Raw genomic sequence first — 144,179 nt, forward strand, 5'->3', positions numbered from 1 at the left:
GAATGAGGAAATGCAGTTCCCGAGGTACGGGACGTTTAAGTTAGAGGTGTTACATCGGCTAAAAGCAACCATGTCCTCATTGAAACCCTCGCCCAGACCAACACAGTTTGAGGCCCTTAATGCATGGATTAGGGCTGCACACGACAGAAATTTGAACAGGCGTCAACAAAGACTGACGCGATCGGTAAGAGCAGTGCGAGATTCTAAATGGGATGAGGAAGCAAAGCGGTGGAGGGTACAGGTTATTGAGGTGGAAAAAATGTATCCGATGAGGGAGGTGGCAGGAGGAGGAGGAAACCTCATGGAAGAAGACGAGGAAAGCGAGTCGGAAGACAATCTGATAAACAGATTGTTAATGGATAGACCACCTCCGAGAGTGGGGGTGATAGAAGATAGGGGGCTCGCAAGGGAAGATGGGAATGCCATAGAGGGGTATACACCACTCCCTATATCGGAATGGACACCTACCAAAGGTGGGGAGACACCTCAACCTAGCACAGTACAGAGTGTAGTGGGAAGGTTTGTGGTGCAGAAAACGCCAGCCACCGAAAGGGTTGAGTCCTTTGGATTGCCAGACGCTCTTCAAGTGCCTGTTACCATAGGACCTATAGTATCGATCTATAACCCAGAGAGAGATAGAGAGGAAGAACAGAGGCAATTGGATAGAGAAAGGATCGAGATGGAAAGGAGGAATAACGTGACAAATGCATGGAAGCAATTGCCAGGTTCGGTAACGTGGAACACTCCATTAGATACATCTGTAGGTCCCAACACAGGACAGGGAGGTCAGAGAGGACCGATGGACCTAAGGGGACCGCGGCCAAGGCCCTATTCAGAATTAAGAGCTGATTTGAGGGAATGGGATGGGTCCGCAGTAACCCCGAGTAATAGGTCAAGAACAGAACCAGAATGGGAAAGCAGAGGTAACGGGACTGTATCTCATTGTGGGGCCAGCGAAAGTAGTCAGGGGCGGGAAGGCCAAAATCAGGAGAATAGAGGAGTTACACGTCCTACGGATGAGAGGGAGCAGCAGGAACAAAATAGTAGGAGTGTAGAGTGTGAAGAGATGTCCCGTCTCTGGGAGAAAGGTGGAGACCAAATGGTACAGGCTTTTCAGAATAGGTTTAGGTGCCTTCATCATGTACTCGGAGAAGACGTTCAACATTGGAGAAAGGAGAACAGTGATAGGTCCCGCCACGCCTCGAATAATCAGGAATCACAGGGAAGTAGTGAAGAAAGAGGGAGTAATGGAATATCTTACCCTGCATCCCGTGAAACTAGCCAGGATGGGGAGAGAGGGGCTATGAGGCGTGAAGGAGTGTTTCACCACCCACCTCGAGAAGATGGAAAGGCATGGGACCTAGAGAGATGGGAACAGGGGAGGACTCCCTATAACTCACCAGTACTTAAACGTAGATCTCGGAGCTTGGATGGGAGAGATGCGGATGGAGGAACTAAATTTAGTGTCTTGAAAGCTGAAATTAAGGCAAAGAGGCTCGATGTTACTAGTTTAAAATCAGATGTTGATGAGATAATAGATGGAACATTGCCTTTGGAAAGGATAGAATTGTATGAACAGGATGAGTTATTGTTCATGGCAAAGGATATTACTAGGAAAGCTAGAGCGTTTCATGAGAAACTGACTGATTTGGCAGACAGGTATGCCGTGGATTTATCTAGGACAAGGGCATTGCAGAGTAACCACAGATTACAGTACGCAGACCAGGATCTAGATGAGAAGAGAACTACTGGATTAAAAACACACATAAGAGAGCTGGTATCAGGGATAAGAGTGTGGAGAGAATTGGACAAATGGGAAGAAAGGTGGTCGAAAAAGGGCACAGTTAGACGAAGTGCAAATGTGATGACCCCCGAGGGAAGGGTAATGCATATGGAGGCATTCCCTTTGCGAGAAATATCAAACGGAAATTATGTACATGTGCCCTGGAGTAGAGGAGATTTAGCTGCATTTACCAACTCATTTCCGAAGTTAAGGGACAATCCAGTTGAGTGGTATAAGCAGGTAGAAAGGTTTGTTAAAATTTCGAAAGTACTGTGGATTGATTTGAACACGTTGTTTGACATTGTGGTCCCATCTGATTTGTGGACCCCGTGCAAGACTAGTGTTGAATGGCCAAATACTGAACCAGTGAGGGATGTTCGGACTAATGGACCGTCCGAGATTGTCATGCGAAAGTATGAAAGGGTAATAGCATGGCTGAAAGATAAGGTACCACCGCAGGATATAGATTGGGTGAAAATAGACCGAACGAGGCAGGAACCCAAGGAGACAGTTCACGAGTTTTATGAAAGATTATTGAAAACATTCAAGCAATACAGTGGACTAGATGTAATGGATCCCAAAGATATAGGGCAGTTTGTGTCAAAGTTTGTCTTGGGGTTGAGACCTGATATTTGTTTGATGATACAGCAACATTTAATCTGTTGGCAGAACAAACCACTAGATGAGATTTTACGTTATACAAGATACTGTAGCGACGAGATAGATTCTAAAGCCAAGAATCTAAAGGAGAAATTGATGGTGGTGCAAATGCAGTCCGCTGGGAAGGGTGGCCAGCAGAATCAGGGGATCGGACGAAAACCAAACGGTCAGAACAAAGATAATGAAGAAGGGCAGAGACCTAGGATAGACTTTGCCACTTTAAAGAAAACGACAAAGTGCCATCAGTGTCACCAGGTGGGGCATTGGCGACGCGAGTGTCCCTTTAACCCTGAAAATGGAGAGCTAGAAGTAGAAGAGCAGGTTCAAGAAGTCCCAACTCCAAAGGTGACAGTTTCAGGCAGCAAGGTGGCCAAAGGGGGGACTTCGGCTCCACGGGCCCAGTTCCCACAGCCACCGAAGGTAGCGACAGGGGGAAAGGTCTTTAAACAAATGCCTCTATTCATCGAGGAAGAAAAGTGTTATTACATTGATCCATTGACAGGACAACGTGTGAGCAGTGAAGAGGACTGTACCCTCGGGGCAGTCCTAGAGGTGGATCAGAGAGGGCCATTTGTTGAGGCAGAGGTGGCAGGGTGTCCCACAACGTTCTTGGTGGATACTGGGGCTACCCGATCAACTCTGAGATCGGCGGTGGTTCCAGACTTGCCGATGTCGGGGGAAACAATTCAGGTGGTAGGAGTCGCAAATAAAAGGCTGACTAGTCCATTGACGGAACCAGTGTCTGTGAAGATAGGAAACCATATGAACGAACATCAGTTTGTGGTTTGTGACTCGAGTCCGGTATGTCTGTTAGGAAGGGATTTGTTGTGCAAATTGAACTGCACCATATACTGCACCCCGCAAGGAGTGGAGGTACAGACTACTGACGATGATGCTACCTTTAAGGTGGCCAATTCAAAATGTTGTGTAGAACTATATCCTACTCTGACAGTAGAAGATCTTCCCCAAGACTTACGAGATGCAGTGGCGTCAGAGGTATGGGATTTCACAGGAGAAGAAATAGGATTGATTAAAGGGGTAGAACCGGTAAAAATACTGGTAAAACCAAATGCCGAGTTTCCAAGAACGCCTCAATACAAATTGTCCCAGGAAACGATTGCGGGGATAAAACCTGTGATCGAGTCAATGATACAACAGGGAATACTGAAAGAAATCGTGGGTAGTCCTTGTAACTCTCCGATTATGGGTTTGCAGAAACCTAGCGGGAAATTCAGGATAGTGCAGGATTTACGAAAAATTAACAACATAGTCGTTTCATGTTGTCCCGTGGTACCGAATCCTTCAGTGATACTGTTTCAAATACCATGTCAAGCAGAATGGTTCACAGTGATAGATCTTTGCCAGGCTTTCTTTTCCATCCCATTGGAGGAAGAGAGCAGATATCTTTTTGCTTTTAAAATGGAAGATCGCGTTTTAACATGGTGTCGAATCCCACAAGGATTCACAGACAGTCCATCCATCTTCAACCAGTTGTTGAAGAAGAATCTCGAAAATCTAGTACTGCCGCAGAATTCGGTTCTGGTCCAGTACATAGATGACCTACTTGTGGCGTCAGAGACAGAGGAAGCCTGTAAAATAGACTCAATTGCCTTACTGAACCATTTAGCCGAAAATGGACATAAGGTATCTCCGAGCAAGTTGCAGTATTGTCTGACAGAAGTACAGTATTTAGGGCACCGGTTAGAAAAAGGGAAACGTAAGGTGTCACCAGAGAGGATTGAGGCGATAATGAAGATGAATGCGCCTACAACACAGAGGGAAGTTAGAATGTTCCTAGGAATGGTGGGTTACTGCCGACAGTGGATAGTTAACTTTTCACTGAAAGCAAAGCCCTTACAGAAACTGACGCACAAGGAGGTGAGTGATCCGGTACCATGGGACGAAGAATGCTTGGTGGCGTTCTTGCAGCTGAGGGACGATTTATGTCGTGCTCCGGCTCTGGGAATGCCCGATTACGAGAAATCATTTTCACTCTATTGCTGTGAGAGAGAGGGATGTGCTTTGTCAGTCTTGGCACAGACCCACGGAAATGCCCGTAGACCAGTTGCATATTTTTCGGCTACATTAGATCCAGTAGCCGCAGCGTTGCCCGGATGTCTCAAATCCGTTGCTGCAACGGGTGTCAGCATTGAAAGGAGTGAGAGTATTGTGATGGGACATCCAGTGGTGGTGTATGTACCACATTCAGTTGAATTGCTAATGACCAGGACGAAGACGCAGCATCTGACCAATAGTAGGCTCACGCGCTACGAGCAAGTTATTCTTGCCGCGGAGAACGTGACCCTCAGGAGATGCTCTGTCTTGAATCCTGCTAATTTAATGCCATTACCTACTGTAATAGAAGGCGAAGGATGTGAAGACCACGATTGCCTTGATGTGACTGAACTATGCACGAAACCCAGACCAGATATTGTGGATGAGCCGTTGTCTGACCCAGATGAAATTTATTTTGTTGACGGCTCATGTTTAAGAGACGATACTGGTCGGTTGAGAGCAGCTTATGCTGTTTGTACCATTACTGGAGTTGTGGAAGCCGCTTGCCTGGAAGGAGTACATTCCGCACAGGTAGCAGAAATTATTGCCCTAACTCGTGCCTGCATAGCAGGAAACGGAAAGAGAGTCACCATATACACTGACAGCCAATATGGTTTCGGTGTGGTTCATGATTTCGGGCAGTTGTGGTCTCAGAGAGGTTACATGACCTCCTCTGGTTCGCCCATTCGAAATGGAGAATTTGTGCGACTGTTGTTAGAAGCATTACAAGGTCCAGTTGACATCGCAATAGTAAAGTGTGTAGCTCATACTAAGAATACAGATTTTGTGTCACAAGGCAACAGGTACGCTGATGAGGGCGCACGTTATTGTGCGGAACAAAATTATTCTTTCTCAAAAGTGGAAATAGATGGTGCTGAAGAAAAGACAGAATTAAGTATGATGTTAGAAACTGTAGACACTTGGGAGGATTTAAGAATGATGCAGGAGAACGCACCTGAAACAGAGAAAAAGGCATGGGAAATAGCAGGTTGCGTGCGAAGTGAAATGGATTTTTGGGTTTCAGCAGATGGGAGGGCTGTGTTACCTGAAGAATTAGCTAATCCCATGGCGAGAGAAATACATGGTCCAGTACATCTAGGAAGGGATGCTATGATGAGAGTGTTTAGGCAAACTTGGTATTGCCCTAAATTTAGAATAGCAGCAGAATCAGTATGTAAGCGATGTGTTACCTGCCAACAACTGAACGTAGGCAAACGAACACCAGTCACACTGAGTCACATTGGGAGGTCGGGGGGGCCTTTCAATAGGATGCAACTAGATTTCATCGAAATGCCAAGAGTTAATCGCCTTCGGTATGTGTTGGTGATTGTATGCGTATTTTCCAGATGGGTTGAAGCGTACCCTACACGTAGGTGCGATACACTCACAGTGGCAAAATTGTTGCTCAGGGAGTTGATACCGCGCTTCGGGGTGCCTGCCTCTCTGGAATCGGACAGAGGAAAACATTTTAACAGCGAAATAGTGAAGATGTTGTGCTCCACACTGAATATCGATCAAAAGCTGCATTGTAGTTATCGACCAGAAGCTTCAGGAATTGTGGAACAAGTGAACGGCACTTTGAAGAATAGATTGGCTAAAGTAGTGGCATCCACATCTTTGAGTTGGCCAGATGCTCTTCCTTTAGTGCTTATGAGCATGCGCAGCACCCCTGACAGGAGGACAGGTCTCTCTCCACACGAGATTCTGATGGGGAGGGCCATGAGACTTCCCACAGTTCCAACTGCTGCCCTATTGAATATTACAGATGATCTGATCTTGGATTATTGTAAAGGATTGTCTGACGCCATCCATTCTGTGTCCCTTCAGGTGCATGCGGCTGAAGTTCCAGCATCGAGGAACCTGTGTCATGACCTGAACCCAGGGGACTGGGTGTTGGTTAAAAAGCACGTCCGGAAGAACTGCCTAGATGTTCGCTGGCGAGGGCCCTTTCAGGTAATCCTGATCACGAACACCGCGGTGAAGTGCGGGGGGCTACCAAATTGGATCCATGCATCCCATACTCGAAGAGTTCCAGCACCTCTAGAAGAAACAGCTCCTATCCCAGACGAAAGCCCGGAAGTGGAAGAAGAGTCGCAAGAAGGGATTGAAGCAGCTGAGGGGGTGTCGGAAGAAGTTGGGAACGCATCGGATTCAGAAGAAGAGCGAAGGCAGGACGGCAGTGAGACTGAAGACGCAACTGAAGGAGAGAGCAGCAGTGAATACGAAACAGACACAGATCAGTACCAGAGTGATCAAGAACCGAGTGTGAGGACGAGATATAGGAGAACAAGGTGTGAGGCTGCCACTTGGCCGGGAAGAGACAGGAGGCTAAGTTTGAGGTCGGCCCAGGAAGAAACACTTGTTCCTATATCCGAAGACTCGGATCAGGAAGAAGATACTCAGGAGGGAACCGAGGAGGGCCCTAGAAGATCAAGGAGGGTGCGAGTGCCTAGTAGAAGATACTCTACTCCTGATTGGACCTACCTCGTTGCAGATGTCGGTGGGGCATAGAACCGGGAGGGTCAGGGAAGTGAACCTGATCAGAACTGACCCAATCATCACTGTACAAATACTGTTCCTGCTACCGGGGGCGGAGACTGAAAGGTTGCTGACACTCAACATCGTCTATCCTCCTCTCCTAAGCGGAATAAGAAAATTGATTTTAGAAACAGTTGAATTTCCAGTTTGCTGTTCACGATATCCAGTGTTGGAGGGAACCCTCCTTCGGTTAGAAATGCTTGAGCGAGTAGTGGAAGTTCTTGGAATGCTCATTGTTTTGGACTAACACTTTGTTGTAAAAAGACTTTTTGAAAGGACTTTGAAAATTACTGCAAGATAACCTAGCGCCGAGTGGAAGAAGAAAATTGGTAGGGGTTTCCTTTTAGCGGATGGAGAAGGGCTAGGGTTGTCTGTTTTCTACAGGACTTTAAACTGTTTTGCGGAGTAAATTGTCGGCTTCCAAGTGTTCCAAAGAGGGACAATATGTAAAAGAAAGACTTTGTACAGAGAGAAGAAGAAGCGAATGCTGGAGGAACGTCAAGAGCTACACTGTTTGAGAACATGGAGGCTGGCAACCCGAACCGCAGGGCAAAATGTATAGTTGGCACATTGTTGGGAGTGGTGATTTCCCTGATAATTTTAGTGGTTACTGTCTCATACATAGTGGGACACGAGAGAGATGCAACGGCAGTCAAGGAGGTCAAGGGAGTGTCAACACCGAGAACCACTACTGTTAATGATAAGGGAAACATCAATGATAAAGACAAAGCGTTGTTAGATGCAGAAATAAAAAGGTTACACACAGATGAGTCACAGGGAAATTTCAGGTCAAATGCTTATGCTAAATTGCTTTATGAGTACATTGATGTCATGGAGGCGAAGAATTGCTACGTTTGTATGCAATTACCAGCTTCGGTAGAAGAGGGTATCAGATACCATCATCTTCCATTGACATATGGAATCACATGCAGTTTGTTGTTGAGCATATTTTATGGACGAGAAGGATTTGAGTATTATTTCTCGAATTTCGACTCGACATTGCCAGAGGTCCCAAATTACAAGCATTTGAACAAGTGGGACTATTACAAAAGTGAAGACAGATTACACAAATGGTTTATTCCATGGAAAACGTTAGATACTTCACATGCTCGAAGAAACAATCTGACTTGTCAAGTGTCAGAAATTGAGAAAAAGTTTATAGGGCAGGTAGATACTAGATACAGGAGGCAGAAGATTCTAAAGGCCTCAGGACAATGGGAAACAGATTGGACCAAGGAGGAAAGGATACATCAAAGAAAGGGTAGCTTTGGTCCAATTGCTTTAGACAAAGAGAAATGGGGGAAACTGTGCATTCACAGGAGTTACTCCTATTATGAGAATCTGTATGTAGGTCAAGTCAATTGTGAACATGCCTTTCAACTGGAGTATTACTCTAAGGATTTTCTGAAAGAGATGCAAGCAATTCCAAATGTATATTTTGTATGTGGAAGAAATGCCTATGTGAAGCTACCAGATAATTGGTACGGATCATGCTATCTGGCTATTGTCTTCCCTAAAATATATCATGTTGAGAATTTAGAAACGACGAAGAAAGAAATACCAACTAGAGGGAAGAGAGGGCTGGGTGCAGCAGAAGTAATTGGAGATGTATTCGGTGCTGCATTCCCTATCCTAGGAGTGATATTGAATGACATTAAGATTAGGAGGTTAGCTACAGTCGTAGATAGGCTATCTGCCAGTACTGCTAGATCATTGATGCTGGTGGAAGGTGAGATGCAATCGATTAGGGCAATGGTTCTTCAGAACCGACTTGCTTTAGATGTTCTGTTAGCTAAAGAGGGAGGAGTCTGTAAGGCTTTGAAGGTCCAGGAATGTTGCACTTACATTCCAGACAATTCAAAACCTCTAGAGAAATATATACGAAACATCACTGCCATACACTACGAAATTGAGGATCTGACAAAGATAAACGTGTGGGAAAAAGTAGGTCATGGAATGGGTAAAGTTGGAGGTTGTTTGCCAACTTAGGAAAGGGTATCGTTTGGTACATACTGAAACCCATCATCATAATTGTGATTTGCGTAATCACTTTGTGGGGATTGGTGCGTTTGTATCAGTGGTATAGAGCAAATAGGTTGCAGAGATCTATGAGGAAACAGGAGGAAAAGTTGACAGCGATGCAGGACACTCAATACAGGAGTCTAAAGGCATTAGAGACAATGAAGAGAGGTGGCACTACCACGACTTCACTTTGAAGGGTTCTACATTTTTGTGATGGTGTCTTGATGGTGATGACCCCTGAAGGTCATCAAAGGGGGGATTGAGAGAGCACAAGTCTGAAAAATGTATAAGTGCACCATATTTACAAGCACGTAGTTAGTTTAAACATGCTTTTGCACACAAGTGTTTTATATTTAGAAGTGAAATACACCGAGTGTCTTATATTCAGTAGTGAAGTGTATAGAATGTTTAAGTAGAGTAACAATAATCATAACTGTGTGAGATTAATGTAGAAATGTTGGAATGAATATGAAAACCTCATGTTCTCATGTTAAAGGAATCATGTTAGAGTTGAATAGAACTCTGAAAATCCAGTATTTTGTGTAGGCCTTAGGGCAATTCACAGCAAATCTAAACGTGCTGCTAAAATAATGTGAGATGGGGTTAACATGGTTCTTCCACAAATGTATTATCGAATTAAGTTTGAAATATATGTTTTATAGATGTGTTGTTTTAGAAACGTATGCTAGTTAAGAATGTTGTTTAAATCAAGTTAATGTTTTAGAGTGCAGGGACTCGCTTCATGTAAATCAAGGAGGCCTGTACTGATAATGTCATCTCCTTTGATGTGCCATGTGCTCGTTAGAGGAGAAGTCGAGAGGTGTCCAGCACAGAGCTTCGAGTGTGCTTTACGACCTATAGATATGGTGGAGTCTGAAATTTGAGGCTCACTGCAGGACGGACTGTATGCAGGTGCGAGGGTCCTAATCAGCTAGAATGAAAGGGGCTTTGTTCAGTGGCGCTTGGCGCAGGCCTGTAGGAGTTTCCAGGAATTTCAGGGGGTATCGGCGCACTGGAGAAGAAGCCTGGGAACCAAGGTCAACTATAACGAGGGTCTTGAAGAGTACCATCATGGAGTTTACCGCGCAAAGATGTACCACGTGAGGGGCGTCCCAAGGGGCGTTCCTATTGGAAATGTGATTTGGTATTAGGGAAAGCGACCCGGGAGGAGAGTAGAGCAGATGATTTTGGGAGCCTAAGGAAGCGGATGGGTAGGCAGATAGGCTGATCAGGAGAGACCCATTATCAGAGAAGAGACAAAGAGAAGTGCGTGATCTTCTTAGGAAGTCACCACGGCTGACACCTAGAGGGGTAAAGATCTTGTTAAGTAGGGATGACACTAAGTATAGTGTAGGGACAGACTAACCTGAATTTTCTTTTCTGTAATGACTTTGAGGTTGCAACTTGTATCCATTTTGGCAACGCTCATGTTATTTGAAATTGTACTCATTATTCTGTTTTTCAGACTCAGACTATTCAAGAAGTTCATGTTCATAGTGATACCAATTTATCTTCTGAATCTCATTTTGAGAAGTTTGTATCTTCAGTTATCTTTGACTTTATATAAAATCTTTGAAACTTAAATTTGGTCAGTGGTCATTTAGAGTGGTGTAAGTTCTTAAATTGATTGACTTATTGTTAGATTACCTTTTACTCAATGACAGGTACCAACGATTCAGTCGACTTGGTTTGGGATCTGGTAAGGTAACTAGTAACCAGTAATCCCGCGTTAGCATCATCTTCATATCATAATCATAATAAGACTGTGGGTAAAAGCCCCTTATGCTTTGCTTCTCTTGACCTATGGTTGTCCAAACAAAGGCGGTTTCTGGTACCACCACTTCTTTTACAGTGCGGTGGTAGAAGACTGCGCCAATGCTTGGCTGCGCCCAGTCTCCTCATTGGTCCGCCCAGGCCCCTCCCTCTCTGTGACACGCCTCTTTGTGCCCAGCTCAGTCTGCCTGCCTCTGGTCTGGCCTTGTTATCCTCCAGATCCTCTGTTTGTCTTCACGGCTGCCATCGCAGACTGCTTCACATGACAAAAGTCAGAAAAATAGCAGGCCTGCCATTTATTTCTTTTTGTTGTATATCAAGCCTTTATATTTTAAGTCAAATGAATGTATGACTTTTGTAGTAAGGAAAGAAGGACTACAAATTCAAGAATGTAAAGAAAAAAGGAAACCTGATTTATTATTTTAGACTTAAAAATGAGTGACAGGAGACCTCAGGACGAAGCTATAATACAGTGAAAAGGTATTAAAAATGAAAAGAGAAACACCAATAAACAGTGCTCATTTCATTTTTTTTCAAACAGAGTGCCATAGAAGAAACAGAATAGACCAACACGACCTTGTAGTTCATTTATGCAAGAGTGGGATTGAGGCAGGAAAAATAGCTCCGAAATGTACAAATCAAACATAGAAAAGATGCAGAATTCGGATGTGCCAATGCCACATTGATAAAAAAAATGCACAGTGGGGTTGGAGAGGATCTGAGAAGAATGCACAGACAATATATTTGAATAAAGGACCTCATGTACCAAAAAACAAAACTGCGTCAGATGATCACCACGCATTGGATAACTTGAGATTTCAGTTTTTCAACCAAACATGCAGAGCAGTGCTTAATTTGTCAAAATAATACGTGCCAGGGCCCTCATCAGGAGGCCACCACAGTTTGCACCACATAGTGACACTGTACTTACACAACCACTAACCATCACACTGCTACAAGTGTGACAATTCAGACTGTTCAAGGCCGCCAAAGCTTTAAGAATGATATGCTAATCAGTCTTGACCCTGTGCCTCATGGGGACAGTCCAGCCCGAACAAGCATCCTGGGACCGGTTTCGGATAACACCCCTCATCAGCCAGGCTAGCTTGAATCCAGTGGCAAAGTGAGCAGGGGACCCACGTCTGGGCATACCCTGCCAACTTATAGTGAACTAAGCAAATGGACGGAGCACCAAACCTTTTCAGACACTCACCATTCACAGAACTGCGTTGAATACATCATCTTTCTTTAGCCCACTTCGCCACCCCAGTTCAGACCCAGCCATATGCAAATCAGTCTTGACCCTGTGCATCATGGGAATAGTCCAGCCTGAACTGCCAAGCCAGGTCTTCCTTGGACCAGAAACAAGCATCCTAGGACTGGTTTCAGGGTAACACGCCATATAAGCTAGGCTAGCTTGAATCCAGTGGCAAAGTTAGCAAGGGACCCACGGCTGGGCATACCCTGCCAACTTACGGCGAACAAAGAAAACACAAGGGGATGATGGACGGAGTGCTGAAACTTTTCAGACACTCACTCCCAGCCACAGATCTGGGTTAAATCCATCATCGTTCTCACTTCACCACCCCAGTTCAGACCCAGCCATATGCAAATCAGTCTTGACCCTGTTGCTCATGGGAACAGTCCAGCCCAAACTGCCAAGCCTGGTCTTGAATTAACAAACAACTGTTTTTCTGCTCATCTTTAAATTACAAAAACAGCGCCACCATGTGGCAGATGTTATAAGTGCAGGTTCTGGCAATTAAGTGCCTGTGCGGAGCACTGGAAACCACTGGCTCAAATTAAGCAGTGCAGAGTAATAAAATAAGGGTACAAAAAATTATTTTTCAAAAAGTGTAAATGAGAATTTATGAACATCAACACCATTATGGCAATTTTTTAAAATTCGAAATCATTTTTTCATGATTTTCTCATATATTTGAAGGTGGTAACATGAACGGATATATGTGTACCAATGTACTTCCCAATAAAAAAGCACATAATACACACTGGCTGTCATTTTTACAATGATTTTGTCTTAAAATCAAACTACAAGACAAAGGTAATGGTAAGCAAACTTTAAAGAAGAATTTCCATCTTTCCATGGAGAACTACACCTTCTTTCTGGTTTTTGATTTTAAGTTGATGATATGCACTACAAACGGTGGTTCTGACAGTATTGCCTTGTGCAGAGTTTCAAGATAATCTCTAATTTCTACTGTAGAGTATAACAGATGACCTTTCCCTTTATTGCTCTTGCCATAATATTGAAATTGTTGTGATCCACCACCTAACTCTATATCCTGACAGGCACTTTTTCCAGTCCTGAACTTTTCATCTACAATTTGTTTTTCAGGTTCATCAGTCAAATCGGTTTTGGACGCAAACCAAGCCTGCTGCTCCCAGAATGCATTAGGCTGGCAAAGAAAAACCCAGGCCTGGAAACTGGTCATAATGACATGGAATCTAGTTACACTCATAACATGTCCTCACCATAATGTTGTTTGGTCCCAAAAGACATAAAGCACAAGTGACATAACCAACCATGTATGAAACATACCAGTCTTTGCCCCACAAAGTCATGTTGAAGAACTTTGCTTTAAGATCACTGGTTGTATCTTGATTCTGCTGTGAAATCTGTTGAAGTGGGCCCTTTTTCCTTTTTCTTCCAGAAGCTTTTTTACTTAATTTAAATTTTTAACTAGAATGGGACAATATTTTTGAAAATGATAGTTATGAGAAAATATTTCTGACAGGTCACATCTTACTTACCATATTCTGGATAGCTTCCCATGATAGTGCTTGAGAAACTGACCTATCTTTGCCAAGCCCAGTAGGTTAGTCCTAGGAGGTACACACCTCTATAAGTATAGCCTTCCTCATGTTTAGTATCTTCCTCGGAGGGACAAGGTAGTAGTTATACAAAGCGCATGTAGGGGCAGTGGCGTAGCACGGGGCGGCAAGCACGGGAATATCGCCAGCTCATCCCCTCCGCTAATCCATGGGGCCGCCGAGGGGCGGCAAAGGCAAGGACCGCCACAGGAGGCAAAGTGGCTAGCTGCACCACTGTGTAGGGGGTTCTTCAGATCAAAGCAAACATAACAACAATAGAGTTAGAAGTAATAAAACACTTTAAAATCCACACCAACCATACTTAAAAAAAATTGAAGTAAGTCAAGAATAAAGCCATTAAGTGTAAGCCGCTCCTTTGTTTTCAAAGAAACTGTCAACATTCCGAAGCTCTAATTATCAATATATACTTATCTTGTCAATATTCTGGTTATCAATATTCATGCTACAACAGTATTGTAGCACAGCGTTAAAAAGTCGCTATTCTGGTACCATACTATTACATTGGTTATCGAATGTGGAGTGTGGGAATTATTTAGAGGGTAATCCATTGAGTTCTTGAATCACAGGAATCGCGTGCACACCCCCAATGGGCAAGAGATGATTGCGCACCATACAAATGACAACACTCATTTACTCACTCATTGATTTACTCCACTCCTATCCATCTGTTATATTTAGTACAAGGAGGGTAGGAGTCTGCACTCTACCCGGTGGCTGTTTACATTCCACCTTCCTCCTCAAGTCTTTCAAATACTTGTGGATATTATACTGTCAGATGCAGTGCTTCATTTAAAAAAAAAAAAAAAAAAAGTGCCAATGCTTCCGCCAGGAGGCCACTGCAGCTTGCACCAGACATTGCCCCTGCTATGCTGCCAATGTTAGTAACAACACAACTACTAACCATCACACTCCTACAAGTGTGACAAATTTGGACTATTTCAGGCCCTCAGTGCCATAAAAAATGGTGTGGGCGGCATGTAAGTAATTTTTAATGTATATTGAATTAATAAGAAACCATTGTTGTGGTCATCTCTAAATTAACCAAACACCACCACCTTGTGGCAGACAGTTACAAGCGCCAGTGTTGACAATTAAGTGCCGGTACTGAGTGCCGGAAACCACCAGCTTAAATTAAGCACTGCTCAGGTGCTACCTGGAGAACCCAACTCAGTTGTATGTCCTACTGTCTGTGGGAGGTTTGGAAACAGAGCTCCAGAACTAAGTATTAGGATCCTATATAGCACCTCTAGCCTGTTGCTTTTATGTGTGAAACAAGATAAACTTGCTCCTGGTGGGACCAAACAGATGACTACCAAAATATCTCAAATATTAAGATGTAGTTCATTTGTGATGTTTCATCACAACAGCAAAACTACATAGAAATAACTATAAATAAGAGAAATTGAACACTTGCGAAATTGACTTTTGACATTGATTACAACTCAAGAAACGTGGAAAAAAAATCAAAATAAAATGCAGGCACCTTGAGCTCTCTTTGCCCAGTGCCACTGCATCTGCGCTGTGTGTTCCTAGATAATTGTTGAAACTGAAAAAACAAGGGATCCACCATGTGTTCCTCAGAACCTGGGTAACCTGAACAATTCATAAACACAGTGGTTCTTAAGGCATTTATTTTATACGTAAGTGATTGATTTATTAAAGATTCTACTTTCTCTCACCATAGATGCTTTCTAAAAATCAAACAGAAATGAGTGCAAACTTCATATGATAAATCATTTATAGCAAATACAAGTGGTGATGCCGTCAGTCAAGTGTAAAACAGCGCAAATTACTTTCGACAATGTGGTCATTAAAAAGGTGCATAGTAAACGCACAGTGCTTGTGAGTTGTGTGCAAGTAGAACATAAATAGAAAAAACTAAAATATAAGCAAATACAAAAAAATGGCTACCTATGTCTTTTGGAATAGATAAAAGGGGGAAGTAAAGAGTTTAAAATGTAAATTTCCACAAGGTTGGTCTTGAATCCAAAAAAGGAGGGGCATATTAGCAAGAACCCCGTTAAAACTATCGCCGTTTTAGCGGCAGGAAACTGCCGCTAAAATGGCGATAATGGTCTTGCTAATATGCGTTATAGAATTCCAATAGAAGCCCAGGTTAGATGTGCAGGACATCTAACCTGGGCTTCTATTAAAATTCTATAACGCATATTAGCAAGCCCAATATCACCGTTTTAGCGGCAGTTTCATGCTGCTAAAACGGCGATAATTTTAACGAGGTTCTTGCTAATATGCCCCGCAGTTTGAACGTTAAATCTCGTCGATATTTCGACGCCTAACAGGTAACTTCAGTGGGTCTTCATCAGGAAGGTGACACGGTTGCACCTTGAGCTATAGGATATCAATGAAGTGCGAAAAGTGATGTGTCCATGTGGTACATGGCCATAATGAAGAAAACCACCCAGCAAAATCAGGCTCATGGAGCACTATTGTGGAGAAATGTCAAAATGATTAAATACCTTTTTCAAGAAAGTTGTATGTTTTTGTGGAAAAGGTATCGTCTAATGAAAAAAAATGTATCTGTCTACCACAACCCAGTATAATAAAAAAAAAAGGGGAGCAGAATAAAAAAAAGGGAGCAGAAAGAAATTGATGTAGGAAGACAGAAGAGGACAGCAAGAAGCATATAAGAAGGGAAAAGGGTGGATCTAGTGGAAAGTGGGAAAGTAGATGTGGTGGGGAAGGTGGTTAGAAAGAAATTAAGAGAATGGTGAAAAGCAGGCAGAGGCAGCACTAGGTGTAATAGGAAAATAGGAAAAGTAATAATGGGGAGCGGGATGGGGAAAGTTGGTGTAGTGATACCCTCTGATTTTGAAGGGACATTTTAAGAAACAAGGGGCATATTATCAAGATAGGCGATAAAATTATCGCCGTTTTAGCGGCAGAAAACTGCCAATAAAACGGCGAGAATGGGCTTGATAATATGCTCCATGGAATTCCAATTGAAACCCATGTTAAATGTGAAGGACATCTAACATGGACTTCAATTGGAATTCCATAGAGCATATTATCAAGCGCATTAACAAGCCCATTATCGCCATTTTAGCGGTGGTTTTCTGCCGCTAAAACGGCGATAATTTTATCCCCTGTCTTGATAATATGGTTTCTTTAAAAAAGGGTTTTCTCCAGATTGGTTTAGTCGACCTAGTGAACAATATTCTGAAAGAAAAGTTTGTAAAGAATGGCTTGACAGAGCAAATTGTCAAAACAGTTTCCTTTATGATTGCTTTTCGTGTAAAAGGCACGCAATCCTTGATTCCACCTCATGCCTCTTTCTTCCATGTTCCTACACTTGCTGTGTCATTTGCTCCATTTTGCAAGTTCTATTTTATCCCTGCCTTCTCTCTTCATCTTCCCTCTTCATTCTTGCATTTTAATTCATCCTTTTTTATTCCTTTCTCGTCAATAAGTCCTGGTCCCTTAAACTGAATGTTGGTGCCGACCACCCGCAACCACAGGCACAAAGTCAGCAGTGATTGTAACCAGTAGACAAAGTCCTGTGAAAGAGTTACGAGGGGAAGGTAAAATATCTCTAATATCCTTGAGAAATAATGAATCCTCTGATGTCTGGGACTCACTTGTTTGCCCCTATATGTATGCATACTGTTGGAAATGGCCCTTTTTGCCGGGTTATCCCCAACCTTTTTGCTTCTTCCTCCCTTGTTTTTCCTGACCTGTGGTTGTTGGCAATAGGACTCTGGGCACTTTACCACTGCTGATCAGTGCTAAAGTGCATATGCTCTCTGTGTACATTGTTATTGTGTTTGGTTATCCATGATTGGCATATTTGTATTACCAAGAAGTCTCTAGTAAAGTGCACTAAGTGTGCCAGGGCTGGTGATTCAAATGCTACTAGTGGGCCTGCAGCACTGATTGTGCCACCCACATGAGTAGCCCTAAAATGGTGTCTCAGGCCTGCCACCGCAGTGCCTATGTGCAGTCTGTGAACTGCCATGTCGTCCTGGTCAGTGTCCCCAATGACCAGGCCTAACCCTTCCCTTTCTGTGCACATTGGTCACCCCTTTGGAAGGCCCAAGGTACCCCCTTGGGCAGGGTGTAGTGTATGTGAAAGGTAGAGCATGTACTGGTGCAGGTGACATGCTCTGGTAGTGAATTACAGCCATTTTCGTTGTTCACTATTGTAAGGCTATCTTGCCCATAAGCTATCATGGGGAATGCTGGCCACAGTGGCTGCCAGCATATCTTCCCACAGGAGCAAGATAGGACATAAAAGTCTGGTATCCCTTAACTCAGAATTTAATAACACATCTTTTAGGAAAGGTGCTTTTTAAATCCTGTGTTTGAGAACAGCACGTTTAGAAAGAAGATGTTCTCTTGTCTGACCTTTCTGTGTGCCTTGGCTGGTTTGTGAATTGACTGTCTGGTTTGTGAGTGACAGGGCTGGGGGATTCCAGGAGACAGAATGAGTCCGCCCAGTGGTGAACAGAGAGATCTGCATCTAGATGGGAGGCAGGAGTTGCACCTGGGTCCTGAATAGGACTGTGCCTGCCCCCATAGTGCTGGCTCCACCCCCTGTGGTGCATCTGATGTCTCTGCCCTGCACTGTGAAAGGAGAGAAGGAATCATGTCAACAAAGTGCTCCAGGGCTGTGCTTTCCCTCCACAATGCTGGCTCTACCTCCTGCTGGGCAGCTGACGACTCTGCCCCTCTCTCTGAAAGGAAAGGAGAGGCCAGGAAAACAAAGTGCTCAAAGAACACCCAGAACTGGTTCAAACCGGGCTCAGAGCCCTCCTGCACAAAGGGAACAAAGACTTCTAGGGGTATAAGTACAGGACCCCAGACTACAGAAAATTAGATCATCCTGGAATCAAGAAGGAACCTCTGCCAAGGAGAAAGCTGGAAGACTGAAGAAGGAAGACTGTCCTGCTGTTGCTTTGCTGGACTGACCTGCAGTTGCTTTGCTGCCAAAGAGAGGGGAAGGACTTTGCTTTGTGCTGTGTCCCCTTACTTGAAGGATTCTCCAAGGGCCCGAGAAGAGCTGGCTCCCTGTTAAGAAGTTTCAGAAACAAAAGGACTTCACCCCCAGCTTCCCTAAACTCTGCTGAGAGAGTTCTGTCCTTCCTAGAGTGCTTGGGCCAGTTGTGGTGCCTCTGGGAGTTGTACCTATGTCGGGAAGCTGGAAACCAAGATTTAAAGACCTTTTCTGCAAAGTTTGTTGCATCGCTTGCTTGCGGAACGCATCCCCGTCAGTGCGAGGACATTCCCGCCGCTATGAAGGCCGAGATCGTCGCAGCGCCTGTTGCCATTGCCAGAGCCATCGCATCCTTCGTTTGCGGGATGCACCAGCCCTGTGCGGGAAGATTACCATCGCTGCGAGTATCGTCGCAGAGCCTGTCATCACTGGGTGAAATCGTCTCACTGCTTGCTTGCGGACCGCATCACGTCGCTGCGAGAGTCATCGCAGAGCCATCGCATCGAGGGGCCGCGAGAGTGGAAGATCGACGCTGAGCCGCGCATCGTCGCCACACCGGAGATCGTCGCCGCCCCGAAGATCTTCACATCGTACCTTTTGAGAGCCGCTTCCCCCTAATCCTGTGCACCGGAATCCACGCAAGGTATCGCATCCCTCTCCATACAGCCCGGAGTCACCGCAACACGCCCGCTACATCAAGCAGGGTTGTCGCATCGCCTCCCCAGGGTCTCAGGAGTGACGCATCACTTGCTTTTCAACGCTACAGCTTTCATTTGGAACTTTTGTCGCATCTAAAGGTACTGTTGGCTAAAACGTGACGCAACTGTTGATTATTTTAACACAACCTTAAGAATTCTTTTGAAACCATATTCTTGAACTGTGTATGTTGGATTTTTGTTGTTTTGGTCTTGTGAAGTTTAGATTAAATACCTTTATTTTTCTAAACTGTTGTGGAGTCAGTTTGTGGTGTTTTCACTGTGTTACTGTGAGTTTTGGTACAAATACTTTACACATTGCCTTTGATAAGCCTGACTGCTCATGCCAAGCTACCAAGGGGGTGAGCAGGGGTTATCTAAAGGGTGGTTCCTCCTCACCCTGACTAGAAGCAAGGGTCCCTATTTGGACAGTGGTACCTACCTCTGCCAACTAGAGACCCCCAGTTCTAACACATACTGACAACCCTGAATTATGGCACTCTGGCCTGTGCTAATAAAAGAGGAGAACAAAAGCAAAAAAGGGAAGCCCTTTGATGGGACCCAGATAAATCGGCAATGCAGCAATCTCTCCATCACAAGACACTCAAGATTTGAGAATTAAGCTGTTGCGGACATGTTCAATACCCAGCTTTAACTCCGCCAAAGAGAAAAGAACACTAAAGCTCATCTGGGCCACAGTTGACAGTTAAGTGTGCACCTGTATGTATACTGGACTATAACTCAGGTAGACAGATGTGGGGTTTGGAAGAAATGGAAGGAAAAATACAAACTATTGCAGAAAATGGCATCAAAGACATGGGTGCCCAGAGAAATGTGGTTCTAGCTGAAGCGTTGAAGAAACAGGGAATTGCCCACAGCAGGTCACTGTAGTTGAGCCGTTCGTTCAGTGTCTGCTCCATTTGGAATCTCAGTAGTTATCAAGTACGAAACGGAAATGCAGATGCCAAGGCAGCCATTTTACATACGACTCAAGCCCTTTTACGGAGGGCGTATAGTGCCATAATTATTTCAGTAGGCCATGAATCAGTATTGATGTTCTGCAGAACAGGAGTGAAGGTAGCAGCCCCTTGCCATCCCCAAATAGCTTTAGCTATCTATGCCACCTCCTGGGGCTGAGACCAACTCATAGTTAAAGGAGTCAACTTGAACAGGTCTTTGTATGTGTCTGTTCCTTTAGAATGGAAAGAAGCATCACAAAAAAACATGCATTAAGTATCAGATGCCAACATTACTATCTAGGCCCCCTGAAATATGTCGGATAAGGTCTCTTACTCTGCTTGCCAATATCCCCCATGTCAAGTGGATAAGAAAACATTCTTATCCACTTGACAAAGATCGGAGAGCGAACCTGGCAACGCGATCGTAGAGCGGCTATTCTGTATGCATTGAATCCTTCTCAGAACCCTACGCGAAGAACATCTTTTCCGCCGTACAAATTCATTGTTTCTGAAACGGAAGGGAGATTTTTTTTTTTTTTTTTTTAAACCTTTATTGTACAGAAGGCGCTCACAGATACGGGCCTACAACCCACCGGGCCGGCCACCACAATAAAGAGACATACGAGGCAATACAGGAGAGACAACAGGATTTCTAAATAGCTCATATGAAAGGCAAAGGCAACAAGTCTTTGAGGCGCCATCACGGACAGGATAAAAAAGGTTAATTTTATAATAGAAAAAAGGGTGTCACAGGATAATGACAATCTGTAAAGTCCAGAGGGCCATGGTGGGCCGTGAGCAAGCCGAAGTCTCGAATACAGGAAAAGACCAAAAGAACAGTACATTTTGGCAAAGGCAGAACGTGAGTCCCACATCAAGAACAATCACAATCGCTGCTCAGCACCCACCCACCACTACCAGGGCACATAATAATAAAACAGCGAAAAATACGCTTACAAAACTAAAAGCCCTCCGTTACAACAACCCAAGGGGGGGAAAAAAAAAGAATAGGGGGGGGAAGGGAAAAAAAGGGAGGAAGAGGACATCAAAAAAGGGAGGGGGAAAGTGAGGGCGCAGCGTCAGTGCACGCCCCCCACGGCTAACAAAGCACCCAATACTAATTCGGCACATGGAACTAGTGGCAACAGGAGAAATTAATGCGTAGTAAACCGTGACAGCAGACATACCAAAAGGGCCATGCCAGCACAAACACCCCGGGGGGCTACGTGCCGACACTGCGCCACGAAATTAGGGGATACATAAGAGCCATAGAACCAAAAAGAGGAACAGGGAAAGATACAATAAACAGACCCCCCCACCACCCCGCACAGCCCACCCTGCACCCCTGCAGAAGGCTATGGCCTACCCCCCAGCAGCGTGCCTGTCGCCCTAATTAGAACCCGAAATATAGAGAAATATAAGAAAGAAAGAATCACTTAGATTAAAAAGGGTGGGGAAGGGAAAACAGGGAAAAAACAGCGGGAGAGGAGCCACATAATCAAAACCCCTTCAGCTCCCACCCCCCCGCCCGAAAATACTCAGAGCCCACGGGAAGACAATAAACACACGGATAAGCTCCAGGAACGTAAAGACGTATCAAACATAATCATACAATTATGAACGGATCACCCAACCATACCACAAAATAACAGTCCACAGAGGCAAGATCAGCTCAACCCTGTCCTCGTTTTTCGCAAACTGTAGTCGTCCAACGCACCAGGAACCAGATCACATGGAACCGGAGGTGAATAACAGGGAGTCGAATCAACAATACACTCAAGTTATAGCGATCGCGACCCGGATGATCCAGAAAGTACAGGAACCACTTCAGGCAAAGCAGGCAAAGTTCCGATGAGAATACGGAGAAAGCCGGTCCAGCGGCGCCGTCACAGGATCTTCGTTCGGCCATGTGAGGCAAAAGAGGCAAAAGAGACCCATCGAGGTCGGTCCAGACGGGATCCAGCCGGGGAACCTCCGGAGTAGAAGGAGGCACAGGACGAAGAAGGGCAGCGGACTCCCGTACATCCACACCAACAGCAGCCTCCAGGTCCACGACCCCAAGGAAAGTTCCAGCAGCACACAACAGAGATGAAGCCGCACAAACCGAGGGGGGTCCGGCAGGCTCAACAAAGGGACCCCTCTCCAGGATAGCAGTCGGTGCGGTCATGGGTGCCCCCCAGGAGCGCAGGGCGGCGAGGATGTCGCCAAGCGTAGGCTCACCTTTACAGTATTCAGCAAACGTGCCGCGCGGCGGACCCGCATCGCCGGTCCCCGCAAGGCCGAGAGTCACGGGGCCGGCCGCCATCTTAGAAGCCCGGCAGGGCCGCTGCGAACACCGACCCCCGCCCGGATATCAGCGGGGCAAAACAGGATACCGGCAACCACCAGCGGAGGTGCCACCAGGGCAGGAAGGGGAGCCACCAGAAGAAGGCGATGCGCCGGCACCCCACACGCCGCCGGCACCGTTCTCCGAGTCCGGGCGGAGGAACTCAAAATGGCCGGGCCGGAGAACAAAGGGGAGACGAGCCAGATGTACGGTTAACCCCGTCCATGGAAGTCAGCTCCCCAACACCAGGCCGCAGGACCGCCGGACCAGGCCCAGGAGGCCGCAATCGGTCTATTAGCACATCGGCCCCTCCGACCGACTCCACACCACCACCAAGGGCCGGCCACCACGCCCCGTCCAGCCCGGGCGCCGCCAAGGAGTGCCAGGCCCGGCCGCTCCGGAGGCCCCGAAGCAGACAGGGGCGTAACTCAGGATCCGTGACACCCAGGAATCACCGGAGCAAACGGTAAGTGCCTGTGAGTTATCGTCGTTCCACTGCACATCGTGGAATACTTCCCGGGGCAGGATAAAGTACAGGATATTTGTTGCAGACAGGAGAGTGAACGGAGCCGAGCTAAAACGCGGCCATCTCGGACGCGAGCTTGGCTCCTCCCCGGAAGGGAGATTTTTTATCTATTCTGCCCAACGCTGTTCGCCACTGTGTATGGACCATGACTCCTCAAGAGGTGCATCTGTATCTATACTCATATGGAAGCGCCCTTTAAAAGACGCAAAAAAAGAAAACTTATTTGGGCGGCCGCTCATACAGGTTTGATATACCGATAGAAGTCGCAACCTACTCCGATTGAAACCCATCACTACTTGTTCTGTAAAGACATAGGACTAGATCCCTTTCCTCAAGCACATCTGAAGCCCGTGAGGAACAGTCTGTGAATTGCATGCTCCGTTTTGTGTGTTCCCCACCCCGCGGTACCTCCTTGCCCTGATGAAGGTGCGGTCCTACTTGGGCCCCACACCGAAACTCGCGTTGACGTTCTTCGTGAGGGTGGTAGTTTATCATCTGATCTAGACAAATTGATACATCTATTCCTGCCCCCCATATGTGTTCTTTGTCTTTGCAGCACCCCTCACCTTGGGTGCATTTGTAGGCACTGATGTACCTGTCTGTTTTATGTAAGAAAGAACATTTGAATGCGAGTTAGTGTGAATGAGATGAATGCGGTCTGAATCTAGTATGGTACGGTGTGTGTGGGACTGTGCATTTCTCCATGAATTGTCTTTGAAAGTGTATGTCAGACAAATGCAAGTTATGTCTTTTTTACGGTAAAAAGAAAAACTTTTTTATAAAAATGAATCAGAAAAAATAATCGATAAATAAAAGAACCTAAAGGTTTCCTTGTGTGTCTGGCTCCTATTCTAATGTGTCACACTCTTTATAAAGTGTAGGATCCTCGTGAAGGACCTGTGTATATTAACTGGGCAGGGTTCGTGTTTCTTTTTCCCTAAGAAAACATTCTTTGCCTTCTGGATCACATCCCACACTTTGACTCATTTGCTCTTTATGATATGGCAGATAAATCCTCACTAACATACTTCTGAAGTTCTCCACTATATGGCAACCAAGACCTAACCCTATGCCTGCCGTGGTCTTACATGTGGATGGGATGAGATCCCACACTGCTGTCTTCCATATATGGGGATTTGATGTCACACCGCAAATACTCAGAGCCTCTAGATTTATCAGATAAGATGCCACCCACTTCCTGCTGGATCATCGAATTATTACAAACCAGGAGGCATTATCTACCAGATGAAATTTAGTGAATGAGATACCCACTTAACTAGCGGGCGTAGACCCTACATGGTAGATCAGAATTCACAGTCTGCCTGCAAAGGTTTCCCATATTCAGCTAAACAGACCCACATTCTTCGTGCTGGGGTCTTCATAGTAAAGTAGAAAACATGCCACACGTTAACTTCTGGTTTTGCATATATATGGCACTGCAGACACCAACTCTGACTGCTGGGGTCAATAACTTATAGAAAAATAAGACACCATCATGCGGATCTGGAGCAAGCAGCCTGTTGGGACCTGTCCTTCACATCCTTCGAGAACAGGCACTAGAACCACTTGTGGCTAAAGTTACATGATCCTACCCAATACACTCCTGCCTCTCCCCCTCTTCAAAGCACACCTGCATCACCTACTAGTCCCATCCCCAAACGGAATACCAAGAAAATCATTGCCGAACCCATAATGGTTCAATCAACGACCCATTATAGCGTGCACAGCTACCTCTGAAGAGGTGTCCCGGCGCTAAAAGACTAGAGAGACTGAGCAGCTCCAGATACTACTTCTCCTGCAAAGGAGCCAGGTTTTTAAAGCCTTTCTGAATTCCTGTTCCGTATCCAAAATACGCAGGAGGCTGGGCAAGGCATTTCACAGTTTGGCCGTCCTTGCTGTGAAGAATCTGCCTCCTTGTCGCATTTTTGCGAAATGGGGGAAATTGAGAAGACGTTGCTGATTAGATCTCAATGTTCACTCCTGATGATATGGGATGAGCCTTGACTTAAGGTATTCTGGACCTTTGCAGTGATAGGCTCTAAAAGCCAGTGTGAGTTCCTTAAACTCAATCCTCCTGGCCGCAGGGAGCCAGAATACCTGTCTCAGATGGGGAGAACTGTGCTGGTGAAAAGGGACCCTACAGATTAGCCTTGAAGCCGCGTTCTTTACTGTCTGTAGCCTGTGAGACAAATAACCTGGCAACCCCAGGTAGAGACAGTTGGCATAGTCTAGTTGGGAGGTAACTAATGCATGGACCTTAATCCTATTGCTCCCTTCAGGCAAGAAACATAAAAATGCCCTGACAGTTCTCATCTTTCCAAAGCAGGCAGCAGAAATATGCCAGACTTGTGACGCAAGAGTGAGATCCTTCTCCCACCTCACTTCCAGATTTTAAATTGACTCCTTGGGGGTGGGCGGGGGGCCAGCTGCCTAGGCCACCAAAGGTATGATGGAGAAGGAGATGCACAATTAAAAAACAGGACCTCGGTTTTGTCTGCATTCAGCTTCAAACTATTTTTGTTCATCCAGCCGGCAATGTCCTTCAGGCAGTCCTTAAATTTATCAAAGGCTGTCGTGGAATGTTCTTTAAAAGAAAACACCAGCTGAGTGTCGTCCGCATAATGGTTTTGTTCATGACTACAAATTACACCCGGTCAAATACCTCATACATTGCAACGCTCTCTGTCTTTATGGTAACTGCAGTTAGTCCACCTTGATGACCAGAGGATACCCCTTACCTATAACCATGACGCGCCTTGTTGTGACTATCGCATATCTGAAATGCCACCTTCTTTTTTACCATGCACCTTTGACAACTGTTCCTACAATATCCTATTTCTCTCGCCCTAGGTCCTCATGTACAAAGCTATTCTATGGTCAGAAAGGTTCTGATTTGCAAAATCATACCCTGTCCCGGAGCAAAATGAACATCCTCTTAAAAAGGTTTGTGTAATATTTTTTTTTGTTTTTTTAACTCATCCTGTTTTCCTTTAGGGACAGTGGGCTGCATAAAAAAATGATTGCTTTATTTAAAAGCAATCACAAACATAGTGGTCTGCAGACCCCAGCTGGCATCCATGCCTGTAAATGTAGCCAATCACAGTGGGTCGCAATTTGTGTCCTACCTCGTACATATTAATGATGTTGGTCAAATTGCCACCCCCCATCATTCACAATTTTGTGAGCCGACCTATTAGTACTTAGATTGGTTCTCAAAATACCATTTGGTGGAATTCGGTGTGAAAATTGCTGCCACTTCTATTGAATGCATACTAGTATATTCCTTTTAAGAAATCGTAAATTGTGATTTGTTATTTGTTGCAGTTTATAATTTCTTAAATGGAATGCTTATATTTGAGGGTCATTGGTCATACCTGTAAGCCATGTTCGTACCCAATATCCTCTGTCTGTATCCTTCACCCTCTATACTACTATAGTATATTGTGTATTGATTATGATGTTCCCTCGCTCTTTATAAAGTGCTCTAAATTCCTTCTTGTATTATATCCACGCTCATGAAAAATCCAAATCTAAAAAATATCCTGAACACAGAAGATCATATGCCACCCACTGCTTTCTGGGTGTGTCCTGCCAAGGGTCAAATACCACCCTCTGCGGCTTTGGTCTGGTGTACACGGAGGAACAGACATCAGTTTCCGCCAATTGGCATCTCCAATGTATGGCGCATCAGAAGTCACAAATTGGTTTTTGGATCCTAGGCATGGCAGATCAGACTCTACCGTCCTCTTGTATCTAAGAGGCCTCTTACCTATGACTAGGGTGACCAGACGTGTCGGATTTGCACGGACAGTCCCGTTTTTTCACCAGCTGTTCTAGCTGATTTGGTCAATTTTGGCTCATGTCCCGGTTTTCCGAGGGAGTCAACTAAAAAACAGTGAGAGGCACTTTTTGGGATGTTCTAAAGCTGTGCTTGTTAGCAGCTCTTATAAGTAAGCGTTTTCATTAATAGGTAGGATGCTGGTTGTAGAAATTACATTTTATTTATTTTCTTAATGCGTCTTCTGTGATCCATTGTTGATGAGAGCTGTCATTTCTGCGCCATTCCGTGAATAAAAAATTGTAGTCCTTCTTCTATTTTTTCCCAAAATGTCCCGGTTTTTGGTTCTCAAGATCTGGGGGCATATGTATGAAAATCCCTGTTTGCGATTCTCAAATAGCGATTTTTTGAGAAACGCTATTTGAGAGTTGCACAATGGGATGTATGTAAAAAATCGCAATTATTTTGCGATTTCTTAGTATTCCTTATTTGCGATTAGCAAATCGCGAAATAGCAATTAAGGAATACTTTCCCATTTATTTCTATGGGCCAGGAGGCCCATAGGAATGAATGGGAAGTCATTCTCAATTTGCGATTCGCAATTTGAGAATCGTAAATTGAGAATATTTTCAAGGGTGCAAGGGTGTCATAAGGACACCCTGATGCACCCCTGAAATGAACATGTGTGCCCATATGGCGCACATACATGCCCTAAGGGCATGTATGTGCGCCACATGGCACCTTCACAAATGCCAAAAAGTGCATTTGTGAAAGAAATCGCAAATTACCACTGACTTGAAGTTGGTGCTAATTTGCGAAATCTTAAAGAGAAATCGCAAAACTTGAGTGCTTGTTGCATAGCATTTAAGAAATCGCAATTTGCGATTCCTTAAATGCTTACGCAAAATGCGATTTTCCTAATATAACCCGTTTCCCGAATGTTTAGTCACAAATACTGCTTTTTTTGCGATTCGCAGCGCTTGCCACTAAAAATTCTGTTCATACATATGCCCCTTAGTCACCCTACCTATGACTCAAACATTACACTGGCACGAAGACACCTCCTGCTGTCTGCACGGTGTCACCGACCACCCCCACGCCCACCCTCCAACCACCACCGCCATTGAGTGGTATAGCCAGCACCTGCAGGGCCATGATCATTTCCAAAATTTCCCAAAGTTTTGAAGCCTGATTCTTTTGAAAACAGACAAAATGAATAATTTTTTTCGAGGCTGTCTCGTTTTGTTTCTCCGCCTTTCGCTTCCTAGCGAGCCCTCGCCCCTATATTATGTTTGAAAAAAAACTGTTTCAAAAATTGTGTTTACGCACAGCTCGGAGAAGCAAACAGGCCTGGGTTGGCATAGTGCGGCCTCGTGATTGTCGCCATGGAAACAGAAAGCTTTCCCCCGGTGCCTCACTCTCCTAGAGATGTGCTCAGGATAATCACAAACACAAAAAAACAACACTATTTTCGTCGGGTAATGGCAAGCTTTTATTGAATACAAAGGTTGCGAATTTTTTTCTTGACACAAATTGGATGCCCTCTCTCCATTAGTTCCTCCCCCATCCCTCCCTCCCCTCGTCCCCTCCTCAGCCTTCTGCCATTGTTACATTCGTGAAGGTGCTTTCCCCCCCCCTTTTCTCCCTAGCATGAAGGAAAATGTGCATGCGAGACGGCCTCGCGACAACCAACCAATTGTGCGAAAACGTGCATCGTGAAAAGAAGTCGAGGACAAAGATGTCGTTTCGAGGCAGTTTGAGAGAAGCTCTTTGGCTTCGTCAGATATTACAGATGTGTGCTTTGAAGGGATGGGGAGCCTAGAACGTGATCTGCAGTAAAATGCTTCTTGTTTCGAACCTTGCCAACTCAGGCCTTCTTTCTGGGTGCCAAGGTGGCCTACAGGGTATCAAGCAGTGACAGATGGGCTGGTCTCACAGGCGAGTGTTTTTGGCTATGTGTGGGCCTATTTTAAGGTCTCGTGGGCTGGATATTTACTGTTAATTTCTCCTGATATGACCATAAACACTGCCTACAACAAGTACGCAAGCATGCACTGCCGTTCATAACAATTGTAGGGGCATATTATCAAGAACGACGTTAAAAATGATCGCCGGTTTAGCAGCAGAAAATTGCCGCTAAAGCGGCGATAATGGGCTTGATAATATGCCCTGGAGAATTCCAATAGAAGTCCTTGTTCTGGTGTGAACATGGGCTACTATTGGAATTCTCCAGGGCATATTATTAAGCCCATTATCGCCGCTTTAGCTGCAGTTTTCTGCCGCTAAACCAGCGATCATTTTAACAGCGTCCTTGATAATATGCCCTGTAGTCTTTACAAGTTCAAAACATCCCCAACAAACATGGGTAACTTTTTTTACTTTCTAATTCATTAATAGGGACCACTTTTATTTTGGTGCTCAAGTCTATTTTCTCTCCCAGTCTGACCCTAGCCAAGCTAAGTCGGATTCGGGTGTAAATAGGAGTAAAACCTGGTGAAATTTGTGCGAGAACGCGAATCTCTAAGGGGCATATTTACAAGCCCCTATCGCCACCACAACATACCTTTTCAAGACGTTGTGTTGGCGATAGGGGCTTCGCCTTATTTACAAGGCAGCGTTAAGCCAATTAACGTGTCTTAACACTGCCTTGTGAATAAGGGACCCCTTTACGCTATACTTAGAGTGAATCAGGAGAGGCAACCGCATATTAGATCCAAATCCCGGAGGGGTAGGAGGGGGAAGCGTAGAAGACTACAGAAAGAAACTCCGATCTGGGAACAACTGGAAGCAATAGACAAAGACCATGGAGAAGTTCAAGTAATCAACTTGTCAACGAGAATACTATCCCCCACTATGATTTCCCTACTAAGCAAGGGTCTTAACTTTAACCCTTACACTAACACTGATGTTTGTAAATTGAAAATTGATGTATTTAAATTTGTGCGTAATCTAAAGCTAAAAAAACATTTCTCTAATCGTGTCACTTCCAATAAAACAACTACAAACATTCCGACTGAGTTTGAACCAGGTGTCCTTACTATCAATGATATTCATACTACCCAGCTTCTTCTCTCTTTAACTGACCATGAACAATCTCCTTATGATACCGAAAAACTACTAGAGGAACTCAATATTGAGTCTGATTTCAGCATTGTTAGTGGGCTCAGATCTAAATCTAAATGGATCCCCACCTTACCGGGTGGGAATTCAATAGACAACTTCCACAAAAGGGTGTTGGAAGATATTGACAGAATTGACAATTCGAAAGATCGACATACATTTAGATACAAAGACAATTTAACACCAGAGGAGCGGGCAGCTCTAAACACTCTAATCCAAGATCATGACATCGTCATTTGAGAGGCAGATAAGGGCGGAAACATAGTGGTTATGAACAAAAAGGACTATAATGATGAAATTCTTAGCCAGTTACAAGACATCTCATGCTATGAGCCTCCCTGACGACTTTAATCAACAAATCTTTACTAAAATGGAAAGAGGAGGGTCTTCTCAATGAGGACGAATACCTTTATCTAAAAGTCTTCAAACCTTCGCACCCATGGCTATACACACTGCCCAAAGTTCACAAAAATCTCCCTTTCCCCCCTGGCAGACCAATCATCTCCGGTATAGGGGGCCCTACTGAAAAACTATCAGAATATGTCGACCTTTTCTTAGGACCCTTAGTACGTAATCTTCCCTCCTATATCCAGGACATGAAGCACATTCTGAGCCTCCTTTCTGATCTACAGTGGCAACAAGGTAACATTCTAGTCACTATGGATGTGGTGTCTCTGTACACGAGCATCAAACCAGAGCTAGGGTTGGAGACGATCACCAAAGTCCTACACAATCGACCGGCCACCATGTGGCAACACACGAACATGCTGATTGCAATGATGGAACTCATCCTCAAGAACAATGTCTTTATGTTCAACAACTCATGGTACAAACAAACAAGAGGTGTTGCCATGGGCTCTAAGTTTTCCCCTTCCTTTGCCAATCTCTTAATGGGGGCATTGGAGAAGGACCTGATTTGGGGACCAAATGGTGTTTCTTTTGTAGACTCAATAGTATTTTGGGGAAGATACATTGATGACTGTTTTTTAATCTGGTCAGGCACACACGAACATTTGAATGACTTCCATGCATACTTGAATCATAACACATGGGATATGAGCTTCACTATTGAGTCTAGTCGAGACAGAGTAGAATTTCTGGACCTTGAGATTTACATTGCTAACAACAAAATCAATAGCAGACTATTCAGAAAAAGCACGGCCTGTAATTCAACCCTACGTGCAGACAGCGCCCATCCACCACACCAAATCAACACCATTCCTTATGGTGAATTCCTAAGAGCACGCAGAAATTGCAGTGAAGACAAGGACTTCATGCTCAACTTAAGGGAAATGAACACCCGCTTCAAAAGAAGAGGGTACACAGATGAGCTACTACAAAAAGCGACCACTCGTGTGAAAAACATCAAAAGAGGGGATACACTAAAGACAAAACAGACTGATAAAGAATCTGACACATCCAAGATCCGTTTGATTACGGATTATACCAGTCAAAACAGAACACTACGCAGAAGTCTAGTCAAGCATTGGGGTATTCTAAAAAGTGACAAAAGCATTCAGGAATACATAGGTGAATACCCACTGATCACATACAGAAGAGGAAGAACGCTACGTAACAGACTTAGTCCTACCATCCCAAGAGACTCAACAACTAACATGCTGATCTTATACCTCACTCCTACAGCCCTGAGGAGTCGCAGAAACAGTGTGGTTTCTTGCGACGAAACACGTGTCGGCTGGCTCATGTATGAACAATAAAAGAAGATTCTTTAATTTTGTGGACAACTTCTTCGCCCTTGAACTTTGTACCTTATGTCCATTGAGACATCGCCTTAACTCCATTTTTCCTACAAGTGTGCTGCAGAACTTGTTTTTCTTTTACTTGGTGTGTCCCCAAAACACATCGTGAGGGGTTACAGGGCTTTGCCTCTCATCTGCATGCACCTTTTTGCCTTCAAACACCTAATTGTGCGCCAACCTAGCAGTGCGCCCATTTTTTTGCCTCACACCTGAAACCCTGCTCTTTCCTGTTTAATTACTCAGGTGAGGTGGGCTGCCGCCGCACATCACCACTTTGAGGAGAGTCACTCATCCCCAATATGAATCGTTACAAGGCTGCTGAAGAACTTTTCGACAATCTTGCCAAGGGCATGTCAACTTATAGAGCAACTACCAGTGGCGCTCCCAGTGTCACCAAGGAGGAGGGTCTTAGAGATAAATTTATTAGATTAGAAAGACTGAAAAAACAAGAAAATTCTAAATGGTGGGATGGCACAACCCTGAAACAATACGCTAGACTCAGACGCGTACCAAGGGGTTTAAGGGCACAGATCTTCCCCACCTATGACGATCTTGACAACGATCTTCTAGGGAAATGGGAAGAGGCTCTCACCAACAATTCTCACACCCTCATGGACATTCTGATCGAGAGTTCCGACCGAAAGGTAGCTAAACTACAAGCCGAAATTGCCACTCTAGAACAAGAGATTAAAGATTTAAATCGTCCTGAATCCACAGTTAAAAACTATAACAAGTTAGACGAAATCTTATTGAAACACCAGAATGAGATCAAAAGCCGCAAAGCGAGACAGTTAAAAAGAGATGAGGCCGATTACACCGATGGCAGAATATTCACCTATGATAGAAAATATGACTTCATGATCAAGAACAAAACTCAGAAGAGAAGAGACAAAACCTATGAAACTGATGCCAGCTCAGCTTCTTCGAGCACTACATCTCTTAGCATAGTCAGCGTCAGTGAAGACGATGCCACCCGCACAGACAGCGAAACTACCCCTTTTTTATGCGAGATACAACGAATCAGGAGAGGCAACCGCATATTAGATCCAAATCCCAGAGGGGTAGGAGGGGGAAGCGTAGAAGACTACAGAAAGAAACTCCGATCTGGGAACAACCGGAAGCAATAGACAAAGACCATGGAGAAGTTCAAGTAATCAACTTGTCAACGAGAATACTATCCCCCACTATGATTTCCCTACTAAGCAAGGGTCTTAACTTTAACCCTTACACTAACACTGATGTTTGTAAATTGAAAATTGATGTGTTTAAATTTGTGCGTAATCTAAAGCTAAAAAAACATTTCTCTAATCGTGTCACTTCCAATAAAACAACTACAAACATTCCGACTGAGTTTGAACCAGGTGTCCTTACTATCAATGATATTCATACTACCCAGCTTCTTCTCTCTTTAACTGACCATGAACAATCTCCTTATGATACCGAAAAACTACTAGAGGAACTCAATATTGAGTCTGATTTCAGCATTGTTAGTGGGCTCAGATCTAAATCTAAATGGATCCCCACCTTACCGGGTGGGAATTCAATAGACAACTTCCACAAAAGGGTGTTGGAAGATATTGACAGAATTGACAATTCGAAAGATCGACATACATTTAGATACAAAGACAATTTAACACCAGAGGAGCGGGCAGCTCTAAACACTCTAATCCAAGATCATGACATTGTCATTAGAGAGGCAGATAAGGGCGGAAACATAGTGGTTATGAACAAAAAAGACTATAATGATGAAATTCTTAGCCAGTTACAAGACATCTCATGCTATGAACCTCTGAACTACAACCCGATTGCCTCCCTGACGACTTTAATCAACAAATCTTTACTAAAATGGAAAGAGGAGGGTCTTCTCAATGAGGACGAATACCTTTATCTAAAAGTCTTCAAACCTTCGCACCCATGGCTATACACACTGCCCAAAGTTCACAAAAATCTCCCTTTCCCCCCTGGCAGACCAATCATCTCCGGTATAGGGGGCCCTACTGAAAAACTATCAGAATATGTCGACATTTTCTTAGGACCCTTAGTACGTAATCTTCCCTCCTATATCCAGGACACGAAGCACATTCTGAGCCTCCTTTCTGATCTACAGTGGCAACAAGGTAACATTCTAGTCACTATGGATGTGGTGTCTCTGTACACGAGCATCAAACCAGAGCTAGGGTTGGAGACGATCACCAAAGTCCTACACAATCGACCGGCCACCATGTGGCAACACACGAACATGCTGATTGCAATGATGGAACTCATCCTCAAGAACAATGTCTTTATGTTCAACAACTCATGGTACAAACAAACAAGAGGTGTTGCCATGGGCTCTAAGTTTTCCCCTTCCTTTGCCAATCTCTTCATGGGGGCATTGGAGAAGGACCTGATTTGGGGACCAAATGGTGTTTCTTTTGTAGACTCAATAGTATTTTGGGGAAGATACATTGATGACTGTTTTTTAATCTGGTCAGGCACACACAAACATTTGAATGACTTCCATGCATACTTGAATCATAACACATGGGATATGAGCTTCACTATTGAGTCTAGTCGAGACAGAGTAGAATTTCTGGACCTTGAGATTTACATTGCTAGCAACAAAATCAATAGCAGACTATTCAGAAAAAGCACGGCCTGTAATTCAACCCTACGTGCAGACAGCGCCCATCCACCACACCAAATCAACACCATTCCTTATGGTGAATTCCTAAGAGCACGCAGAAATTGCAGTGAAGACAAGGACTTCATGCTCAACTTAAGGGAAATGAACACCCGCTTCAAAAGAAGAGGGTACACAGATGAGCTACTACAAAAAGCGACCACTCGTGTGAAAAACATCAAAAGAGGGGATACACTAAAGACAAAACAGACTGATAAAGAATCTGACACATCCAAGATCCGTTTGATTACGGATTATACCAGTCAAAACAGAACACTACACAGAAGTCTAGTCAAGCATTGGGGTATTCTAAAAAGTGACAAAAGCATTCAGGAATACATAGGTGAATACCCACTGATCACATACAGAAGAGGAAGAACGCTACGTAACAGACTTAGTCCTACCATCCCAAGAGACTCAACAACTAACATGCTGATCTTATACATCACTCCTACAGCCCTGAGGAGTCGCAGAAACAGTGTGGTTTCTTGCGACGAAACACGTGTCGGCTGGCTCATGTATGAACAATAAAAGAAGATTCTTTAATTTTGTGGACAACTTCTTCGCCCTTGAACTTTGTACCTTATGTCCATTGAGACATCGCCTTAACTCCATTTTTCCTACAAGTGTGCTGCAGAACTTGTTTTTCTTTTACTTGGTGTGTCCCCAAAACACATCGTGAGGGGTTACAGGGCTTTGCCTCTCATCTGCATGCACCTTTTTGCCTTCAAACACCTAATTGTGCGCCAACCTAGCAGTGCGCCCATTTTTTTGCCTCACACCTGAAACCCTGCTCTTTCCTGTTGATCTGCAGTAAAATGCTTCTTGTTTCGAGCCTTGCCAACTCAGGCCTTCTTTCTGGGTGCCAAGGTGGCCTACAGGGTATCAAGCAGTGACAGATGGGCTGGTCTCACAGGCAAGTGTTTTTGGCTATGTGTGGGCCTATTTTAAGGTCTCGTGGGCTGGATATTTACTGTTAATTTCTCCTGATATGACCATAAACACTGCCTACAACAAGTACGCAAGCATGCACTGCCGTTCATAACAATTGTAGGGGCATATTATCAAGAACGACGTTAAAAATGATCGCCGGTTTAGCAGCAGAAAACTGCCGCTAAAGCGGCAATAATGGGCTTGATAATATGCCCTGGAGAATTCCAATAGAAGTCCTTGTTCTGGTGTGAACATGGGCTACTATTGGAATTCTCCAGGGCATATTATTAAGCCCATTATCGCCGCTTTAGCTGCAGTTTTCTGCCGCTAAACCAGCGATCATTTTATCAGCGTCCTTGATAATATGCCCTGTAGTCTTTACAAGTTCAAAACATCCCCAACAAACATGGGTAACTTTTTTTACTTTCTAATTCATTAATAGGGACCACTTTTATTTTGGTGCTCAAGTCTATTTTCTCTCCCAGTCTGACCCTAGCCAAGCTAAGTCGGATTCGGGTGTAAATAGGAGTAAAACCTGGTGAAATTTGTGCGAGAACGCGAATCTCTAAGGGGCATATTTACAAGCCCCTATCGCCACCACAACACACCTTTTCAAGACGTTGTGTTGGCGATAGGGGCTTCGCCTTATTTACAAGGCAGCGTTAAGCCAATTAACGTGTCTTAACACTGCCTTGTGAATAAGGAACCCCTTTACGCTATACTTAGAGTGAAAGGGGGAAATGGGTGTTGCAGTGGGCGTTCCACCACAACACCCATGGATTTTGACACTGCCCCATATTTACAAGGGTGGCCTAAATATGGGGCAGCGCCAAAATTAAGATCAAGGAAAATCTAGTCTTACCCTGGCACAATGAGGAGAAATGTTTAATTTCTCCAAGTTTTTGCTGTTTCCATATTTGCTGCGTTAAGCAACACACATAGAAGTTACAAAAGGCCATTTAAAGATTGTTTATGTTCAGGAAGAGACACCTTCCTGCACATAAACAATCTTCCTCCTGCAACGCAGACACCCTTGCACAATGGTGCAAGGGTGCCTGCATTGGCGCTAGGCAACTAAATTTAGTGCCAGCGCAGGAGGCAAGGCAGGGCTGCACCATATTGTTGTAAATACGGTACAGCCCTGCGATTGAGAAATGCGTGAGCGCGGCGTTAAGCCAAGGAGGCTAACGCCGTGCTCCGCCACTTCTGAATGAGGAAAATATGTGATATTAACAGATTTCACCGCATTTCGACCAGCAGAAGTCGTAATCATGAGGTAATGCATAACCTGGGGAAAAATGAACTCCACCTATTAGTCAGCACTGTGCAGCACTATTAAATCAGTTTACCAGGGCACTTTCAATGAGTACCTTTGCATGAAAACATTAAGTTGACAAAACACTACTTAATACAATCACACTGCATACTTTCCACAAAATTTGACACTTCCTTAATGAAAATTCAGTTGACCAATTACTATTGGTTTCCACTTGATAAAGTTGCTGGCTAGTAGTTATTTTGATATGGAATGAACTGCAAGGATAAAAAAAACTTCTGTCGATTCCAATTGTATCTTCAAGCTGGCTATTGGTGTCAAATTGTGTCTGGTGTTTGATGGTGTTATTTTTTCAAATTGTGTCTGGTGCTTGATGGAGTTACTTTCTCTTTCCACTCATCGAACAAACTCTTTTTTCTGGTGACTGCATCAGTGGTTTTTAACCTTTTGACTTCTGTGTACCCCCACTTAATCATTACTGCAACCCGGGTACCGATACTGAATCATTACTGGAAGCCCGGACCCCACCATAAGCATTTTCACTGATTTGAACCGTAAAACATTATAAAAAAAAAAAAGAAACAAGATTTCATAAAACATAAACATAAATGATAAAATATTTTATTTAATTAAACAACAAATTTAAAAAAACTAAATTTGTATTTTAGTGTGAAGGCTGGAGCTGTTATAAATTCACTTAAGGCCACTCATCGTCCATACTAAATTTTGTTTGATGCACTCGCACTGGTCCTATAAATCAATCTGAGGATACTAACTTAATTTTTACCCTCAGATTTCAAATTCCTGCACTTTAACAAAACATTTTACATTTTTTTGTTGGTACATTTTGCTTCTTCATTTATCTGCACTTTCATAGTTCAATGTCCACTAAATCAAATGCTGCAGAAGGATCCAGTTGAAACCATTTGCAACTGGTGAATTCAAATTATCATCCGGGTATTGAAAGTGGGAAAATTATGAGACCGTGCCATTGGGCTTTATGTTACAAATTCAAAAGAATCCCAGTAATATGCTTTAAGGTGGTGTGTTTCCCAGGATCCCTTGCAAAGATACAAATAGAATATTAAAGATTGTCTTAGTCTCCTCTGCTTTTTAGAAAAGTTTAAACACTACACACTGTTACAAAAGGAGCCTGGGAGTGAGGGGGTGCTACTATGAGCACGTTTTTTTGCATCCTTGCATTTGGGTGTTTCACATTCAAGAATGGGGACATTCATTTTTTATAGCCAATTTCATTGCATTTGCAAATACAGATACAGCGAGCAATTCAACACATTACACTTCATATTGGTGAGGGATAAGGGTGTGACGACGATGGAGTAATGATAGCATCAACAGCGGGCCACAATAGAGAGGCCATGATAAGCCCACTATTTCCCCCACACCCTTTCATGTTTTTGCGGACATCCACGGGCTTCGTATATTGTTTTTTCTTGCTGAGCACACCAGCGTCAGACTGGTAGCGGAGGTGTTGCAGTCGTTTCCATAAGCGCGCTATATCTCGCTTGGCCACCAAGCAAGCTAAGCCTATGAACAATCGCTGAGCGAGGGGTCCCCCCAATTCTTCCACCAGCCCCAGAAAGGCCCCCCTGGGGGTTAATTCAATTGGGCGGCCTAGGATCTTGGATAGACAAAGTGATAAAATGTCCCCTATCGCAATTATTGGATATTACTGGCCATTTCTACTGCACCGCCAATTTTTAACCGCTTAACCGGGGTGACAATTCCGCCGTGGTGCGGCGGTTCAGCAGAGTGGGCGGGGCGGCGTCGGGCAACGGAAGTGGGCAGCACTACGAAGGTAGTGCGCGCATACGGCCGTTGGCCGACAGAAGCACGCAAGGGGTTAACAGACTTCCTGGGTGGTGCTAAGGCCTCAGCAAATATAATTAAGAGGGGGGATCAGAATATACTGTAAAGAAAGGCTTCACGTAAACAAGTTATATTATAACAGCTTGATCATCACATCCAATATCATCATAATAACTAGCACTCTGAGAGTACAGCTGGCAGAGAGCATGCTGAGTAGCCCAAGTGGCTGCCTGACAGATTTTTCTAATTAATTCATCTTGGGTAAGTGACAGACGCTAAATTAGGAGTGATGGAATTTTCGATGACCTCTTTGAGGAAAACAAGCTTCCAACCTGTTACCAATAAAAAATACAGGATAGGTAGCAGGCAGAAGTAAAAGATGATTTCATAATTGGAGCTGATCCAGTGACAAGATAAACAGCCTGGGAGAATGTGTTATCTCCACTGTACATTCACTTTTTCCCCTCACAGGGGCCATATCACGGAAATTTGTCATTGTGGCAAAAAAAGGAGGCAATGCATTTTCGCCATTTTTGTCGCTATTGTAGTAGGGAATGAATAAAATGTATTTTTACTTGGGCAAAACATGGGCCAAATACATTATAAAGAGACCACACAGTGTAGAGAAAAAAATAATTCTCTTGACCCGGTTCCGCGTCTGTAAAATTTGCATACAGTAAGTTTTCTAGAATGTTGCTCTGTTTGATGACGCCTGCTGAGGTTTTGACATTTGTTATGACATCACACTGCAGGCTGCCCCTTTAAGTTATTTTGTCTTTGTTAATATAACAAGAAACTGAGAAAATACATTTTCCATACTTTTCAAATGTGCATGATGGTGCCACTCTACAATCAGCTAATTCTATCTTTGTATGTGACTAGCAAAACAAGCCAATACATTTAATAGTTCTTGACCCTTTGGCTTTGCTAGTGTTTTTCGCCTATGCTGTGCAGCATCAGTCAAAAAAACAGAGAGAAAAAGCATGCTGATGTGGCTGCTGCTGGTGGTAATGTCATTCTATAGGTGGGTGCTTGTGTGATGATGTAGGTGTGCACATAAATCAAGTTGTATGCGTGTGCCTTTGAACAGACGCTCCGCGGTTCTCTTTTTTTTTTTGCTGATCCAAGGAGGCAGATGTTATGTGGATCAGCAAATACAAAAATTACATTTTATTACCACAAATGCTCTTTTAGAAATGTGGAGAAGGTGTGGAAATAGCAGGTGCCCATCCCTCCAAAAACATCCAAATAATAGAAAAATATTCAAAGGACTGCAATGGATGGAGGAGTAATGGATGAGACAGTGAGGAGCTGGTGGGACAGAAGCTGCAGGGAGTGGGCGGTGAGGGAGGGTGCAACAGAATCTTTTTTGAAAGTAAATCAGAATGGACATTGATTAATGTCTCGCATATGCAGAATCATTTACAGACAAAAGCAACTGTGCAATACTCAGAAGGCCTAGTTATTGTGGTTTTCAGTCCCTGCATGCGCACACACACACACACACACACACACACACACACACACACACACACACATATTCAACAGTTATAGTTACCTGAACTAACTATAACTTACACCCCACAATGCACTGCTTATGACCTCACATATGACATCAGTCATGACATGGTCAGTGAGATCATTGATGAAATCACTCATGACATCTCAAATTACATCACCATCCAGTGAGTGTGTTTTGTAAAAGATCCTAAGAGTTAAAGCTATATACTAAGCTACTGCGTACGTTAAATTACTATTTTTTTGTACTGATAATGAGTGATACTGTTTCTAATATATGTCATCTGAGTGGCACTGTGACTATCTGTATCAGTGTGGGAGTGGGTGTCTTAGTGGCTACATTGGTGTGTGAGTGGCTGTATGGGTGAATAGGAGGGTGTGCGAGTAGTTGTGAGGGTGAGTTAGTGACTGTGTCAGTGTGTCTGAGTGGCTCTATCAGTGACTGTGGTGGCTTCTGTTTGAGTGGCTCTTTGGGTGGATGAGTGTGTGTGTGAGTAGCTGTATGAGTGACTGAGTGGTTGCGTGAATGACTATGGGTGAGTGACTGGGTGTGTAAACGGATGTATGGGTAAGTGAGTGGCTGTTTGACTGGGTTTACGGGTACGTGACTGGGTGTGTGAGTGGCTGTATAGTGAGTGGAGTATTTGTGTGAATGGCTGTATAGATGAGTGAGTGGACACATGAGTAATTGTATTGGTGTATGAATGGATATGTAAGTGGGTTTGTGGATAAGTAAATGGATGTTTGAGTGGCTGTATGGGTGATTGAGTAGTTCTGTTAGTAGCTGTATGATTGAGTAGCTGCATGGGTGAGTGAGTGGTTATGTGAGTGGCTGTTTGGGTGTGAGAATGGGTATAGTTGGTTGTATGGGTGTTTGAGGGAGTGTGTGAGTGGCTGTATGGGTCTGTGAATGGTTGTATGGCTGTTTGAGTGAGTGTGTGAGGGGCTGTATGAGTCTGTGAGTGGGTGTGTGAGGGGTTTTGTGGGTGTGTGAATAGCTGTATGGGTCTGTGAGTGGCTGGGTTAGTGGCTATATGGGTGAGTGAGTGGTTGTATGAGTAGCTGTATGAGTGGGAGAGTATGTGTGTGTCAATAGTTATATGGGTCTGTGAATCAGTATGTGAGTGGTTGTGTGGGTGCGTGAGTGGCTGCATGAGAGATTGTTTGGAAGTGTGAGTGGGTGTGTGAGTGGTTCTGTGGATGATGCAATCAGTGATGATATTTGAGATGTCATCAATGATGTCACTGGCTATGTCAAGAGTGATATAATATGTGGGGTCATAGGCAGAGCATTGCAGAGGCGTAAGTTATAGTTAGCTCAGGCAACTATAACTGTAGAATGTAAATGGGTTTGGACAAGTGAAACCTAATTCTATTTCCTAACTATAACGTCCCTGTTACTTTTGGGGTGTTTTCAGTGGATTTCTACTTTAAACAAAAAAATCTATTTCCTAACTATGACGTTCCTGTAACCTAATTTTTTTCACTGAATTAAAAAAAAAAGTATTTCGTAATGGTAACCTGCAAATCTTTGAGGGTGGGCATTTGAGTGGCTGTATAGGAAGGTGAGTGGGTAGTTGAGTGGATGTATGAGTCTCTGAATTGGTGTGTGAGTGGGTTTGTGGGTGTGTCTATGGCTGTATGGGTCTGTGAGTGGGTGTGTGAGTGACTGTATGTGTGTGTACATGGCATGTAAGTGGGTGCAGGAGCACCTGTCTGGATCTGTGAGTGGGTGTGTGAGTGGGACTATGAGTGGGTGCATAAGTGCCTGAGTGGGTCTGTGACTGGATGCATGTGTGTCTGAGTGGGTCTGTGAGGGGGCGCATGAGTGTCTGAGTGGGTCTGTGAGTCTCTGACTGGGACTGTGCGTATGTGATTGAATGTCTTTAGAGGTCTGTGAGTGGGTGGATGAGTCTCTGAGTGGGTGAGTCAGTGGGTATGTGGGTGTCTGAGTAAGCCTGTGAGTGGTTGTGTGAGTCTCTGAGTGGGTCTGTGAGTGGGTGAATGAGTGAGCGGGTCAGTCAGCGGGTGGGTGAGTCTGAGTAGATCTGTGAGTAGGTGCATGAGTCTTTAAGCAGAACTGTGAACTGGAACATGAGTGCCTGAGTGGGTCTGTGAGTGTGTGGATGAATGTCTGGGTGGGCCTGTGACAGCGTGTGGGAGTCACTGAGTAGATCTATGAGTGGGTGCATAAGTATATGAGTGGATCTGTGAGAGGGTGCTGAGTGTCTGAGTGGGTCTGTGAGTCTCTGACTGGGACTGTGCGTATGTGCTTGAATGTCTTTAGAGGTCTGTGAGTGGGTGGATGAGTCTCTGAGTGGGTGAGTCAGTGGGTATGTGGGTGTCTGAGTAAGCCTGTGAGTGGTTGTGTGAGTCTCTGAGTGGGTCTGTGAGTGGGTGAATGAGTGAGCGGGTCAGTCAGCGGGTGGGTGAGTCTGAGTAGATCTGTGAGTAGGTGCATGAGTCTTTAAGCAGAACTGTGAACTGGAACATGAGTGCCTGAGTGGGTCTGTGAGTGTGTGGATGAATGTCTGGGTGGGCCTGTGACAGCGTGTGGGAGTCACTGAGTAGATCTATGAGTGGGTGCATAAGTATATGAGTGGATCTGTGAGAGGGTGCTGAGTGTCTGAGTGGATCTGTGAGTGGGTGCATGAGTGTGTGAGTGGGTGTGTGAGTCTCTGAATGGGTTTGTGAGAGTGCATGTGGGATTCTCTTAGTGGGTCTATGAGTGGCTGAAAGAGTGCTTCAATGAATCTGTGAGTGGGGGCAAGAGTGTCTGAGTGTGTCTGTCAGAAGATGCGTACGTTTCTAAGTGGTCCAGTGAGTGGGTGCATGAGCATGTGAGTGGGTCTGTTAGTGGGTGGTAAAAAAGTAGGGGGCACATGGAAGCAGGTCCTCATGCCAGCTCCCCCTGTGATGGTCCTCCTTTGCAGCTTGCCTGCATCCGCTACCCTCTGCTTGTTTTCTGCTCGTTTTTCTGCCTCTTCTCTGCTCACTCCTGCCCTCTACGTTGCCTCTTTCTGCTCATTCTGCCTGTTATTTCACATCTTTCTGCTTGCTCCTAACCTTTATTGTGCCTCTTGCTGCTTGTTTCTGACCTCTTTTTTGCCTCTTGCTGCTCGTTTCCCACCTCTATTTTTCCTCTTTCTGCTCATTTTGCCCGTTATTTTGCCTCTTTCTGCTCTCTTCTGACCTTTACTTTGCCTCTTTTTGATCCTTTTTTACCTTTATTTTGCCTCTTTCTGCTCATTTCTGACCTTTATTTTGCCTCTTTCTGCTCACTTCTCACCTTTATTTTGCCTCTTGCTGTTCGTTTCTGACCTTTATTCTTCTTTTTCTGCTCTTTTCAAACCTTATTTCAGCTCTTTCTGCTAGTTTCTGACATTTATTGTGCCGCTTTCTGCTAGTTTCTAACCGTTATTCTGCCTCTTACTGATCGTTTCTGAACTTTATTCTGCATCTTTGAGCTCCGTTCTGACCTTTATTCTGCCTCTTTCTGCTAGTTTCTCACCTTTATTTTGCTTCTTTCTTCTCAATGCTGACCTTTATTTTGCCTCTGTTTGCTCATTTCTCACCTTTATTGTGCATCTTACTAATGGTTTTGACCTCTAGTTTTGCCTCTTTCTGCTCATTTATCACCTTTATTTTCCCTCTTTCTGCTCATTTCTCACCTTTATTTTGCTTCTTACTGCTCATTTCTTACCTTCAATCTTCCTCTTTCTGCTTTTTACCTTTACCTTTATTTACCTTCTTTCCGCTAATTTTTTACCTTTATGTTGCCTCTTTCTGCTTCTTTCTAACCCTTATTGTGCCTCTTTCTGCTCACTTTCGAACTTTATTCTGTCTCTTTCTGCTCCTTTCTGACCTTTATTCTGCCTCTTTCAGCTCGTATCTCACATTCATTATGCCTCTTACTGTTCATTGCGGACCTTTATTTAGCCTCTTTCTGCTAGTTTCTGGCCGTTATCTTGCCTTTTTTTGCTCGTTGCTGACCCTTTTGCTTATAGTTCACCTTTAGCTTGCCTCTTTCTGCTTTTTACTGACCTTTATTCTGTCCTTTCAGTTCGCTGCTGACCTTTATTCAGCTTCTTACTGCTCGTTTTTTACCTTTATTCTGTCTCTTCCTCCTATTTTCTCACCTTTATTCTGCTTCTTTCTGCTTGTTTCTCACCTTTATTTTGCCTCTTGCTGCCCTTTTTCTGAAAGGACAGCAGTTGGGGACTCAAGGCCCCCACAGTCCCAGCCAGCTCTCTGCCTCTTGCAGGAGCCGGCATTGCTGCTGAATGGAGGGAGATACTGGAAAGGTAGCTCCCTCTGTGCAGGAGCAATAATTTCTTCTCTTTCCCGCCCGCATGTCTGCAGGCAGGGAAAGAGATTAAACCTTCGCTTCTAGCAGATGGGAGCATTTTGACAGCTCCTGCCAACTGGAACCAAAGTGTTTGCTTTTACAGCTCCCACCAAGCAAAAGCCAGCAGCTATATCCCGGGGGTGGGCAACCCGGGACAGGGCAGCAGCCAACCCAGGCCTCTCCTTTTTTGTTCATGGGCTGCCCTGGGAGGTGGTAGTTCCTGGGTACCTAGGTGGCCCAGGGGGGGCATGCAGCCCAACTCCCTTTAAAAAAAAATATATGGCCCTGGGGAGGGGGTGGTCTCTGGGAAGTCCACCCCCGTTGTGTTATTTAGCCCCGGGGAGGTAGTGGTACCTAGAGCTCGGGGTGGGGATCTGCGCTGCCCTCCTATCAGAGTTTGTTTAGCCCAGGGGAGGTGGTGGTCCCCAGGGCTAAGGGGTCCGCATGGCCCCCCACCCCCATCAATGTTTGTTTAGCCCTAAGGGGTGGTGGTCCCTGGGGTTTATAAAGCCTCAGGAGAGTGGCCCAATGTGGCCCCTCCTTTTTTGTAAATAAAGTGCAGGGGAGGTGGTGGTCCCCAGGGCTCCAAGAGCCTAAGGAGAGGGGTCCCGGTTCGGGTTGCAATCATGTCTAAAGCTCCTAGGAAAATTAACATGGGAAACATACTTTTTTACCCCCCCCCCCCTTTTTTCTGGGCCCCCACTTGACAGATTACCCCGAAACTCAACAAGATTCACTATAATACTTTTTCGGGATTATTTTGTGAAGATTTGTCAAACAATGCTGAATTTATAGGCAAGTCAAAAAACTATTTTTCGATGGAAACATGGTCCTAGCTATAACTACCTACTGGCAATCGCCAGTAGGAGGTACATATATATATATATATATATATATATATATATATATATATATATATATATTCACTGAAAAAACCATAGGTTATAGACCATATATAGTTAGGAATTAGCATTTACAAAACCTTGAAAATTCACTGAAAAAACCATAGGTTATAGACCATATATAGTTAGGAATTAGCATTTAAAAAACCTTATTTTACTCACACAAAACCATTGAAATTCCATATATAGTTAGTTGCACTAACTATATATCGCGCACCCGCAATCCACTGCTGATCATGTCACATATTACATCATTCATGACATGGTCAGTGACATCACTGATGACATCACTGATGACATCTCAAATGACATCACTGATGACATCACTGATGACAACATCCAGTGACTGTATGTTTCTGTAAAGTTAAAATATGTCTTACATATTGAAGAATGAGTGGATGTATAAGTGTCTGGATGAAGGATTTAGTAGGTGCGTGACTGACTGTATGAGTGAGTGATTAAATGTGTCTCACTGAATGCATGGGTTAGTGACTAAACTGTCTTAATTTGTGCATCATTATGTCTGTTGTGATGTAAACTGCTGCATGTGTTGATCATTAGCTATACGAGAGGCTATATGTGTTATTAATTGGTTGCCCAAGTATTTCTATGGGAGATTGAGTTTGTGTGGGGGGTGGCTGGAAGGTGTGTGACTCTGTGCATAGATGTGTGAGCAGTTTATTCACTAGGTGTATGAGTTCAAGAATGCATGTGGAAACAGCTACATGGGCAGTTGACTGTGTGCATGAGTGTATTGATGAGTGAATGGATATCTCAATGCTACATGTCATAGTAAGTACATATGTAAAACACAGTACATGTGAGAGTTGGCATATATAAATAACTGTGCATGAGAGCCACTGAATGAGTGAGTGGTTGTATCGATCATTGTGAACTTGTATCTGGGATTGTATAAGAGAGTAAATATGTGTTAGTATATGTTTCAATAAGTAAGGTGTGTATAACTGTATAGTTGAAGAAATGGAGGTGAGATTGTTTCTTTGCATGACTGACTGGGTGTGTGAGTAACTCCATGGATGAGTGGCAGTGTGTGAGTGTCTGTATACACTGAGTGTATCTAAGGTTATATTAGAGTCTGAAGAGGTTTATCGTATTAGCACAAGAATGATGTCAAATGAGACGTCATCAGTGATGTCATCAGTGATGTCATTTGAGATGTCATCAGTGATGTCATCAGTGATGTCACTGACCATGTCATGAATGATGTAATATGTGACATGATCAGCAGTGGATTGCGGGTGCGCGATATATAGTTAGTGCAATAACTATATATGGAATTTCAATGGTTTTGTGTGAGTAAAATAAGGTTTTTTAAATGCTAATTCCTAACTATATATGGTCTATAACCTATGGTTTTTTCAGTTAATTTTCAAGGTTTTGTACATGCTAATTCCTAACTATATATGGTCTATAACCTATGGTTTTTTCAGTGAATTTCAATGGTTTTTTAATAGCAAATATCATAAGCTGTCGAATGTCAAGTACGTGGTAAGTAAAAACATTTTCGTGTTTATGCACACTGATCTGCTTTGAATGCTGCCCCCCACCCCTCATTTCTATTAGGAGTACTCTCTCTTTGCAGATAGTGAAGGGTAGTTAACGCAGGCCTTTGCCCCCGTTGTAATCCGTCGTGCCTGCTTCTCTCTCCATTTGATTGATTGTTCTCTTTGGTTCATTGTCTATTTACAAACAAGCACAGAGTCGCAATACTCTGTTTAGTCTTTGCAGATAGCGAAAAATCGTGTAAAAAAACAAAAGGAATCGAGCAAAATCAGTAGGCCACTAATGGGATCTCTTTTTGACCACCCTAAAATAGAAACATTAGGAACAACCTGTTGATAATACCAATGTGTATGTACATAAGCGGCGTTCATTTGTGTTCACAGTACCCCTTGTTGATTGTTTGAATCGACCATTGAATTGTTCGAAGTTGGTTCTCTTAAGAATCTTCTCTGCCTGCAAACGAGGAAGAATAGGAATATTCTCTCTCCCTTTGCAGATAGTGAAGGGTAGGTAACGCAAACCTTTAACACGTCTTGCCTATTTCGTTCCTCATTGATTGATTGTTTCCCCAAACATTGACTGTTTGGGAATTGGTTCTTTTTGGAGGTATTCCCTGTTTGCAAATATACGTAGGAAAATCTTTGCAAATAGTGAAAGGGTACGTAATGCGGACCTTTCTCCCCCGTTGTAATCTGTCATGCCTATCTACTCCCCACTGATTGATGCACCTGTTTCACCCGGACCATTTACTAGAGATACGTCATCTGGCCCGACCAGAGAGCACCCCTAGTGAAAAGGACATATGCAATAATAACGAAGTGATCACTGTATCCTGTTAACAGAAACTTTAGCATGAAACAACCTGGAAAGAAAAGAATAGGAAAACGAAAATCAGTAGGCCACTGATGAACATGAACTTTTATTAAACAACGAACAAAGAAATGATAACATAACGTAATGATAAAACCTATTAATGTCCTAGAAACAAGAAAACGTTAGAAATATGCCAGTGGTGAGAGACCAGAAAAACAGTAAGAGAAACCAAATCACCCCTCGCTGTCCCACCGCCTGCCACGCCCAAAAAATCGATAGACTAGGGAAAATGCAAGTCAGTAGAACATCCGCCCCCACTCTGGAAACTTCCAAGGTGGGGCAGGGTTGCGGCTACGCCCAGCCGGGAGCAGCCCATATAAGGCGGGTCCTGCTGCCACGCCTCGGCCAGGAGATCCTAACGTAGGGTGTAGCCGGAGGAGAGGCCGAGGCCAGCGGGACCCGGCCAGGGGATTGCCTTTACAACGCTGAAGAGTTGCAGGGGGGGGAATGTCTCCTCGACCCTCCCCTCACTCTCCCAGTCCGGCCGCGGTGGCCCTTGAGAGTTTCAGGTAGTCCCGCCACATGCTCTTCCGGTCCGGCCACCAACGGTCGGGGGGCCGAGGCCGACGGGATCCGGCTGCAGCCGATAAACCAAGGAACCCGTTCATGGGGCCAGAGCCAGGGGCGTCCGGCCGACATCCAACGGAAGCCCGGCCCAAAGACGGACGGGACATTTTTTCTTTTCTATTGTAATAGCAGCGGCAACACGCCAGGCACCACTTCTTTCTTCAAAAATGGCTTTGACAACACTGGGGGGGATGTCTTGCACATGCATCCGACCCCCCCCCCGTCCTCATCGCCACCGGCCATAACAAATGTCAAGCGGGGCGCCGTGGGGTGCACTGGGAGGGAGAGACGGTGCGAACAGGCCTCTCCCGCCTCCTCAGGTGAAGGCTTCCCAGCTGCACCCTCAGCGCTCCAGGCGCCCCGAAAAGGGTTCGTCCACTGTGGCGATGCTGCAACGTCTCGCCCGGCAGGGTGGAGCCCGTCCGCTCATGTGACCCCGCGATCGCCGGTAGCTGCCGAACTCTCAAAATGGCGATCGACCTGGCAAGAGCGGGCCCAGCATGAAGAAATGGCCCGGTCACTGGTTGACTCCACCACCGTAGTCCTCCACGACCTTGAAGATTCTACAGGAGCCGCGGGAGTCTCCGACCCCCGATGGGGAATGACTGCCATGATCGCCCGTGGAGCGACGAAACTGTATCCGCGGGACGTCGGCGCTCCCATGCTGGCGCCAGCCTCACTTTGAATTACTAGAATCCTGCAGACCTCAGTTCCGGTGAAAGCACAGTGTGACCCGGTAGGAAAAATTGTTGCACCCCCTCCCCTTCTGAAGTGATAGTTCAAACCACCGATCCTTTCCTTTGCCCTTTTAACGGAACTTTGGACTGCCTCCCCCTCTTTTACATTTTCTAGAGAAAACAAAACATTAACCACTACATTACCATAGCAGTTGACACCTGAACTGTTTTCAAATTGAAAACCAACAACATCTTCAACAGAATCCTTTTTGTTTCTGCTGTGACCCTGCTACAGCACAGGCATTGTCCCCAGCAGTAATTCTGCAATGCCGGTAAGAATAGCTGTGGTGCCTACTGGACTCACTCACCCCCGCGGCGCCCCACGCCGTTATTTGCTGGGCGGCAACTTACTAGACATCACTTTCGTGTCATCTAGATTTCAGCGCGTTCTGCTGCCTTGGAACTATTCGCACAACAGACTGCTACTGACGACCCACCCCCAGGCAACATCTTCTGAATTTTCATAATTTGAAAGAACTAGTAACATGTCCTCATCAGGAATTCAAAAGAAATTGCCACGGTCTCTTCGTTGTTTAAATGTTTTTACTGTTTTTGTTTTGTTGTATATATTTATATGTTATTAAAGTTTTATATTCCTACTACTTTGTTGGAGTGCTATATATTTTTAATGTGACACATAATTGTAAAAACTTTGATGTACAAAGAGTCATTCCTAGAATCTTCCGCTTCAGGCTCGGTCCCCTCCCCAATCACAATACAGCATGGTTTTCAGATAATAGGAACACGTGTGGTGTGACGGATCTCATCGGGTGTGGGCCTTGATCTACTATAACTCCTTTGAAGAGGGGTGATTCTTTACAGCTGGAGCCATAAACTACATCTGCAGGGCTAGCTGATAGCCTGGACAATCGGACACAGAGGAAGAGGAGTGTCAGAGGGTGCGGTAGTGAATAGGGCGAAAGGGAGGTGTCGGGCGGGCACAGAGTGTGATTCTCAGGGAAGAGCAGCGCAGATGGGGGGAGGTTTATTGCCCATGCATAACACAGAGAGCGGGGGTGACCAGTGCCTGGGGAAGATGCTTGCGAGGGTGGGGAGCCATGCTACGAATCGACAGCGTGCAGAGAGTGGGTCTGGTCAAGGCATCTAAAATGGCTGCCGTGCACGACAAAAGTGTGGCATTTCAAAAAAGGCAAGATGGCGCAAACAATGTTTTTCAACACTTCCTCATTTCCTTCGAATCGAACGTTAACAGACGTTGGTGCATATTACCAAAGTTAAGCGATATTTATCGCTAACGATGCTTACCAACGAATTTTTTACCGCTAAGCATCGTCAGAAATTATCGAAGATAAACCTTGCTATTATCAAGGTTTATCGCAAATGCGATAAAAAACGGCCGCAATGCATGAATATCGCTAAAAAGTCAGCGATATTCATGCATTACCGAGCTAATGCTCTTAGCCATGTTATCCACCTCCCATTGGATAACATGGCTAAGAACTGCTCAGGGCAGGGGTTACTTTTTGGAGATATTCGCGCTTAGCGCGAATATCTCCAAAAGTTGGTAATAGGAGATATATATCTTGCATGTTGTAATGCAAATTATTATGGTATATGGAACTCATACCATAATCTCTCAGGAAAGCAGAAACTGATCCTTTTGGGACCGCCTGAGAAGGCCTAGGGGGTGAGGGGTACTCTACTTTGCCCCCTTTTCACGTTCCGAACTATTTTATTTTACTCTCTTCTGTAATTACACAAAATAGCAGCGATAAGATGCATCAGAGACACACAGTGAGAGAAAGGAGGCCAGAGATGAAGAAGAGATGTCAAATACACATTGGAGATAATATAGTGGGAGAAGGGAAGTAAATATGAGTAAACTTACCATGTAACATAAAAATGTTGCACTCTATACTATAAGTCTCATTTTATACTACAATCACTTCGCTACAACCTCATAAATTAAAAATAAAAATGAATAATGTCTCAAACAATTTTTGATTTCTAAATATAAATTTATTCTTCAGAATTTTCTAAATTTGAAAGAACTAGTAACATGTCCTCATCAGCAATTTCCTCTTCAATCATCTCATCTGGAATCTCCTCATTAAAAGTCTGCAATGATGATTCTTGTAACTCTATGGTCTCCAAACATTCGATAAATTCGCCATCAACAGATTGATCAAAAAAATCATTCAAGTCATCTCCTCCTTGTGACAATATTTAATTATTGGTGCTGTCAATTTCAATCAATGTAGTGGAATCATTCAAGTCATCTCCTCCTTGTGACAATATTTCATTATTGGTGCTGTCAATTTCAATCAATGTAGTGGAATCATTCAAGTCATCTCCTCGTGACAATATTTCATTATTGGTGCTCTCAATTTCAATCAATGTAGTGGAATCATTCAAGTCATCTCCTCCTTGTGACAATATTTCATTATTGGTGCTGTCAATTTCAATCAATCTAATGAAATCATACAAGTCATCTCCTCCTTGTGACAATATTTCATTATTGGTGCTCTCAATTTCAATCAATGTAGTGGACAATGCAAAAGAAATTGCCACGGTCTCTTCATTGTGAGCCATTTTATTTTGAAATTGCTTGCTGTAAATTGCAGAAAAAAATAATCACTTTCATTTATCGTTTTTAGTAATACATAATATAAAACTAACTTTATCAAGTATTTAGTATAACAGAAGGACTGCAAATAAATAACAGAAAACATTTTTCAAATTATCTTCAAGTGTACAACATAGTTCCCCTTACAAATTAACAACTCACCTTTTTAAAAGTAGGAGAAGTGTTAGTACTGTGTAAATCAAACACCAGAAATTCACCACCAAAAATTCCTCACAAATGTACCTCAGACAGTAGTATCACAAAATGGCTGTGGTTTCCTCTCATTTGAGATATATACATAACCAATTAACTTTCATCACACACAAATACAAAACCAAAGTAACATTTTAATTGGTTCTAAATTTCAACACTTTCAAATGTGTTTTCCCCATGCAATTTTCCATAGGACATTTACATACGTCTACAGCCTGAATGGCTGAACGGAATTACACCAAACTTGGCAAAATGGTACATCAAACCTAAGAGGTCAGGAAGGATCTACTATGCCCCCTTATGGTCATTTGCCCCTTCGCTTTGGCCTCCTCTTGTCTCTCGATCCTACCGAGAGACAAGATGGCGGCCGCTACGGACTGTTTGTAATGTTGACAGACGCCGGAGAACCAATCAGCTTCGCAAAGCTCCGTAACGCGAAAAGTATGTGAAGCGGAGCGCTGTTACAGATATATATCTTTTTTTGAACGTTAATTTCTCAAAATCCACTGGAGCACATATATTGAGACCTAGCAAAGGCACATCGGGCTACCAGTCCCTAATATTTTGCCAAGTTTCGTGCAAATCCATTCAGCCGTTCGATTATTGACATTTAGATACGTCTACAGCCTGAATGGCTGAACGGAATTACACCAAACTTGGCAAAATGGTACATCAAACCTAAGAGGTCAGGGAGGATCTACTATGCCCCCTTATGGTCATTTGCCCCTTCGCTTTGGCCTCCTCTTGTCTCTCGATCCTACCGAGAGACAAGATGGCGGCCGCTACGGACTGTTTGGAATGTTTACAGACGCCGGAGAACCAATCAGCTTCGCTTCACAAAGCTCCGTTGCGCGAAAAGTACGCGAACTGGAGCGCTGCCCGGTCCGCTGTTACAGATATATATCTTTTTTTAAACGTTAATTTCTCAAAATCCACTGTAGCACATATATTGAGACCTACAAAAGGCACATCGGGCTACCAGTCCCTACAATTTTGCCAAGTTTCGTGCAAATCCATTCAGCCGTTCCGGCTAAAAGTGAGGCCAACCGCCCTATGGAAAACTCAATGTTAAAAACACGTTTTGGGACCCCCCTTTTTTCTCGACCCCCCCTGGACGAACCCCCCCCCAATTTTCAGGGGCTGCTCAGAAACAAAATGTGCCATTTTCCTGAAAATTTCAGCCAATTCCGTCCACAAACGCCAAAGTTATTAGACATAGAATTTTCAAAAATCCCATAGAGAAAAAATCCTAACTATATATACCTACTGGCGACCGCCAGTAGGTAATATATATATATATATATATATATATATATGCGTCCACGTACCCAACAAAGTACCAATGCACTCCACGCAGTAATAAACGTTAGCAATCCAAGGTCTGCTAACGTTTATTACTGCGTGGAGTGCATTGGTACTTTGGTGGGTACGTGGATGCATTTGGATTACCGGGGAATCTCTGACCCGGAGTTGCACTGCGGCACGGCGTGTCCCGGCATTTTCGGAGGAGGAAGAAAGTGTATATATATATATATATATCCAGGCAACTCCACTACCACGAGCAGACTGCTAGCGGTCCTCGTACACAAAGAACATGGAGCACAGACCCAATTCAGTGCAAACAAATCTTCTTTATTCAGCTGTTCACCAGTCGGCCATAACGCGTTTCGGTACCGTAGTACCTTGATCACATGACACGTGAGTATATCACTTGACTCCTTTTATGCCCAACTTTTTTTCATTTTTTTTCTTTTTTGTGATGCTTTGTTAAAGTGACAGTGCATACATATAGGGCAAAGTACCACAGTGCATTTTCTGACTTTAGTTATTTCAGGTTGTGGTTTAAATACCATTTACTGTTGCATTTTTGTTACTGCATTTATATAAGTGCAAATTGCATTACATGTGCAAATTTCTGCCAAAAGTGCAGATCTCATGTGCAAAATAATGCTATATAGTGCAAAATTATGCTTTACATATCGGTTTAAATACCGCAAGGTTACATCCTATCTAGATGGAACATAATTGTACATGTGCAAATATGCTATCTTGTGCAGAGGTAACGCTGTTCCTGTATATTTAAAACCAATCATATATATACACATTTAATAAATAAATCTATATACATTACAATTAAATACTACAGTCCCTAAAAATCCTTTTTGAACCTGGGTCAAGTCCTAATTATTAAGGGGCCTGATTTTAAGCACTCCCTATAATATTGTGGTACTGTGTTTCTTCCTCCAGAAGCCTCTGTTGGAAGGTACAGTGTTGCTCCGGTGTTGACAGTGTTAATATTTAAGTGAAAGTGTTGGTGGATTATATTGGGAATTTTGTGACAGACAAAAGCTAACTTAAAATATCCCACATTTTTTTGGAATATGTATCTTTATTACTTTTCATATCATGATTCGAGAGGTTTGAGCCTATGAACTTTTTAGAATGCCCAGTTGTATCTAATGTCTATGTCTAACTATTCAGATTTTGTCTACATAGACAGATTTTCCTGGTGTGGCACTGCAGGTTCTAGGATATTATATTGTATTATAGACATGTATACAGGTCTTCCGTGGTATTCAGCCCCTGAGGGTGTTTGGAGTCCAGGTCCAAAATGTATCTGGTCTCCAATTTGCGGAGCTTGTCTTCTCTATCTCTTCCTCTTTTACTCTGTGGTATACTGTCTAGCAGATAATATTTAAGGAGCCTGAAATCTCCTTGATGTTTTTCATTAAAATGTCGGGCGACAGGATATGTAGGATCCCGGTTTTTGATGGCTCTTATGTGTTGTAATATTCTTTTGTGTCCCTGCAGCTTTGTACTTCCCACGTATTTTAGCTTGCAGGGGCACTCCAGAATATAGACCACATATTCGGTCTTGCAATTTAGCATTTTGTTGATGTGGTATTCACTTTTGCCAAATGCCAATGGAATGCATGTGGTATTGACCCCATTTAAACATGCCTTGTAGGTCTTGCATTTATAGAACCCCTTTCTTTGGTGCAACCAATCTTTTTGGGGGATTTCTATTGGGTTGTTTACAACCAATCTGTCCCTCATATTGGGGGCTCTCCTATTGGTGATAGTGGGTTTATTGGGTAGGTGTTTTCCTAGTACTGAATCATTTTTTACTAGAGACCAGTTTTTTTGTATTATACGTCTGATCTCTTTGTGCTGTTTGTTGTATCCCACAATCATTCTGAATTCAGTGTTTGATTGGTTTGATGTCTGATATTTTTGTAGAAACTGAGGTTTTCGCTAAGGCTGTGTTTTGGAGTCTTTCTCTATCTGCCAAATTGCTTTTCTCTATGGCCATCTCAATACATGTTACCGAGTAGCCACGTTGTAGAAATCTTGCTCTGCTTTCTGATTGGGCTCTTTTTAGTTCCAATGTAGTACTGCATATACGTTTAATTTGAAGCATTTCCCCATAGGGGATGCTTTGTATTAGATGTTTCGGGTGGTGACTGCTGGCATGTAAAATTGAATTTACTGCCGTGGCTTTTCTATGTATTTTTGTTTCTATTTTTCCACCCTCTATGTATATTTCTACATATAGGAATGTTGCTTTTTGGGGACTGATTTCTGAAGTGAAGTGAAGATTGATGTCATTCTGATTTAATTCCTGAATAAATATTTCTGCTTCTGCTCTTGATCCCTGCCAAATAACAAACAAGTCATCTATATATCTCCACCAGCATTTTACATGTGTGTTACATGTCTCCTCAAACTTTCTATGTAGGACTAGTTCCTCCCACCATCCCATATGGAGAGAGGCGTAACTCGGGGAGAAACTGGCGCCCATAGCTAGACCACCATATATGTGTATGTGCGTGTGTGTGTGTATATATATATATATATATATATATATGCATGCATACATATATAGCTAGCCCTGACAACACTGCATAACAATTGGTGAGAAAGGGTTCTGTGGTTAACAATGAGTTCAGAATAATTATACAACACAGTCAACAACACAAACAGCTACAATCGATCATTGTTCACAATTGGCCCTTGGTATTAAATGACCCTGTCATTGGGCCGAGCCTACCGCCCAGACCCTCTATCGCATATAGCAGGGGACTATCCATGCGTGATGAATTGGTCAAAACAAGTCCTGAGATCATTGAGGGAACAAATTGGTTACAAATGCACAAAGGTTTTTTTATGTAAAACCTGTAAGGCGTGCCAACAGGGTGAAAACAGGACATCCTATACAACTTTATTCAGTGCTAGGGGTACAAAAATAACTCAACTCCTGACCTGCAGAACCGAGTATGCAGTGTATGTTCTAATCTGCCCTTGCAATCTACAGTATGTAGGCAGCACCAAATTACAGATGCATAAAAGGATTTTACAGCACATGCGGGCGATCAGTAATCAGGACAACACTTACCCTGTGGCGCGTCATTTTAAGGCCAAACATGAATCAAAGAGTCAAGACCTCAGATACTATGTCATAGACTCTGTATCACCCAGTAGGAGAGGAGGAAACAGGGAATATAGATTGCGTCAATTGGAAACAAGATACATTTTAGAGTTGAACACCAAACAACCAGCAGGGTTGAATGTAACTGAGGATCTCTATACATGTCTATGACCTCTTTGATAACACATATACATTAAATTTTCCATGTTTACCTTATCAAATTGTGTGGTTTTAGCAAAGTCTTTAATTCAATATTTAAGGACATTTTACCATCATATATTTATATCTATATTTATGTAAATGTTATATGTTATGGTTTTATACTTTTATACCTATAACATATTATATATGTATGCATTGAAACATGTCATTAATATATTGGAGACACTAAGGCGATTTTGCACAGTTTCTTGCACAGATTATTTGCCTAGAATTTTGCACATATTTATTACATCTATTTTGCTGCTATAAACCTGTCTCAAGTCATGAATTAAAATCAAAAATGCAATCTGCTATTTAGACCAATATAACTCTTTTAGAGACAATAACCCCGCTTAGCACTTGTTCGGGCATTAACTCAATAGATAACAAAAAAATGAAAACAATCTCAAAACAGCTTACACATGAGATAAAACAGTAGAATTTGATAGAATAAAACTAAAAAAACATATACTGCATTGGATACTGGGGCTCCAGTACCAGGGCAATCAGAGAGACGGTCCAAAGAGGTTAATATATTAAATCCATGAAACGGATATAATTTAGAAAGAAATTTGTTATCTGTGTTAAATGTCATGGTACCTTGCACTTTTGGTATTGGTGATATACACTTTTTCACTTTAGCACTTTTTTCACTTTATGATAATGACGCAATGAACGATTTAGAAAAACTGAATTAATGGCTCGAGTATTGACAATGATAACATGCAATGCTGGTGTACCACAATTTTGTATAACAATTGTATTTTACAGAATATTAGAATGTGGTTGACACAAACAGAATCTTACATTAATGCAAGTGATTGTAAAGCATTTTTGTGTTATTCAATATATACCAAATTTTGCCTCGACATTGTAAAAACTACAACTGAAATGTTTTCTATGTTGTTCTGTGAGATTTGCACATGTGGTTTAGACTATACCTGCACCAGTCACTTCAAAAAAACCAATGATAACGCTGAACCCATGTCATGTGATCAAGGCTCATTTGGGGGCTGAAACGCATTATGATGACTTGCACAAATAAAAATTAGCTGCACCATTCGCTGTGGTCGGTATCCGTTTGTTGGAAGAATCTAGTGAGAAAATGGTATTTTGTAGACATACACACATATATGCCCATAATGCGGCATTGTGGGAAACGTAGTGCCTAAATTACATTGTGCTTAATTATTTACAATATTTACAAGGTATTTCAGATTTCCAGGTGATAATCATGTTTTTACATTCAATTACACAATTAAGTATTTAGCAATTATAATTTTAATTGCATTCATTTTGTGTTTAGCACATTGATTAAATCTTTCTTTCATTGTTTATTTTTATTTTTAAGTCTCTTTTCGTGCTCTATTGATTTTTGAAGGCTAATGAAACACAGATTATTGATTTGATATAACGCAGGTCGATCCTTGAAACTAATTGTTATTGTGCGGTTGTTGATCGGGATTAGTGCCCTGTCTTTCAATTGTTCTCTTTGTATCCATTTTTTCATTTTTCTTCTTTTAGCAGCAGGGTGCTGAGGATCAGGGGTGTCAATCCAAATGTACAAATAACGCCTCGTAATTATTTAATTCCACAATGGGTGTTAGATCTTAGTCTAATTATGTACTTGGATTCTTTATGGCGTCGTTTCTTCATCCTTTCACCACCTCTTTCATTGGTTCATTGGAATTCCCCAAAAATGTATTTCTCTCCAATCGCTGTTCTGACATGCCATCATGTGTTTTGCTGTGGCATAGGAAGTATCCTTGTTTTTTACTGCTCGAATGTGTTCTAGTATTGTTTTTTTGAGCATGCATATTGTACTTCCTATGTATTGCATTCCGCAGTTACACTGAATAATGTATATTACAAATTTCGTGGAGCAATCAATGGAACACGAAAAGAGACTTAAAAAATAAAAATACGAATAAAAAATAACAGTGAAAGAAAGCCAGTAAAGCATAGAATAAAAGCTTGAAATCTGGAATTGGAGTGCGTCACATTTTTGCTTGCCAACATAAACCTTTGGGCTTGGATTCAGCCCCATCGCATATATATATATATATATATATATATATATATATATATATATATATATATATATATATATATATATATATATATATATATCCTTTCACCAAACAGTCTGTAACCGGCGCGCCAAAATAGCGGGTGCAATTTCCGAGACCAGACCAAGTCTCGTGAAAATCTTTCAGCAACAAGTTGTGGAGAAACTGCACTCCTGAACACGAGATTTTTTCATTGTAAAACGTTTTTATTCCATCAAAGGAACAGCCACCATCACCCACCAACGTTTCGAACAAAAAATGTTCTTTCTCACGGTAATGTGAGTCCTTCTTCACTTTCAGTATTTATACGTTTTAGTTACACAGCCAGAACGATGCATTCTGGTTCTTGTAGTTTTACAGGGACATCGAACGTCTTTCGTTCTTTTTTTCATTCGTTTCAATTAAAACTTTAACAAGTTATATATCGTGCAAGTACATTGACTCATGTATGTTTTTAGTTATGATACATTTGTCATTGTTATACGGTTGTTATTGCATTCATTGTCATTTCTGAGTTGTATGTATTGTTGTCTATAAAGTATATACGAGAATAAAATAATGTAAAAATACAAGAACCAGAATGCATCGTTCTGGCTGTGTAACCGTCCATCACCACCCCCTTTTGTACCGCGTTCGTAGACCTTAAGTCAGCATTTGACTTGGCCTCACTGAAGAAATTCTGGATGGTCCTTATGGACCTAGGAATTCAACTAGATCTTAATCATTGGACTTCATGAGGATAACTTTTCTCAAGTGCGATGGGGTGCACAGGGTAACACCACTGATAGATTCCCAGTTTCTAAGGGGGCTCAACAAGTGTGCGTCATGGCCCCAACATTATTCTCTTTATTTTAAATGGGGTAGCACAATTTTTGCCACTCCCCCAACAGACGACCCGGTCCCCACAGGTACAAAAATACCAATTCTTATATTCAAAGAGGACACGCTCATCATTTCTAACACACAGAGCGGTCTGCAGCGAGCACATTCTCGTTTTGAAGAATTCTGTAGGGTGTGAGAACTAATGATAATTGTGAGCAAAACTAAATTTATGGTTTTAAACAAGCATCAGGTAATAAAGGGTAAAGTGTGCTTTAATAACGAGACCATTAAACAGACAAACGTTTTTAACTACTTAGGAGTTACCCTAGCTAAGAAACTGACTTAAAAGCCCCAGATTTAAACCATGGCTCTAAAACACATCTAACTGGTAGGAGCACTAGTGAAAGAAAACAAAACTTCTTTAACAAAGCCAATCAGCCCTGCCCTAAGATTTATAACACCAAAGTAATGGCCTCGGTATTATACGGTTCCTAACTTTGGGGCTTCAAAAATCTGACTCCACTTGTCTTTGCCGAAAATAAGTGTTTAGAAGGCGTGACAATTCTTCCACAGAACATCCCATTAAAGCCCCTGCATTATGATCTAGGTTGTAAATCCCAGGATAAGATAGCGAGATTCTGCCCAATAGCATACTGGTCTAGATTATGGACTACCCCTGAGTTAATACACTATGCTGCAGCACCCAAGGATGTCCTGGAGGCTGATACCACATGCAAGATTAGCTGGTTGCAAAAATGAAAAAGCATATTCGTAACAATGGGCGTTAGTAATTTATGGGAGAATCCCATGGGCCAACTGTTTCCCGCAAAAAAGGAAAAGAAAGAGTTATATTGGTCTATAATTAGGACCTACAACATAAGATCAACAGAGAGTTCGCTTTTGACAGGGATATTTTTAGAATTTAAATCTATCCCCCTGTATGAGCCCTTTTGGGATTTTATATCTAAGCCTTTAGATAGAAGACTATACTTACAATTCTGGGTGGGCACCATCCTATTAAAATCCTTTACATGTAAATGGCACAACACAGAGGATAGCATGTGCCAGTTATGTGTAGATCAAACGGAGACTTACTCTCATATCCTCTTTGTTTGTCCAGCTTATGAGGTCCACGGAAAAAATGGTTGAGGCCGATTTGTACAAATATGGGTACTAGAAGCACCAACATTGCATTGAGAAAATTGTGTTCAAACTCATCGGAGCAGTGAGCAATATCTGTTGCCAAATTCCTGGGTTGGATGTGGGTAATACGTACCAAGGTGCAAACCACATTCAGGGATATACAACACAGTAGTTAATCTACTACACACGATGTAGCCCAACTACCAGGGCTTTGAAGGCAGTCTAGCACAGTTGTATATGAATAATGACCTCTGCAGTATGATTGGTTGAAGCAGTGTTCAATATCATATAGCACTTTATTACTAATTTGCACCAAGAGGAAGTTTTGAAATGTTAAACACAGGAATACGTTTTTCCTGGTGTTAAAATGTATGATAATGTACTATCAGGACTGTGACACGATTAATATTGTTTTTTTAATTCTCGTGGGTTAAATCTAAGTACCCAAAAGAGTATTAAGGAACGTTTTTAGTTGGTTATTAATCTTTTTGCATAATTATAATCTTGACCTAGGATTTAATGATAAATTCATTATTTAAAATGGTATATATGTCTTGATTTTTTAATTGAAAATGACTTTGACATTAACTGTATGTTTTAGGTTTTCGTGTCGATGTACTTTTATGAACCTTTGAGATCGAAATACAGTTATGATGATGATATATATATATATATATATTACCTACTGGCGGTCGCCAGTAGGTAGTTATAGTTAGGATCGTTTTCCATAGGAAATCCGCAACATTCTATTGGGAATAACTTTGGCGCCGAATGAGGGATCTGCCTGTAATTTTCCTTAACTTTGCCTCGCTGCGCTCCGCTCCTTCCCTGAAAGTTTCGGGGGGATCCGTCAAGCGGGGGCCGAGATAAAAGGGGGGTCCCAAAACGTGTTTTCCCCATGTTAATTTCCATAGGGCGGTTGGACTCACTTTTAGCCCGAACGGCTGAATGGATTTCCACCAAACTTGGCAAAATTGTAGGGACTGGTACCCCGATGTGCCTTTGCTATGTCTCAAGATATATGCTCCAGTGGTGTTTACGAAAATTTACTTTGAAAAAATATATATTGGGCTGCATTGGGCTATATATATGTTAGAGCCCAAATGTAGCCCAATGTAGCCCAATGTAGCCCAAAGATGGCCACCAGAGACAAAAAAAAACAAATGTAGCCCAAATATCAGCCAGATGTAGCCCAACTATAGCCCAATGACAGAATGTCCCAGAGTGTTCTAAAGAACAACTAGAGCGCTAACAGTTTTACTTATGACAAAAGTATGGCACACCTGAAGTCATCTTGATTGGAATAAAGTGTTAACACTTAAAACATTTAATTTGCAAAGGAACAAAATGAGGGGGTTCATTTTGCCATAGAAATTATGATTAGTGCTGAAGAAAGAAAAATTAGGGCACATTTTGAGTGACTTCTCAAATCCTCTTATATTTCATTAAAAAAATTCTGATATGCAGTCTCCCAAGATGGCCACCAGAGACAAAAGAGCCCAAATGTAGCCCAAATATCAGCCAGATGTAGCCCAACTATAGCCCAATGACAGAATGTCCCAGAGTGTTCTAAAGAACAACTAGAACGCTAACAGTCTTACTTATGACAAAAGTATGGCACACCTGAAGTCATCTTGATTGGAATAAAGTGGTAACACTTAATACATTTAATTTGAAAAGGAACAAAATGAGGGGTTTCATTTTGACATAGAATTTTTATATATATATATATATATATATATTCACTGAAAAAACCATAGGTTTCACACCAGTTATAGTTAGGAATTAGCATTTAAAAAACCTATTAAATTCACTGAAAAAACCATAGGTTTCACACCAGTTATAGTTAGGTGGAAAGTTTACTCGCATAAAACCATTGAAATTCCCATGTTATAGTTAGTTGGACTCACTATAACTTGCGCGTGCAATGCACTGCTGATGACGTCACATATTACATCACTCATGACATGGTCAGTGACATCACTCATGACATCACTGATGACATCTCAAATGACATCACTGATGACATCATCCAGTGAATGTGTATCTTTCTGAAAAATAAATATTTTTTATATATGTATATCTAAAGGTTGATGGGAGAATAAATGGGTAAATAAATGTCTAAATGGATTTTTTTTGTGTAAAATTGATTGGTTAACTGACTTATTAAATGTATCTTAGTGAATACATATATTAGCGAGTAATGTTTAAATATTTAAATATCTGTATCTGTGTCTCACTTTGTGTATAAGTGGCTGCATGGGTTGGTGAGTAGCTACATGAGTGTGTATATGGGTTATTAGTTGTTTTTTTGAGCATCAGTATCAGTGTCTGTATGGTTCGGTGGGGGATATTACTTAGAGTGCAGATGCATGAATGAGTGACTCACTATTTGTATGTATTTTGAAGACAGCATGTGTGCAAGACTGTATGGGTGGATGATTGTGTGTATGGGTGGGTTAGTGAGTATGTGTTTTTATAATTGATTGTTTAAGAGAGTAAATATGTTTCTGTTTCTGTAGAAGTATGTGTAGTGGTGTGTATATAGCAGTATAATCAAGTAAATATTTTTTTGATAGTTTATTTGCATGTGTGAATTTGTGTGTGAGTAACTATATGGATGAGTATTAGTGTGTAACAGGATGTATAGGTGTATGAGTACATATGATGAGTAAGTACATGCATGAGTGACTATATAGAACTGTTGGTGAATGAGTGGATGTGTATGTAGATGTTGGAATTACCTAATAAGTTGTTGTAATTGGTATTGGTTTCTCCTTTTTTAAGAAAATGTTAGTTTCTATTTTTGAATGTGTGTGTCAAAGGTTATTTTATGGTGATAGGAGGTCTGCCACTTTGTCACAAGGATGTTGTCATCAGTGATGTCATTTGAGATGTCATCAGTGATGTCATGAGTGATGTCACTGACCATGTCATGAGTGATGTAATATGTGACGTCATCAGCAGTGCATTGCACGCGCAAGTTATAGTGAGTCCAACTAACTATAACGTGGGAATTTCAATGGTTTTATGCGAGTAAAATTTCCACCTAACTATAACTGGTGGGAAACCTATGGTTTTTTCAGTGAATATATATATATATATATATATATATATATATATATATATATATATATATATATATATATATATATATATATATATATATATATATATATATATATATATATAATTATATATATAATTATATATATCATCATTTCATCTTTATTTCGACATATGAAGTGTCATAAAAGGAAGCACAATAAAATGTGTCATATATCATTGCAATTATTAAAAGGGAAACAAGTTCCATTAATGTTAAAATGATTCTAAAAACATTGTTAAACAACAGATCATAGGGCAATCCCCCGGACAAGGCCTCAGATAATCACAGACCACAGAACACCTAGGGGAATTGCGCAACTGCATCTCATTTTTCCAAATATTTTCTTCTAGTGCTCGACATGGCAGCCAGGAATTTCGTGACCGCAAAAACAATTATTGGGGAAAGATCAGTTTTTAATATTCGATAGGAGTGAAAACACTGCCTAATACCCAAGTTTTTGCAGATAGGGATAATCCACTTCTTCTTAGAGATCTTATAGAAGGGCAAAAGAAAACCATGTGTAACTCAGACTCTATTTCGGCGCTACACGCAGGGCAATTTCTGGGGGCATTAGGATGCCATCGTGAGGTCAGGTCCCTTATCGGTAGGGAATCATATCTCCATTGGAGATATAGCTTCCTATGGCCATTAGGGCTGATAATATCAAAAGCCGGCTCCAGTTTGTAGTAGTCCTTTTGATCCAAAAATGATCTCGTCAATGTTCCAGTTTTGGCATTGGTTAGGCAGGCGGACATATTTTTATCATAATACAGGCTAACCAATTCCCGTCGGGATAAACCTCTACACGCTTCTTCAGGGTTAGTCCATATTAGAGGGCATCCTAATCTATCAAATTCTTGCCTAATGTATTTCAGCCAGGGCAAGTTCCAGACATTTGGTGTTTTTAAAAGTTCTGCAAGCTCTCGCCTATAGCTGGCAAGTTCCGGTGTTACCCAGAGACGTCTCCAGAAGGTAAGAGGTTTAAGTCCCAATTCTTCCTTGAGGGGTCTGAGTCCCAAGTCCAACCTAAGGGGAAGTAGGGGCGTGCTGGCTAGCAAAGATACCAACTGCCTGAGAAACCTGTTTACTATAGTGGTGATTTCAGGGTGGCAATTATGACCCCATAGCTCACCACCATAGATCACCGCTCCCCGTGCCTGCATCTTATAGATTTCAGGGGGGGGGGGAATAGGTTTAGAGACAGTTTGCTTCATAAGTTTAAGAATCCCACCTGCTTTTTGGGAGAGTTTTAGTTGGGTTTTAATCTGGTGTTGTACCCAAGTCATATCCTCATTTAGGGTTAGTCCCAGATATTCAAACGTTTGGACTCTCTCTAAACGAACACCTCCTATGGCAGGATTCCGGAGGGATGTTTTCGGTGAGTTAAAAATCATGAATTTCGTTTTGGATTTGTTTATTTCTAATCCCGATCATAGCAAAATGAGACAAATGCGTCCAAGACTCGCTGAATGCTCATTGGTGTCTTAGCCAGCAACAGGGTATCATCTGCGAACATAATCGCATAGATCCCTTCACCAGCGAGCCTTGGGGCGTCTCTGTTGGGGACCATGTTCAGGTGGTTGATTACTCCGTTGACAAAGAGGCAAAACAGGGTTGGTGCCAAAACACAACCCTGCCTTACCCCCCTGCCAACGGAGAAGCTAGATGACAAAATGCCATATCTCCCACACCTTACCCTCGCGAAATTCTGAGAATGGAGACAAATTAAAAAATTTAAGAGGGGGTTGGAATACCTATGTCCCTCAATACGCTCCAAAGTTTCCCTCGTGGGACCAAATCGAAGGCCGCACGGAGGTCAACGAAAACAGTGTAAAGCGAACCGCCCTGGACTTTGACCGTTTTCCAGTAGAGCATGTTTAATCTAAAGATCTGGTCAGTGGTGGACACATTCCTTCTGAAGCCTGCCTGGTAATCACTCAGAATTTCTGAGTCCTCAACCCAATCTAGAAGACGGTCCAAAATCAGCCTTGAGAAAAGTTTTTGGGATACATCTATTAGGCTGATTGGCCTATAGTTGAGTGGGAGGAGAGGTGATCCCTTCTTGAAGATTGGGACCAGCTCGGCTCCCAACCAAGTATTGGGAGGTGCCATTCCCCCGAGGACTGCGTTAAATTTTTTTTGAAGATAAGGGGCCCATATCTCGGGTTCCTGTTTATAAAGGTCCCCCGGGACCTTATCCAACCCTGGGGCTTTTCCCGTAGGGAGCTTAGCTATGGCCGCACGGACCTCAGCTATGGAAAACCTGAGGTCATGGGGGTCAGAGGCCAGCGTGCTTACTATATCAGGCGTATTGGCATTTATGCCATGGATATCTTCCTTATAGAGCTCGGCAAAATGTTGTTCCCATACCTCAGGAGCGATATTAGATGTTACTGCCTGGTCTGGCTCGGAGGAGCCAGTGCTCACAATTAACCAGAACTTACGTGCGTCTTTGACCGCAAGTGCAGTGGTTAAGTTTACCCATTTCTCATTTAACCATTCGTCCTTGGTATGACGTATAAGGTTCCTGTATACTTGTCTCCTGGCTTTTATGAGGTCCCTATTATTGTTCTGCTTTGGAGCCTCTAGGAGGTCACCTTTCGCCTGCCTACATGCCTTATTATACCAGGATGGGTTCCTGTAAAGCCCACCATTGGTTGGTCCTATGGGATTTAAAATTTCTTTTATGGTGCTTAATAATGCAGTATGTAATTCTCTCAGTTTTTCATTAAAGGAATCCAAAGGATGCTCTTCCGTAAGTACAGCAACATCCTCCAATACTGGGATTATCTGGGTATACAATTTGGCTAACCCGTTGGGATTTTTAGCCAACTTGTCCCATCTTACCCTACGCCTGTTACTTGATAGAGTGGACGTGTTGGGAATGTCAGGTTGGGGCGATAGAATGCCCCTGTCAGGACCCGGGATTATAGGATCTAGGGTTAATGGGTTATGGTCGCTCTCCCCCCTCTGTGTGACCCTAAAATCTAGAATTCTTTTCCAAGCCCTGCACTCCACAAAAATGTAATCAAGGCGTGCCCTCCTCCCTAGCTGATTGAAAGTAAAGGCAGGTGGTATATCAGACTTTAACCGCCCGTTACACGCCCTTATCGAGTGAGTCAACATCAGTGAAATAATTTGTAGAGCTAGGGGAGTCCATGCTCTTGCTGAGGGACCTGATACTTGAGGGATTTCCCAGACATCATCCTCCTCCTGATTTATGGCATCTAACAGACCGTCTAGTGGTTCAAACTGGGAATTAAAATCACCTCCCACCACATACATAAGACCCTCAGGGATGTTGGTTAAAAAGGAGGATAATTCCTCAATGGTTCCAGACTCAGACGAGGCACTCACCGGTCTTGAGTAGATATTAACCACTGCCAATCTGAATCCATTCGGCCACTCCAAAATTAGGCACTGGACATCATCTGTGGCTGTGTCCATGGTTTTAACACTACAGCCCAAATGGGTTGCCACCCAAATTGTTAGCCCCCCGGACGGGCGGCCTTTTCCTGCCCATTTAGCAGCAACTGAAAATGAGGCGAATCCCAGACTATGGTGTTCCTCCCGTGCCCATGTTTCTTGGAACAAGCATATGTCATTCAAGTCAATGTATGAGCCCCAGTCAGGGCAGGCCAATTTATTACATAGACCCGCTATGTTCCAGGAAAGAATTTTTAATGGATGGGAGTCAGGAGCGGTTTTAGGAGAATATGTGGGGGATTCTAAAGTAATAATACTCGACTGGCCATTAGACACAAGGACAACGGGAGGATTTTCAGTATCAGTGATATCAGGAGCAATCTCTAGGACTGCTGCAGATAGCACCGCCCTATCACTTCCTCCCTTACATACATCTCGATGCGGTCAATCTACCTCTTCGAGACAACTATACCTATTGGGATGCAAATAGTTACTCTGCATTGGCATTTCCTGCCGTGTGGGCCTATACCTAGTACCATCAATGGCAAAACCCACCCTAGTCCAACCATCATTGACCCTAGGATGCAAATTATGATTTCTAGGCGGATAAAAAAAAGACAGTGGTAGCAGTTGGATAGTAGTATTTCCCAAACTGCCCAGCCAGTTGGTGATGTGCGGAGCAATCTGAGAACCCCTAAAAGTTACCAGCATACAATCGCCATTGATCTCCTTTCTTGTATGCCCCACCCAAGGGACCCGCCTGACCATTAGTATTTCCCCTCTTAGGTTTGGCGGCAAGGGCCTATGAATATTTAACCAGCTAATCACCTTGTTTCTTAGAGAATCAAAGGGTTCTGGTACAGACCTAGAAAGTTCCGGTACTCCGGCCAAGATTACAGTATGGGCTGCCGCCTCTGGAGGGAGATTGGCTGTGTGTGACCGATTTAAAGAGGGGACATTCTGGGCTGATCGGTCGCCGATCTTGGTTTGCCTTTTTTTCTTGCCTTGGTGGGATTATTGTCACAGGTAACTTTGATTTCCGCACTAGGGGCACTGGCGGAACTTGCCTCGGAGGGGGGATGGGAGCAGAGGTGGGAGGACTAACTATAGGTACAGTTATTGTCATAGGTGATGTAGTAAGTCCTGTGGCTGGGATAGTAGCTAGATTAGAGTGAGAAGAACTCCCCACTTTCGTTGTTGTTACACCGAAGCTATTACCCAAAGTTCTTAGTTGTTCCTTCATTCCCCCAGTGACATTTTCGATTGCTTGCAGTCTAGTGTCGATACAGTCTAGACGCACAAAAATGGGTTCTAGAAGCTTTCGCAAAACGTTGGCAATAAGTGATACAGACTGGTCCCCCCCTCCACAAGACCCCTCACCAAAAATGAATGGACCCGCCTCCCCTAACACCGGCAATTGGGAAGGCTGTATTGGAGTCACACTTTCATTAACAGTCGTAAGAGGAGAGGGTTCCATTGTATCAGGGATGTTAACAGCAGTATTAAAGACATGGTCCAATTTCGCCCTTTTAACCGCCTTAGATTGTCTAGTTCTTTTCCTTTTAGGAATAGCACCTTCTCGAAGGCCCGTACATGTGATAGGTTTAATTCGGTCCCTTCACTCTGAATCAGGGCTGGATCAGATAATGGAGGTGGGGTGACTTCAGGTGCAGATTGATGAGAGTCACGTTGGGAAATTGAAGAGGACCGTAGCTGTTGTAGGACAGACTCAATTATTTGATCAATACTATCCAAAAGGGATAGATGAGAGGCCTCCATTGTCTCCGGGGATGCGGTATTTAAGGATAATGCTTTAGGCTAGTACTTTCAATACCATCTGCTAGCTGTCTTTCTAAGGCCGACAGTTCATTATTTACTACAGTGTTAGCTCTGATGAGGAAGATATCCAAAGTACCTGTGGCCATGATGGACGTAGCCGTTGCTTTACACCGTGTCTCCCTTGATGTCATGGTTCGTTAATCCTGGGGTGTCTGGATCTCCGGCGAGACGGGACACTCAGAACACTCGGATTCTAAGTGTTCTTTTCCAACAAGGAGGGCCCAGAGAGGTGGCCCGGTCCGGTCTCTCCCGGGCTCAAACGGGCTAGAACGGGCCCGCCCTTGGCCGGGGCTTCGCCCGGCACCGTCCCGCGCGCGTTCCGCGATGCGCGTCAGGGGGCGTGATCTTATAGTCGATAGGCGGGCAGAGCACCCGGGAGGCGGGGTCGGTCGGGAAGAGTCTCCAGGTGCGGCTGTTGAGGACGCCGCAAACACTCCTGGGACTCGCAGTCCCACTCCGTCTTCTTCCGCCCAAACGCTGTCCAATGCTGCCCAGGGCACAGGCAGGAAACCAAACTCCACTGACCTGCACAACACCACACACCTACGAGCGGCTCCCGCGAAGCGGGGGCCTCGAGTCGTGGTTAAAAGCACCCGGGAGGCGGGGTCGGTAGGGAAGAGTCTCCAGATGCGGCTGTTGAGGACGCCGCAAACACTCCTGGGACTCGCAGTCCCACTCCGTCTTCTTCCACCCAAACGCTGTCCAATGCTGCCCAGGGCACAGGTAGGAAACCAAACTCCACTGATCTGCACAACACCACACAACTACGATAATTATATATATATATAATTATATATATATATATATATATATATATATATATATATATATATATATATATATATATATATATATATATATATAGTTATATATATATATATATATATATATCATAGAATCCTCTCTGCACGGCAACCACGTCTTCACTCACGCACGCCAGCAAACAGGACACGGACCCAAAATTCGTGCTTCGGATTTTATTTACCCAAGAGTCAGAGACGCGTTTCGCAGCGCGAACGCCGCTTGTTCACTCGACAGTTTGTTTGAACTCGGGAAACAGTTTTAAAGTGACAGTGCATTGATTCAGTGAATCACGTGAGTTACTTTCACTATAGGCATGGAAAAATACTCTTTACACTTGCCGTATATACATTGTTGAACAACTGTTAAATCACACTGTTAAATACATAATTAACCATGATAAAATATGCATGTAATTATATAAATAAATATATGGTCAGTCTTGATTAGATACATAAATATCAGTAAAATACATTTTGTACCATTTTTAAACATATTGTAACCATTTTGGAGATACATGTAAAATACATAAACTCCATTTCAGTTGGATTTGTTTTCCTGTGTAAGTATAACCATTTCCATAGTGAATATTTGTAAATTATAATTGAATGTGCTCGTGAGTTAAAATCATGTCCATTAAATTTTCAATCAGACCATTTTTTCACAGATCTAAGTAGCCTAAGCTAGCTACTCTCGTAAGTATCCCCTTGTTTGTTCACCTGTATATTGTATTGTCATCACCGTTTCATCATTTTTGTTAAATTTTGTAATTTTGTTGATACTATTGTCACATGTTGTCATCATACATAATCTACACATATTTAGAGTTGATCATATCAAAGGTTTCAAAGGTTTGAAATACCGTCCTAACCACCTCTAAGCAAATAAATAAACACTCATACATCTGAATTGCTCTGCTGTCATCTGTGTCATTTGTGTGTTAATTACGATGTCTGAAAGTGTCATATAAGAGTTGAAAAATACTTAAAAATATTTAAAACATCCCAAGATATTTAAAAATATTTAAAACCATTTAAAAACCCCAATTCAAACAGTTATACAAAATTATTAAATAAATAAACCTAAAATTCATCCATTTACATCTTATCTACCTTCTGACAAGTGCTGAGTAATTAGCGGTACTATATTAACCTCTGAATGACTTATCATAAGGCATGTATGCGGAGAATCAAAATAGCCCATTCCTGTTCTGATTTCTTCTTATTCTAGACAAGTATACAAATCCTCAGTCAGATTCAGACCTTGAGGGTGTTTCAAGTCTAATAACAAGATATACCTGGTTTCCAACTTCCGTAGTTTACTTTCCATATTTCCTCCGCGCCTATTGGGATATACTGCGTCTATTAAATAATAAGACAACCCTTTGTTGTTGGATCCGTGGCGTTCCTTAAAATGTCGCGCCACCAGATAGGTGTTGTCCATATTCGTTATGGCGCGGAGGTGTTGGAGTATTCTAACATGAGCTTGTAATTTGGTACTGCCCACGTAGATAAGACCACATGGGCATGTTAGAACATATACCGTGTACTCGGTTTTACAGGTTAACATTTTGTTTATTGTATACAGTTTTGTCTTGAATGGGCTAAAGTACGTTTTTGTATTGACCCCGTGGGTACATGCCTTACATGTTGTGCATTTTTTAAAACCTTTTAAGTTCTGATACCAGATTGGTTTAGTTATTATTTCTGGATCAGGTACCACCAAGCAATCTCTCATGGAAGGAGCTCTGCTGTATGTAATGGACGCCCTCTGCGGTAGCAGGGGTCCTAATACGGGGTCACTAAGGAGTATGGACCACTCTCCCTGAATAATTTTTTGGAGCGCCTTATGTTGTTTACTGTATCCAATTATAAGGCGAAAGCTCTTATCCTCCTCTGAATCTTTTGCTGGGTTTTGGCACTGATCTCTCTGTTGCTTTGTAACCAATAGATCTTCCCTAGCTAATATCGCTGTTTTGGCAATGGCATGATCCAGTATATGTCTAGAATAGCCTCCTGCTATAAATCGATCCTTGCTAAGAAGTTGGGCCTTATATAGTTCATCTTGTGTGCTGCAAACCCTCTTAATTCTAAGCATTTCTCCATAAGGAATGCTGTTCACTAAGTGGCGGGGGTGAGAACTAGAGGCATGCAACACCGAATTTCCTGCTGTTTTTTTCCGATACAGAGTAGTTTCCAATTTATTGTTGCTTATATATACTTTAGTATCTAGGAAATTAACACTGGTGTTACTAATTTCAGCAGTGAATCTTAATTTTAGATCATTGTTGTTAATTTGAACTACAAAACTTTCTGCCTCCTCTCTAGTTCCATGCCAAACTACAAAGAGGTCATCGATGAACCTGAGCCACAATTTAAACCTTGGTTGACATGGTTTCGCCATGTGTCCCCATGAGGACCAGCTTCTCCCATTTGCCCATGTGTAGACAAGCATAACTTGGGGAGAAGCTGGCCCCCATGGCCACTCCTTGGATTTGGCAATATAGCAAATGATTGAACATAAAGATATTGTTATAAAGGCAAAATTCTATCATTGCTAACAGCATGTCATTATGTTGCTTGTAGATTTGTTCTCTGTTTTTTAGATAGTATTCAACAGCTTGTATGCCATCTTCATGTACTATACTTGTATATAGTGAAGATACGTCCAGTGCCATCAAAATATACTCTGAGTTCCATTCAAAGTCCTTCACTTTGTTGATGAAGTCGCTTGTATCTCTTACATACGACGGTAAGGATTTCACATAGTCCTGCAGGAAATAGTCCACATATACCGAAGTTCTCTCTAAGATGCTGTTTCTGGCACTGATAATCGGACGTCCTGGTGGTTTTTTATTGTCCTTATGAATTTTTGGTATGAAATATATCGTTGGTACAGTAGGAGTGTCATTTTTTAGATATTTGTACTCATTATCACTTATTAATTGTTTGTTTCGCCAGCCTGATAGTTTTTTATAATAAGTTCGATACATTTCTTTCAGTCTTGTAACATCTGTGCGTGTATAACATTGTCTGTCATTTAGTTGGCCCATGGCCTCCTTTAGATATTCATCATGTGCCCACAGGACTATGTTTCCTCCCTTATCGCTATTTCATATCACAAACTCTTTGTTGTTTTTTAACTTTTTCATTAATTGGAAGTACTTGTGGTCTTGGATACGGTGTCTTTGGATGCTCATACCAATTTATTTGTTTAATTTTTTGATTTTTCCGGTGATAACCTCGTGAAAAGTGTCTATGGAGTCATGCAGCATGACGGGACAATATATACATATATAAACAATACTAGGGCAAAGCACCGCTCTGTAATCTGGGCTAAGGTAATATTGATTTGCCCTACCCCTTAGCAGCAAAATAGAAAGACAAAATTAATTTAATTAATTTGCCATTTTTTGCGGCCCTTTAAGGTTTCTGTAATTCTGTAATACAAACATGAGTGCATGTGACAAAATGCCTTCAGTTTCTCAAATGTCTAAAGCCACCTATAATGAGATGTAGCAAGGAGCACAGGGACGATGATTTCCTGAGACATGTGAAAATCCAATGTGACCTTTGGAGGGAAGCCGAGCGGTATTGCTGCCACCTGGTCCATTTTGATGAGGGAGACTTCCAGTCAGTCCAGACATTTCTGTCTTCAGCATCAAATATATTAGGGCTTATAGTCTGCAGGTCCCAGCATGCCTAGCGCTCTTGGATGCTAAAACAGAATTGGTTGAAGGTCACCCTCTTTGACATAGGGTCCGGATTACATATTTTATTTATTTATTTTTTATTTTTGCAATTTTATATAGGGTGAACATGGCCCGAAGGCATCAGAATGCTTTACAACAGTAGCATGACACAAGGGTACTGCAAGTTACAGTTACAATAATTACATTCAGACATTTGCATCAGTAGCTGAAGCGAGGACAATTGAAGCCTTTGGACAAGGGACGTACGCGGTTCAAGCATCGATTAGTATGGTGGGGACATACAGTGAAGGAAGTTCGTCTCCTGGGTAGAGTACTTGGGTATGGCTGAGGATGATTAACCCAGGTGTCTGTCAAACAGGAAGGAATCTGGGTCTGGCTCTCAGGAAGAAGAAACTCAACAAAATGTTCACAATTGCACCTGCTGCAGGTACCAGTGGAAGTAGTTTCTTAGAAAGTGATTTTACATCATATGAAGCTGAAGGAGCAAAATTATCACAATGATGAAACTTGGCTTTGTTTTATGTTTTTTTTAATAGAAATGATTTACATAACAGAATGATAGCCATAGCAAGAAATTTTCCCTATTGATACAATTACTTCCAGACTTGTTCTGAAACGAATCTCTATATAAATTGGTCGCTTTCTATATTTAGCCTGTAGCAAATTTTCCAACAACCATTACTTCGCTCCGAATTATGTTATCACCATTTGCCTAGCACACAATCAATCAATATATATCTTTATTCAGTAAATCAAATCATCATAAAGTACAAATGCATATAACACAAACAAATTCATAAGATTACAGTAAAAACAAGCAATACAAATGGTTATAAAAACAGGAAACACATAACGCAGTTAGTCAAGTCTCGATTCCCTTGACGCCCAGACAGCCCGTTAAAAAGGATAAAACAGTAAAAATCACCTGGACAGTGGGTAGCATCTGTAAATTCGACAAGGTAGGACTAACTTGTTTAAAGGGCAACTATTTAAGCAGAGGGATGAAAAAAATGGTAAAGTGAAGCAAATCCTGTGTAGACACATTGCCTAGCACACAAAAGCCTGTAATGTGGAACTGTGTGTGGCTGGCTCTTGGGATGGCTTTTTCTACATACATCTGGGGTTTCCTCTCAGACAGCAGTTTGAGTCTGGTGGTTAGGGTAGTAGTGTGCATGGTGTTGCTGGTGGGTAGAGTTACACAGTGCATGGCACCTTACCAATGGCTAGAAGTAGAGGGTGTGTGTTGTTTGCTGGATTTGTAGCATGTACGAGGTGTGTGGGGCATGTCTGTGACTTTCCGGATTGGTGGCTGCCCCATCCTCCTCTGGCTTCTCAGCACGCAGCTCCCATTGGGCTGCTGTGAATCAAACCACTAAGCAGTGCTTAATTTGTAAAAGAAAAAGTTCCTGGGATTTTGTCAGGGGGCCACCACCGCTTGCACCACCCATTGGCACTGCCAGCACTGGCCGTGACAGAACCTACTCAACTATAAACCATCTCACCACTACAATTGTGTCATATTAGACTGTTTGAGGGCCCCTATAGCTATAAGAATCACTTGAGTGCCAGGTATTAGTTGTTTTAATGCATGTTACATAATAAACAATTGTTGTTCTGGGAAACAACCTTTACAACGCAACTTTTACAACGAACTACCATTACAACGAATTTTTTACAACGCAAAAACCATTACAACGCATGTATTTACAACGCATGTTTTTACAACGCAGGTACCTTTACAACGCATACCATTACAACGTAAGTATTGGTAAGTATATAATTATATTTTAAATTTTATATGTTTGGGTTTTTTTAAGGGGTATTTTTAGGGTTCAGGGTCAGTTTTTAGTTTTTGGGTAAAGGGGTATTTTTAGGGTTCAGGGTCAGTTTTCAGTTTTTGGGTAAAGGGGTATTTTTAGGGTTCAAGGTCAGTTTTTAGTTTTTGGGTAAAGGGGTATTTTTAGGGTTCAGGGTCAGTTTTCAGTTTTTGGGTAAAGGGGTATTTTTAGGGTTCAGGGTCAGTTTTTAGTTTTTGGGTAAAGGGGTATTTTTAGTTCAGGGTCAGTTTTCAGTTTTTGGGTAAAGGGGTATTTTTAGGGTTCAGGGTCAGTTTTCAGTTTTTGGGTAAAGGGGTATTTTTAGGGTTCAGGGTCAGTTTTCAGTTTTTGGGTAAAAGGGTATTTTTAGGGTTCAGGGTCAGTTTTGGGTTTTTGGGTAAAGGGGTATTTTTAGGGTTCAGGGTCAGTTTTGGGTTTTTGGGTAAAGGGGTATTTTTAGGGTTCAGTGTCAATTTTGGGTTTTTGGGTAAAGGGGTATTTTTAGGGTTCAGGGTCAGTTTGGGGTTTTTGGGTAAAGGGGTATTTTTAGGGTTCAGGGTCAGTTTTTTGTTTTTGGGTAAAAGGGTATTTTTTTTAATTTTTATATTATTTATTAAATATAATATATTATTTATATACAGGGTAAAAATTAAATACAATTAAATTTAAATTACATTGAATTAATTTAATTAAATTAAATAAAATTAATTAAATTAAATAAAATTAATTAAATTAAATTAAATTAAATTAAATTAAATTATATTAATTTTAATTAATTTACATTTAAAAAATATTATACAATTACCAATATTTACGTTGTAATGGTATGCGTTGTAAAGGTATTTTTGTTGTAAATACATGCGTTGTAATGGTACTTCGTTGTAATGGATCCTGCGTTGTAAAAACTGCGTTGTAATGGTAGGCGTTGTAAAAGTATGCGTTGTAACGTCATACATCCGTTGTTCTGCTCATCTCTGAATTAGCCAACCAGGGCACCCATGTGGCGGCCTGTGTTGACATTTAAGTGCTGGTGCCGAGCACTGGCAACCACCGGCTCAAAATAAGCACTGCCACTAAGTGGCTTCCATTGCCTTCAGGTGCCAACTGGTGCATTTATTTATATATTTTTCTTAAAATTCTGTAACTTGCAAAGGTTTTTTAATCATGCAATAAAGTTATTCTCACCCCTAAAAAACTGGTGGAGGATAGGACAGGGCATTCATATGAGGCAGAACTGAGTGAGGAGCTTGGCCAAAATCCAAGAGCCGAAGACAGAGCTGCGCTATCAAAAAGATTCATCATGTAAATTATACGCCCAAATGTCAAATAAAAATATGATAAAAACTTTCAAACTAAAACATGTAACTTCTTGGACGTTTCTGTTTCACTATCATCAGTGGCGTAGAGGGGGGGGGCGGTCCTCAGAGGCGGCACTTTTTAGGCAGCAGAATCTGAGGTTAGCAATTTCGGCGAGCGCTAGGTAAGTGGTTTTCTTATTTTTAATTTTATTTTCCTAGTCATTGTCTGTCAACTCTCCCCCCACTCTAACCTGCATCAGCAGTCTTTAGGCGGCAAACTCAGGGACCGCCCCAGACAGCAAAAGCTCTAGCTACGCAACTGACTACATGAGGTTATATCACTGTATTGACAACAGTTAAAAGTTAAAGGTTCTCAGAGAGATCATTTTGAATTACACAGACAGCTCAGCTACATAATGTTGAATTGCACAGCTCAGCTACCCTCACGGTGGTTCAGGTTTTACGTTTCTGATTACTTGATGTAGTTCGGGTTGTGGTTGATGAGCTGATCTTAAACAGGCTGTGGAGTACAGGCTATTCACATCACTCCTTAGCATCTTCTTGATAAGCCCGAATGAAAAATGCATGAAGATTTCAGTGCCAGTTGCTTGCTGGAAACTCATGCTCTGCACAGTTCGAGGGGGTGTGGTCAGGGCTTTTGCAAATAAGATGCAAGCATGGAAGCCTTGCCTTTTGGGCTTGATAGTCTAGGAGGACATGAAGCTGAACCAAAGCCAGGTATCTGTTTCTTGCTTTCAATGGTTCCAATGGCTTATCCACATCTAGGGCCAGCTGCCACCATACACTTTTCAGCTGAGGGCTCATGTTGAAAGTAGAGGCAACCATGATCGACAATGCTTACTTGTAAAAGAATACATGTGGGGGCCAAAGTGTTTGCTCAGAAGCCCCTTGCCCCACCCTATTGAATGTCAGGATGCCAAATACAATGGCTGCCTAGTCTTGAATCCACCTCATGCCTCTTTCATCCCTTACCACACACTCCCTTCCTCTTTATTTCCCTTTGTCACTGTTGTTACAATTTTCCCTTCCTCCTTCTTTCCCCTTTTTGTGTTTTTAGGTCGAGCCTGGGCAGCAGATGCGCGGCTCTTCGAGGCATGTGTATTAGAGTATGAACGTGAAGCTCTCCCCACTCTCCCGCCCATATTTTTAATGAGCTTGTGTCCTTTTCTTTGTAAACGCTGGCTTCTGATTCGTTATTAGGCTTGTTAGTCCCTCCTTGTCTTAATTTGTAAGCTCCAATAAGGACTGGCCCTTTTACTTCTGTTGTTACACAGTCTGTAAGCACGATTTTCTTTAATGAGTTTCTCCTACTGCAGACAGACATGCTTTTCTGCAACATTCAGCACGCCATGCGCGCTTTCACTTTCCAAGCAGCCGGGACAATGGCGGCCACTTGTTTGCAATGCAATAGGTCTCGCATTTATGAGAGTTTGAGCTATTGGCATTGCAAATGACAATCGCTTAAATTCTCGCAAATGCAAGACCTATTGCTTGGAGACCACGCCCTTTTCTTTACACTAGCTGCATCTAAAGAAAGGGGTGTGGCTGCCATTAAAATGAAAGCGCGGTTTGGGGCACTTTTACAAAAAAAGCATTTCTTTTTCAAACACATTTTTTGGGCGTAAAAAAACTCCATAACCCTTTGCACTTTAAAGGTGGCTGCACCTCTTTCTTTAGACGTGGCTCATCTAAAGAAAGGGGCGTGGCCTCTAATCACGTGCAAGCGTGGCATGGGGCTCTTGGAAACAAAAAATATTTGTAATTTTATATATTTATTTATTTGAAGAGTTTTATATAGCATTGACCAGACCCAGAGGTAATCAGAGTGCTTTACGTGAGGATCAGCGGGTTACAGGTTACGAAAATTACATCAGTTACAGTTACAGTTACAAGTATAGGCTTAGGAGAAAAACATGAGATTACACAATAATATAAGTTATCAGCACGTAGCATAGTCAAGACACGCGTCTAATGGGGAAAGGAAGTTGGGGGGGTGATAAACAGGGGAGAGGAATACAGAAAGAGTCAGGTAGACCGGAAGGGGGAAAGTACTTCAGGCGGAACAAAGCAGTCAAAGAGAAAGACAGATAAAACCGTGAAGAACCATGATAAACAATGTCCAATGTCCGGCTGGGTAGGTGATGGCCGAGGGGGTGACCCAGAGCCAGACTCCTCTATAGCTCCACTGAACAGCGGCCAAGGGTACTCGGGCTCCGCGGTAAGTATAAACAGTTTTAGTTTCTGTCCACGGGGCATCGTCATAGTTCCATAGAAGGCAACGGTCCTGGTGTTACTGGGAAACGCGGTATGCCTCATCCTCCAGCTCACCCCATGAGAGGAGAGGTGGAAGAGACAGCTCCAAAATCTACAGATCTTCCCCATTCCCCGAAGCAGTAGTGAGTGTTGGGAAACGGTCTAGGAACAAGGTGGTAGGGGTGGAACAACAACCAATCTCCTCTATAGCTACCTAGGTAGCTCCACCAGGCATCGCTCCACTGTCGGATTCATAGTATAACATCAGTAAACATTGAATAACATTGGTTACATAGGGACGAGATAAAATAAACAAGTCCCAAGGAGCATAGAGGGAGGTGGCAGTGATGGCCTCCTTTGTGGGTCACAGCTCCACCCAGACTTCAGGTAACAGAGCTCAGCTCGACCACTTGGGCTCATTTCAGTATCTGTCTGCAGTGCGGCCAATTCTCTCGCTGCAGGGTAAACTGCACTGTTGACCATCTGCCTCCACTCCCTCGCAGGCTTCCCACACAATAATGTTTACGCAACCTCAGCGGCGCTATTTATGCTGGTCCCCAAGAAAGCTTTGTCACTTATGCGGAGTCATCCGGCCTTACTTGCCCGTTCTTTACATTACTGGATGCAATTCAACGCTGCATCTAGCTGTTACCTGTGTCACTGGACAGCCGCCAAAACACGCGATTCACACAGCCCCTGCATACAGCGTGTTGAGATCCCCCGGCAGCGTTCACAAAATACTTCCCAATCTCTTGTATTTACCACAGGGAAGGAAGGAGCTCTGGCCGCTGTCAGGCCATTAGATGTCCCGCTGTGTATCACTTACACTGCGGCCTTGTACTCACTCCACTGCCGGATCGAATTCACTATTGGGCTACCGTAGTCCCCTGGTTGCACGCATCTTGTCTCGGAGGTACGCGCTCCTGTCTCGATGTCTCTGCCAGCCACCGCAAAGCTGAGGTGAGTGATCACTGGCTTGCGCACCACACACCTTCTCCGTCACATGAGTACAGATCGATCCGAGCCGCCATCTTGAGTGCTGTATGCCGCAAGGTAGTTCACTCTTACCTGCGGGTCTGCGGGGTGCACTGTCTGCTGGATAAACGGAGGTCGACAACATCGCGGAGCACTTCTTTCGGCCACCGGGTGCGGTCTCACAGCTCCCCAGGCGCCATCTTGGCATATTAGCTGGCTGGGACGTCACGGCTCAATTCTCTGTGATGCACGATCGGAGAAGGGTGATTTAGAGCTTCAGGTGATCCGCCTGCATTCCGGTTGCGGAATCCTTGTTTTGGATGGGATATTAGTGCGGCGGAATGCCGCTCAGAAAGCTGGTGAGAGGGTTCACTACGGAGCATCAGCTCCGAGTGGCCATCATAGTGAGGCTCCTCCCAGTGCTCCAAGTTACTACTGCAAATCAATAGGTCTTGCATTTGCGTAAATTTAAGCTATTGACATTTAAAATGCCAATAGCTCAATGTCTTGTGAATGTGAGACCTATTGCATTGCAAATGCTTGTTCTTTCTCTTGTCCCGGGTAAAGGTTTTATGAGGAAAATTAAGTGCTGGTCCAAAAAATGAGTTTCGGGGGACCCCAACTGTCACCACCGGCTCAAATTTAGAACTGATGATGGGAAAACAAGAAAGTGGGTATTCTGGAAAGTGAATGGGCAGCCAGGAGACAGAGTACTTAGTTACTGCTCGTTCGTATAACAAGGATACACATCTATGCATACCAACATACCAAATTCAGGCAGAAGACTTATGATTTTTAAAGAAAAAACTATGGGGCATATTACCAACAAATAGCGATATTTATCGCTAAGTAGGGTTAGCGGCAATATTTTTATCGCCGCTCATCACCGGTTTTTATCACTGAGATAACTTGCTATTAGCAAGGTTTATCTCAAAAGCGATAAAAATCAGGTGAAATGCGTGAATATCGCTGAGAATTCAGCGATATTCACGCATTAGCGACGAAATGCTCTTAGCCATGTTATCCACCTCCCATTGGATAACATGGCTAAGAACTGGTCTGAGCAGGCGTTAGTTTTTGACGATAGCGGTAATATTTCCATCGCTACGCCTGCCTTGCTAATAGGCGATAGCTACTGCTTGCAGTCGCTAACAGGTTGGGTACGCCCACTTTACATGTCATTAGCGGTAAATATCGCTGACATGCAAAGCAGGCCCCAAACCGCTCGCTATCGCCTAAAAGCTGTCGCTAACATCAGTAAGTGACAGCTTGCTAATAGAGCGATAGAATTATCGCCGCTTAGCGGACGAAAACGGCCGCTAAACCGGCGATAATTCACTATCGCCACCCTTGGTAATATGCCCCTATTTTATTTGAGCTTTCTCCAGCCTAAAATGTTCTTCCTCTACCCTGATTCTAAATCTTAGCATCTATGGACAGCATACCTTAGAATCATCTGCTTGCGCACTATTTTTCTTAACACATGCATGCATGCAGAAATGCCACTCCGGTCTCAACACTCACCAATTAAGCATTGATCAATGGGACTGTTCGTCTAGGTATACTGCACCCAACCTAAGAGGAGGGAATATTAGAGAGGAGAAAAGAGGAAATTATAAGTCCAGGCAGTAACGATCTGTGAGGAAAGTACTGAACTAGACCACCCTCAAATTCTCCCAGCAGGATTGACTTTTTCTAAGACGTTTTTGTTTAATAATGCAGATGCACAACACCAATGCCGGAGGTCTCCAGGCAAAAGTTGTCATTATAGGCCATGCCCAGAATGACTCTTGGCTGGGAGCAAACCTACCAAATTAAAAAACAATTCATAATGTGTAGAGGGGCAAGGCCATGGAGGGTGAGTGGTTTCATGCAGAGAAAAGTCTGAGAAGCTTGATAAGGCTGCCAAATATGTGCTGCGATCTTTTCACACTTCTTAATGGGCATCGGCTGCTTATAGCCTCCAAAAACGATCTGGAAGCCCCCTCGATGCAGGAGGTTCAGCTTACCTCCCCGCCACTATGTAATATTGCCTCTCCATCAGAGTGAAAGAGTATAAATATTTAGGAATGTGGTTCGAAAAATCCCTAAAATGGAAATCCCATTTGAATGCACAAAGAATACGAGCGCTGACCTCAGTTAGTGGGCTGAAAAAATGTAATAGACATTATGGAGAAAGGTCAGCTAGACCTGTCTTGAAGGCATATACGGCCATGATACCGCCCCAGTTCCAATATGGAGCCGAAATATTGTACATGAGTGGCAAAAGAGGGTGGGATTTTGAAGAGGGAAAATGTATAAAAATCTATTGCCCCTATCCAGGTCATCTATGATTCAGGCAGTAAGAATAGAAACGGGCATGGTATTTTGGGAGGTAATGGCACGTATGCATTAATAAGATTCTTGCAACGCCTGGGGAACGGGGAGAAGCAAAAAATATCACATTGGTGCAAACGTGAAATTTTGCAGAGTGATCTGAAATGGGCAGAGGGGGGTCAGGAAAACTTTAGCTATAGTATGTAGAGAACTTTGAATTAAACTGTACCCTCATGACTTACACATTGATGTCGTAAGGCGAGAACTTAAGATACTAGGGAAAGGCATTTCTCGAGACCAGGATCGCCAGTACCCGGAGGGGAAAAAATCTGTGAATTTCATGACTAACTCACGGCAATCTGATCAACTGTTCCCTCACACAGCTATATTACCCAATCGCTGTCTTAGAAATGAAGTATTAAGTTTACAAATAGGAATTAATCCTTGGTATGCGAATGGCGAGATAAAAGGGTCTATGATGGATTCTGAAGGGAAGTGTACTTGCAACTGAGGCACAAAATGCCACAATTTGCACATACTAAAAAATGTAAAATGTAAATGTCGGAATTTGTAAAGCGCACAGCTACCTCCACTGGAGGTGTCCCGGCGCTGTCCGTATACAGCTTGGGAACCCTTCCTGGCAAATGTCCACTCCTGGGCACCCCCCAGGTGCAGCCAGGCATCCCAGCGCTTTTGGGGCTGTTGTGGAGACTAAGCAAGCTATTGCCCAGAGTTGCAGCGTGGGACCCATGATCAGAACAGGTACTGAGGCGAGAATATCCAGTCAGGGGAATTAATGAGTCAGAGACCCGCCGAGGCGGGAATCGAACCCTGGTCCCTGGCCAGAGCTCTGCATCAAGGTCTGCCTGCTCTAACCATTGAGCCACACTTCTCCACTTCTCATACTACTAGATTGTTTTAAGATTCTTACTGCACGGAAATTTTTTACGACCAATGTTTTTAAAATACGGTACTAAAACCGTGCACAGGCAGTAGATTTGTTAACGGAAATGTACTATTTGGACATAGCATGTGCACTTGGGAGATTTATGTTTGAAGTTAAAAAAGTTTTTAAGAGTTTATAGAATCAGGAATTTTATTAACTATAGTTTATGATAAAATTAATCAGGGTAGGAAAATTAAATAACTAAGAATCTTGATTTGTCATGAAATTGTATATTTAATATGTATAAATTATTTAATAACACGGTATTATGAACAGATTGAAATCCTCCTTTATGTTAAAGGACCATGGGTCTAAATAAATATTCTTTTGGATACTGATACTGACTCACCATTAGGCGACAGCGTGAAGGGAACCGATATTGTGTGACACAAGATGGCACCATCTCATTTGGCAGGTCTATGGGAGGATGGCAAGCATCTAACACCTGTTGGCCATCCTTCCACTTTCAAGTTTGTGTGACCACAGCACGGCTTACATTTGCTTTCCAAAAATACCTTCCAGTGGGCCTCTTTAGTAAATGCTTCCATCTCAGACATGGTCTCAGATGGACTGGACATCCTAATAATTTTAGGCCTCAGGCGGCACAAGATTGCCCGGTTATTATCTGCTAAAGGAAGCAATGCCATAAGAAATTACTTGAAGGAGAAACATTAATATTTCACAAAATATAGTGCATTTCAGATGCTTTCAACTTCTCCAGAAGCATTACTCAAATGTATTTTTTTGCCACAAAACGTGTACAGCCTGTTAATTACACTAGGCTTGTTTTTACACAGAATTACCCAAACTGAATTGTCATTTGGACCTTTTAAAATGTAAGACATTTAATTTGTCCTCTCAGTGGAAGTCAATTTGTATTCACAAATATGAGCTTCTGATTGGAACATATATGTACAACCATTAAATCAAAATATATGCAGAAAACAGCTATTAGAAAAATATATACAATCATAGTTTATTACGAAATGTATAAGATATTACACAATACTCTGAAAAGAAACACTGAGGAGGAATTGCCCTTGCCAATTTCCCAAGTTGTGATATGCAACATACATTTATATCAATGCTACTGGCAGCAGTGCCGGCTTTAACACTGATGGCACCCTGTGCGACAATGCTTGTTGGCGCCCACCCCAATTACCACCTCTGCCATGGATTCCCTCACTAGCACCCTTTAACAGTGCCCCTCTACTCTCCATAACCACTGTCTCTGAGATTCATCTGGTTTTATACCACAACTCATACCAGTGTAAGGTGTTGGTGCACTTTACATCACACACATTGCACAGAGACAATCATATGTGTGTAAATCAGTGTTTAGGAAATGTTACATCAGACAGGACTACAAGGTGTAATGTAGGAGTGACATGTCATACTGGTAGGCCATATAGTTTAAGAGTCCTTATTCTTTAAAGCACAAATTCAATATTTAAAACAAAATACCATTGTTAGGAGTTCTCTTTAATAATAAGAATTGTTTTCTACCCAAATAAACCCTTTTGACAAGAAATTAGGATAATGAAAGGAAAAAACATATAGCTCTAACATATACCTTGCAGGTTGCATGCAGCTCTTTGATGACAGTTAATAGCTCAATGTTCTATATTAGGATTTTGACTTATAAACGACAAGTAACAAAAGGAGCGCTCTTACAAAAGCAGTAACCCACTGACCTATTTACATTAAATGCAGCTTGTTAGCTGCCTGGTACATGTTCTTAGCAGCAATCATTTCAACCCTCTGCACTACTTTAGGATGAGTCAAAGCTTCCACTAAACAAACCTCCAGTCTCTTTCCATGAAGATGTTATCTTGACATTTTAATTGATGCCTGAAAGTTGCTGGAGGCCAGGAATGCGGCAGCAGGTGCTCTTAAAATGATAATATGGTTGCAGAAATGATGCCCCCACCCCAAGTCAGCGCCCGGTGCCGTAGCACCAATTGCACCGCCCTAGAGCCAGCCCTGAATAGCAGGAAACCCCTTGATTTATATATCACCCGTTCACTATGCTCACAGCTGACTCTAAAAGGCCATTCTGAGGTAAATGTAGATTTTGAATTAGTGATACATTTGAAATTAGAATTCACGATTTTCCTATTGATGTTTATAAAAAGTAAAATTCCTGTTTATCGGTGGGGGTGGGTAGTTTTTAATGCATGGTATTGAGGTGTGTGCCTATGCTTCGCTGTTTCAAATCGTTATTTTTTTAAGTCTCAAAAGGCAGACATTGTCACTGAACACTGCAACCAGTATTTTAAAGCAGAACTCTTTGGTCCTATTAATACTGGACTGACAATCCTGGTTTAGTTACAAGCAGGTAAAATCTGGAAGAATGTAGACATGGGAAAGTGTGTTTTGCAGCTTAGAATCTGGGAAAGCGTGTAGGGCCCGATTCACACTTCTTTATTTGGCCATGACAAGGAGAAATTATTTTACAACTATGCAATTCTCCACCATGAGTTAGTAGAAATATGCAGTAGTGATTCCGATTGGAAGTGTTGTGAGTAGCCCTGAGGATCACGTAGTTGTCTGCCTTGAATGTTATTTAACACCCACAAACTCCAATCTGACACCTTCCCATCCAGGAACCTAAGCTATACTACAACAACGAGCAAACCAAATCGAAAAGGGAAACAAATCCCCCTCAAACATGGTAGAGGTGTACCAGAAATGCTTCCCCCATGGAGAAAGAAAAGGAAAAATGTTCATTTGAAAATCGAGATGCATTTCTTCAGTGTGGAATTTCACACTGTGGGGCACATCACGATGCCAGTGGGACTGCCACTGACAGGCTGACTGTGGTGGTCCCACCGAAAGACAGCCCTTCGGGCTGACCTCTGCATTAGGATGCAGGTGGTTGGACCCTTGTCTGTCGGTGGACAGACCGCTGCCTCTGCCAGGAACTACTAATCCCAATGGGGTAGTGGTCGGAATCATGATCCTGAATGGAAGCATGCCTGCTCATGATCACGATGTCCATTTCCCAAAGCCTTTTTATGGGGGTCCCACCACCATGACAAAGCTGTCAGAAAGGGACTTTGGGGGACCCAAGCAGGGCCACCGTCCCCCTTGGGCCACTGCCAAGCAGGCAGGAGGCACATGTGGGCCCCCAAACATCCATGCACCCGGTGCCAGGCACCACATGGTGCCTGGCACACAGTGCATGGACGTTTGAAACATGCATTTTTCTACTGCAGCTTGTGCTGTGGCCCTTTTCTGGGTGGGGCCACCAACTCCTAGTCGGCTAGTCTCAATCATGCTTCGATGGCGGTCTGACGCTCATCTGACTGCCAACGTAATGAGTCCATATATGCTGGAAACACAAGGTAAGAGGACAGGGCTTTCACTATCCTTTTGCAGATGCCCTCCTACTGCCAACATCTAAACCTTGCAGCCATTATTTCTGCTCTAGTAAGCTGAGGATAATCTTAAAATCAAAAATGTGCACTTTGTTGCAGACAACGCAGCCTTTCGTTCTTCCGGGATGGGAAGCATTGTTTACATCGCATGTGGTACAATGCATGCGATTACAACGCAGTCTTTAGAACAACCGCATTGGTACAACGCTAACCATTACAACGCAAGTTGTTTCTACGACTTGCTGTAGGGGGCGCTCTAAGCTAAGGAAGAGTATAATTTACAATTCAAACACCTTCCCTACTGTTGCGCACGCTGGAGTTGGAATAGTAAATTATACTATTCCTAAGTCCAGCGAGCCCCCTACAGCAAATCGTAGAAACGACTTCCGATGTAATGGTATGTGTTGTAACAACACAGTCGTTGTAACAACTGCGTTGTAATCGCATGCGTTGTACCGCATGCAATGTAACATCGCATATTCTTCTGGGATGAATTTAATAAGCACCAGTGCAATTATCAATTGTGACTCTAATTATTTCTGAATCGCACAACTGTGGTAACAAATGTATGTAAGAGATCAGTGACTGTACTCATTGACATATGTAAAACCAAGCAAGGCCAAACCCAATAGATTTGACACACTCTTGAGCTGACAAAAGCTATTAACAAATGCCTACTATAATGCAAAAACATTTTTTAAAGTTATTTCTTGTGTATACAATGCATGGATGAGATAAATAAACGTGTGGTGACAGAGTGTAATTTAAGATATAAAAATCGTCCTGCATTCAAATGCAGATTGAAGTGAACACCCAAACAGATAATAGAAAGAAGGTGACGCTAAATTACTCCTGTAGCTGATCAAAGATGTGATTGATAATGTCTCAAGCCAATGACTGGATGAAGCAATCATAGGAGGAGGCTGAACCATAGGCCTGTATTGTATGTTTAAAATAAAGTGTGTTTGCCGTGAATGAGCAAGCAACATTACATGCAAAACCGATAATTTAGAAATGTGATAGAAACAAAGGGGCAAATTTACAATCCCCTTACGCCAGATTTGCGCCGCAGTTGCGTCACTATTGTGATGCAGTGGCGGTGCAAAGCCCGCGTCATGCTGCGGGCTATTTACAACGTGGAGCATCTAGGGAGATGCGTCACATTGTAAAGCCCTCCGCCACATGTGGGCGTTCCTGCACAGGAACGCCTCCGAAAAGTGGCTGAGTGAAATCTACAAGATTTCACTCAGTCACTTTTACGGCCATGCTGCGTCAAAACCCTGCGCCTGCTTGAAGCAGACGTAAAGATTGATGCAGCATGTTAGGGATAGGGGCAACCCGAGCTTTGCTGGAGCTGCGTCACGCTTGCGACGCAACTCCAGCAATGCGCCGCCTTTCCGCGGGGGAATGCGACACACATCTGCCCATACATGCGCCACGGAGCGCCGCATTGTAAATGCAGAGCATCAGTGGTGGCGCACGTGGGGTAGATGCGTCACAACTCTTCTGGCGCATCCCTGCTGATTAGCAGAGATGCACCAGAAGTAGTAAATCTGCCCCGCTGATTTTAATAGGATCAAAACAGATCAAAAGAATTTACTGTGTTATATACAAATGATAAATATTTGCTGAAACACAATTTCCACACACTATGGTTTGAGCACTATATAGTTTTATCACTAAAACTGCATGCCAGTGCGAATTTTGTGGCCATTTCAATGGAAAATGTGCTGTCTGTAAAAGGTAGTGCGCTACCACATAAATCTTTAGTAATATATTCGTGACAGTGTGCTCCAAAATGCACCCCGGCTACATACCACACCCTTACCACTCCCCTGCCGAATTGGTGTTTCACAATCCCTATGACTTCAGTGATGGAACCAGAGCTTTGGAACCAGAGCTTTAAGTGGGATGAAAACATTGGAGCGGACACTCAAAAGGGCGTGATCAATGTAATTAAGGAAGTGGCTTATAAGCTGAAAACATATGCTTAGCTTAGTGTGGCGCCCCAACTGACATTTTGCTGCTTCTGTCATTACATCCAGATATAACAGACAGCAAGCAATATTACACTTACAATAAGCCAGTACTATTGGCTCTGTCAATGGTTGTTAGTTGCATAGCATAAAAGCATAAATAAGCAACAAACCATGGCTTCGCATTATAGCATAATGAAAAGGCTTTGGTTCTGAAATGGTGAGACTGTGAAAGAACTATAACATGTTTCTTTGGAGTTACCTCAAAGGCTTTGAAGGGTGGCACTGCTGCACAGTTAAGATGTATTTTTTTCATCCTGAGGGTGAGGTCATAAATGGAGAGCCCAAAGGGGACACGTCTCAGCAGCTGCTTTTTAGAGCTGCCGGTGCTGAGATCCGGCAGGACCCGGCACATTTAAAGCCCTGGGTGTAACATTGATGGCAGCACCCCCTCTCGTAAATTGTTCCAGTACCGATGGTTGCTTCGAAGGAAGGGCCAGCTCTTTCACACTATTTAGTGTCAAAAGGTGCAGGCTGTCATTTTTTGCTATCAGTGGCATTTTGGTGAATCAACGTCCATGGCCTCAGATCTCAATTGGGTCACTGATCACGCCCCACCTGTAGAGCAGGAGTCCCGGAATAGCGCGTGCTCGCCATAAAGCGCTTTGGGACCTCGTCAGGGTAGTAAGCACTATTTTTTATTAATTTATTTATTTAATGCATTTTTATAAAGCGCGGACTTTACCCAAAGGTGTCAGAGCCCTGTACAATAGAACCAGTTATGTTACATGAGAGAAATGTTACAAAAATTAAAAATGGCAGGACACAGAATCAAAACACAGCAGGCAAAAGGAACACAATATCAAACACAGCAAGTAAGGAATGTACAAATAAATAAATAAATAAATAAATATAACAAATTTACAATGACTAACGAACTTCCTGGCGGGGTCTGAGAATGAAGGAATATAGTGCAACACACTCTCAGCATCTGCGGCGGCTAATGCACGTGCAGCAGGCTGTCCTCGTGCTATCTCGTTCGAACAGTGGCCTTGACGGTTTGCTTGTTTAGCAAGCGGCGGACAGCTGCGGAGCGGGCTCGGAGACAGCCGCAGCAGCAGGAGTTCACACTTTGGAGCTGCTCCAACAGCATCACTATTGGCAACTGCCTTGAAAACATACAGGGAACAAACAGCAGACACACAAAGTAAACACAGATCAGGCAGTAATCCCTCGCAGGAAGGGGAGCTCTCCTGATGCGCGTACAGCCCTGCTCTGCGCCAACACGAATATCATTTCATCCCCTCGGTCGGGGACGAGGAGGCTCGCGCCACTTCATCTCTGGCAGGCGACGGAGCCGTCGTCGCGTCCTGTCCGAGCTTGCAGCGCACGTGGGAGCGCGCGCGGGCTAAGGGGAACAGAGCGCGCGCGGGTTTAGGGTGAACAGAGCGCGCGGGCTCAGGGTGAACAGAGCGCGCGCGGGCTCAGGGGGGTAAAGCGCGCGCGGGCTCAGGGGAGCAAAGCCCCTTCAGTGAACCATGAACCGTTCATGAAAGACCGTTATTTGCTAAATAAGGAAACGGTCTAAATGCATGAATAAGGTGTTTATGGTCTCATGTAAAAAAGCGCCAAATTTAGTGAGTGGATTTGGTCCAAGTAGAGTCGGGAAATGTCAGAAAGCTGATAATGTTATTTAAAAAGTAAAACAAAAAAAAAACTGGCGTGAAGTTAGAAAATCCTTCAGCCTTCATTCGTTTCCAACGCTCTTCCTTTCCCCATCCATCTCTCCCCACTCTCAAATCTTTGTTATTGTCTTCCTCCCTCTATCACTTACTCCCTCCCTCTGTCCTCCCTTCCTCCATTCATCCTCAAAGGTTCCTCTCTCCCTCTCCCTTTTTCCTCCCCCCTCCCTCTCTCACTTCCTTCATCCTTTCCTTCGAGATTTACATGAATTCATAAAAAGGCCAACAAAAAAGGGCTACCAGGCTCATCCAGTTCAATCTTTTGCTCACCATCACAGCCCTTAGAGACCCCCCCCCCTCGCAGTCCCCCGTTTTATGCGAGCCACTGAGTAGACGCAAAGAGAACGATTTTTCAAACCGAACATAACTAAACTGGATTAACCAGAGCACAAAAAAACATAGCTGCATCATAAGAGACCTGGCCTGTGCCAGAAACAAGAATGAACTGCCCTGAGACCTGGCCCTGGTGCATGCAGCCTCTCTCTTGTGGTGGGCCTGAAGAAGGTATAAGAAGAACTGCAGCTTGGCTCTGTGATTGGCTGTGTTCGCCAAACTCGAACCTGAGAGTCATTTTAGAAAATTCATTCTTTCACCCCAGTCCCTTGGGGTCTGTTCCAGTGGCTAGGGCTTGTTGCGTAGAACTCTGAACTGGTCAGACAATCGCCCTACAACATACGGCTCCTAAATGATTACAGCCTAAAGATAAAAGACTAAGACTAAAGATTTACTATGATTAGTAAACCTGGCAATGTGTCAAAATGCTACGCCTTCCCAACAGAGGAGAAACAAGGAGAAATATCTTTATTTCTACTTTTTATTTCTCCTATCTACTATTCTAACTCTAATACAGCAAACATTTGGGAAAGTGCATGTATTTGGTTTGGGGTATATTTAATATTCTATATCTAGTCTAGAAAACATTCAGAAAAGTGTATACATTGAGGGGATCAGGTTTACTATTCTAATTGCACTCTAACAAACATTGGGAATGAATTGGAAGATACACACCAATATTATATATAAACATAAAAACTATTATATGAATACATAAATAGGGATTAAAATAAACTATCTTCAACCACATCCAACTTAAAACACAAACATAAAAGCAAAAAAATATGTTATGACACAAAAATATTATTTACCAAATACCCCAAAATAAAAAAAACAATTAAAAACCCCAAATTAAAATATAACATTTACAAAAACTATGAAATAATAAAAACTCCAGCAATAAAATGTTAAATATTAAACAAATATCAACTATTAATATGTACCTTAAACTTGTCAATACCCACCCAAACCCAAACAGATAACACTATCCACCAAAATACCCAAAATAGTAGTTTACAAAAACATGTATACATTTTTTACAATTTTAAAATATTTAAACATATACATATCTACATTTAAAAAATAGCATAATTAATACAACAGTTATTAGCAATTTAAACACAATTTAATTTAACAATCAATCAATGAATCAAAGGACTTTATTTCTATCACTGAGAATCATAAAAGTACACCATATAATTACACAATTACAAACACACAGTGCAAATAAAACATTTCATAATAAATAAACATTTACAGTCGATTTACAGTCACAGAAGAGTGAGTCAATCAAAGTGCATCAGTGTTTGTGCAAAAAAATTAATTCACTAAAGTAGCAACATGAATACATTGCATAATTATTTACAGTTTCAAGCTTTATCCCGGTGTCCTTGGAGGGAAAATGGAATTTGATTAAAACCAAGCTCTTATTTTAAAAGTAAAATAGGACATAAAATAATAAATTGACATTCACAGACTATTCATAGTACAGCAATATAGGTTAATCAAAGTGCAACAGTGTTTGTACAGATACATCCATATTAATACTAAAACCCCAAAAAATTATTTAACAATACTCACATGAACCACCAATTAATCCCATTACCAGAAATTATGATTATATAACAAAAAACGTTGTTATACATTTAAAGACATACACTATATATAGTTTAAGTAATACTATCCACCGGAACCCCAATACACAGCAGAAACAGAACTTAATAAACAGTACAATCTATTTTAAACTTTGAAAGTATTGTAGAAAAGTTTTAAAAAATGACACACTAATATTTTTTTCCTGCTATATTTGAGTAGTTATGGTATTTTGACCACAATATTATGGAAATAGAATATTTTTCAGTCGATAGTTAGGTGGACAACCTACCAAGAAAAGCAAGACAGCATAGTATCAATTGTCCGTACTGAAACTCTAGCCCGAAAGTTAAGTCCATTTAAACTTTGAAGAATTGATCCTCTTCCACCTGAGTGGAGGCAAAACCCTGCTCTACACCCTCACCAAACCTTACCAGGTCCTCTACAATGCTATGACGCCACCACAAACAAATGGTGGTGAGGTGGGTGGAGACAACAGGGGCGGGGGAGGGCAGGCGAGGTGTCACACAGGAGGGTGTTAGTAGTAATATATTTAAAGAAAGAAATTACCTGAAGCCTCCGGCTGCCTCCCGCGTTGCGCCTCCTGTCCTCTTCCTGGTCCCAGCAGCCTATGGAACTGACTCTCATCCAATCCCATGCTGCCGAGCAGCGCAGGGATTGGCCTAATCAGGCTGGAAAGCCGCTCCGTTCAGACCACGGAGTATGTGGGGTTTCTCCATCCCGGCTGTTCAGTGCAGCCGGGCTGGAGAAACCTAAGTGCGCATGTGTGTTTGGCCGGCCTGAGGCGGCCAGCTAAACACATATGCTTACTTAGGGAGTGTTCATAGCACTCCTCCTCCCATGCCCCACCCCTCCCTGCACAAGCTGGCTCAGAGCCGGCAAATGAAAAATAAAACAATGCTAGAACATTGTTTTATTTTTCATTTGCTGGCTCTGAGCCAGGCAGTGGGGCAACGCTTCTCCGCCATTGCGGAGGAGCCGCTGCTGCTAAAATGTATCCTATGGGCCGTGCTTGTCTCATAAGTGGATTGAAGAAATTTGACCACATCAGTGTCAACACTTTGGCACTTCTTTACTCCCACTACAGTTCCACTTAATTTTTAAGACCAGCTGCATAACCAACAAGTTCTTCAGAAACAAAACCAGAGCGTACCTGACCGACAAGCAATCCATCTCAAGGAGACAACGCGCACTGGGAGCTAAGATATCGCCAGATTGGAAATTAAGAATTGTGGCAAGGAAAAGATCAAAAGGCAAGCCTTTTCAGTGTAGGCATCAGTGTTCTTGAACATCATGCCTACTGACTTTAGAACTGCTCCTACCGGGAGCAATTCAGAAGAAACTAAGGATGCACATCTTCACTGAACATTACCACCAGAGTGAGAGCTTTTCAGTACCAGGCTACATGCGCTTTTATGTATTATCGCCCAGAATTGTGAGCTACATGTCACTTTAAATAAAATTGCATTTAGGTGACGTGACCTTATATAGAAAGGGTTCTTGATTATACTCTTCCCTTTCATGGAAACTCGAGTAACTGAATACATTTATACAATAATTTGTTAAACTCCAAGGACCTACACTATGTGCGGTATGATTGACACTCTTTCTGTGTATGTATTTGTTTTCTTAGTGCGGGGCTCCACCTACCTGAGCCGTAGCCAGGTGAGGCGTAGAGTGTACCTCCTACCCCTAAGGTAAGCCGGGGTTGTCCGATACAGAAATCGGTATAGTAAATTAAAGTACATCGATAGGGATATGTAGTTTACATACCAAAAACTATGCTCTAAACAACATATGTGTCTTTGAGCCTAAAACTGATCCTTTTTAAATGTTGTGTTGTGCCTGTCTGTCTGTTATTTTTGTATTCTAGCAAGGAGGACTTGAACCAGTCAAGGGACAATCGATTCGCTTGCAGTAACGTAATGTAAAAAACTTTTTGCAAATATTGCATTTTAAAACACCTCCATTTCTCTTTCACTGGGGGGCACAAGCAGTAGCAAGATGTGGTCCTGAAGAATGCAGCACGGCACCTAGGCGGGTCCAGAGTCTGCAGAAACATGTTGACCGTATTAGATCATTAATAGTAGATATTTGTTTTTTCTACTATATCTTAGCACACTTTTTAGCGTTGGAAACATAGGAGATACTCAATAAAGTTTTTTCTCTCCCATTTTCTCCAATTTTATATCCCTTCACTATTATCACAACATTATTATTATTATTTACATGCACTGCTTTTACTCAGTTTTCACGTTTAACAGCCTTACACCAAATGACACACTAGGGCAACCACTATTCTCAACACCAAGTGGTTGCAGGATTGCTCTCCTCGGTGTGAGGAGTCCCAAATGATGAACAGGGCGGAATCGATCGAAAACTGATGGGTACCTTTACAATTGTGGAGATATCCTGTGGTACTTGATTGTTCTTTCTTTCTTCCTTTGATATATTCTTTTTTGATAGTCAGGCTCAATTCAACAGTTTTTCTTAGCCCTACAATTACTTATTTGTGTATTTACTGTTTGAGTGGGGAGTGTGGTTGTATGTGGTCTTTAACCCCTTCGATGCTGGTGACGGAACCGTTCCGTCATCAGTCACGGCTGAGCTGTGCTGATGACGGAACGGTTCCGTCACGACCGCACCCTGTTCTGAAATGTCCAGCACAGGGGCGGAATCGGCGCCGCACGGAAGTGGTTAAACTTTCCCTTGGACCCCCTTTCTAAAATGGTTGTGTTATGTTACATTACCACCACCACCATTATGCAACACCCTCTGCTTTCCTGTCTGTTAACATTCTTGAAAACAAACCTTTGGCTCTTGTCCTTCTCTTCAGCACTGTTTTCTAGCCAGGCCCAACCTATATAAGTATCCTAAAATTAATTTACATGCATCCTTTTCCTCTCCATTTTTAGGTTGATGTGTAATAGTGCTTTCACCATTCTAGGCAAACATATTTTATTCTGTATACAAGTAAGTAGACAGAATATCGAATTTTAAATATCGATGTGACAAAATATCGACATTTTAATATCGATAGTAAAATATATTGAATATTTTAATATCGACATTAAAAATATAGATTTTTGTAAGTATAGTTAAATATCAAAGTTAAAAATGTCGAATATAAAAATATCGTTGTACAAAAATATCGATAAAAGGTAGTTTTTAGGAAGATTTTGTTTAATTAATTTTTTTAAATATAGTAATATTTATTTTATATAGTGTTTATACTATGTAACTTGTTATGTTTTTTTAAAAATAATGTATAAGTTTAGGAGCGGGTTGTTGGGTTTATAGGGGATAAGGGTGGGGTGTGTATTAAAAATGTAGATTATTTTGGTTAAATATCTAAAAAAAATGTAAAAAAATTGTGAGAAATTTTTGATAATTTTTTAGAATATTTACTAATATTTGAAAATATTTTAGGAGCAGGATGTTGGGTTTATAGGGGATAAGGGTGGGGAGTGTATTAAAAATATTGATTTTTTGGGTTAAAAATAAAAACAAAAATAAATAAATAGTGAGAAAAATTTGACAATTATTTCTAATATTTACTAATATTTGAAAATATTTCAGGAGCGGGATGTTGGGTTTATAGGGGATAAGGGTGGGGAGCATCTTAAAAATGTTGATTATTTGGGTTAAATTATAAAAAAAATTGAAAATATTTTTGAATTTTTTTAAAAATGTGTAAATATTTGAAAATATTTTAGGAGTGGAAGGTTGGGTTTATAGGGGATAAGGGTGGGGAGTATTTTAAAAATTAAAAAAATTATGATTTTTTTTATTTTAATACATTTTTTAAAATAATTTAAAATTTATGAGAATATTTTGAGAAATAGTGGAATATTTTGACATTTTAGAAAATATTTTAGGAGTGTTATGTTGGGTTTATAGGGGATAAGGGTGGGTATTGTTTTTAAATTTTAAAAAATGTGACAAATTATTTAAAACAATGAGGAAATTAAAAAAACAAAAAAAATTATGAGAATATTTAATGAAATTTTGGAATATTACGAAATGTTTAAAAAAATGTTAGGAGTGTTATGTTGTGTTTATAGGGGATAAGGGTGGGTATTGTTATAAAATGTGATAATTTTTGGCAAGTTTAAAAACAATTGTAATTTAAAAAAATATTAAAAACTTTACATTGTGAGAATTTGTTATTAATATTTTGGAATATTGTCGCATTTTTGTATTATTTTTGAAAATTTAAAGATTATTGTTTACAAATTGTTTCTAAATTTTAAAAGATTTATATTAATATTTCAAAAATTTAAATAAATGTTGTTTACTTATTGGATTAGGAATAGTCAATAATTTGTAATTAGTGTCCAGCACCTACCCTAAATTAATGTAGATGGACTTTGAATAGTAAATTAAATTTAATAAGTGTCCAGCACCTACCTTAAATTTATGTAGATTGGAGTGGGAATAGTAAATTAAATTGAATTAGTGTCCAGCACCCACCCTAATTAATGTAGACTGGAGTGGGAATAGTAAATTAAATTTAATTAGTGTCCAGCACCTACCCCTAATTAATGTAGATTGGAGTGGGATTAGTTAATTAAATGTAATTAGTGTCCAGCACCTACCCCTAATTAATGTAGACTGGAGTGGGAATAGTAAATTAGTTGAAATTAGTGTCCAGCACCTACCCCAATTAATGTAGACTGGAGTGGGAATAGTAAATTAAATTTAATGAGTGTCCAGCACCTACCCCAAATTAATGTAGACTGGAGTTGGGATAGTAAATTAAACTTAATTAGTGTCCAGCACCTACCCCTAATTAATGTAGACTGGAGTTAGAATAGTAAATTAAATGTAATTAGTGTCCAGCACCTACCTTAAATTCATGTATATTGGAGTGGGAATAGTAAATTAAATTTAATTTGTGTCCAGCACCTACCCCTAATTAATGTAGACTGGAGTGGGAATAGTAAATTAAATTTAATTAGTGTCCAGCACCTACCACTAATTAATGTAGATTGGAGTGGGAATAGTTAATTAAATTTAATTAGTGTCCAGCACCTACCCCTAATTAATGTAGACTGGAGTAGGAATAGTAAATTAGTTGAAATTAGTGTCCAGCACCTACCCCAATTAATGTAGACTGGAGTGGGAATAGTAAATTAAATTTAATGAGTGTCCAGCACCTACCCCAAATTAATGTAGACTGGAGTTGGGATAGTAAATTAAACTTAATTAGTGTCCAGCACCTACCCCTAATTAATGTAGACTGGAGTTAGAATAGTAAATTAAATGTAATTAGTGTCCAGCACCTACCTTAAATTCATGTATATTGGAGTGGGAATAGTAAATTAAATTTAATTTGTGTCCAGCACCTACCCCTAATTAATGTAGACTGGAGTGGGAATAGTAAATTAAATTTAATTAGTGTCCAGCACCTACCACTAATTAATGTAGATTGGAGTGGGAATAGTTAATTAAATTTAATTAGTGTCCAGCACCTACCCCTAATTAATGTAGACTGGAGTAGGAATAGTAAATTAGTTGAAATTAGTGTCCAGCACCTACCCCTAATTAATGTAGACTGGAGTGGGAATAGTACATTTAATTTAATGAGTCTCCAGCACCTACCCCAAATTAATGTAGACTGGACTTAGAATAGAAAATTAAATTTAATTAGTGTCCAGCACCTACCTTACATTTATGTAGATTGGAGTGGGAATAGTAAATTCAATTTAATTAGTGTCCAGCACCTACCCCTAATTAATGTAGACTAGAGTGGGAATAGTAAATTACATTTAATTAGTGTCCAGCACCTACCCATAATTAATGTAGATTGGAGTGGGAATAGTAAATAAAATGTAATTAGTGTCCAGCACCTACCCCTAATTAATGTCGATTGGAGTGGGAATAGTAAATTTAATTTAATTAGTGTCCAGAACCTACCCCTAATTAATGTAGACTGGAGTGGGAATAGTAAATTTGTTGAAATTAGTGTCCAGCACCTACCCCTAATTAATGTAGACTGGAGTGGGAATATTAAATTAAATTTAATGAGTGTCCAGCACCTACCCCAAATTAATGTAGACTGGAGTTAGAATAGTAAATAAATTTAATTAGTGTCCAGCACCTATCCATAATTAATGTAGACTGGAGTGGGAATAGTAAATACAATGTAATTAGTGTCCAGCACCTACCCCTAATAAATGTAGATTGGAGTGGGAATAGTAAATTTAATTTAATTAGTGTCCAGAACCTACCCCTAATTAATGTAGACTGGAGTGGGAATAGTAAATTAGTTGAAATTAGTGACCAGCATCTACCCCTAATTAATGTAGACTGAGTGGGAATAGTAAATTAAATTTAATGAGTGTGCAGCACCTACACCAAATTAATGTAGACTGGAGTTAGAATAGTAAATTAAATTTAATTAGTGTCCAGCAACTACCTTAAATTTATGTAGATTGGAGTGGGAATAGTACATTAAATTGAATTAGTGTCCAGCACCAACCCTAATTAATGTAGACTGGAGTGGGAATAGTAAATTAAATTTAATTAGTGTCCAGCACCTACCCCTAATTAATGTAGATTGGAGTGGGATTAGTTAATTAAATTTAATTAGTGTCCAGCACCTACCCCTAATTAATGTACACTGGAGTGGGAATAGTAAATTAGTTGAAATTAGTGTCCAGCACCTACCCCAATTAATGTAGACTGGAGTGGGAATAGTAAATTAAATTTAATGAGTGTCCAGCACCTACCCCAAATTAATGTAGACTGGAGTGGGAATAGTAAATTAAATTTAATTAGTGTCCAGCACCTACCCCTAATTAATGTAGACTGGAGTTAGAATAGTAAATTAAATTTAATTAGTGTCCAGCACCGACCCCTAATTAATGTAGACTGGAGTGGGAATAGTAAATTAGTTGAAATTAGTGTCCAGCACCTACCCCTAATTAATGTAGACTGGAGTGGGAATAGTAAATTAAATTTAATGAGTGTCCAGCACCTACCCCAAATTAATGTAGACTGGAGTTAGAATAGTAAATTAAATTTAATTAGTGTCCAGCACCTACCCGTAATTAATGTAGACTGGAGTGGGAATAGTAAATAAAATGTAATTAGTGTCCAGCACCTACCCCTAATTAATGTAGATTGGAGTGGGAATAGTACATTTAATTTAATTACTGTCCAGAACCTACCCCTAATTAATGCAGACTGGAGTGGGAATAGTAAATTAGTTGAAATTAGTGACCAGCATCTACCCCTAATTAATGTAGACTGAGTGGGAATAGTAAATTAAATTTAATGAGTGTTCAACACCTACACCAAATTAATGTAGACTGGAGTTAGAATAGTAAATTAAATTGAATTAGTGTCCAGCACCAACCCTAATTAATGTAGACTGGAGTGGGAATAGTAAATTAAATTTAATTAGTGTCCAGCACCTACCGCTAATTAATGTAGATTGGAGTGGGACTAGTTAATTAAATTTAATTAGTGTCCAGCACCTACCCCTAATTAATGTAGACTGGAGTGGGAATAGTAAATTAGTTGAAATTAGTGTCCAGCACCTACCCCTAATTAATGTAGACTGGAGTGGGAATAGTAAATTAAATTTAATGAGTGTCCAGCACCTACACCAAATTAATGTAGACTGGAGTTAGAATAGTAAATTACATTTTATTAGTGTCCAGCACCTACCCATAATCAATGTTGACTGGAGTGGGAATAGTAAATACAATTTAATTTGTGTCCAGCACCTACCCCTAATTAATGTAGATTGGAGTGGGAATAGTAAATTTAATTTAATTAGTGTCCAGAACCTATCCCTAAATAATGTAGACTGGAGTGGGAATAGTAAATTAGTTGAAATTAGTGTCCAGCACCTACCCCTAATTAATGTAGACTGGAGTGGGAATAGTAAATTAAATTTAATGAGTGTCCAGCACCTACACAAAATTAATGTAGACTGGAGTTAGAATAGTAAATTAAATTTAATTAGTGTCCAGCAACTACCTTCAATTTATGTAGATTGTTATGTTATGTTATGTTACTGGGGGTTTTGTAAAGCGCTCAGCTGCTCCGAAGAGCGTCCCGGCGCTGTAGATCATTACACAAATACCAGCAACTAACAAGACAGCCAAAGCGGCACTAAAGATCCACAAGAACAACTTACAGGGCAAAAAGATGAGTTTTAAGTCCCTTTCTAAAGGTAGACAAATTGGAGCACGTTCGCAACGTCAGGGGCAGAGTGTTCCAAAGACGGGCGGCCAGGTAACTAAAAGAGCGACCTCCACAACGAACACGTCTCACTGCTGGCACGATTGCATTGGCCTGGGCAGCCGACCTCAAGGGTCTCGATGGAAGATAGAAGTTGACCCTTCGCTGCAGATAGCCAGCGCCGAAATTGTGTAGCGCCTTAAAAGCTGTGGTTAAGGTCTTAAAGGAGATGCGCTTACGAATCGGCAGCAAATGCAGAGTAACAAGGAGGTTGCTCGCCCTGGCTATTCTGGTAAGACCAAAGATTGCCCTGGCTGCCGAATTTTTGACTACCTGCAGGTGGGTCAATAGATATTCAGGAAGACCCAAATAAAGGATGTTGGCATAGTCTAGTCGTGAGCCTATCAAGGCCTGCACCGTTATCTTCTTGTGCTCCAAAGATAGGTACGGCAGAAACTTTCTCAACATCCTTAGGATGGCGAAGCACTTCCCCGTCAGGCCAGCTACCTGGGCCTTGAAGGAGAGGGTGTTATCAACCAGCATGCCCAGATTCTTAGCTGTAACAGAATCGCTGGCAGGAGGGAACATGGCCGAAGGCCACCAGTGCTTCCATCTCGGGTCGGCAGGACAACCAAAAAACAATATCCCGGATTTGTCTGAGTTGCATTTGAGGCCGCTTTTCCCGAACCAATCAAACACAAACTCCAGACACTTCCGGATGGCCGCTCCATCGAAGTCACAGCCCCTGTCACAAGTGAACAGGAGCTGTGTATCATCCGCATAGGAGACGATCTGAGCCCCTAGCTCCTCTACTCGCGCCGCTAAAGGTGTCATAAAGATGTTAAAAAGCGAGGGGCTGAGTATGGAGCCCTGCGGGACCCCCACCTCAAGCTGCGGCATAGGGGCGGAGCCCAGATAGTTTGTCTGCGGTCGGCCAAGAAAGATTGAAACCATTCGAACACCGTTCCCCTCAGGCCAATCTCCCAGAGTCTTGTCAGGAGAAGGTCGTGGGGAACAGTGTCGAAGGCCGCCGACAGATCAAGCATGATGAGCAAGGCCTTTCCACCCCTGTCCAAAGTTTCCTTCACAGCCTCGGTCACTTCGAGTAGAGCGGTTTCTGTACTCAGGTTAGATCTAAACCCGGACTGTGACTGATGTAACAAGGAATTGACCTCTAGAAAGTTGGCTAGGGTGGTGTGTACATGCTTTTCCGCTATTTTGGCCAAAGCGGGCAGCAACGAGATTGGCCTGTAGTTGGAATGCAATTTGGCATCTGCATTCGGCTTTTTAATAAGGGGGAGGACTAGGGCCTGCTTCCAAGATGAGGGGACTTTGCCCGAGCTCAGAGATGAGTTAATAATAGGGTTGATGATAGAGTTAAGAGCAGGAGCCAAGGTCGCAAGACACTTGGTGGGGCAAGGGTCAAGTGGAGAGCCAGATTTCAAGTTGGACAAGAGGTCAAGCGAGGCATGAAGCTCTAAACCAGGAAAGCAGTCAAGGGTAGGACCCGAGGTATCCGTGTCCAATGCAGATGAGTGTAACCAGGGATTAAGAGAGCCGTCGGCCACAGAGCCGGAATCCAAGATGTTATGAGCTCCTTGCAAGGCTGACTGGATGGTACGAATTTTATTGGTGAAAAATGCTGCCAGCTCCGTAATCCATGGTTCCGAGAAGACAGACGTGGGAGTACAGCAGGAGGGAGAGATAAACTCTTTGACAATCTTAAAGATCTCTTTGCAGGAGTTATCTGCTTCCACAATCCTTTTAGCTAAAAAGGATTTTTTCTCTGCTGTAATCTCCCGATGATATTCCCTCACTGCTTCTCTATAAGACTGCTTAGCAGATGTATCATACTGCCTCCGCCAAATTCTCTCCAGCCTCTTGCAGTGCCTTCTCTTACCAGCCAAGGCAGCAGAAAACCACGGGGCCGACACTCTTGCCAGTTCTGATCTAGCCAGGCGGGGTGGTGCCAAGGCTTCCAAACGTGCGGTGAGCCAGTTCTGAAAACACACTACATGGTCCTCCAACCTGCCTGTGAGAACACAAGGATAGGTTTCTAAGGCCTGAGTAAGCATGGCTGGGGTGACTTTGTGGAAGGCTCTAGGCATACGTGCTATTTGCCGCTGCACATTGCGAGCGGACGCTAAATGATGTACTATCACAAAGTCCGCTAGGAAATGGTCCTACCAGAGGACTGGGGCAAGGGAGGAGAGGGACACCGGAACGGTCGAGAAGATTTGATCTAAAATGTGCCCTTTCTCGTGTGTAGGTGCCTGCAAGTACATATGAAATCCCACCGAAGATGTCATATCCAGGAATTTTTGCACTTCCGGATCCTCAACCTCATCCATGTGGATGTTAAAATCCCCTAGGATTAGGCAGTGTTTTGCCCTAAGACTGAGTGTGGAAATAATCGAGAACAAATCCTCGGTAAAAGAGCCGAGAGGGCCAGGAGGTCTATAAAGCAAGAGCCCAAAGCAGGATTGATGGGAGTAGAGGGACAAGGAGAAGGCTAGGGTCTCACAGCCTGGTAGGTCATCCACAGGCAGGATAGTACATGGAATGTGCCTCTTAATAATGAGCGCCACTCCGCCTCCCCTGCCCTTACTTCTGTCTCGACGGAAAACAGCATGCATAGGAGGGATGGCGATGGCCAGATCAGGTACCGATCCCTCACCGAGCCATGTCTCCGTGAGAAAGAGACAATCCGTTTCATCGTGTGTTAGAAGATTATGGATGTCAAGAGCATGTTGGGGAAGGGACCTGGTGTTTAATAATGCACACTTGCTGCCTAAAGGGGGGAGCTTGCACGGAGGGTTTCAGTGAAACCAGGAATCCACCCGCACCTAAAACATTTAGTAATAGCCCCTGCGGAATAGGGGATGACTCGCTGACATGGAGCAGTATGTGTATTATAGGACAGTAGTTCCTCTTTAGTGTACATCCTACTAAGTGCTAAATGAGACCCACCTGGCTCGCACCCCTAGCGCCTCCAGGACGCTGACGGGCTGACTCAGGCGAGACTCCGGCGCAAGGACGGCGCTCCCGCAAACGCGACCGCTAGCGCGGGAGACAACCGTTTCCTTTTATTTGGGACACTAGAGCGCTCACACCGCTCTAGCCCACACTCAAGATAACCGCCGTGGGAGGAAATCCCTGACCCCGGTCTGAAGCCCTAACGGCAGCTAGAGCCGTGAAAAAGTGGCGATAATGCGTGCAAGTGGCCTAAGAGTATGCTGTATGCAATACAGAGTGGAAATAAACAGTTTTTAAAAGTACAATAAAAACGAGCAGAATTACCCGCACAGCTCGTGAATAAAGGTAGCGTGCTCAGCACTTCACAGGTAGCGTTTCTAGCTGATATCTGAGATAAGGGATGTGGAGTGGGAATAGTAAATTAAATTTAATTAGTGTCCAGCACCTACCCCTAATTAATGTAGATTGGAGTGGGAATAGTTAATTAAATTTAATTAGTGTGCAGCACCTACCCCTAATTAATGTAGACTGGAGTGGGAATAGTAAATTAAATTTAATTAGTGTCCAGCACCTACCCCTAATTAATGTAGATTGGAGTGGGATTAGTTATCTAAATGTAATTAGTGTCCAGCACCTACCCCTAATTAATGTAGACTGGAGTGGGAATAGTAAATTAGTTGAAATTAGTGTCCAGCACCTACCCCAATTAATGTAGACTGGAGTGGGAATAGTAAATTAAATTTAATGAGTGTCCAGCACCTACCCCAAATTAATGTAGACTGGAGTTGGGATAGTAAATTAAACTTAATTAGTGTCCAGCACCTACCCCTAATTAATGTAGACTGGAGTTAGAATAGTAAATTAAATGTAATTAGTGTCCAGCACCTACCTTAAATTTATGTATATTGGAGTGGGAATAGTAAATTAAATTTAATTTGTGTCCAGCACCCACCCCTAATTAATGTAGACTGGAGTGGGAATAGTAAATTAAATTTAATTAGTGTCCAGCACCTACCACTAATTAATGTAGATTGGAGTGGGAATAGCTAATAAAATTTAATTAGTGTCCAGCACCTACCCCTAATTAATGTAGACTGGAGTAGGAATAGTAAATTAGTTGAAATTAGTGTCCAGCACCTACCCCTAATTAATGTAGACTGGAGTGGGAATAGTACATTTAATTTAATGAGTCTCCAGCACCTACCCCAAATTAATGTAGACTGGACTTAGAATAGAAAATTAAATTTAATTAGTGTCCAGCACCTACCTTACATTTATGTAGATTGGAGTGGGAATAGTAAATTCAATTTAATTAGTGTCCAGCACCTACCCCTAATTAATGTAGACTGGAGTGGGAATAGTAAATTACATTTAATTAGTGTCCAGCACCTACCCATAATTAATGTAGATTGGAGTGGGAATAGTAAATAAAATGTAATTAGTGTCCAGCACCTACCCCTAATTAATGTCGATTGGAGTGGGAATAGTAAATTTAATTTAATTAGTGTCCAGAACCTACCCCTAATTAATGTAGACTGGAGTGGGAATAGTAAATTTGTTGAAATTAGTGTCCAGCACCTACCCCTAATTAATGTAGACTGGAGTGGGAATATTAAATTAAATTTAATGAGTGTCCAGCACCTACCCCAAATTAATGTAGACTGGAGTTAGAATAGTAAATAAATTTAATTAGTGTCCAGCACCTATCCATAATTAATGTAGACTGGAGTGGGAATAGTAAATAAAATGTAATTAGTGTCCAGCACCTACCCCTAATAAATGTAGATTGGACTGGGAATAGTAAATTTAATTTAATTAGTGTCCAGAACCTACCCCTAATTAATGTAGACTGGAGTGGGAATAGTAAATTAGTTGAAATTAGTGACCAGCATCTACCCCTAATTAATGTAGACTGAGTGGGAATAGTAAATTAAATTTAATGAGTGTGCAGCACCTACACCAAATTAATGTAGACTGGAGTTAGAATAGTAAATTAAATTTAATTAGTGTCCAGCAACTACCTTAAATTTATGTAGATTGGAGTGGGAATAGTACATTAAATTGAATTAGTGTCCAGCACCAACCCTAATTAATGTAGACTGGAGTGGGAATAGTAAATTAAATGTAATTAGTGTCCAGCACCTACCCCTAATTAATGTAGATTGGAGTGGGATTAGTTAATTAAATTTAATTAGTGTCCAGCACCTACCCCTAATTAATGTACACTGGAGTGGGAATAGTAAATTAGTTGAAATTAGTGTCCAGCACCTACCCCAATTAATGTAGACTGGAGTGGGAATAGTAAATTAAATTTAATGAGTGTCCAGCACCTACCCCAAATTAATGTAGACTGGAGTGGGAATAGTAAATTAAATGTAATTAGTGTCCAGCACCTACCCCTAATTAATGTAGACTGGAGTTAGAATAGTAAATTAAATTTCATTAGTGTCCAGCACCTACCCCTAATTAATGTAGACTGGAGTGGGAATAGTAAATTAGTTGAAATTAGTGTCCAGCACCTACCCCTAATTAATGTAGACTGGAGTGGGAATAGTAAATTAAATTTAATGAGTGTCCAGCACCTACCCCAAATTAATGTAGACTGGAGTTAGAATAGTAAATTAAATTTAATTAGTGTCCAGCACCTACCCGTAATTAATGTAGACTGGAGTGGGAATAGTAAATAAAATGTAATTAGTGTCCAGCACCTACCCCTAATTATTGTAGATTGGAGTGGGAATAGTACATTTAATTTAATTAGTGTCCAGAACCTACCCCTAATTAATGCAGACTGGAGTGGGAATAGTAAATTAGTTGAAATTAGTGTCCAGCACCTACCCCAATTAATGTAGACTGGAGTGGGAATAGTAAATTAAATTTAATGAGTGTCCAGCACCTACCCCAAATTAATGTAGACTGGAGTGGGAATAGTAAATTAAATGTAATTAGTGTCCAGCACCTACCCCTAATTAATGTAGACTGGAGTTAGAATAGTAAATTAAATTTAATTAGTGTCCAGCACCTACCCCTAATTAATGTAGACTGGAGTGGGAATAGTAAATTAGTTGAAATTAGTGTCCAGCACCTACCCCTAATTAATGTAGACTGGAGTGGGAATAGTAAATTAAATTTAATGAGTGTCCAGCACCTACCCCAAATTAATGTAGACTGGAGTTAGAATAGTAAATTAAATTTAATTAGTGTCCAGCACCTACCCGTAATTAATGTAGACTGGAGTGGGAATAGTAAATAAAAAGTAATTAGTGTCCAGCACCTACCCCTAATTAATGTAGATTGGAGTGGGAATAGTACATTTAATTTAATTAGTGTCCAGAACCTACCCCTAATTAATGCAGACTGGAGTGGGAATAGTAAATTAGTTGAAATTAGTGTCCAGCACCTACCCCAATTAATGTAGACTGGAGTGGGAATAGTAAATTAAATTTAATGAGTGTCCAGCACCTACCCCAAATTAATGTAGACTGGAGTTGGGATAGTAAATTAAACTTAATTAGTGTCCAGCACCTACCCCTAATTAATGTAGACTGGAGTTAGAATAGTAAATTAAATGTAATTAGTGTCCAGCACCTACCTTAAATTTATGTATATTGGAGTGGGAATAGTAAATTCAATTTAATTTGTGTCCAGCACCCACCCCTAATTAATGTAGACTGGAGTGGGAATAGTAAATTAAATTTAATTAGTGTCCAGCACCTACCACTAATTAATGTAGATTGGAGTGGGAATAGCTAATAAAATTTAATTAGTGTCCAGCACCTACCCCTAATTAATGTAGACTGGAGTAGGAATAGTAAATTAGTTGAAATTAGTGTCCAGCACCTACCCCTAATTAATGTAGACTGGAGTGGGAATAGTACATTTAATTTAATGAGTCTCCAGCACCTACCCCAAATTAATGTAGACTGGACTTAGAATAGAAAATTAAATTTAATTAGTGTCCAGCACCTACCTTACATTTATGTAGATTGGAGTGGGAATAGTAAATTCAATTTAATTAGTGTCCAGCACCTACCCCTAATTAATGTAGACTGGAGTGGGAATAGTAAATTACATTTAATTAGTGTCCAGCACCTACCCATAATTAATGTAGATTGGAGTGGGAATAGTAAATAAAATGTAATTAGTGTCCAGCACCTACCCCTAATTAATGTCGATTGGAGTGGGAATAGTAAATTTAATTTAATCAGTGTCCAGAACCTACCCCTAATTAATGTAGACTGGAGTGGGAATAGTAAATTTGTTGAAATTAGTGTCCAGCACCTACCCCTAATTAATGTAGACTGGAGTGGGAATATTAAATTAAATTTAATGAGTGTCCAGCACCTACCCCAAATTAATGTAGACTGGAGTTAGAATAGTAAATAAATTTAATTAGTGTCCAGCACCTATCCATAATTAATGTAGACTGGAGTGGGAATAGTAAATAAAATGTAATTAGTGTCCAGCACCTACCCCTAATAAATGTAGATTGGAGTGGGAATAGTAAATTTAATTTAATTAGTGTCCAGAACCTACCCCTAATTAATGTAGACTGGAGTGGGAATAGTAAATTAGTTGAAATTAGTGACCAGCATCTACCCCTAATTAATGTAGACTGAGTGGGAATAGTAAATTAAATTTAATGAGTGTGCAGCACCTACACCAAATTAATGTAGACTGGAGTTAGAATAGTAAATTAAATTTAATTAGTGTCCAGCAACTACCTTAAATTTATGTAGATTGGAGTGGGAATAGTACATTAAATTGAATTAGTGTCCAGCACCAACCCTAATTAATGTAGACTGGAGTGGGAATAGTAAATTAAATGTAATTAGTGTCCAGCACCTACCCCTAATTAATGTAGATTGGAGTGTGATTAGTTAATTAAATTTAATTAGTGTCCAGCACCTACCCCTAATTAATGTACACTGGAGTGGGAATAGTAAATTAGTTGAAATTAGTGTCCAGCACCTACCCCAATTAATGTAGACTGGAGTGGGAATAGTAAATTAAATTTAATGAGTGTGCAGCACCTACCCCAAATTAATGTAGACTGGAGTGGGAATAGTAAATTAAATGTAATTAGTGTCCAGCACCTACCCCTAATTAATGTAGACTGGAGTTAGAATAGTAAATTAAATTTAATTAGTGTCCAGCACCTACCCCTAATTAATGTAGACTGGAGTGGGAATAGTAAATTAGTTGAAATTAGTGTCCAGCACCTACCCCTAATTAATGTAGACTGGAGTGGGAATAGTAAATTAAATTTAATGAGTGTCCAGCACCTACCCCAAATTAATGTAGACTGGAGTTAGAATAGTAAATTAAATTTAATTAGTGTCCAGCACCTACCCGTAATTAATGTAGACTGGAGTGGGAATAGTAAATAAAAAGTAATTAGTGTCCAGCACCTACCCCTAATTAATGTAGTTCGGAGTGGGAATAGTACATTTAATTTAATTAGTGTCCAGAACCTACCCCTAATTAATGCAGACTGGAGTGGGAATAGTAAATTAGTTGAAATTAGTGTCCAGCACCTACCCCAATTAATGTAGACTGGAGTGGGAATAGTAAATTAAATTTAATGAGTGTCCAGCACCTACCCCAAATTAATGTAGACTGGAGTTGGGATAGTAAATTAAACTTAATTAGTGTCCAGCACCTACCCCTAATTAATGTAGACTGGAGTTAGAATAGTAAATTAAATGTAATTAGTGTCCAGCACCTACCTTAAATTTATGTATATTGGAGTGGGAATAGTAAATTAAATTTAATTTGTGTCCAGCACCCACCCCTAATTAATGTAGACTGGAGTGGGAATAGTAAATTAAATTTAATTAGTGTCCAGCACCTACCACTAATTAATGTAGATTGGAGTGGGAATAGCTAATAAAATTTAATTAGTGTCCAGCACCTACCCCTAATTAATGTAGACTGGAGTAGGAATAGTAAATTAGTTGAAATTAGTGTCCAGCACCTACCCCTAATTAATGTAGACTGGAGTGGGAATAGTACATTTAATTTAATGAGTCTCCAGCACCTACCCCACATTAATGTAGACTGGACTTAGAATAGAAAATTAAATTTAATTAGTGTCCAGCACCTACCTTACATTTATGTAGATTGGAGTGGGAATAGTAAATTCAATTTAATTAGTGTCCAGCACCTACCCCTAATTAATGTAGACTGGAGTGGGAATAGTAAATTACATTTAATTAGTGTCCAGCACCTACCCATAATTAATGTAGATTGGAGTGGGAATAGTAAATAAAATGTAATTAGTGTCCAGCACCTACCCCTAATTAATGTCGATTGGAGTGGGAATAGTAAATTTAATTTAATTAGTGTCCAGAACCTACCCCTAATTAATGTAGACTGGAGTGGGAATAGTAAATTTGTTGAAATTAGTGTCCAGCACCTACCCCTAATTAATGTAGACTGGAGTGGGAATATTAAATTAAATTTAATGAGTGTCCAGCACCTACCCCAAATTAATGTAGACTGGAGTTAGAATAGTAAATAAATTTAATTAGTGTCCAGCACCTATCCATAATTAATGTAGACTGGAGTGGGAATAGTAAATAAAATGTAATTAGTGTCCAGCACCTACCCCTAATAAATGTAGATTGGAGTGGGAATAGTAAATTTAATTTAATTAGTGTCCAGAACCTACCCCTAATTAATGTAGACTGGAGTGGGAATAGTAAATTAGTTGAAATTAGTGACCAGCATCTACCCCTAATTAATGTAGACTGAGTGGGAATAGTAAATTAAATTTAATGAGTGTGCAGCACCTACACCAAATTAATGTAGACTGGAGTTAGAATAGTAAATTAAATTTAATTAGTGTCCAGCAACTACCTTAAATTTATGTAGATTGGAGTGGGAATAGTACATTAAATTGAATTAGTGTCCAGCACCAACCCTAATTAATGTAGACTGGAGTGGGAATAGTAAATTAAATTTAATTAGTGTCCAGCACCTACCCCTAATTAATGTAGATTGGAGTGGGATTAGTTAATTAAATTTAATTAGTGTCCAGCACCTACCCCTAATTAATGTACACTGGAGTGGGAATAGTAAATTAGTTGAAATTAGTGTCCAGCACCTACCCCAATTAATGTAGACTGGAGTGGGAATAGTAAATTAAATTTAATGAGTGTCCAGCACCTACCCCAAATTAATGTAGACTGGAGTGGGAATAGTAAATTAAATGTAATTAGTGTCCAGCACCTACCCCTAATTAATGTAGACTGGAGTTAGAATAGTAAATTAAATTTAATTAGTGTCCAGCACCTACCCCTAATTAATGTAGACTGGAGTGGGAATAGTAAATTAGTTGAAATTAGTGTCCAGCACCTACCCCTAATTAATGTAGACTGGAGTGGGAATAGTAAATTAAATTTAATGAGTGTCCAGCACCTACCCCAAATTAATGTAGACTGGAGTTAGAATAGTAAATTAAATTTAATTAGTGTCCAGCACCTACCCGTAATTAATGTAGACTGGAGTGGGAATAGTAAATAAAATGTAATTAGTGTCCAGCACCTACCCCTAATTAATGTAGATTGGAGTGGGAATAGTACATTTAATTTAATTAGTGTCCAGAACCTACCCCTAATTAATGCAGACTGGAGTGGGAATAGTAAATTAGTTGAAATTAGTGACCAGCATCTACCCCTAATTAATGTAGACTGAGTGGGAATAGTAAATTAAATTTAATGAGTGTGCAACACCTACACCAAATTAATGTAGACTGGAGTTAGAATAGTAAATTAAATTGAATTAGTGTCCAGCACCAACCCTAATTAATGTAGACTGGAGTGGGAATAGTAAATTAAATTTAATTAGTGTCCAGCACCTACCGCTAATTAATGTAGATTGGAGTGGGACTAGTTAATTAAATTTAATTAGTGTCCAGCACCTACCCCTAATTAATGTAGACTGGAGTGGGAATAGTAAATTAGTTGAAATTAGTGTCCAGCACCTACCCCTAATTAATGTAGACTGGAGTGGGAATAGTAAATTAAATTTAATGAGTGTCCAGCACCTACACCAAATTAATGTAGACTGGAGTTAGAATAGTAAATTACATTTTATTAGTGTCCAGCACCTACCCATAATCAATGTTGACTGGAGTGGGAATAGTAAATACAATTTAATTTGTGTCCAGCACCTACCCCTAATTAATGTAGATTGGAGTGGGAATAGTAAATTTAATTTAATTAGTGTCCAGAACCTATCCCTAAATAATGTAGACTGGAGTGGGAATAGTAAATTAGTTGAAATTAGTGTCCAGCACCTACCCCTAATTAATGTAGACTGGAGTGGGAATAGTAAATTAAATTTAATGAGTGTCCAGCACCTACACAAAATTAATGTAGACTGGAGTTAGAATAGTAAATTAAATTTAATTAGTGTCCAGCAACTACCTTCAATTTATGTAGATTGTTATGTTATGTTATGTTACTGGGGGTTTTGTAAAGCGCTCAGCTGCTCCGAAGAGCGTCCCGGCGCTGTAGATCATTACACAAATACCAGCAACTAACAAGACAGCCAAAGCGGCACTAAAGATCCACAAGAACAACTTACAGGGCAAAAAGATGAGTTTTAAGTCCCTTTCTAAAGGTAGACAAATTGGAGCACGTTCGCAACGTCAGGGGCAGAGTGTTCCAAAGACGGGGGGCCAGGTAACTAAAAGAGCGACCTCCACAACGAACACGTCTCACTGCTGGCACGATTGCATTGGCCTGGGCAGCCGACCTCAAGGGTCTCGATGGAAGATAGAAGTTGACCCTTCGCTGCAGATAGCCAGCGCCGAAATTGTGTAGCGCCTTAAAAGCTGTGGTAAGGTCTTAAAGGAGATGCGCTTACGAATCGGCAGCAAATGCAGAGTAACAAGGAGGTTGCTCGCCCTGGCTATTCTGGTAAGACCAAAGATTGCCCTGGCTGCCGAATTTTTGACTACCTGCAGGCGGGTCAATAGATATTCAGGAAGACCCAAATAAAGGATGTTGGCATAGTCTAGTCGTGAGCCTATCAAGGCCTGCACCGTTATCTTCTTGTGCTCCAAAGATAGGTACGGCAGAAACTTTCTCAACATCCTTAGGATGGCGAAGCACTTCCCCGTCAGGCCAGCTACCTGGGCCTTGAAGGAGAGGGTGTTATCAACCAGCATGCCCAGATTCTTAGCTGTAACAGAATCGCTGGCAGGAGGGAACATGGCCGAAGGCCACCAGTGCTTCCATCTCGGGTCGGCAGGACAACCAAAAAACAATATCCCGGATTTGTCTGAGTTGCATTTGAGGCCGCTTTTCCCGAACCAATCAAACACAAACTCCAGACACTTCCGGATGGCCGCTCCATCGAAGTCACAGCCCCTGTCACAAGTGAACAGGAGCTGTGTATCATCCGCATAGGAGACGATCTGAGCCCCTAGCTCCTCTACTCGCGCCGCTAAAGGTGTCATAAAGATGTTAAAAAGCGAGGGGCTGAGTATGGAGCCCTGCGGGACCCCCACCTCAAGCTGCGGCATAGGGGCGGAGCCCAGATAGTTTGTCTGCGGTCGGCCAAGAAAGATTGAAACCATTCGAACACCGTTCCCCTCAGGCCAATCTCCCAGAGTCTTGTCAGGAGAAGGTCGTGGGGAACAGTGTCGAAGGCCGCCGACAGATCAAGCATGATGAGCAAGGCCTTTCCACCCCTGTCCAAAGTTTCCTTCACAGCCTCGGTCACTTCGAGTAGAGCGGTTTCTGTACTCAGGTTAGATCTAAACCCGGACTGTGACTGATGTAACAAGGAATTGACCTCTAGGAAGTTGGCTAGGGTGGTGTGTACATGCTTTTCCGCTATTTTGGCCAAAGCGGGCAGCAACGAGATTGGCCTGTAGTTGGAATGCAATTTGGCATCTGCATTCGGCTTTTTAATAAGGGGGAGGACTAGGGCCTGCTTCCAAGATGAGGGGACTTTGCCCGAGCTCAGAGATGAGTTAATAATAGGGTTGATGATAGAGTTAAGAGCAGGAGCCAAGGTCGCAAGACACTTGGTGGGGCAAGGGTCAAGTGGAGAGCCAGATTTCAAGTTGGACAAGAGGTCAAGCGAGGCATGAAGCTCTAAACCAGGAAAGCAGTCAAGGGTAGGACCCGAGGTATCCGTGTCCAATGCAGATGAGTGTAACCAGGGATTAAGAGAGCCGTCGGCCACAGAGCCGGAATCCAAGATGTTATGAGCTCCTTGCAAGGCTTACTGGATGGTACGAATTTTATTGGTGAAAAATGCTGCCAGCTCCGTAATCCATGGTTCCGAGAAGACAGACGTGGGAGTACAGCAGGAGGGAGAGATAAACTCTTTGACAATCTTAAAGATCTCTTTGCAGGAGTTATCTGCTTCCACAATCCTTTTAGCTAAAAAGGATTTTTTCTCTGCTGTAATCTCCCGATGATATTCCCTCACTGCTTCTCTATAAGACTGCTTAGCAGATGTATCATACTGCCTCCGCCAAATTCTCTCCAGCCTCTTGCAGTGCCTTCTCTTACCAGCCAAGGCAGCAGAAAACCACGGGGCCGACACTCTTGCCAGTTCTGATCTAGCCAGGCGGGGTGGTGCCAAGGCTTCCAAACGTGCGGTGAGCCAGTTCTGAAAACACACTACATGGTCCTCCAACCTGCCTGTGAGAACACAAGGATAGGTTTCTAAGGCCTGAGTAAGCATGGCTGGGGTGACTTTGTGGAAGGCTCTAGGCATACGTGCTATTTGCCGCTGCACATTGCGAGCGGACGCTAAATGATGTACTATCACAAAGTCCGCTAGGAAATGGTCCTACCAGAGGACTGGGGCAAGGGAGGAGAGGGACACCGGAACGGTCGAGAAGATTTGATCTAAAATGTGCCCTTTCTCGTGTGTAGGTGCCTGCAAGTACATATGAAATCCCACCGAAGATGTCATATCCAGGAATTTTTGCACTTCCGGATCCTCAACCTCATCCATGTGGATGTTAAAATCCCCTAGGATTAGGCAGTGTTTTGCCCTAAGACTGAGTGTGGAAATAATCGAGAACAAATCCTCGGTAAAAGAGCCGAGAGGGCCAGGAGGTCTATAAAGCAAGAGCCCAAAGCAGGATTGATGGGAGTAGAGGGACAAGGAGAAGGCTAGGGTCTCACAGCCTGGTAGGTCATCCACAGGCAGGATAGTACATGGAATGTGCCTCTTAATAATGAGCGCCACTCCGCCTCCCCTGCCCTTACTTCTGTCTCGACGGAAAACAGCATGCATAGGAGGGATGGCGATGGCCAGATCAGGTACCGATCCCTCACCGAGCCATGTCTCCGTGAGAAAGAGACAATCCGTTTCATCGTGTGTTAGAAGATTATGGATGTCAAGAGCATGTTGGGGAAGGGACCTGGTGTTTAATAATGCACACTTGCTGCCTAAAGGGGGGAGCTTGCACGGAGGGTTTCAGTGAAACCAGGAATCCACCCGCACATAAAACATTTAGTAATAGCCCCTGCGGAATAGGGGATGACTCGCTGACATGGAGCAGTATGTGTATTATAGGACAGTAGTTCCTCTTTAGTGTACATCCTACTAAGTGCTAAATGAGACCCACCTGGCTCGCACCCCTAGCGCCTCCAGGACGCTGACGGGCTGACTCAGGCGAGACTCCGGCGCAGGGACGGCGCTCCCGCAAACGCGACCGCTAGCGCGGGAGACAACCGTTTCCTTTTATTTGGGACACTAGAGCGCTCACACCGCTCTAGCCCACACTCAAGATAACCGCCGTGGGAGGAAATCCCTGACCCCGGTCTGAAGCCCTAACGGCAGCTAGAGCCGTGAAAAAGTGGCGATAATGCGTGCAAGTGGCCTAAGAGTATGCTGTATGCAATACAGAGTGGAAATAAACAGTTTTTAAAAGTACAATAAAAACGAGCAGAATTACCCGCACAGCTCGTGAATAAAGGTAGCGTGCTCAGCACTTCACAGGTAGCGTTTCTAGCTGATATCTGAGATAAGGGATGTGGAGTGGGAATAGTAAATTAAATTTAATTAGTGTCCAGCACCTACCCCTAATTAATGTAGATTGGAGTGGGAATAGTTAATTAAATTTAATTAGTGTGCAGCACCTACCCCTAATTAATGTAGACTGGAGTGGGAATAGTAAATTAAATTTAATGAGTGTCCAGCACCTACCCCAAATTAATGTAGACTGGAGTCAGAATAGTAAATTAAATTTAATTAGTGTCCAGCACCTACCTATAATTAATGTAGAATGGAGTGGGAATAGTAAATAAAATTTAATTAGTGTCCAGCACCTACCTTAAATTTATGTAGATTGGAGTGGGAATAGTAAATTAAATTTAATTAGTGTGCAGCACCTACCCCTAAATAATGTAGACTGGAGTGGGAATAGTAAATTAAATTTAATTAGTGTCCAGCACCTACCCATAATTAATGTAGACTGGAGTGGGAATAGTATATTAAATTTAATTAGTGTCCAGCACCTACCCCTAATTAATGTAGATTAGAGTGGGAATAGTAAATTTAATTTAATTAGTGTCCAGAACCTACCCATAATTAATGTAGATTGGAGTGGGAATAGTAAATTAAATTTAATGAGTGTCCACCACCTACCCCAAATTAATGTAGATTGGAGTGGGAATAGTAAAAAAAATGTCATTAGTCTCTAGCACCTTATTTAATTTAATGTAAACTGGGGTGGGAATAGTAAATAAAATGTAATTATTGTCCAGCACCTACCCCTAATTAATGTAGATTGGAGTGGGAATAGTAAATTTAATTTAATTAGTGTCCAGAACCTACCCCTAATTAATGTAGACTGGAGTGGGAATAGTAAATTTGTTGAAATTAGTGTCCAGCACCTACCCCTAATTAATGTAGACTGGAGTGGGAATAGTAAATTAAATTTAATGAGTGTCCAGCACCTACCCCAAATTAATGTAGACTGGAGTTAGAATAGTAAATTTAATTTAATTAGTGTCCAGCACCTATCCATAATTAATGTAGACTGGAGTGGGAATAGTAAATAAAATGTATTTAGTGTCCAGCACCTACCCCTAATTAATGTAGATTGGAGTGGGAATAGTAAATTTAATTTAATTAGTGTCCAGAACCTACCCCTAATTAATGTAGACTGGAGTGGGAATAGTAAATTAGTTGAAATTAGTGACCAGCATCTACCCCTAATTAATGTAGACTGAGTGGGAATACTAAATAAAATTTAATGAGTGTGCAGCACCTACACCAAATTAATGTAGACTGGAGTTAGAATAGTAAATTAAATTTAATGAGTGTCCAGCAACTACCTTAAATGTATGTAGATTGGAGTGGGAATAGTAAATTAAATTGAATTAGTGTCCAGCACCAACCCTAATTAATGTAGACTGGAGTGGGAATAGTAAATTAAATTTAATTAGTGTCCAGCACCTACCCCTAATTAATGTAGATTGGAGTGGGATTAGTCAATTAAATTTAATTAGTGTCCAGCACCTACCTCTAATTAATGTAGACTGCAGTGGGAATAGTAAATTAGTTGAAATTAGTGTCCAGCACCTACCCCAATTAATGTAGACTGGAGTGGGAATAGTAAATTAAATTTAATGAGTGTCCAGCACCTACCCCAAATTAATGTAGACTGGAGTGGGAATAGTAAATTAAATTTAATTAGTGCCCAGCACCTACCCCTAATTAATGTAGACTGGAGTTAGAATAGTAAATTAAATTTAATTAGTGTCCAGCACCTACCCCTAATTAATGTAGACTGGAGTGGGAATAGTAAATTATTTGAAATTAGTGTCCAGCACCTACCCCTAATTAATGTAGACTGGAGTGGGAATAGTAAATTAAATTTAATGAGTGTCCAGCACCTACCTCAAATTAATGTAGACTGGAGTGGGAATAGTACATTAAATTTAAAGAGTGTCCAGCAACTACCCCAAATTAATGTAGACTGGAGTTAGAATAGTAAATTAAATTTAATTAGTGTCCAGCACCTACCCATAATTAATGTAGACTGGAGCGGGAATAGTAAATAAAATTTAATTAGTGTCCAGCACCTATCCCTAATTAATGTAGATTGGAGTGGGAATAGTAAGTTTAATTTAATTAGTGTCCTGAACCTACCCCTAATTAATGTAGACTGGAGTGGGAATAGTAAATTAGTTGAAATTAGTGACCAGCATCTACCCCTAATTAATGTAGACTGAGTGGGAATAGTAAATTAAATTTAATGAGTGTGCAACACCTACACCAAATTAATGTAGACTGGAGTTAGAATAGTAAATTAAATTGAATTAGTGTCCAGCACCAACCCTAATTAATGTAGACTGGAGTGGGAATAGTAAATGTAATTTAATTAGTGTCCAGCACCTACCCCTAATTAATGTAGATTGGAGTGGGAATAGTTAATTAAATTAAATTAGTGTCCAGCACCTACCCCTAATTAATGTAGATTGGAGTGGGAATAGTAAATTTAATTTAATTAGTGTCCAGAACCTACCCCTAATTAATGTAGACTGGAGTGGGAATAGTAAATTAGTTGAAATTAGTGACTAGCATCTACCCCTAATTAATGTAGACTGAGTGGGAATAGTAAATTAAATTTAATGAGTGTGCAACACCTACACCAAATTAATGTAGACTGGAGTTAGAATATTAAATTACATTGAATTAGTGTCCAGCACCAACCCTAATTAATGTAGACTGGAGTGGGAATAGTAAATTAAATTTAATTAGTGTCCAGCACCTACCCCTAATTAATGTAGATTGGAGTAGGACTAGTTAATTAAATTTAATTAGTGTCCAGCACCTACCCCTAATTAATGTAGACTGGAGTGGGAATAGTAAATTAGTTGAAATTAGTGTCCAGCACCTACCCCTAATTAATGTAGACTGGAGTGGGAATAGTAAATTAAATTTAATGAGTGTCCAGCACCTACACCAAATTAATGTAGACTGGAGTTAGAATAGTAAATTACATTTTATTAGTGTCCAGCACCTACCCATAATCAATGTTGACTGGAGTGGAAATAGTAAATACAATTTAATTTGTGTCCAGCATCTACCCCTAATTAATGTAGATTGGAGTGGGAATAGTAAATTTAATTTAATTAGTGTCCAGAACCTATCCCTAAATAATGTAGACTGGAGTGGGAATAGTAAATTAGTTGAAATTAGTGTCCAGCACCTACCCCTAATTAATGTAGACTGGAGTGGGAATAGTAAATTCAATTTAATGAGTGTCCAGCACCTACACAAAATTAATGTAGACTGGAGTTAGAATAGTAAATTAAATTTAATTAGTGTCCAGCAACTACCTTCAGTTTATGTAGATTGGAGTGGGAATAGTAAATTAAATTTAATTAGTGTGCAGCGCCTACCCCTAAATAATGTAGACTGGAGTGGGAATAGTAAATTAAATGTAATTAGTGTCCAGCACCTACCCATAATTAATGTAGACTGGAGTGGGAATAGTATATTAAATTTAATTAGTGTCCAGCACCTACCCCTAATTAATGTAGACTGGAGTGGGAATAGTAAATTTAATTTAATTAGTGTCCAGAACCTACCCATAATTAATGTAGATTGGAGTGGGAATAGTAAATTAAATTTAATGAGTGTCCACCACTACCCCAAATTAATGTAGATTGGAGTGGGAATAGTAAAAAAAAATGTCATTAGTCTCTAGCACCTTATTTAATTTAATGTAAACTGGGATGTGAATAGTAAATAAAATGTAATTAGTGTCCAGCACCTACCCCTAATTAATGTAGATTGGAGTGGGAATAGTAAATTTAATTTAATTAGTGTCCAGAACCTACCCCTAATTAATGTAGACTGGAGTGGGAATAGTAAATTTGTTGAAATTAGTGTCCAGCACCTACCCCTAATTAATGTAGACTGGAGTTAGAATAGTAAATTAAATTTAATTAGTGTCCAGCACCTATCCATAATGAATGTAGACTGGAGTGGGAATAGTAAATAAAATGTATTTAGTGTCCAGCACCTACCCCTAATTAATAAAGATTGGAGTGGGAATAGTCAATTTAATTTAATTAGTGTCCAGAACCTACCCCTAATTAATGTAGACTGGAGTGGGAATAGTAAATTAGTTGAAATTAGTGACCAGCATCTACCCCTAATAAATGTAGACTGAGTGGGAATACTAAATTAAATTTAATGAGTGTGCAGCACCTACACCAAATTAATGTAGACTGGAGTTAGAATAGTAAATTAAATTTAATTAGTGTCCAGCACCTATCCATAATTAATGTAGACTGGAGTGGGAATAGTAAATAAAATGTATTTAGTGTCCATCACCTACCCCTAATTAATAAAGATTGGAGTGGGAATAGTAAATTTAATTTAATTAGTGTCCAGAACCTACCCCTAATTAATGTAGACTGGAGTGGGAATAGTAAATTAGTTGAAATTAGTGACCAGCATCTACCCCTAATTAATGTAGACTGAGTGGGAATACTAAATTTAATTTAATGAGTGTGCAGCACCTACACCAAATTAATGTAGACTGGAGTTAGAATAGTAAATTAAATTTAATTAGTGTCCAGCAACTACCTTAAATTTATGTAGATTGGAGTGGGAATAGTAAATTAAATTGAATTAGTGTCCAGCACCAACCCTAATTAATGTAGACTGGAGTGGGAATAGTAAATTAAATTTAATTAGTGTCCAGCACCTACCCCTAATTAATGTAGACTGGAGTTAGAATAGTAAATTAAATTTAATTAGTGTCCAGCACCTACCCCTAATTAATGTAGACTGGAGTAGGAATAGTAAATTAGTTGAAATTAGTGTCCAGCACCTACCCCTAATTAATGTAGACTGGAGTGGGAATAGTAAATTAAATTTAATGAGTGTCCAGCACCTACCCCAAATTAATGTAGACTGAAGTGGGAATAGTACATTAAATTTAATGAGTGTCCAGCACCTACCCCAAATTAATGTAGACTGGAGTTAGAATAGTAAATTAAATTTAATTAGTGTCCAGCACTTACCCATAATTAATGTAGACTGAAGTGGGAATAGTAAATCAAATTTAATTAGTGTCCAGCACCTACCCCTAATTAATGTAGATTGGAGTGGGAATAGTAAATTTAATTTAATTAGTGTCCAGAACCTACCCCTAATTAATGTAGACTGGAGTGGGAATAGTAAATTAGTTGAAATTAGTGACCAGCATCTACCCCTAATTAATGTAGACTGAGTGGGAATAGTAAATTAAATTTAATGAGTGTGCAACACCTACACCAAATTAATGTAGACTGGAGTTAGAATAGTAAATTAAATTGAATTAGTGTCCAGCACCAACCCTAATTAATGTAGACTGGAGTAGCAATAGTAAATTTAATTTAATTAGTGTCCAGCACCTACACCTAATTAATGTAAATTGGAGTGGAAATAGTTAATTAAATTAAATTAGTGTCCACCACCTACCCCTAATTAATGTAGATTGGAGTGGGAATAGTAAATTTAATTTAATTAGTGTCCAGAACCTACCCCTAATTAATGTAGACTGGAGTGGGAATAGTAAATTAGTTGAAATTAGTGACCAGCATCTACCCCTAATTAATGTAGACTGGAGTTAGAATAGTAAATTAAATTGAATTAGTGTCCAGCACCAACCCTAATTAATGTAGACTGGAGTGGGAATAGTAAATTAAATTTAATTAGTGTCCAGCACCTACCCCTAATTAATGTAGATTGGAGTAGGACTAGTTAATTAAATTTATTTAGTGTCCAGCACCTACCCCTAATTAATGTAGACTGGAGTGGGAATAGTAAATTAAATTTAATTAGTGCCCAGCACCTACCCCTAATTAATGTAGACTGGAGTTAGAATAGTAAATTAAATTTAATTAGTGTCCAGCACCTACCCCTAATTAATGTAGACTGGAGTGGGAATAGTAAATTATTTGAAATTAGTGTCCAGCACCTACCCCTAATTAATGTAGACTGGAGTGGGAATAGTAAATTAAATTTAATGAGTGTCCAGCACCTACCTCAAATTAATGTAGACTGGAGTGGGAATAGTACATTAAATTTAAAGAGTGTCCAGCACCTACCCCAAATTAATGTAGACTGGAGTTAGAATAGTAAATTAAATTTAATTAGTGTCCAGCACCTACCCATAATTAATGTAGACTGGAGCGGGAATAGTAAATAAAATTTAATTAGTGTCCAGCACCTATCCCTAATTAATGTAGATTGGAGTGGGAATAGTAAGTTTAATTTAATTAGTGTCCTGAACCTACCCCTAATTAATGTAGACTAGAGTGGGAATAGTAAATTAGTTGAAATTAGTGACCAGCACCTACCCCTAATTAATGTAGACTGAGTGGGAATAGTAAATTAAATTTAATGAGTGTGCAACACCTACACCAAATTAATGTAGACTGGAGTTAGAATAGTAAATTAAATTGAATTAGTGTCCAGCACCAACCCTAATTAATGTAGACTGGAGTGGGAATAGTAAATGTAATTTAATTAGTGTCCAGCACCTACCCCTAATTAATGTAGATTGGAGTGGGAATAGAAATTAAATTAAATTAGTGTCCAGCACCTACCCCTAATTAATGTAGATTGGAGTGGGAATAGTAAATTTAATTTAATTAGTGTCCAGAACCTACCCCTAATTAATGTAGACTGGAGTGGGAATAGTAAATTAGTTGAAATTAGTGACTAGCATCTACCCCTAATTAATGTAGACTGAGTGGGAATAGTAAATTAAATTTAATGAGTGTGCAACACCTACACCAAATTAATGTAGACTGGAGTTAGAATATTAAATTACATTGAATTAGTGTCCAGCACCAACCCTAATTAATGTAGACTGGAGTGGGAATAGTAAATTAAATTTAATTAGTGTCCAGCACCTACCCCTAATTAATGTAGATTGGAGTAGGACTAGTTAATTAAATTTAATTAGTGTCCAGCACCTACCCCTAATTAATGTAGACTGGAGTGGGAATAGTAAATTAGTTGAAATTAGTGTCCAGCACCTACCCCTAATTAATGTAGACTGGAGTGGGAATAGTAAATTAAATTTAATGAGTGTCCAGCACCTACACCAAATTAATGTAGACTGGAGTTAGAATAGTAAATTACATTTTATTAGTGTCCAGCACCTACCCATAATCAATGTTGACTGGAGTGGAAATAGTAAATACAATTTAATTTGTGTCCAGCATCTACCCCTAATTAATGTAGATTGGAGTGGGAATAGTAAATTTAATTTAATTAGTGTCCAGAACCTATCCCTAAATAATGTAGACTGGAGTGGGAATAGTAAATTAGTTGAAATTAGTGTCCAGCACCTACCCCTAATTAATGTAGACTGGAGTGGGAATAGTAAATTCAATTTAATGAGTGTCCAGCACCTACACAAAATTAATGTAGACTGGAGTTAGAATAGTAAATTAAATTTAATTAGTGTCCAGCAACTACCTTCAGTTTATGTAGATTGGAGTGGGAATAGTAAATTAAATTTAATTAGTGTGCAGCGCCTACCCCTAAATAATGTAGACTGGAGTGGGAATAGTAAATTAAATGTAATAAGTGTCCAGCACCTACCCATAATTAATGTAGACTGGAGTGGGAATAGTATATTAAATTTAATTAGTGTCCAGCACCTACCCCTAATTAATGTAGACTGGAGTGGGAATAGTAAATTTAATTTAATTAGTGTCCAGAACCTACCCATAATTAATGTAGATTGGAGTGGGAATAGTAAATTAAATTTAATGAGTGTCCACCACTACCCCAAATTAATGTAGATTGGAGTGGGAATAGTAAAAAAAATGTCATTAGTCTCTAGCACCTTATTTAATTTAATGTAAACTGGGATGTGAATAGTAAATAAAATGTAATTAGTGTCCAGCACCTACCCCTAATTAATGTAGATTGGAGTGGGAATAGTAAATTTAATTTAATTAGTGTCCAGAACCTACCCCTAATTAATGTAGACTGGAGTGGGAATAGTAAATTTGTTGAAATTAGTGTCCAGCACCTACCCCTAATTAATGTAGACTGGAGTTAGAATAGTAAATTAAATTTAATTAGTGTCCAGCACCTATCCATAATGAATGTAGACTGGAGTGGGAATAGTAAATAAAATGTATTTAGTGTCCAGCACCTACCCCTAATTAATAAAGATTGGAGTGGGAATAGTCAATTTAATTTAATTAGTGTCCAGAACCTACCCCTAATTAATGTAGACTGGAGTGGGAATAGTAAATTAGTTGAAATTAGTGACCAGCATCTACCCCTAATAAATGTAGACTGAGTGGGAATACTAAATTAAATTTAATGAGTGTGCAGCACCTACACCAAATTAATGTAGACTGGAGTTAGAATAGTAAATTAAATTTAATTAGTGTCCAGCACCTATCCATAATTAATGTAGACTGGAGTGGGAATAGTAAATAAAATGTATTTAGTGTCCAGCACCTACCCCTAATTAATAAAGATTGGAGTGGGAATAGTAAATTTAATTTAATTAGTGTCCAGAACCTACCCCTAATTAATGTAGACTGGAGTGGGAATAGTAAATTAGTTGAAATTAGTGACCAGCATCTACCCCTAATTAATGTAGACTGAGTGGGAATACTAAATTAAATTTAATGAGTGTGCAGCACCTACACCAAATTAATGTAGACTGGAGTTAGAATAGTAAATTAAATTTAATTAGTGTCCAGCAACTACCTTAAATTTATGTAGATTGGAGTGGGAATAGTAAATTAAATTGAATTAGTGTCCAGCACCAACCCTAATTAATGTAGACTGGAGTGGGAATAGTAAATTAAATTTAATTAGTGTCCAGCACCTACCCCTAATTAATGTAGACTGGAGTTAAAATAGTAAATTAAATTTAATTAGTCTCCAGCACCAACCCCTAATTAATGTAGACTGGAGTAGGAATAGTAAATTAGTTGAAATTAGTGTCCAGCACCTACCCCTAATTAATGTAGACTGGAGTGGGAATAGTAAATTAAATTTAATGAGTGCCCAGCACCTACCCCAAATTAATGTAGACTGAAGTGGGAATAGTACATTAAATTTAATGAGTGTCCAGCACCTACCCCAAATTAATGTAGACTGGAGTTAGAATAGTAAATTAAATTTAATTAGTGTCCAGCACTTACCCATAATTAATGTAGACTGAAGTGGGAATAGTAAATCAAATTTAATTAGTGTCCAGCACCTACCCCTAATTAATGTAGATTGGAGTGGGAATAGTAAATTTAATTTAATTAGTGTCCAGAACCTACCCCTAATTAATGTAGACTGGAGTGGGAATAGTAAATTAGTTGAAATTAGTGACCAGCATCTACCCCTAATTAATGTAGACTGAGTGGGAATAGTAAATTAAATTTAATGAGTGTGCAACACCTACACCAAATTAATGTAGACTGGAGTTAGAATAGTAAATTAAATTGAATTAGTGTCCAGCACCAACCCTAATTAATGTAGACTGGAGTAGCAATAGTAAATTTAATTTAATTAGTGTCCAGCACCTACACCTAATTAATGTAAATTGGAGTGGAAATAGTTAATTAAATTAAATTAGAGTCCACCACCTACCCCTAATTAATGTAGATTGGAGTGGGAATAGTAAATTTAATTTAATTAGTGTCCAGAACCTACCCCTAATTAATGTAGACTGGAGTGGGAATAGTAAATTAGTTGAAATTAGTGACCAGCATCTACCCCTAATTAATGTAGACTGGAGTTAGAATAGTAAATTAAATTGAATTAGTGTCCAGCACCAACCCTAATTAATGTAGACTGGAGTGGGAATAGTAAATTAAATTTAATTAGTGTCCAGCACCTACCCCTAATTAATGTAGATTGGAGTAGGACTAGTTAATTAAATTTATTTAGTGTCCAGCACCTACCCCTAATTAATGTAGACTGGAGTGGGAATAGTAAATTAGTTGAAATTAGTGTCCAGCACCTACCCCTAATTAATGTAGACTGGAGTGGGAATAGTAAATTAAATTTAATGAGTGTCCAGCACCTACACCAAATTAATGTAGACTGGAGTTAGAATAGTAAATTATATTTTATTAGTGTCCAGCACCTACCCATAATCGATGTTGACTGGAGTGGGAATAGTAAATACAATTTAATTTGTGTCCAGCACCTACCCCTAATTAATGTAGATTGGAGTGGGAATAGTATATTTAATTTAATTAGTGTCCAGAACCTATCCCTAAATAATGTAGACTGGAGTGGGAATAGTAAATTAGTTGAAATTGGTGTCCAGCACCTACCCCTAATTAATGTAGACTGGAGTGGGAATAGTAAATTAAATTTAATGAGTGTCCAGCACCTACACAAAATTAATGTAGACTGGAGTGGGAATAGTAAATTAAATATAATTAGTGTCCAGAACCTACCCATAATTAATGTAGATTGGAGTGGGAATAGTAAATTAAATTTAATGAGTGTCCACCACCTACCCCTAATTAATGTAGACTGGAGTGGGAATAGTAAATTAAATTTAATGAGTGTCCAGCACCTACACCAAATTAATGTAGACTGGAGTTAGAATAGTAAATTACATTTTATTAGTGTCCAGCACCTACCCATAATCGATGTTGACTGGAGTGGGAATAGTAAATACAATTTAATTTGTGTCCAGCACCTACCCCTAATTAATGTAGACTGGAGTGGGAATAGTAAATTAAATGTAATTAGTGTCCAGAACCTATCCCTAAATAATGTAGACTGGAGTGGGAATAGTAAATTAGTTGAAATTGGTGTCCAGCACCTACCCCTAATTAATGTAGACTGGAGTGGGAATAGTAAATTAAATTTAATGAGTGTCCAGTACCTACACAAAATTAATGTAGACTGGAGTGGGAATAGTAAATTAAATGTAATTAGTGTCCAGAACCTACCCATAATTAATGTAGATTGGAGTGGGAATAGTAAATTAAATTTAATTAGTGTGCAGCACCTACCCCTAAATAATGTAGACTGGAGTGGGAATAGTAAATTAAATTTAATTAGTGTCCAGCACCTACCCATAATTAATGTAGACTGGAGTGGGAATAGTAAATTAAATGTAATTAGTGTCCAGAACCTACCCATAATTAATGTAGATTGGAGTGGGAATAGTAAATTAAATTTAATGAGTGTCCACCACCTACCCCAAATTAATGTAGATTGGAGTGGGAATAGTAAAAAAAAATGTCATTAGTCTCTAGCACCTTATTTAATTTAATGTAAACTGGGGTGGGAATTGTAAATTAAATGTAATGATTGTACAGCATCTATATCAAATGTATCTATGTTAGAGTAGGATTTTTACATTATTTATGTAAATAAATAAAGTTCATACAAATTTTTAAAGAGATGTAATAACTTTTTATTTATTAACATGAGAAAAATGAAACAGAAAACATTAGTATTATAATTGTATTCAATACAAATATATTAATGCATATATTTGGAAAAATGTTATTGTTATTGTACTGTTTTTAATTTAAATTTAAATTGTACATTTTATTAACAAATAATATTTAATACAGTTGTAAGTGTTGTATGAAGTTATATAAAGCAAGTACAATTTTAGCACATTTTATATACAATTTTTATCTTGTAATACATGTTGATTGTACATAGTATTTTTAAATTAATAATCATAATAAGAATATTCATGATCATTTAAAAAAAAAAAAATAAATGAAGACATTTTAACATATGTTCATTTATATACATATTGAAAAACATTTGTACAGAATTGTTAACATTTTTTAATTTTTTTTAATTATAATAATAAATATTATTTTTTCATAATATTTATTTTTATAATTTTACAATATATTTAAAAAAAATATATTTTTTGCATACTATTGATTTTTCTTGTGTAAAGCATTATTTAAAACAATTATTTAATATGTTAGTAATGTTAACCTTTTTGAATTATTTTGGGTCATTTATTTTGTAACCGATTTAGGTCGTTTTGTGTCATTTGGATGAAGAGAAGCTCGCGGTTGGAGGCACTTCACGTCGCTTCAGGTAAGGTTTGTTTTATATGTTTTAAGTGTTGTGTATCAATTTTGAGAGTAGTTTGGTGATGTTTACTGTAGTTATAAGTGAGTTAGTTGTATTCGGCGTTTTTATGTGTTGTTTTTATGTGTGGTAGATGTACGTATTTTTTGCGTTGTCTGGGCTTGTTTGTAGACTTTGTGTTTCGATGTGTAAAGCTTAGTACGGTGACATTTAATGTTAGTATTAGTTTGTGGATATTTGCTTGTTTATGTGGGTGGGAGTGTATGTTTTCAGTGTTTTTATTTTAGGAGTTCGTCATCTCGGAAGGAATCGTTTTTTTTTTTAAAGAAGTGTTTGTTAGTTTTATTAACTAATATATTTTGAACACTTCTTTAAATTTTTCGGTTTTCCTGGTGCGGTTTTTCTATATTTTATCTTTGTTCGGGTTTTTATGGTTTTTCGAAGGACTTTCGTTGGATGGACAGTTGTATTTTTTCATTTTTTTGGGGCTTCATTTTATTATACATGGATTATTTTGGTGGAAAAGGAGTTTACAGCCTTTGGGATACCATTGGTAAGTATTTTTATTTTATTTATTGTGGGTGGGTAGTTTTTTTATCATTATTGGTATATCATATTTTATTTCAAATATTATTAATGTGTGTATATATCGTTTATAAAAGAATATATATATATTGCACACATTAATTATTTTTTAGATTAAAATAAATTAAAGTTATTTTCATGTTGTTGCTATTTTGTTTTACTGCTTTGTTGGTGATAGTAATTTAAAGTAGTGTTTTGGCTATTATGTTGAGGTATTCAATTCCTTTAGTGCTAGGATACAATTTTACTTGTTGTTCTAGGTATTTATGCATTTGTTTGGTTTGCTTAGATGTTTTGGGAGTTAGTTCTGTAATGGATTGTTCCATTCGGAACTCTTGATAGCTTTGTTCCTTTTGTAGGCATTTAATAAAGTTTTCTAAACTAGGTTTAGTTCTGCCTGTGGATTGAAGGAAGGCATTGTTCCAGCCTTCGACAGCGTTGTTAGGTTTTGATTCTCCATTTAGTGTACTTCTGTAAACGTTACACCAGGGTATTAAGAATTTAGGATTTCTTCTGTGGCCAGATCTATGGAGTCTACCCACCAATGTGTCCTCAAAATAGTCTAATAGAGGACTTAGTTTAGCTTCATTTTGTTTGTAAAAGTTGCTGTCAATTAAAAGGTTGTAGTGTTCTGCCACATCTGTTTCTGGGACGTAAGCTAGTGCTGTTAGTTTTTTTATTTGATATGCAAATGATGAATTTATTGCATATTCTATGCTTAGTGTTGTCTTTTGTAAATGTCTCCATAGACATTGGTTAAAATGATAATAACAGCCTTGGATACAGGTGTGGGGATGTATTTTTAAGATAGTTGAAAGCATTCCTTGTTCAAAATCTAGTATTATTTTGTCTGGGGAATAGTCATTAGTTTTTTGTTTAATTGTTTGTAATAATTCCATATATGTGGAATATTTTTGTTTGGTAGTAGTGTATACAGTAGAGGAATATTGCAGTTTTGATAAAGACCATATACTGTGTATAATTGGTAAAAAGGTTTGGGACAGGTGGTAAAAGTCCCATCCATCATCCAATATTGGCTTTGTTGAAGTTTTATGACGTTTATAGCTGTGCCAAAAATTATTAGTCTTTTGTCATTGTTTTCATTATCATAAATGACAAATGGTCTTTGGTTTAAAGTTATAATTTGGTCAGGCTTTAAAATGATATCGCTATATGTTCTAGGAGGTGGAGTGGTAGTGGTAGTTGTTCTTTTGGTACGTGATATTGTTCTTTTTAGGGAGACTATATTTGGCATTTGTGTGGTGACTGTTTTAGGTATTTGGGGTATCTGTTCTTTTTGAATGACGCTAGTTGGTTTTTGGGAACCTGTACTTGCTTCTTTTATATTTTCTAAAGCTGTTCTAACTTCAGCCTTTCTGGCTTGTTACAAATTCTGCTCCTTCTGTCATTTTGCTGTTTCTTAATCTATAAGAAATATATTTAATACTTTTAATAAATTTTGCTAAAAATATATTAAGTTAATTAAAAAACATTTGTACAGTATATACTTACATTGTTGATTAATCTGTATTTGATTGTGATGTATTTTTCTGTTCACTTGTGTTCTTGGTCTTCTGTATTTTCTTTATCTGGGGGAAAAGTGCATTTATTTGTATCACTTGTTCTGATATATATTTAAGGTGGTAGTTAAAGTTTTTGCTATAAGTTTGAGCTGACAGTTATTACATGTGTTTTTAACATTGTTTGCAGATACTTACTTTGTTATTTGTATATTTCTTTGGTGAGTTCTGTTCTTTGTTATTTGTTTGTAGACTAATCTGTAGAGGGAATAGAAAATAAAAAGTAGATATGCATTAGTACTTAGATTAATTAAATTTTTTTAAAGGTTTTAGCTGTTACTTTTATTTAGTTTAATTTAGTTACTTACTTTGAATGCACTGAATTTTAGGTAGAATGTTGAATTTCTTGTAGTTGTAGTTGAAGGCATCCACAGTGTTTTCTTCTGTCGTTTTCTAATTTTGTGGTCGTTTGTGTTTAGTGTTTAATTGTTTATATAGTATTTTAGAGTTAGTAATTAGGTTGTTATTGGTTATATTTTTTATTGCAGTGTTTTTATTGGTTAGCTTGTTTTTTTGAAAATATGTTGGGGTGGTTAATTTCCATATAAGGCACACGCTAATTAAGAATGTGGTTATTTGATTTTATAATATATATTTAAATAGTTTAAGTTAAAATCTAATCGTTTTTAATGTTATTTAATTGTGAAATTTATTTTTATTTATTGTTTGTAATGAGAGATGTTTATTTTAGTGTTTATATAATTTATAAATATTTAAAAGTCATATTATAAATGTATAATATTTTTCGATTTTTTTAAGTTAACGAATTTATTGCAGTCGATATTTTAGTTGGCGATATTTTTTACTTAGTGTGTTTATTTTTGATTAGTCGATATTTAAAATTCTGATATTTATGTTGTCGATTTTAGTGAGATCGATGTTTATGTAGGTCGATATTGTGTATCCGATATTTTTGTATGTTTCTAGATAGGTATAGGTTGTCGATATTATTGTTATCGATATTTTTGTATCGATATTTTTGTAGGTCGATATAGTGTCTATCGATATTATGTCAGTGATTCCCGTATACACTGTCAAGGCCATTGGTGAAACCTACATCAACTGTTGCCTTCTTTAGCTCAGGAACTACCAGCCATGGCTTTAAACAGTGTCAACAACATCTTGGATCAACCCACAGGAGTATTTTAGTATCATCTGCTTTCTATTGGCTGTTGAACGTATCCTTGTGCGGGACTGGGAGACTGTTTTATATGTGAAAATAATTCTTTAATCAAAATTTAGTTTGATATCCCATCTAACCGCTACAAGCTTAAAGCAATACTTTTTTAATTTTTTCACAATAAAGTAGGCATTTTTATTGCAGTTGTGAAAACTTGTGTAGATCTCAAACCAGTTGGCTTTGCCTGTGCTTATCAAAATAGGGATTTTTGGAACGCATTAAAAATTGCAAATGTGTATTCAAGCTCCTCCAGCTGTGGATCAAGGTCCTTACCATATTCATTGAAGGAGACTGCAAGTGTGCACCGGTAGGTTGGCGTGGCATCCAAGGGGCAGGAGGAGAGGTCATTATGCTCACAATACACAGTAGTCGGGAATGTTGCCTTGGCATGGGAAAGATCTGCGATGAGGGGTCATCACATTGGACGCCAGCAGCGGTGGCCGGTATACGTAAACACGGTGAGGCGAGGGTGGGGCAGGGTGGGAGGGGGAAAGTCGACAGACAATGGAATAGGTATAATTAAATAAAAAAGAATGCCTATTCCGTTGTCTGTCGCTTCCTCCCCTGCCGTGTCCTGCCCCGCCCAACATCACTTACGTGAGCCGGCCGCCGCTGGACGCTAGACTATTGCGTCAAGGTATACCAGCTGATCACGTTATTCATTGGCCAAGGGTTTTGGGATAAGCAGTCAGCCAATAGGGAACCAGCGGCATAGATCAGTATGCTCCCACTGGCCACAGGAAGTATTAGGATGCAGTGGACTTGTGAGTATGACCTGGTCACAACAATCATTTCGGTACTCCAGCCCATACTTTCTTTTTTGATTATCTTTTAACAAGTACTGAATTCATACAATTAATAACTAGATTTTGCCTGCTTCCACAGACGTCAGCCTTGAGCAGGTCGTCTTTGGAGTACTGCCCACTAAAAGAAACTGCTCACTCTAATAATAAATGAGTAATTTGTGAGAGTGCAGCACATGCGAGAGGTCAAGTAGTGGTAAATTAACTCGAGGCTTAGGTATGCACTCCTGTCATTGCTCAGTTATCTGAAAAATGCTTGTACTACCGACTGACAAATATCACACAGTGTTTAGAAAATTGAAGAAAGGTAAAATAATATCATAAAAATGTTTGTAAAACATGTCGTTGTTGATAACAAGAAATAACAAAATATACACATTCCTAACAAGAAAATATAAGCATACACTACTTCCTAGCAAGTCACAACACAAATTAAAAAGAGACTAATACAAAATGAAAAACTTGCAAAGTTCTAACCAGAAACCATAAATTTAGAAAAAATGCTAACACCAAAATTAAATATATACAATTTTTTTTCCAGAACAACAAAAATAAAAATAAAATTCTACTATCACTAAAAATAAAAACGAACACATTTCTAACCAAACCAATAAAATTCGAAAAAATCTTACTAACACCAAAAATAAAAATTTCTATCCAGAACGAAATTAGAAAAAAGGCTACTAACACCATAAATAAAAATATAAACATTTCTAACCAGAACAACAACATTAGAAAAAATGATACTAACACCAAAAATAATTACATACAAATTCCTTACAAGAAACAGTAAAAGGAACGAAATACCTATGACCAGAAGTACGACCCTTGTAAATTGCGCCTCACAATTTGTGCTCAATTGTGAGGTGCAATTTACAATGTACTACAGTGTCAGAGACACTGATTGCGATTCCCAATGGGGTCGCAAAATGGGAGGCTCATGAATATTAATGAACCACTAGCAATTTGCGACCCCATTGAGAATGGCTGGCCCTCCCAGGGATGGTGGCCTGCTGGGCTCAGCAGACGTCCATATCTGGGACTGCTTGTCAATAAAGCAGTTTTTCTTTTTTTAAATGCAGCCCATTTTCCTTAAAGAAAAACGTGATGCATTTTTGAAAAAATTAAACGTTTTTGTTTCATTTTTTAACACAATGGCTGCTTGAGTTATTTTCCTCCTGTGCTGGGTCATAATGATAATGGGTGTGGTCATGACGAGCTCAGATCATCATGAGCACCCTAGAGGTATATCTCATGACGAGCTGAGCTCGTCATGAGCATCGAAGGGGTTAAGGGCAGGTAATGTCCCTGGGCCTACTGCCTGCCCCTAAAAAATATTTCAGAGCCAGTCACAAAGGGGAAGGGGTCCCCTGAGGACCCCTTCCCATTTGCAACTGCATTACTACCCTCTTGAAGAGAGTGATGATTTGCAAGTGTTTTGCAACCGCAATTGCGGTCGCAAAACATTGGTACATGGCTTGTGACTCGCTATTAGGAAGGGAACGCCCCTACCTAATAGCGAGTCGTAATACACTATTTTGCAAGTTGCAAATTATTTGCGACTCGCAAAATAGTGTCTGTACATGGCCCTATCAGAATTAGCATGTAGAAACGGGTCGCAAACCCGTTTGCACATGCTAATTCTCGTCGTCCATCTGGCCCTTGGATGCTTTCATTATGGGATCTTCATGGCAAAGTAATTGCAGCTCCTCTAGGCAGTAAAGGGTAAATGTCCAGGTCTTTTATATCGCTTTGTACTGTTGTTTTCACTTTCGATTTGGAAGATAAAGGAACTGAAGGAGAGATTGGTGTGGTTTGTTGCCAATGGGAGGCACTTTTGCCCGGTGAGGCAGCCAGGCCAGGATTGGAAACCACTTGTCACGAAGCCCCATTGAACCGTAAACTACTTGGGTACATTTCTTAGCCAAATTAATAGATGAAAATGATTGTAATTTGGGGTATGCGACATTTGTGTAATTTCCCTTTGCCTAATTATTTTTTTTAGCATGAAGTATACCCTACAATCCAAAATTGACACGGGGACACAATTCACACTAAAACAGTGCAAAAACAAAAACAAGTGCAGAGAATAGGGGCTGCTCACATTTAGCCTATTTGCATTTGTTCCTGGGCTCCCACAGTAGGACTTTTTACCTGAGCGCCCTCCTTCTGTGGTATGTGGCGTAACCACTACGCAATAACATACCACTCAACATTTGCCTGCAAATTTGAGGGTGAGACCCTCAATTTTGACAAAATACTCCAGATTTTTTTTACCAGAATATGACATTATTTTATCTTTCAGGTGTGTATTTGAATCTGTAAGTTTAAATCACAGCAGATAGACATTGATTAAAGGCCTTGGCATACATAACAATTAAACGTTTGATAGACGGGCTCTGTCTTGATGTACTCTTCTTCTGTGACTCTATCATTCAGCGTTGCCTGAGGACAGCACAGTGAACTGAACATTCATTATTTGAACTAAGTGGTGATCAGCAGGGTATGGGTTCGTATGACAACACGGCAGCCTTCTATTCTCCTGAATATTAGTAAATACAGTACTATAAATTGTGCAATAATATGTTTTGCTATTTACAGTGCATAAAGTGCTATTTAAAAATAAAAAAAAGGTTATTATTGTTACATAAGTATTGTCCGCCACAGCTGGTGTCTGTTTCAGCATGGCAAGTGAAGGCTGGAGGTTGGTGGATGAGCGGGTGTGAAACCCCCAGAGCAGGTGTCATCCCCCAAAAGGCGGGGCATATGTGGATCGTTCACCACAACTGCTGCATGTGTCTTTTGCTAAAAGTCAGATGAAGAGGGGAGGTTGCTGGTTGGGAGGGTCTGAGACCCTCAGGGCAGGTGCAAGCATCAAAATTGAGCAGCGGATATGTCGGAGCAGTAGCAGCAGCTGCAAAACTTGAAAAATAAAACACAAATATAGCATGTTTATTATCATTTTTTAATTATTATTCTTACTGTAGAGTCTATGGGAATGGGGATGACATGAAAGGGGGAGTGGTATGTTAACTGTTGTCAGTGCGCATGACAGTTTGGTCGGCCATTTCAGGAGGGCGAGACGACCGGCCAAACCACCATGCACACTGAAGCTGTCTCCAAACCTCAGCTGTGTTGCCGGTTTTGAGACAGCTGACACAAGCCCCCTGTCTACCTGGGAGCACAAATCGAGGGCGCTTAGGCCAATCCTAATGTTTATCTCATGCTGTGAGAGCAGCGTCAGGATTGGCCCCAGGGCAGTCTGGGAGCCTGTGCCTGCAGTGAAGCCAGAATAGCAGCGATGCAGCGATATTCCGGTAAGTATTTTTAAAATTTTGTTTTTGTTTTGTCCCCCCATCCCCCTCTCCCCACCACTTTGCCCCGATGAAAGCCGCGACTGCAAAGAAGGTGGGTATGTGGATTGTTCACATCTGCTGTCGGTGTTTGTTTCTGAGTGGTGGTAGGAAGAAGGGAGGCAGGTCTGAGACCCCCCGGAGAATGCGTCATGTGCCAGCGAGAGCGGGTATATGGACTGTTCACCACAGCTGCTGCCGGCATCTGTTTCAGCAAGGAAGATGAAGAAGGGAGGCTGGTAGGTGAGAGAGTGTGAGATCTCAAGGCCTGGTGTCAACTGCCAAAGGTGGTGGGTTGGGAGGTAAGCTTCAAGGAAGGTAAAGTATAATTATGCAAAACATCTAGTAAGAAAACTCTGGCAACAGTCTTAGAGGATGCCTAAACAGGTTCACATAAGATAAATGTAGTAACCATTTCACACAAAAGTAGGTTGAAGCAAAATCTTATTTTTTGTAGTGCAACTCCAAAGTTAACATCCATCTGCTCCTCCCAGCACTTTATCTCTCTTTGCCACCCAACATTCTGCACTCTTCTGCTACTGAGAATATAGAACACAGCCAGCCTACATGAATACTCTAAAAGAAAGTTCTTAGAACATTCCACACTATACTACACATCATTCCCCTTTTCAAGATAAATAAAGTTATTAATACCGAACAAATACCAAATACATCGCTTACAGTTTCTTACTTACACTCATACATTTCTAAATTTTTGGGTTTCCTTATTCTTCTTCCAAAAGTATTGGTTTTGTCACTTTCTTCATGTGCAGAAGAAATACCACTATCTTTTCTTTATTCAGCACCTTTAGATTTGGATGAAGATACTAGAACATTAGAGAATGATAAGTCACCAGAACTCTCATTATGCACATCATACAAATTAGTATGTACTTTATGCATAGAGTTCAGCTACCAAACATTAATGGAAGGTTCCACCTCACAATTAACAGTTTGAACAACACATTCATTTTGCAGCTTAGCCAAAGCAATTAATCTCATATGACAAATTATACCATCGTCCAATTCTATAGTGTTGTCCATCACCACAACAACTTTGTTTGGTGAACTAAAGCTGCTCTTAACTTTCGTAATTTTCTTGACATGTTTGACTGAAACCCATTGACCAACTTTACGATTCTCTTCACATGCACCATTCACCCACACCATATATAATGTCAAAATATTTCTTGTTCTTACGTCGAGAAAATAAGATGCGATCCTTTACCTCTCCCATCCTCCACTCCATTATTCTACTTCTTTTCATCCATCCAGGATTCGCTTTAGAGTGTGGAATTCTTCCTCTCATTCAAACAAAAGAAATCTCACCAACAGGATTGTGAGGAATTACTCTGTCAGCCTGTAACATCCCCTTTTCTTCCGTATTCCATTTCCCAATTGCACAATTCTCTTAATAGCTCTATTAGCTCTATCAACAATGCCATTGCCACTGGGATGATAAAGGGCAGTAAATGTCTGTTCAATACCAGTAAAGTTTAAAAAAATCTCATATCTTCAGATTTAAACGGAACACCATTATCCATCTAGATAGTCGCAGGAAAACCTTCTCTTAAAAATACTTTGTCTGATAACTTAATCACAGTTTTAGTATACATTTTATTAACTAAATTTAACTCAATCTACCTTGAAAAATGTCAATTAAAACAATGATGCACTTACAAGTAGCTTTATGCCACATCATTTTCCAATAATATCCAATTCCACATAGTCCCAAGGTAAATTAGGACACTCTAAAGAATACATAGGTGGATTAAATATCTTTTGGGATTTATCGACTTTCTTACATTCTATACAAGATCTCATAAACCTCTTAATCTCCAAGTCAACTTTAAGCCCTCAACACAAAGATTTTCCATTACGTTTGATGCATTTGATACCAGAGTGTCCTTCATGGCAAAGAGTAATAATTTTCTTCCGAATATCAATAGAAGGAATGACTTTATCTCCTTTTAAATAAATACGAAATCAATTTATCTATCATTTCCCAAAATGCATTAAAATCAACCAAACAATCACCTTTGACTCTTTTGGGCCACCTATTAATTGTCTTTTCTCTTACTTACTTCGAAAGTTCATCCTTACCATAGGCTACCTACCATTCAACCATGTAAATTTTTTTACTGTTTTCACTAACTTGAAAAACTCCAGAAACGAATAGCTCATTCCATTGGTCATGATCAATTGCTTGACCCTGCGTAATGATGGTGTCTGTAAAGACAGCCTCAGTGCTGGAGGATGACAGTGGGTGATTTACAGCTGCATTCCACAACATGAGGCAGCAGTTTTGAAAGATGCCAAGAACAATGGACTGGTAGCAGAGACGATTAAAAATGCAGACTTCAAAATAGGAGGAAAAATTAGGTATACACACCTGAAATCTCCTTTAAATGTGTGAGAAGGAACAAAAACAAGATAATTGAAAAAAATGTTTTTTCATTAAGTACATTTTCCGCGTAGCACACGAAATGCAACCAATGAATATATAACCTTGCAAAAAATGTGGCTTAAGGAGGTTGTTAAGTTGCTCAACCAAGATTTTCGCCAAATTGTATAGTAACCATTTTGCACCCAAGTACCTTGCAGTGAAATCTTCTTTACTGTAGAACAACCCTGCAGTTAACGTCCATCTGCTCCTCACTGCACTTAATCTCTGTCTGCCCCCAACATTCTAACCCTTCTACAGAAATACTTAGACTATAGAACACAGTCTACATAAAATTGATCAGAGGGTGTACTTCAGAACGGCCTGCCTCACGCACAAAGCCCTACACACAGGGAAACAGGACTACCTGGCTGCCAAGCTCAAAGGGGCTGGTCAGACAAGGAACCTCAGGCGCTCCAACTCCCGCCTTCTCATTCCCATGAGAGCATGCAAACAATCAACCGCTGCTAGGTCATTCGCGGGAAATGCGTCCAAAATCTGGAACTCCATCCCAGAAGACATCAGAACGATCCTGTCCGTCACAAAATTCAAAATGCACCTTAAAGCCATCCACCTCAACAGCTCCAACCCGATGGGATAACCCCCGCCCCCACGCCTAAACCTATCCCTGTTTTGGCTCCGCACCAACTGACTCACCTCAGCCAAAACCGAGGTTTCCTTAGGACACTTGAACTACCTCAACAATGCATGCAACAAGGCCACCTCAAGACTCCACTACTACCTCAAGAATTTGCAACACCCTTGAACTACCTCAACAAATTCTGCAACAAGACCAACTCAATACTACTACCTCAAGAATTTGCAGCACCCGTGGAATTCCAAACTTTTGTTTGATATTGCTTTATTAAGTATCTCCTCTGAAACACTGTTGTAAAGCGCTCCGATACCCTCGGGTCAGGTCAGCGCTATATAAAACTCTTAAAATAAATAAAATAAAATAAAATAACAATATTCCACACTGTACTGCAATAAGATTTTTTCAGATTTCAGTAATATCATCTACTGAGACTATTCCTATATCTTGTTATTAACCTACTAGGGATTAGAGATGCCTAAATGGGTAAAAAAAACTCACTAAATATTTTCACACTTATAGCATTTTCCATTTAAAAGATATGTTTTCTTAATAAAGTTTCTCATTGAAACTTTTTCAATTAAAGTTTCTCAACATGTATTCTAACTTCAAAGTAGATTCTTTTTGAAGATCGCGGCTGAAGTTTGTTGAATATTTTATTAAACCAACGTTACTCCCGGCCTACACTTTCAGTAATGTACTTCATGCATGCCCTAGGACGGCTGTTGCTGCTGGCCATTTTGTTTGGAGTAGCACAGTAAGCTTGATGTTCAACTTAGGCTCTGGCATGGTCCGGTTTAATGTACATTTACGATTTTTGCAGTTATTTTATATTCTAGTTATGCTACAAATTGCAATAAACCCGGGATAAAAGTCATATTTCTTTTCCAAGAGACATATTTCACTGAGACTGTGTTATCTGGATGAAGCAGAAAAGTATCTATTTTATTTTATTGTTTTTCATTGGTATTGTAAGGCACTCACATGGCCAAGGAAGCTAGAGAGTGCGGGTGGACAAGGAGAGAGAGAAGAGAAATTATGGGGTGATTAAAACCATTTGCATCAGAAATATATGCGCGTTTTTCTTGGTCTCCCTTCTGTAAGATGACAAGATTTTCAAAACCCAAAGCCGGGACATTTCACAAAAATAGAAGTAGAACTAAAATTTCACATCAACCAAGGGGCACGGAAAGACCGCTCTGATAACGTGGACAACACAGATACTCAGGAAGTAATTAAAATCACAGAATATTGTAGGTGCTAATTTAATTGATTTATGAAAATGTTAGTACCTAATTATGCTCTAAAGCAAATAAAAGCATGTTCAGTCGCCCTCTCTAAAAAACTGGGACAAGTGCTGGAGTTAGTTAAATCTGCCAGGACAGACGATTGAAGGCCGGGACTGTCCAAACAAATTCGGAATGCATGGTCACACTAACCATTTGTAAACACCTATCCTGAGCCACAACACCTTTCACAGGCCCCTTGTCCTCAGCATTCATAACAAAGTGGACATATGATCATTCTATGCCCATTACACGCCCTCTATGCTTCCCTTATGAACAACAAAAGCCTTCAGATGGTGTGCCAACAGCATCCCAAGCCATGTTGGTTGCTTGTAGAATACTTAAGCCACCCGTAGGTCACTTCATCCTAACAAAAGTATCTTCCAGTCCACCTTCCTCACCCAGTTATCTTTCCCCCCCTCTCTAGCTTTACGTTCCTTACTCCTCTTTTTCTTTTTCAATAATTTGTTATTTCTTATATCTTGTTTGATATATGACATTTGGGTCTTTGTTAGTTGGATGACGTTCACATCACTGTTATGTTATGATGTAAAGCGCTCCCATAGCTCATGAAGATCCATACTATACATGACTGGTGAATAAATAAATAATAAATAAATACACATGTAGAACTCGAGTGATATAAAGGAATTAGAAAGGTCTCTTTATCCTTGATACAAACTCCATCTTGTACGGCAGCGCTTCCCGCAACAGTCACTTTCGATGAAATGCCATGAAATCATGGCATCACAAATGTCTGCTGGGATGCATCATCAATTAGTCTTCATTTGGTACATGGTAGTTTGCTTATCACAGTTTTGCATGCCATAGATACGGTAGGTGTGGCAGTTCCTGAAAGGAATGAAACTAGATCTGAGTTATTAAGAATGGCATGTCTTACCCATATATATATATATATATACCTACATAATAATTTGGTTCTTAATATTTAGGCTACAAAATTTTGGAATACTGATATTTTCCAGATGACATTCTGATATACACCTGGTAGGAGAGTAAGGGCCTGATTTAGATCTTGCCGGAGGGGAATACTCTGTCACAAACGTGACGGATATCCTGTCTGCCATATTACAAGCCCATTATATCCTATGGAAATTGTAATACGGCACGCAGGATATCCGTCACGTTTGTGACGGAGTATGAAATCTGCCGAGATCTTTTCTTCTACGGCACATCGATATTCAAGTAGTGCATCCACTGATCGCATGTTGATCACCCCATCCAGCACAGTATTCAGAGTCATGACTCGAGGTGAGTTGGTGGCCAGTATTCCGAACTGTGACAATGGAAATTTTACATCTTGTGGCCTTGTTAAAAATTAGACTTCTGCAAAATTCGATTCCTGGATCCTATCAAGATAGATTCTCAAGATAGATTCTCAGCAGTTCCAATCAAATACTGGTGCAATACTCCAGGCAGGAAAGTTCAGCAAAGACTTAGATATGTTGTTTTACATTTTTCTATGTGGTGGTGGGCTGCCAAACTTAAAAGCGTGGTATTGAGTGCTCCTGTTCTTGAAATGGCCACTTGACTTGCTTGAATCTAGTTTGTTGAAATGCTGCCCTGGCAGTAGAAGGTGGGTCACTGTGGCTTATAAGAGAACTCTGTGCGTCACTCAGTTCTACCAGAATGAACACTACTTATATGTAGCAAGCGATAATGGTCTCTCTATGCAAAGATAATCAAAGAAATACATTTCTATCATTAAAATGGTTGAGAGGGATAGATTTAAGGTGAGATTTGCCCATGTTCCATCCTCATTTACATCCAAATGAAAGTGATGTGTTTGTGAAGATATTAAACCATTTCCTTATACACATATGCCAAGTTCCGTAAGAGCATTTGTGAAGCAACTGTACAGTGTCTGATTAATATAAAGACCTACACTCAGCTCTGGGCCTATTAATATAATGATAATGTCACTAGTAGGTTCTTAAGAAGATTAGTGAAGATCAGTATACAGACTACCACTATATGTATAGCCTCTGCTGTTTGAAGTGTACCTGACTTCAGTTGCCTGCAGAAAGGTTGTAGCACATGAGAGCCTACAGCTTTTTGCTATTGGCGGGCTATCAAAAAAAAAAAAGATGGTTGACATTCCTAATTTCAAAACAGTGCAGTAAGGATCAGTAACCAGTTCTAAATTTGCAAGCATTCATTACAAATTTCCTAATGATAAGGTGAACCATGATTGTTAAAAATTGGGGTTCTGGTAGGCAAAGGAATGCACCCTGTCCAAACAGAAGCCACAATCCTAGTCCGAGTAAGCTAGATACACAATAAAGGATAACCTGTGCTCACCCTCTGGTAGCTTGGTACAGAGCAGTCAGACGTATCTGAGGAGGCAGTGTGTAAAAGTATTTGTGTAACATACACACACACGAGCACACACACACACACACACACACAGCCACACACACACACACACACACAGTAACACAATCAATACACCACAAAAAGACTCCACACAGGTTAATAAAGATAGATTATTATATTATAAACAAAATAAGGCCAAAATGACAAAAATCCAATGTATAGAAATTGAGATATTGAATATTAAAGGAATAAATGCAGTAAAAAAGCTTAGAAGAAAGTAGCTCTAAAGGGTTACTTTAGTTCGCCCTGAAATGGGGCAAAGTCAAAGTTCAGGCCAACCTCGTGAAAGCTCAAGTTGGCTACAGGACCCACGCAGATCCCAGTGAACGAAGTACCTTCCCTGGCTGCAAGCAATGAGATTTGCGATCTCCACACAGTGAAGGCGATGCGTCAGTTCCGGAGACAGGTGCGGGAGTCAAGAGGTGTTGAGTGATACACCAGATTCTGCCACACAGTTGAGGGATTGCATCAACCTCACCAAGCTGCAGCGGTGGCGACACGCTGTCCGGTGCGTCAATCTGTGGAAGTAAAGCATTGGTTCAGATGCGATGACCCAATTTTTCTCCCACAACAGGGTCAATGTGCCAGTTCTGTTACACATAAATAGGAGATGCATCGAAGTCCATGTTGCAAGTATCGGGGCCACTTCCAGTGAGCCAGGCACAGGGGCAGAGGTAGAGACACTGATTTCCCTGAGCCTCAAGCAACAGGAGGCAAGCCAACAAGCCCTTAGCGATCACTTGGAGGGAAGGTAGAGTCTAGCTCTCCTTCAGCAGAGACAGAGAGCAGCAGACAGCAGGAAAACACAAGAGAAAAGCAGGCCTTCAAACTCTCTAGTCCAAAGATGAGTATTTTAAGCAGCACAGCAGTCCTTCTTACAGAGATTCAGTTTAAGATACAGAAGTGTCTGATTTTAGAGGGTCAGAGACCCAGTACTTATACCCAAACATGTATTTTAATGGGGGATGACTTCAAAGCAGCTCTCCAAAGTGCCCAGATTCCCCTTTAAGCCCATTCCTCTCTACCAGGCTATCTATGGGTGGTAAATCAGCCCTTTGTGTGTGAACAGGACACTACCTATTCAAGTGAAGTGTTAGCCCCTCCCTTCCATCCTGCCCAGGCAAGGCCATCTGAACACAGATGTATGTAGATGGGTGCTCGGACACACCTTTCCTTCCTGTGTTGTGGCTGTCTAGATGGAATGCACAAAGGGCAGCTGTCATCTACCCAGACATGTATCAGAGACAGGCTGTCAGGCACACAGAGCAGTAAGTGCAGAGATATGTCCCCTTTCTAAGAGTGGCATTTCTAAAATACTAATGTTGAATCCAACGTTACCAGTAAGTAGGATTTATCAATTTATTTATTTATTTATTTGGTCATTCCAAACATATGAAACATGAAAAGGCTACTTCTCTCTGATAATGAATTATAGCTTAAAGTGGATTAAGGAATTCCCAATGCTAATCTATGAGGGGGTAGGCCTCACATCAGTGAATAATGAAATAGGCTGCTTGTCACTACCAGTGCATTCAAAACATAAAAGTAGATGTCCTAAATTTTACTTTCATAGCACCATGCCCTTAGGGCCAACTAGGACCTACTTTAGAGGTTATGTATATGTAAAAAAGGGAAGTTTAAGGCCTGGTAAGTAGCTTTAAATGAAAAGTCCAAGTGGCAATAACTGCATGCACAGACACTTTAATGGCAGGCCTGAGACAGGTATGAAAGACTACTTCTGTGGGTGGCACAATCAGTGCTGCAGCCAACTAGTAGTTTTTACCTTACAGGTCCTGGGTATATGGTATACCACCTTACAAGGGACTTACAAGTAAATTAAATATGTCAAGTAGGTATACATCAATTGCACACTAGTTTAAGGAAGAGGCACATGCAATTTAGCACTTATTAGAGTCCTAATGCCAACAAAAAGATTCAGCAGCACGTGGAGGCAAAGTTAACTTTTTCCTTTTTTCAGAGTGGGCAGTAGGGTGACCAACTGGCATGGTTGTAAATTCAGAACGGTGAGTGTAAAAATTCAGGACAAAGGGTCAAAATTCAGGACAAAAATTCAGGACAAAGGGTACGTTTTACAGACACTATAAAGGAGTTTGCGCAATGGTGATATACAGGCAGGGCACCAAAAGGGAATGAATTCCAACCATGCAGCTCTGAAGTGTCTCGTTTGTGTAAGTTCAAAAGACTCTCCGGGGCTTACTTACAAGCCCCTTGTACCACCCTTACGTCACTTTTCCCATGTTAAAAATGACGCAAATGTGGCACAAGGGGCTTGTAAATCTGCCCCTCCATTCTTAAGAAATGTTGTCTGGCTCTACTGTACTCTGGTCTCCACATCTCTGCACATAATTAAATGAGATAGTGGAGAACGGAGAATAAGTATTCATCAGAAGTTCTGCGGGACTGTCATTTTTCTGTGGACAGCCACCTCCCAGAGAGTTCTCACTGTCTTGGCCCACGGTTCTCAACCTGAAACACAACTGTACATGGCTTGCATCCGGCCTAAATAATAAAACGTTGATATTGTTGAAGGAAATAGCCATGAGATGAACACTCCCACCCACATTACTTGGAAACATGAAGCGCAAATCCCTTCACATAGAATTTCCCATAGAAATGCTCTTGAACTTTCAAGATTTTGTCATGGGCATCCTTTATGGGTGCAACGGTGACCCCCTGGTCTCAGCGGAGTAAGGGCGGTGTCAGAAACAGGAGTGATACAAAG

Source organism: Lissotriton helveticus, chromosome 12 (genome assembly GCF_964261635.1).
Source record: "Lissotriton helveticus chromosome 12, aLisHel1.1, whole genome shotgun sequence".
NCBI lineage: Eukaryota > Metazoa > Chordata > Amphibia > Caudata > Salamandridae > Lissotriton > Lissotriton helveticus.